General features: G+C 35.0%; 1 protein-coding gene across 1 annotated transcript; it reads left to right on the top strand.

Annotated features, from left to right (window-relative positions):
- The first annotated feature begins 9,300 nt into the window (after positions 1–9,300).
- On the top strand, positions 9,301–70,747 carry ADNT1 (adenine nucleotide transporter 1). Its single transcript, XM_089792251.1, has 8 exons — positions 9,301–9,514; positions 18,042–18,090; positions 19,103–19,266; positions 21,817–21,854; positions 40,982–41,094; positions 41,261–41,374; positions 64,904–65,248; positions 70,189–70,747. The coding sequence occupies exons 1-8, from the start codon at positions 9,369–9,371 to the stop codon at positions 70,270–70,272; spliced, it is 1,053 nt and encodes a 350-aa protein (XP_089648377.1). The 5' UTR covers positions 9,301–9,368; the 3' UTR covers positions 70,273–70,747.
- Positions 70,748–127,188: the final 56,441 nt, after the last annotated feature.

The raw sequence follows: 127,188 nt of genomic DNA, 5'->3' as shown, positions 1-127,188 counted from the left end.
AGAAGCATATCTTTTCAACTTATTTTATATATATTTGTACAATAAATTATATCTGACTTTTTTTTCTTCTTCCTACATATTAATATTACTATACAGACCAAATCCAAGCTCAATAATTAAAATCATTGCTTAAATTCATGGACCAAGTCCAAGACATAAGGAATTTAGGACATTAGTTAATAACTTCCATGTGTAAGAGAATACTTATTGTAAGAAGCTGAGGAATTCACAAGTAAAGCCCTCCAAGATGGCAAAATTGAACCTCATGAATCCAGTCAGAATATATGGTTTCGACAGGGCTCGTTCACTTTCCCTTGCCATATAATCATAAAGAAGATGGATTTTTAAGCATCTGCACATAGATAAAACGAAAATATCTCTGCTAATTTGAACTCTTAATGCAGGTTTTCAATTTTGTTTGCTGACCACATATACCAGGCCGAGTGATGTTTTCTAATTCAACAATCCTGTGATATTTTGGGATTCAAAAAGACAAACTATTGAGAAAATTGCACTATGGCAGAAATTGGAAACGGAGGACACGTGGATAGTAAGGCGGTTAGCTCATGCTCATATGTTTAGTGGGTCTTCAATTGTTTTCTTTCCCAACACCAGTGTAGAAAGAGAGAATGGTAGCAGAGGATATGTACGTGTTAAATACCACAGACGAAAACCTCTCAGCGTGGCCGAGATTTGACAGAAATCAAATTAATCAATAAGATCAAAAACTAAAAAAAAACAAAGATCATGAAACCCCATAATGAAATCAGAATTTGAACACATCTCCCAATACAAGACGCGAAGAATGGCTCGAACTATCAGTTTAAAAATAAAACACTCAATAGAGTTCTATCCAAAAGCTTTATCATTTATCAATTTCCTTGCAAGATCATGAAGTGCATTCAAAATCAAAAGATAAATCCCCAATTGGGAATCTTTGGTGACATGATCTCGTCTTTATTCCGAAATCAAGCATTCAATTTGCACAAAGCAACCAACGTATTTTAGACATAACCAGCTATATTTAGGCACTAACTATATTTAGGATCAATCGCTTGTTCAGACACTCAAACCCTTAAAAAGATGAGCATCAAACTTCAAGCCATTACCCCTTGAAGGAATCAACCCACACATTAAACAAATAGCTAACATCATAAACCAAACCCCCGCTAAGAAGACAAAGAAAAACACGAAATAGGGCTCAAATTGGCCCATTCGGCTATATCAGAAAGAGCCAAAAAAATCACCAAAAAAAATATCATCGGCCAAATCAAGTCATAGGCAACAATGACGTGAAATAGGAGAAATTCTACAATTGAGTTCGCGACAAGTATGCAAAAAATTAATCCAGAATTGTTCTAACCAACGCGCAGACACATGTAGTTATGACTTTTCTCACAAGAAAACCATTAACTTCTCAGGCAAATAGTGCAATTTTTCAGCAGTCCACAGGTAGGCTTTCTAAGTAGCTGCTGCTGGACAGATTTAGAGCGAAGATGCTTTTGGCAGATTTATTGAAATTGGGAGATTGCAAGCCTCTCTAAGGATACCCTCTCTATATGGTCGTTCATTACAGTTCAAACCATGGAGCCAGGTTCGAGTTCCCAGCATATGCGATAAGTAAGGGTTCAAAAACTCTTAGATAAGAAGCATCGAAGCCAGTGAGACGTGGCTAAGGAAAACTCTTACCAAATATAATCTCTCTTTACAAAAATATTATGAAACTAAAAACAAATTAACAACTTTAAACAAACATATATTAAAAATGAAAATGCCTCTTGCTCGTGAAATTTGGCATAATTCCACCACAAATGAAGTACTAGCATAGTCAATTCGGTACGTTAAGACTCAATAAGAATGTATGAGGTCAAGGGGAAATTGGATACTGAGACTCAAATGCATTGTACAACATACTTCTAAATTTACATGTGTTCAGCACAAAAAAAAATTTCGACTCCTCTCAGAAAACAAACTTATTGTACCAGTGTAAAAAATATTAGAGATGTGCAAAATGTTCACAAATAGCCCAAAATCATTACTCGATCACCTAATAAGAATTCCTACCTCGCAATAATTGGCGTGCTTGCCATAGTGAAGAGGGAGCAGAAATGGAAATCACCCAAAAGTTTTGGTCTCCAAAGATACCCTACAACGTATTTGTTTCAGTCAGTAATGAAACAATCAATGGCGAACATGAACAAAACGCAAAATGGAAGAATGAAAAGTATATGGTAAATTGAAAGATGAAAGACATACAAGTAAATGCATATAGAAAAAACCAAATCCACTGACTTAGATAGCATAGTATATATGAATGGAAATGCAAGCCTTAGAAGCAAAACATGCTTACCTGAGAACAAAGAAAACCTATATAATGTCTCCTCTTTGGTTTTCATAACCATAAAATATGCTCAACCCTGTATTTGTAACTTGTGGCCATCGACATCCACAAACAACAATGAAAAATCACCCGTGAATTAAGGGATTTGAAGATTCACAAATTTACTCATTACACTGTTTGCTCAGAAAAATGAAGTCACATGTACCCAACTCCATTAATGCTGCACTGCTTTGAAATTCAAAGCTTGAATGCAGATGATCAGAGTTTTCAATGTTGCGGATTTGCAGGCATTTTTGCAGTGCCTGCGCAGATTGAATTGACATTCCACAAATATGCAACATCTTCAATTCCAAAAAAAACATAACGTCTCGCCTTGAGTTAGGCTGTCCCCAATTTATGACTACTAGTGCGACACCCAGATGTACAACTCTAAATAAAAGTGATCAACTAAACAATTAATGCTTTGACACAGGCACTACAATACAACAACTCTATTGTCAAAGTATTTTTTGATCGTAGAGTATGATCACGGGTGACTTGAATCATGTGTTGAAATTAATGTTGAAGTCTTTTCATGCTTTTTAGTCACAATCTTTAGACTTACCTATTTACCTACTTTCTAAAACCTAAGCCAACAACCTTTGATTTTAAAAAAAAAACTATAAAAAATTGATGCAAAATCCCACCACACTGAGTTCACTGTAGAATCATATGTAAAAAATGCTTTACAAATTGAAAAAAAAGTCAGAAAATGAAACAACAATATAGAAACATTTCTGAAAAAGTAATTGTGAAAAAATCAAATGACTTCATTGACCAGCAACAAAAGGCAACAAAAAGAACATGCAGTGGATGCTATAGTATCCTGCCAACGGTAGAAACTAATAATAATAACAAGAAAGTATTTCTTTGCAAAATAATACTTTAAAAACACTATCAATTATGCTTTCGCATCAACTATTATCTCGGCACTACCAAGTCCACGCGAGTGAAAATTTGCAAAGGAAATCCTTCTCAAGTGTATTGAGCTGAAGTATTTTGATGCTTTTACGCCTTTGTAAACTACCGTCAACAAACACTTACCGTCACATGCAGGTTCCACGTCATTGCAGGTTCGTGAGCGAGGAATAGAACAGAACGGGTAACGGATCAATGAAGACGGCGAACCAGATCTAGCGGTGTTCTTTTTGCAGCTTTTTCCAGGGCTTCCGTCTAAGGCTCGTTTATCACACCCGGTCGAGGTGTGAGCCAAACTGGCGATTTGTTTATTTTTGCGGGGATTGGAATTGTCACGTAACAAGGTCTACATACAAATTTGAGGGGTCCAGCATTCTGATTGAGGGGTCCAGAAGACACGGGATCAGTGCAGGGGCAGATTTAAGGGTTTGGTCGGTAGTCTTAGCAACCGGTGGGACCATCCAGTACTAAAGGCTTTGATATTGGCGGGCTTCCAGATGATGATTTTGCTTGATATGGTGTCCCTCTCTTTCAGTGGGCTCCAGCTCGGTTCCATTTGAAGACAACAATATGTGCCTCCAATAGGCGGACAGGAAGATCTCAGGTACGCCTTTTCCTTTTCTCTTGCATATGATTTTGCACCTGTTCAGGCTCCCTTTGTTTCTTCTCCTGGCATTGGTAAGTTTACAACAGTAAAACACCATTAAAAACATATAAACAAGGCACCAGTGGGAATGATATGGTCCTCATGGACGGAACAAACGGGGAAATCACAGATACATCTGCAGATAGGATACTTGTAAAAGTATCATTAACTGATCAACCTAAGATAAGAGAGGAACAGTCAGAACTTGATGGGTCCACCTTACATAACACAGGATCTGATAGTAACAGGGTGGCAGAGAATCAGATAGTCAGGGCACCCGTAACAGCAGAACAGCAAACTAGTTTGAAAGAAGCTACGAAACACGACATCTCTGGCAATAGTGGCTTGGTCTTGACATACGGAGATAGTTTAATGCACAGCAGCATCATCAAGTGGAATCAAGGGAGCTTCCTCATTATTCCAGAACCCTCAGCCGGACACACGAGTTCATTCAATCTTGGAGGGACAAATGGTAATTTATCCACAAACACTTTGAGCTTATCACAAGCCAGCGAACCACTCACAGGAGGCAACTACATCTATGTGAATGCCAAACAATATAAAAGAATAATTAGGCAGAGAAAGATACGAAAGTTTAAAAATGCAAAAAGAGGGAAGTTGGCAGCTTTACTTCCGAAACCGATTCCACAAACCCCAGATAGCACAAGGGAGGGAGAACAAAGTCTGAGGTCGACTGAAATCTCTAAAACAATTAAGCAGTTTGATAATATCAGAGATATTAACGGTAAAGGGAAGCCAGATAATTCTCAGGTGATAGACACAGTGGAGGATGGGCTATCGAATAATTACAGCCCCACAAGGACACCTATGACGTGGTATCCAGACATTTTTGTGAATGATTTAGTAGCTATGAAGGAAAGGGTGTGGGCACTTGAGGAGAGGAACCAAATAGAAAGTATCACAATGAAAAGAGTTACTGAAGATAACTGGAAGCTGGCAGCGGAGGTCAAGTCACTTAGAGAACAAATTCAAAAATTGCAATTTAATATGGAAAAAGGAGAGTATGAATTAATATTGTTAAAGAAAGAAGTAGGGGAAAAGAGGACAGCAGCAAGTACTATGGGAGAAGGAGAGGCTACAGAAGCAGACAAAAACTCGCAAATGAAAAATATACAAGATGCCATGGCCAATATGGAAATAAAAGAGAATCAACTCAGAGAACAAATTGAAGAAGTTAGATCATGGGCCAACATAGTAAAGGGGCCAGCAAACACTCCTATTGACAACATAGAAAAACAAGTTCGAAGACAGATTAGAGAGGAAAAAGAAAGAAATGAGAAAGCAACAAATATCGTTGTCAAAGGGCTACGAGACTATGGAGAACAGGAGAAAACAACGGATTTAGTTAAAGACTTCTTTAAAGACCAATTAGACTGGCATGGAACAACCATACAAGCTCAAAGAATCGGAAAATGGATTAGAGGAGGCAAAGATAAACATGTTAGAGTGACAATGAAGAATATAGGAGATAAAAATAACATTTTCAGCAAGAGGAAGTTTCTTAGAGGCACACACATATATCTTGATGATGACCTCACCGTAACTCAGCAAGAAGAAAGGAGGAAGGAATGGGAAAAAGTGAAAACAACAAGAGGAAAAGGCAAGTGGGCGTGGCTACAAGATGGCAAAGCCCAAATCAGCGACAAAATCACACGCAATAAATAGGAACTCAGGCCCACCCAGGAACATTTAACTATAGTTAGCTAGAACTGTATAGGTTATCCTTGGAGAAGAGGACCTGGGTTAGGGCCGATAGCTAAAGATAATGACATCATTATGCTTACTGAGACTCATGAATATGATGGATGTAGAGTTCCAGATTTTGAAGGGTATAAGAAGGTATCACTGTGGAATGAAAAGATAGATAATGGTAAGGGACATGGAGGCATCATCATTCTAATAAAAGAAACTTGGAGCAGATTTGTAAACTTAGAGAAAGAAGATGTAAACAAGCAGTATATTTGGATAAAAATAACAGAGAATCAGATTTCTACAAAGGTGGCTATATGTTACTTCGCTCCAAAAGGCTCAAAAATATATAAAAAACATAGATTGGATCGAGAAGATCCGTTCGTTGCGCTAAAAAAAGACATAACAACTTTTAGCTCTTTAGGGGAAATAATGTTAATAGGGGATTTCAATGCTAGAACAACAAACAACCAAACTCTCAATCTTAAGGAGAGTTACAATGAAAGCAGAGATCCAGTTTGGCTCGAAGAAGAAGGGACACAAAAATGGGAAAGATCTTCACAGGATAGCATGGGAAAGATTAATCATTTTGGTGCTGAATTACTAGGCTTATGCTGCCTATACAACATGGTTATATGCAATGGTATGGAAAAGTGGCCTAAATCAGGAGGCATCACATGCAAAAGACACAATGGACAAAGTGTTGTTGATTATGTTATATGCTCGCAAGACTATGTCGCAAAGATAATTAACTTTGAGATAGAAGATTGCCCCATGGAGTTAAAATCTGATCATAACCCCATCTTGATAAGGGTGACTACTCACTTTAAAGATCAACATATTGTTCCAAAACTTTTACAGAAGAGGAAGATGATTCCGACTGGCAAAGTTTTAATGACACAAGAAAACCATGATACTTTTCAAGACTCTCTTTTGCGGCTGTCTAGGGTTCTGGGAAACCATCTAGAGTCTGAAAAATAACATTTCATGGACAAGGATAATCTTGTTCTTACTATCATTAAAGCATTGGAGGAGTGTAAAAGATCTAGGGCCACAAAAGAAGCCAAGAACACTTTTCCGGCCAATCCTTGGTTTGATGAGGAGTGCAAAATGGCAAAAAGGAATTGGAAAAAGAACATGAACAAAGAAAGTAGAAAAGAGTATAATCAACTGATTAAAAAGAAGAAAGAAGAGTATGTGAACAAGAGAAGAATAGAGTTGATTAATCTTGGTAAAAACAACCCCAGAAAATTTTGGAAAGAGCTTCAACAGAGAAAAACTCAGATAGTGAATAACATACCAGGAACCAAATGGCTGGAATATGCCAAGACTCTCTACGAATGTGATCTAAGAGAGCATAGTACCATGGAAACAGAGACTACAGGGGAGTTATTCAGTGAAAATGATATTATTCAAGGCATCAGGAGGTTAGCTGTTGGTAAAGCGCAAGATATAGATGGGCTACAAGCAGAATACTTAAAATGGGGTGCTGAAATCCTCACACCACACATCACTAAGATTTTCAACAGTGTCAATAGAGAGGGTTTCCCTGTAAAATGGACTACAAGTGTGGTGATCCCACTCCACAAAAGTGGAGATATAAACAATCCTTCTAATTACCGAACCATCATGATCAATCCACTATTTGGCAAGTTATTTGGTAGTTTGGTAGAACAAAAAATCAGCAACTGGGCTGAAACAAAAGGCAAACGTGCAAAAGGGCAAGCAGGCTTTAGACCAAAACACTCTACTATAGATCACGGCATCACTCTCAGGCATTTGATAGAGAAAGTTTGGGACACTCCGGGGAACGAGGCTTTTTGTTGTTTCGTGGACTTTAAAAAAGCTTTCGACACAGTGCCACGTAATAAACTATGGGATAGAATGGTAGAGCTGGATGTCCCTAAAGAACTTAGGTCAGCGGTTTACAGATTATATGAGCAGGTCAAAGCTAAAATCAGAACGACAGAAGGGATATCAGAAGATTTTGATAGCAACATCGGGGTTAAGCAAGGGTGTCCGCTTTCTCCAACACTATTCGGGCTTTATATTGACAAGTTAGAAGAGTGGATAAACAAGACCAATGGTGGGGGGTGCAGCTGGCCCACTTCGTGATAAGATTGCTCTTATATGCAGATGATCTCATAATTCTTGCTAGAACAGCTAAAGGTTTGAAAGAGCACTTGAAAGCACTAGAATTTTTTTGCCATGATGTAGGAATGCAAGTTAACACTAGCAAAACCAAAATTATGATCTTCTCACTAAAGAAGAATAGGGGCATACAACACAAGTTTCTGTTTGAAAATAGCCCCCTTGAGATTGTGGAAGAGTACAAATACTTGGGCATTGATTTTCATAACAAACTCAACTGGGATACTTGTAGATCGAAAAGGATCCAAGGGGGCTGGAAGGCGTTATACTCTTTACAAAACAAGTGCAGGAACGCAAAATTATGGGATTGGACGACCATGAAAACTCTGTTTGGTTTGCTGGTCACTCCGGTTATTCTATACGGATGTGAAGTGTGGGGCGGTAGTATGTCCAAACAGAAATGGCGGCAAGTAGAAAGAATTCAACACTTTATCACATGCAATCTTAAAGTCAAGACCACAGTTCCGTATGAAATCCTTTTGGCGGAGGTGGGTTCCTTTCCATTAGAAGCCGTTGCATTGATCCGAATGCTAAGCTATTTAAAAAAAACCCAAGGTCTAGAAACACATCGTTGGCCCAAGTTGGTAATAGAAGAAAAACTTGTGAGGCGAAAAAACACATGGATGAAACAAAATGACAAATGGATGCAAAAATGGGATATCAACATCCAAGCTTGCCCGGATAACATTAAAGAAATAAAAAAGTTTGTCAATGAAAAATTTCGCAATATTCTGTGGACAAAACACATAGGGAGGAAAAAATCTTATTACATTAAAGAATTTAATCCCACTTCTAGTCATGATGAAAAGGCCTATATAAGGGCACCTATTAACTGGAAAGCAAAAATGTTGATGGCACAAATTAGAACTAGTTCACATCAGCTGCGATGTGAAATTGGTAGATGGCAAGTTCCAAAGGAAGAGTGGGCAGACAGAACATGTTTATTCTGCAATATGGGAACAGTGGAGACAGAGCAACACTTTGTCATGGAATGCTTGGCTTACAACGACATCAGATCTGATTATACAAAAATTCTGCAGAACAAGGACTTCAACTATTTATTTGAGGAAGATCAAGTAAAGAGAACAGCGGAGTTGATTATCAAAATTCAGAGAAAAAGAGACAAGTTAACCAAAACTTTGCAACTAACTAGTTTGGCTCCTGACTCGGGAGGGCGATTGCATGGGTCCCATAGACTACTTTAGTCTCGTGGACGTCATTAAAATCTATCATATCATATCATATCATATCTCTTTGCCTTTCCCCTCCTCGTGCTTGTGATGAACGTCGACGTAAATCCCATACACCCATCAACTTAAATGCATGCTTTAGCGCGAGACAAGTGTAATGCTGCTCTCGGTGAACAGACGGACATCGTTTCAAGCAGAGTTTCCAGAAAGTGACGGATTCCTGGAATTCTGTCATCGTGCGCAACAAATTTGTTTGGTAGTGGGAAAGGTAGAGAGAAGTGGGGTTTGGTGCGAGGGTTTATGGTGGGCAAGGGCTTGATCGGGCGAGCAGCGAGGAAAGTAAAGTAAAGTAAAGTAGGGCGGCTGACATTCAATGGCAGAGAGCAAGGAGGCGGCGGTGGCAACCTTTGTTAACCTGGCCGAGGAAGCCAAGTTAGCCAGCGAAGGGGTTAAAGCCCCCAGTCATGCTGTTCTCACTATCTGTAAATCTCTTGTGGCGGGCGGCGTCGCAGGAGGGGTGTAAGTTGTCATTCCTCACTCCCATCTTACAATTGCAATTCCTTCCTGTCAAATGTTGCTGTGATCGCTTCTTTGTACTCTGTCTAAACCCTATTATCAATCAAATGCAGCAGGAAAAAACCAATCTTTGAAGATCCACGTTCCTCTTTGTGTTACGTTCAATTTGTGTTTGCCAAATTGGATTGATCTTATGTTGGAGGCCTTCCTGTTTGGCCTATATTTAAACAGTGAGCTTATTTTTTGTTATTTGGTGTTTCTGATAGATACTCCAAATTATCAAGCAACGTGGTGCGCGCTGTATAAGATTATATGCGCATTTGAAGTTCTGTTTGGTTGAGCGCGTTTATCGCCATAGTCGATAGAAAGATTCGTTTTCAGCATCAATCTCCTCGTTGTTTTGAATCTTAGTTTATTGACTGGCCATCAGCTTCCAATTGTTATCTTGTCCATTTTTTGAGGGGCACTAGTGTCATCTATAGTTAATTTGCGTGCTCTCAGCTCCAGTGTTTAGGAAGGCCTTGCAAAATTTCAGAAGTTTAATAGTCGATAGTTGTGTACTATTGTCATTGGCATTAGACTCTCTGACATTCACAAATTCTTTCAACTGGCAAATTTCAACAACCATGTTCTGTTACAATCTGTTGATGTCAAAATCTACGAGTAACTGCTATCAACAATCGATTCCAGACTGAGTATATAGATGCATATTATCCACATGTTTGGGGATAAAATGGATTATTTTGTGTCTAGAGAAGAGGTAGTTATCGCTGCATTGATGCCTGCAGCAGGTCAGACCACGTTATGAGGGTTAAAATTTTCAATATATAAGTTTAAAGCCAAATACTTCTGGATGGAGCAGCTTACTAGAGCTGGTTAGAGCTTTATATCAAGGCTTAGGGAGATTTGAGTTTTTCATTTTCTTAGGATGCCTGTTGAGTCTCGACTGAGCAAGTGAGCTGGCCTCTGTATGCAGGGGATTTCCTAGAGGCATATGAACGGGGAAAAAGCTGTCAGCCAATCTTAATGTGATAGTGGTCTAAGCAATTTCCTTAGGCATATTACTAAAATTAGTTGCATCTATTACTTACCATGTGTAAAGTTATACGAATTCACCATTAGTTACTGGCTGGTGGGAATTGCGAATTATGCTTGGATACCCTTTAGAAACTTAAAGGACAGACAGCTAGCCAAGTTCTCTTAGGTTGGAAGAAAAATTATTCTTGTTGATGCCCTGGATATGAGGATATTTGTAGAATATATTTCCTTTGTTGTATGGCAAAAATTTGTTGTGACTATGTAGCATTATCGGTATTGGTTTCATAGCTTCTTTAGGCTGTTCTCATCAATAATTTGTGGTTGTGTTCAATTCTTCATTTAAATGATTCTTTGTAGATTTTTTTCCTTTCTTGGCAATAAATTGTACGTCACTAATTCCGGTGCTAGCTAGGGTTTGGGTTTGCTAGTTTGATTCATTGGTTTGTTCAAATAAAATTTGGAGGTTGAATTCATTTTGGTTTTGCCCATACAAAAACATATAACAATTATATATATAAATGTTTTCAGTAAATAATTATAAATAGTAAAATAAAAGAATATCTAATATTCATTTTTATACAAAAATAAAAATAATATCAATATGATTATACAAAATGTATAAATATATTAATTTTAATATAACTATAACTTATATTATTAATATAATTATAAATATAATCATATTAACTATTAATTAAATCTATTTGCCATGGCAAATAGTAAGGCCATATTCACGTAGTCGAGGAGAATTGTGATGAGAGGGGGCAACATACTCCATTTATCTCTTTCAAGCATTTACGTTTTTACTTGATTGGATGGAACCATTGACTGGAGCTTGGTTTAATCTCATGCTTCTTTGCTTCTTGGTTATGTTGGTTTTTAGCCATTCCAAATACAAAACATATCATTGAAACAATTTTCCTAAAAAAATTGAATGCAAAACTTAGATGATGGGGTAGGGCATTTTCAAATATAGTTCTGAAAAGAAGAAAATAATTGAAAAATGGGTCAATTTTTTTGGCCAAACATCAAATTCTAAAAAAACATCAAAATGCTTAGTGCATTCCCTGTGTTGGTCTAGGACAATCCCAAGTTGTGGATGCACCTTAAGATACATGGTGCCTGTATTTGGACTCAAGACAAATTGTTCTTGAAATGATAAGATAATAGGAATGAACTAGTAACATAAAATAAATTGGATAGCCAAAATATAACCTTTAAAAGAATGGTTTTCGTTTGGGAAAAAACGATTTTGGATTAGAGTTATTAAACTTGAACTAGTGCAAATTAGGGTTAGGTAAAATTTAAAAGAATTCTCCAAACAAGTGAAAAAGCCTTAAACCCTTTTTGTGACCAAAAAATTGTGGAATATTGTTAAAACCTTAACTTTCCTAATTTAATTGCATCATATGACATCTTACTAATTTTTCCACAGTTTTTATGGGCAAAATTGTTGATCTCAACTTCATTAAATAAAAAGATGAGTGTTTTTAAAAAAAAAATTGTTGCTTGGGCAATTTGTGATTTATTATACATATTTAATTGTCCTCTTTTGGGACCATAAATCATTTATACGTTTGAGATTGATTTAGAAAAAATAATTCAAGTGCTTAGTGGTAATAAGAGAAGTGTTTGTGACATCAATGGTTCATACATGTCATGCTTAGGTGGTTCAATTGCATGAAATAATATTCATTCTCTTTGTTACCTTATGAAGGCACTAGATTGGAGTTTGACATCATAAGTTAATCTTGATGCATTGTCAAGTAACTTGAGGGTCAAATCAAGTTGTTCAAGGTCACTAAGGGAATTAGGGGTCAAATCATTGGAACTAGGGGTCAAATCAATACATCAAGAGGGAAATTGATTAATTTATTTGGTCTCTTATAGGGGTCCACTTTAAGTTATTCCCTATTTGGTGTTCCTCGAGAAAAAATAGCTGTTTTATGGCACAATTATGTCTGAGAGTGGTAGGATTAGGATAAAACGTGCTCGTCCTTCTCGGTACCATTGTCTAAAGGTCCCTCTTTGGGACAACGGCATAGAGAGGGAGACATTACCCTCTAGGGGAATCCATAACTTTAAAAATAAACAGAAAAATGCCTAGTTTAAAATTAACTTTGGAAAGAAAAGGAAAATAACTCCAAACCTTGACCTATAAATGGACCCAACAAGAAACCCACTTAAAAAAAATCACGAATATTCTATTTCATGCCTTATTGTAATCACGTAAAAGTGGAAGCCTCCTATAGTTAAAAAATTAGCATTTTAATATTGTATAAACGAAAAAAGGCGAACCCCTAGTAATTGAATACAATCTCGATTCTAAGTAATGCTACAATGGTTACAATCAAATGATTTAGAAAGTAATATGATGATCTTATCGAAGATGCTGGGATTTCATGCACGTACATTGGCATTACAACTTTGTGTGGACCTCACTATTAAGATCTATTCTCTTGTGAGTCCCTTACTTGGGTACATGCTAAAGCTGTTATACTATATTCTAAAATGACCCTTCAAAATTCGTCTGACATTGGTTTATCTTCCTTTGTTCATTTGATGTATAATGGCGGAGCTTGGTAAAGTTTTTTCAGATAATTAATGGCAAGAATTCTGACACTGGGATCTTTGTCAATGCTATAATTTGCAATTAAGTAGGTGAAGACATTAAGATTTGTTGGCTTTGATGCAAAACATTTTACATTGCAACTTCTTTTACTAATTTTTGTAATTAATTTTTCAAATATTAATTTTTGTATCCTATCTCATGGCATTCCCTGCTATGCTCTGCTATCTCTGCAATTTGTCTCCCCGTCTCCATGACTTCGCTGTCCTAGAGATCCCGTGGAACATTAGTTTTATATTTCCATGCAATTTAGTTTATTTAATTGTGTCAATCACGCTTGTGCCTATAGCAAGATGTGAAAACCTAGCTATCCTGATGAAACATGGAAACACTCTCAGGTTTTGGGTATCCTATGGCAAGAGTGAATCTTTGAGATTACAAGGCTGGTTCCTTAATGGTACTCATCTATACTAAATTTAAATGAGGAAAGAGTAAGGAGGAAATTGCTTGTGAAATTATTAACTAAGACCTAATGGGTGACACACCAAATGAATAGCGTGACTTGCAGCTGAAGAAACTCATAGAATTACCCTCTAAAGACACTAAAAAATTCACGATTTTAATCAGATATGTTGTACGAAAGCAATTCTTTTGATATATCCTGGCACTATGATGCCTTCAAAGGAAAACAAAGATTATTTTTTAAATTTTTGAACAACAAAATGAAGACACAATCACAGACCTGCACAAATATATATCAAAATCTGCATTAAACACTGAAAATATATAGATTAAGTACAGGTAAAAACACAATATTTAAATCAAATCACCCACAAGTAATGCTGAACACAAAAAGAATAAAGAAGGAATCAATCTCCGTGTATTAATATTCAGGAAATCTGCTGCAAGTCACCAAGTTTATTTTTTTATAGAATTTAAAAAATAAAAATAAAAAAATCCGTAAGAGCCGAAGCCAAGATTAATTATTATGTGTTTTTAATTAATTCTTATTATTTATTTATTTGACTCAAGGAGATTCGAACCCAAGACCTCCTAGATAAGAGGCTCACAATTTACGGTTGTGTTGTAGGCTCTTGCCTATATTTTTTTTTATAGAATTAATAAAATATAAAAGTGCAAATATTTAAAATTATTACACCGAGGACATGCAAAAAATAGTAATATGTATTTAACTACAAAGAATGGTGGAAAAATTTATGTGGTACCCTCCGCCACATTACAAAAAGTAGAAGTGGGAGTAAATAGGATAAAAATAGGAAATCAAATTTGTTTTATGGCTTAAATTGTCAGTTAAGATTTAAAGTTGTTTTCAGAGACCTAATTAATAAATGTAACAAGGGGGACTTTTTCATTCTAAGTGTTGGGAAAATGGTGTGTTGTACACCTTGTATATAATGTTTATTATTGTAATAATTTATTATATCATGTATGTGTTGCACCTAGGAGCACCTAGATGGATGTGCAACATGCAAAGTTTCCCATGAAATATTCTCGGGACCATTTGATGAGTTATATTGTAACATTTTAACATTATATGACACAATTATTCAATATTGGGGAAATAAGTACCAAATATTGAATCTGGGTGGAAGGAGTGTTAGGCAGTACATAGTTTTAGCACAGTTTGAGTACATAGTTTAAACATAGTTTATGACATATGTAATACCACTTGGTGGTTTTGTGGGACTTTGTTTCTATAAAAACGACCACAAAGATATTTGTTTAGGTTAGCCATGTCATGTGTGGAGGTTGGAAGTATGACACACAACATGTGGATTCATGCTTGTTCATATGGAACACTTGTTAATGGCCGGGGCTTCAAAGGCTTTCATGGTGTATTATGATGGACGCATAGCTGAATATTACATAGATGATGGATGCTTTTGGAGGCTGGGTTTTCCCCTCATGAGGGTTTTCCTAGGATATATCTTGTGTCACATTGTTTGTGGGTATGTTGTCTATTCTTTTGCATTTGATTCTAAGTGCTTATTAGCATAAGATCCATTATGGGTTAATGTGAAATTGTCGCAAACTTGGGTACAAGTTTCCTTACTTTAAGAAAGAAAGAAATTGTATTAATGTCCATGGATAACCAAAGAATGTCAACGAGACTGAAGAGAACATCATTATACAAGAGAGAGCTAAAAATGCCACCAAGGTGAAGAACAAAGATAAAAGATACAAAATGCAAGAGGACCATAAATTCAAGTGGTCAAAAAATAAGCAAAGATAGTTAAGAAAGGGGGACAACAACCCTAAAGAGCAAAGAGAAGTTGAAAAAGAAAATTGAAGGACTTCAAGTACCATTGTTTGGACTAGAAATGGTGAAGATGGTAGTGGCATCATTGATCTTTGTGAATTTTGTAAGAGTTAGTACTAAAGTAATGGTGAATTTTGTAATGTTATGTGAGTTTTTAGTGTTCAAATTTGTTGTGAAGAAAGTGTTAACCAAGGCAACTTGGGGATGTATTTGGGTTTTTTTTCCAAGTGTCCTTGGTTTTGAAATTCTTGGGAATGGGTTGCTGCGCTGGGGACTTCCACAATTGAAGCCAAAAGAAAAAGTAGACTTTAAGTGGGTACCACTGGGCTTTAGGCAGGGGATATTGATTATCCTTGGGATGTGCAGGGGATAATTGATCATCCCTGGGATGTATAGGGGCTAATTGATCATCCTTGGGATGGTCAAAGACGTAGGTGACATCCCTTGACCATCTTGGGGACAACTGGCCATCCCCCGACGTAAAGCCCAGTTGTCCTTCAAAAAAACCCTCAATCACAAAATAACGTTTTCTTTTGATTTTGAACATGGGAATCCACATCCGAGCTTGCACTATAAGAGTCAATAGAGCTTCATTTTATTTTATTCCATTTTTTATTTGTAAAAACTAAAAGAGTTGCAGCAGGGTTTGAAGAAAGAGCAATTTTTTATGCAGTGTTGAGATATGCAGATTAGGGGCAGCAGTGTACTTTGTTTATTTGTATTTTCATATTGTAATTGAAAGTAAAACTTGTAGCCTTTATGCTATTTTTCAATATCACATGCATATTGACATTGAATTTTTAAAGCGATTTGAATGAAGGTTTGGGACTTGCTTATTTTTTTGATTTTGACTCTCATCATAATTGAACTCTAAATCTAGCACAAATGTGTATATACATATAAAATGCTTTATTCATGTCATCATATGAATATTTAAAATGATTTTTTCCCATTATTTATATAGCCTCCCCTTTGCTGTCCCCATAAATGTCTTGAAAAATTGGGGACTCATAAATGCATCCCCCTTTCCTCTTGGCTCCTTGTGTTGAAAACAATTGATCAATTGTATATTTTCTTTGATGTTACACAAAATGTCATATCTTTACCAGTCAGTGTCTGCCAAGCTTACTTGGGCGATGAAGACAGTTTCTAGTGTTTGCCAAGCATTCCAGAGTAAACCAAGTTCAGAGATAGTATGTGTTGAGCTTCACCGAAGTTCACAGAAGTTCAATGTTAACCGAGCTCACTCGGTTAGCAAAGAGAAGTTGGTAGGAACCAGTGTTAATCGAGCTCACTCGTTTACCAAAGGAAGTTTACGAGGATGTAGTGTTAACCAAGTTCACTAGGTTAACACAGGAAAATCATTTCAGAGTTGGTAACTATTGAGCTAGGTCGGCTAACGAAAGATTTTCTTGAAACAACATATTTAGTTTGATGAATTTATTTGTTAAGTTTAGCCGACTTAAGGGATGAATATGGAATATTTGTAGATGTATTCAAGCTGACTTGACTAGGCAAAAGATATAAGGTCAAGTTGTGGGATTGAAAATGAGAAGCATGAGATTGAAAAGATAAACCAAGGAAGTGAATTGGAAGGATAGTAGAGTATCTTGAGTTGACCGAGCTGCAAAGTTTTATCTAATCAAGGAGGATCAAGTATTCGAGCCAGAATTGAGATCTGAAATCAACAGTAAATTGCAGCAATAATCAAGTCGTATCATTGTTACTCTCTAATAATTGTAGCAGTGTATCAAATCTCTTAACAGAGTTAGCTTGATAGCTATTTCCCAAATCCTCTAACAAGGTGGCATTTCTAGATTGAAGTGTCAAAAGACCTCTAACAAGGCCTCTTCTAACAGGATGATTAAATCCTCTAATAGGATCACACTTAACAGTGTGTTTTGTAACTTTTAACAGGGTTGGCTCCTAACAGGGCTCACTTCAGTAGAGTGAAAAACAATAACTAGTTGCAATTGGTGGTTTTTCCCAAATTGGGTTTGCACGTTAAATCCTGGTGTCACTTGTGTTCATGTCATTTCTTTTGTGTGTATGCAGCTAAGTTAATTAAAGTTAATCCCGTTTAAAATCTTAAGGTTTGCTTGTTCAGTATTTACCGAGTTACAACATATTGGTAGTGTTAACCGAGTTCTTGTGTGTTAACCGAGTTACAGCAGTAATTCAGTTTCAGCAGTATTTATGTTTGATTTGTATTGACATGTAAGGGATCTGGGATTTATTTTTGTAGTAAGATTCACCCCTCCCCTCTCGGTTACTCTTATATTTCCAACACCTTGTCCTATAAACTTGGGGTAACATAGGAGATAACTAATGTCCAATCTTTACCTATTTCATAGTTTGCCAAATTTGTTTAAATGAAGTGCTAGAAAACATGCTGCAATTTGTGAGAATACATGTTTACTTCTATATCTTTATGGAAAGAGTTAATCCTGTCATGTGTTCAGCATTCCTATTAAGTATTAACAAGTTGGCTTTAGATTAGGACTGCTAACACCATTTTTGTCATCATTTATAACCATTCTATATGAATTTGGGTTTCAAACATGTGCTTTTTCTGCATACGCTTTTTTATAAAGATATTAGTGTATATTGCATCAAGCTGACTCAGACAATTTAATTTGCAGGTCCCGCTCTGCTGTTGCTCCATTAGAGAGACTGAAAATCCTGCTTCAGGTTAAGTATCTAGTTAATTATTTTTAAATTACATGCATAGGGCTACTTTTGAGATGTCTTTTGGGCTTCTTAAAATGATATCTTTGAAATCCCGCTTCAAGTTAAGTATCTGGTTAATTATGTTGAAGTTATATGCACAGTTCCACTTTTGAGATGTCTTCTGAGCTTCTTAAAATGATAATGCACTTCTTTTCATACCAAGTTTATTAATTAATCCTGAAATATGAATTGAGGCTTGAAAGGAACTAAATTGTACGAGTTTACAAATTACCAACAAGGTCCAATTGCATTGACAAATTTATCATAAACAACATTGGCCCATTTTTCTAAATATTTTAAATTTGAATAAGGAATGATGAAATTACATATCCTGTATGAGGAATGGAGAAAGTAAATTGCTAATGCACAAAAGTAATCCTTCATGCAAGTTAGTATTGGCTGCTAGGATGTTAAAGTTAGCCGGAAATCAAAGTAGTATAAAATCGTTAGGTTAAGTTTCAATATTGATTATTTTGAGGAGAATGATACATATAAAAGTAGTATTGATGGGTAGACACCAAACCTATCTAATATGTGTGGCATATAGTAAGTGGAGTATGAAGACAATGATATGCTTAAATTGAGGTTTGTGTGTGGTTGAGTTCCAGTATACAGTATCTTTGTCACCAATCAACTTAGGGGGAGTTAGTCTTCTTTAAAACCAGTGCATATTAGATATCCTTATTTGAGATATTTTACAGTGACATTGTATGTGTATATTTAACATGACATTACCATCAGCAGAGATTATTGGTTAATCTCAGCCCTTACATCATCATTTAGTTATCTGTAATTGCTGGTTCGATTGGCATTTAAAAAGAGCAATAGTACAAAATATTCAGTAAAGTTCAATTTGATTTTATTTGATCTCTAACAAGATGTTATTGTAAGTTCATTATTTTATTGATGGAAAGTTGTGTTCACTCTCCATTAGTTATCCTGAGGCAAATTTTGTTGTTGTTGTAATGTACAGGTTCAAAACCCTCTTAACCGCAAGTACAATGGTACAATTCAAGGAATACGTTATATTTGGAATACAGAAGGACTACGTGGTCTTTTTAAAGGAAATGGTACAAATTGTGCCAGGATAGTACCAAATTCTGCTGTAAAATTTTACAGCTATGAGCAGGCTTCCAGGTCTTTACTATTTAATTTATAATTGCAATGTTTTCAAATATCACAGCATCCTTTTAATGCCTACAAATATCATTGTCAGTTGTGGAAAAGTTGGTCTTTTTTCAAATTTAATAAGAAATAAACTTTTTCTTTGCATAGTTTTTCTGATATGTAAAATACTAAAATGTCATCTGAGTATCATATAAGATCCAAAATTCCTTGTTTAGGTATTGTTTTATTTGTTAATAGATAAAAAAGATGTTTAATTAGTGACCCTTTCCCAGTAGGAAAAGATTGGATTCAAAGCTTACAACCCTGTTGTATAGGCCACCACCAAGACCCTTGAGCACTGGCTACAAATCATGAAAATGTCTCCATGGATCAAGCAATATGCTTATTATAACTAACCAAATACAAATAAAAAAGGTTTGCATCTTGTCAACCATCAAAACTATTTATTATAGGAGGGATTAGCATCCCTCATAAGATCACACAACTCAAAATCCATATCAGCCAAAACAATTGGATCAACATCTTCAGAACCTCTATTAGTGCATTTACCAGAGCTGGGATCACACCGTCAACCACAATGCTGACACATTTGAACATCCATTAAAGCTAAATGAAGATTTGGACCCACAAACTCTGCCATGATTGCCGTTGTGTTTGTTCCACTCAGAGTAGCATCTATATCCTCTACCTTTTTGGAGACCTTGGTGATTTGTCTATTTCTAGTGTTTCCTTCAAGCTCCCTCCTCTCCAGTCAAATCTGTCTTTGGTTTAGAGTTTTTAATTTGGAATATTTTAATACCTCTAATATTGCTCTTGTATGCTACTCTTACATCTCCTTGAAAGAAGCTCTCAAATTTTATCTTAGAGTTCAGACTTCCCTTGCTAAGAGTGAGCTTTTCCTATTTTGATGATTCAATTGAATTGTCAATTGGAACATCTGACATGACTTGGTCGTCTGAGACATGTCTTCTCCTTTCATATTTAGAAGTCATTCAAATATGCATTAACAATTATATATATATATATACACTTTAATGGTAGCGCTTGGCTTGATTCCCGGGAAACACTAGAAATAGACAAATCACCAAGGTCTCCAAAAAGGTAGAGGGTATAGATGCTACTATGAGTGGAACAAACACAATGTGAATTGAGACTCTTACATTTCCTTCAAAGAAGCTCTCAAATTTTATCTTAGAATTGAGACTTGCCTCGCTAAGAGTGAGCTTTGCCTATTTTGATGATTCAGTTGAATTGTCAATTGGAACATCTGACATGACTTGGTTGACCAGCACTTCCTTCTTCAAGGAGGAGGAGTTTCTTGGTAATCTCTATGCACTCTTCTGTTAGATGTGGGTTTTCTTCAAAGTCAGTCAGATGCCTTGATCTCTTTGTCATAGCTGTGATGTTTACTTATGCTTCTATTTCAGTTTTGATATACCTTACAGCTTCCAACGATGCAGTGACAGATTTTTTCTTGGCTACCTCTTACATTCTCCTTTATTCTTGATATCTCGCTAGGTGAAGAAATCAGCTGATTTCCTGATCTTTCGCTTGACCTTGTTGTGGCATTCTCTTACCTTTGTTTGGGCTTAATGGCTTAAATATTGTGTGGTATAGCATTGGACTTCACTTGCTTCTCTTCCTCCAAATGACACCTTTCTTTTACCTGCTATACTATTAGTTGTCTACGTCCTTCATATTCATGTTCGTCACAAAGGTCTTGTAGTATTAATATAGCAATAAGTAAGATGTTAGGGTTGGCAATCAAGTAATGCATTCATGTTAGGGACTTCACTTGCTTCTCTTCCTCCAAATGACACCTTTCTTTTACCTGCTATACTATTAGTTGTCTACGTCCTTCATATTCATGTTCATCACAAAGGTCTTGTAGTATTAATATAGCACTTGGTAAGATGTTAGGGTTGGTAATCAAGTAATGCATTCATGTCTTTCTGTAATTGCCAAATCATTTTACGTTGTACCTTGTGATAGTTGAACTCTTTTGGGATTTTCTTGAACATGTTCTCATATAGACATAGCCCATAGATAAGTCTTTTTCGAGATTGTTTTCTTGTTCTTGGATTGCTTCATTTGTTTCTTTAATCGACTAATCCACTTGTGTTGTCAACATTTATTTTTGAACAACTGTATTTCGAATCGCACCCTACTTTGCAAATGTAACAACATCAAATGTTTAATCATACACAAGAACAGTCCACACAACTGTGTATATATATCCTTTGTTTTTAAAAAATGTCTCATATCTCTCATGTAGGAGTGAAATGATTGAGTTACACTTGTCTGAAATCTGAATTTTTGGAAAAGATTTTTCACTTGCTTATTGGAAGTGATTCTTTGTTTGTTTGTGTTGTGTAACCACTTGTATTTTGTGTTGCATTTCATATTGGAACACAATTTCTTGTTTGCTAGACAGTCAAGGTTAATGTTATATTTGATACTGTTCTGAGTATTGTGTATTTGTTTAGTATAGCTTTCTGAGAATATTTAAAGCAAGTATTTGGCAAGTCTCTCTGACCATTCATTGTTTATTTTGTGCAGTGCAATCCTCTGGTTATATCGACAGCAAACAGGGAATGGTGAGATATCATTATTTGTTCTAACTATGAATGCCCATTTGTATTTTTATGGTTATGTAACTTTGTTATGTGGCAAGACTCATTGAGAATGCTCTGTGCTCTTGTTTTGTTGGCTGTTGAGAAATTTCTTTGTAAAGGTTTTCTTTCTGAAATCAAAACATTAAGGATTTTATTATGTTTTATCTATTGTTTTGAGTCTTTGAGATGGATGATGAAAATTCTGCTTTTCAATATCATTGATATTCCTGCTTTTGAGTTATGCTTGCCATCCTTTTTTATTTGGTCAGTAATAATATTGTTTTTTATTCATCATTTAAATCGAAATACTCTTGTACACGATAATGTTCAGACTAAAAACCACTGACAGCACCTTACATTGGATACCAAAAGAGTTGCACAGATTTGCTTCAGTAATCATGAAACGGAAAACACCCAAAACCCCTAAAACAATGTTCATGTCCCCTTTGCTCTTTGTTTTCTGTTCGCCATTACAGAAACGACTACCCTCTAGGGTTGTACTACTACCCAGGAATCAGAGCCATTAACGGCTGCAAAAATCCATCCCACACAAACCAGAAACTATCACCCGAACCATCGCTATTAACATGACCTTTTCCATGGTAAACATTCTGATAGGTCATTATGATTCCACAAGAAAACAAAGGCACATTACAATTTAAACATTGAAACACCGCCTATGACAATTTTTTTGAAAGTGCCAGTACCCTTTATAAAAGAACCAAAATTTGAAACCATCCAAACAGAGCCTGACTGTATCCCATTCCGCTCATCGGTACCTCTGCATTACCATATGTACATGAAATGCCCTTGTCATCCTTCACCTCCGTGGTATACTTGCCTGTTCTTCCATTACCATGTGCTGGTTGACCTCAAACTCTTGCCGATGCAGGACTACAATTACTTCCTCCCAGACCAAAAGCACTCTCACCCCATACTCACCCTTGTCCAATCTGCCTGGCCGTCACACAAAAGGGATGGTCCCCTCCTGCCTTGCCTCCACCAGGTTCTCAATTCCTTGAGTTGTGTCAAAGCTGATGCCCAGATCCACCCATTCCGATACTGCATCCAGTCCAAGCAGCAATTCTTGATCAAATAGTGAATGCAGAACCCACTTGATAGTCTCCACATTCTGCCACCTCAAGCCCCCATGGAAGCACTAGAGACAGGATATCCATATTCAAACAGTATTGGTGCCTTGCATCAATGAAACACTTGCTCAACAAGTCCAAGGCTGCTGTAATCACATCTTCCTGTTTGCATTGAACAGTTTCTTCAGCCACTGAGCTGTCACCGGGCCAAAAAAGCATTGCAGATGTTGAATCGTAACCAGTGCAAATGTAGCCTTCATTGTTGCTACACACCACACTAGTCATCAATCTACAGAACACTCAATGCCACCTGCTACCTTTAAACCAATTCATCAGCACACGCATCTAGTCACGGCTTTAGTACATTCTTTACATTAACTAGCCTGTTAGACATCTCAGGAGAAAGAATGTCTTCGTTTTTTCTGGGTTCAATTGTGTAGCACTTTTTTAGCATCTACGTTTCAGATCACACTACATGATACATCATTAGGATGCAAGAGAAATGATGTCATCTAAACATTTCCAATATCTATTCAATCATCATTAAGTTTCATTGGCCGCCACTTTATTTATGTTGGAAAGACTGCATCTATCTTTCAAATTTCTCCGCACCTCCACTCGATTGCATACAGTATTGCCCAAAAGACAGCATGTCATTCATCCCCTCCACCTAGATGTGCATATACATCACTTTTATGCCTCTATCTAGGGCTGAATCTTTGTCAGTATTAAAACTAAATTCCTAGGTTCCTTTTTAATATTAATTCATCCTTAGGAAAGTTTCAAAATCATCCAATCTAATTTCATCATATTCATCAAAAGATAGGACCCATTTAGATAAACAATCCGCCAAAAAGGGGCTTCTGGTAATTCATGTGAGATTTGAACCGGACTTGATGTGTAGCCCTATGAACATTAGCCTAACACTATGCCTCACAACTCGCCTTCACACCAACTCAGGTACACACGCATCCTTCCTGCCCTTCCCATCCTTTTACTTTCACTAAGAGTATTGTTGTCTGTTATTTGTTTTCAGTTGAAACCAATAATTTCCAAGACTAGCTGATTTCAGTATTTTATGGTCCTTTGATAGAAACTTCGTTCACTTTGGACTTACTTTCTGCTTATTTCTGTTGATTCAGTTGTACCATGCAACCTTGTATTCAAAAGCTTGAATGTAGGAATCATGTTCTTATAGCTATTGTTTCTTAGTGAAAATTATAATGTTAGTAAAAGATAATTTGATAAGAGATTTTTAAAGATCTAAGTAACTGTTTGAACTTTTTTTTTCTTCTATGATATCTTCCAAACATTTGTAGCAGAATAGTAAGTAAAAAATGGCAGGGAATCTTGAAAAATATGTGCATCCCGATTTCTATTGAAGCTGAGTGTTTCTGGATTAAACTGATTTCTTTAAAGATGAATATTTCAGATCACACTACATCATTCATCACCAGGATGAAAAGAGTAATATAATGATAAGACTGCAGACATAGGAAGGTTGAATAAAGGAGGGAAAAAGAGGGGAAAATAGAAATCGAGAAAAAGAAAGAAAGAAGAGTAAACAGAAAAAAGAAAAAAGAAAAAAGAAAAAGAAAAAATGCAGTGTAACAAGGACACTAGGGGACGGGGAAAGAAAATGGCTTCAATATGTGGAGGGCGGGGGATGGTGGCAGGGGGTGCAGTCATATACTAGACATATCAGTGTAACATGGGGACTCACACCCCCCTCCCAAACCTCGAAGTCCTTGTCCCTGAGACGTCCCCTCACCGGGTACTTGAGTACCCAAGTACGCCCCACCTCAGACCATTCCGCAACCATGCTGCTGCTGGGTACGTAATTTCTATTTGAATTTTGATTTTTGAATGTTACTATTGGGTATGTAATATGTTACTATATTGAATGTTCAATGGTTATAGTTCATTTTGCAATTTTGCTATACTGGAGTATTTTAATTTGGTCTGTTCTACTGAAACATCATTTCATAACTAGCATTACATATTCTATATTTATACTATACAACACCCCTCCCTGTCCCATCCACTGCTTGCCGCCGTCCCCTGGCCGTCACCCCCTGTCCCAAAACTGAGGGCCATTTCCCCCCCGTTCTAGAAACTCGTCTTAGCATCCCTCCGTCCCAACGTACCCTAGTAATGGTGTTACATTGATACATATAGTAGTTGAAATAATAGTTATAAAACTAAATACTTGGAGAGAGAAAAATTGCAGCATGAACATTAAAATATCATAAAGATGATTACAATGAGTAGCATGATATAAAATAGGTACAAAATTGTGTACATACATTCAGAAATATTCATATGTAGTGTGTGTGTGTGTGTAGCATTGACCTTTACGATAGCCAATAAACCCCCTTTCAAACACAAGTGCTGCAGCCAAGTTCTTGACCTGGGAGCATGGGGGGTTGCGGGGGGTGCGAGTCTTTGTGTTACACTGTAGAAAAGAAATGAGAGGGAGATAACGGGGACACAAGTTTTTTTGGATGAGGTGAGGGGGAGTGTTTTTGGTATGAGTTTCTTTTTGGTCATTTTTCAGAGGACAAAAAGGCTTAGCCATGGAAAAATATGGAAAATCTGAAAATATCAAATATTCATATGATAACATTGATAAAGAATTCGTCATAGACTGTAATAACCCCAACAGGTTATAACTTCTTCAAAAACAAAAAATCTTTATAGTTCAGTGGTTTGACATTGCGTCAAACACTTTGCAAGCAAGGGTCCTTTGACTGATATAACTTTTCAGATTGCTGCAGTGATTCTTGTTTGGATTTGCTTCAAAGAGAATGCTTACAAAGGACTCCAAATTGTCTAAACAATGACCTAACATAAATATGTAACTAATTTTGGCAATAGTGAATGCATATATGAGTTCTAATCATGAAAATGATCACCTACAGCCAACTAGTATTTTAGCAAACAGTTGGTATGCAAGCTAACTGGCTGATAAGAAATGATATATTAACGCTCAAAGACAACTATTAATGACCAGCAATTGTATCTCCTTGATTGAGAATGAGTATCCAATACAATATTCATACTAAGTTAGCCAAGACTCTTGGCATTTACAAAGATATCAAAATATGATGATTGCTGGTAAAGTAATATGCACCTACAGCTGCCAATGAAAATTAATGCAACACTAAATATCTAACTTCAATACTCCCCTACAGCAGTACGCTAATCACATGCATGATTAAATACAACTAAAGCCATGGATTGCTGATACCATTGTGAGGAATGTAAAAATGAATGATATATCTATTAATGAATGATAGGTTTGATACGAAATGACAATTACAACAGCACTCTATAGTGAAAGGCAACTATGAAAATACACATCAGACCTAGCATATGAAGTCGCCTTAGAGAATAGATGTATTGCAATACCACTGAACAGAAAATAACCTCCTCAAGTGCCCAAGTCGTGCCTCTCTAGCTGCCGACCCTGATTATAGATGGCTGTAATAATTTTCTTTGCTTTTTCGAATTTGCTTTTTGGGATTACTTTTTTTTTTTTTTGGATTGCTTTTCCGGACTTGCTTTTTCGATTCTGCTTTTTCGGCCTGCTTTTTTCGAACTGCTTTTTCGGCCTGCTTTTTCGAATTGCTTTTTCGGCCTGCTTTTTCGAACTGCTTTTTCGAACTGCTTTTTCGACCTGCTTTTTGTACTCAAATATTTTTTCTCAATGTAGCACAAATAGAAGACTGAAGTATCTTCCTCCCAGCTGCAATAATTCAAGTGATATTTCACACCCTCAAAATCGCGTACCAATTGAGAGTTTTTCGTTCTCAATGGCCACAAATATTTTTTTTCAATGTAGCACAAATAGAAGACTGAAGTATCTTCCTCCCAGCTGAAATAATTCAAGTGATATTTCACACCCTCAAAATTGCGTACCAATTGAGAGTTTTCGTTCTCAATGGCCAGTTGTGACTATTGCAGAAACCCTAGGCTCCACAATGCACATCAACAAACATCAACATCAACAACAACAAATCTGGATGATTAGAATGAAGCCCCAAGGTGCCTATTTATTTTTTTTTCTCCACTTTCTCCAGAAGCTTCTAGAACATTATTTTATTTTATCTATCAGTGACTTTATAAAATATTTTATAATTCAAGTCACTTTATTAAATTAATTAAATATAAAGTTACCTTTTAATATTTATTTATTTGATAACTTTATAAATAATTAACTTAATACCACTTATTTATTTAATTAAAATAATTAATTAGTCATCCTCATAAAATATTCATTATTTTGGACAACCTAATTAATTAAATTAATTAAATCAAATTGCCTACAAAATGGGGACATGACATAGACATTATAGAACTTTTGTGAGCATAGTTAATTGAATAGGAGTTATGATGTTTTGTGTGTTTATTCATGAGGGGGATTTATTGTTGAAATTTCTCATGTTTTGTAGTCTAACTCATCAACAAAGAGGAATGGTCAAACAAAGAATAATTGGTTATGTTCTAGTTTGTCCTTTAGCATAGGATTGTTCTGTAAGTTGTAGCATTTTAATATTACGAAAGTGACATTTCTTGCTAATTATGTCTTAATCATATTTAGTAATATAATGATTGTGGCATATCAACTTTGTCTATGACAATCCTTGTATACTAAATAGGTTGTCCAATGTATGAAACACGATCATTCTTGATTATGATTTTGACTATGAAGATGGAGAGATTCATGAAATGGGATATGCATTTTGTAGATTTTGTGATCATGATTATTCATCGGTTAATTACTTGCACAGAGTTATAGTTTGGTGGGGGTTTGGTTTAATTACCCCAATAAGGTTGACGGCTAGGATCTTTCACGGGGTTGAGGTTGAAGACCTTCAAAGCATAGTTACACTGCCCTTCGAGACGGGGGGACGGCGAGACGGGGGGACAAATTTCTGAGATGGGGGGACAGAGGGGCCTTGATTTGGGGACGGTGGTGGGGGATGGGGGTGTATATACTATACATATGGTACTTAAAATGCTAGTTATGAAAATATGTACTACAATTATACAACTTGATATAATCATATAAAGATGTAAAAAACAGTAAACTTAAACAACAAAAAATTAAAATTGAACATTGCATTGAAGTTTTGAACTAGAGCATCATGATTCATGACCAAATGACAAACAAACAATGAACATTGACATTGAACATCAACAAATATTAGTTTATATATCAGTCTTCAAATCAATAGTATGAGTATCTAGATTCTACTATCTAAAAGTAATCAATGATCATGAGTCATAACTCATGAGTCATGACATAAAGATGATTACAATAAGTATCATGTGCCATGAATCATGATATCAAAATAAGTATATAATATTATAATGCAAACAAAAACTACAAGTCTCCACGCATCCACAATAAAGGAGACTCCGTCACGTCCCCCTGCACCCACACAGGAGACATCTCGGATATGTCTCGCCGTCTTTGGCGGAGGTGGCGCTCCAAGTGGTGTTGCCTGAAACGCTAAGACCTCATCCCAAGGACGACCTCGTCTCTGAAACGACCAATTTTTTTGGGGGGGAACGCGTCCTCATGTTACACTGCTTCAAAGGCACACACTACTTTTATTATTTTTTATCAATCGTAGTTGGGCATGTCATAAACCAAAATGGATTGAAAGGTTGTGAGTTTGTAAAAAGAAGTAACTAGTGTGGTTCCACTCCCCCTAAATACCCACCAAATTGTTTTGACTTGCCAAGGATATTTTAGATATTTTGGAAAAAAGAGGACATATTGAGGACATTTCCTACCCACTCCCACATCCCCAAGATGTCCTATTGGATGAGTTCATTTTGAGTAGTAGATGCTTCCTTGGGAGCATTGCCAAATACATAGATTTAAAAAAAGTTGAAATCTGTTTAAAATAGTGAGAATCCATACATTTAATGAGATAATGACATATATTCCTAAAAGTCAAAAAGTTTTATTTATTTATTTATATTTATGAATATTAAAACAATTCTCCTCCATTTTTAGTCATGAAAAGTGTTGAGTTTTTGAGGATCGCTACAAATGTACTAAGCATTGCCATGGTCTTTGGTATGTGCATTCCAAATGGCAGCATCCTTGTATTTGTATGAGGAATAAACCAAGAGAAGAGACATGTTCCTTCATGGGACATGTCGATTCATCAATATGATTAATATAATGGAAAACTTAATTATAGTTGTGTGTATATATGTGAATCATTGTGATCATATTAATTTCTCTTTGTATCTCACAAGTTTATCCTACTAAAACTAGCAAAACATCAACACTCCCTCTTAGCTAGGGAGGATAAACTCATGACATGTATTACACCATTGGTAATATTAGGTAAGGCAAATTTTAAAGATATCTTTGATCAGAAGATATCCACCATTTTGATATCACATTTGATATCATGCATCTTGGTCTCCTATAATATCGACATTTGATATCCACCAAGTAGTGAAAATGTTTTTATATCACATCTGATATCATGAGTATTGATCTCTTAGAATACATGATATTCACCAATTACTCAAACATGTTTGATATCTCATATGATATCATGACTCATGAGGTATTGGCCTCCCAGAATATCAATGATATTCACCAAATACTTTATTTTATTTTATTTTTGAGTAATGGCCTTCTAGAATGCAAGATATTCGTCAAATCCTCTAAGTAATGGCCTCCCAAAACATCAGGACACGTAATATTCACTAAATACTCTGTAAGTAATGGCCTTCTAGAACATGAAGACGTGATATTCACCAACTACTTTGTGTAACGACATTCCAGAATATCAATAACATTCACCATGTCCTCAAAAAAATGTTCTTAAGGTACATATGTGCACATGCATTCTCATAATGCTTACCATATAAACATCCACCATGCAAAGTATAATCTATCATTATTTGCATAGACATCATAAGATATCCATTATAATAGAAATTAAGTTATTGTCAGATCGTCACCTTTCAATAACTTCTACAAATACAAGTGAAATCATTTGGAAGTCGTCACTTCCTCATGATGTACATAGGGGGCAAGCCCATTGAAATCACATAGTCATGAGGTATATTCATGAATTATAGTCCTCTTGACTGCTACAATTAATTGATCACTGAAGAATCCATCATAACATGGCTTTACTCTCTTTGAATCACTATGATCAAGATCACCGAAGGTTGATTGAATATGCCCTCTATCTGCTCCCTCTCTTTCAAGGTTGCCTGAAATGTCAGTTTCCCATTGAATCTCAATCTCTCTCTTTTTCCTGCAAGAATCATTCTCAAAGAAAAAAAGATCAAGGCAAATCACTCTTATAGTATATATAAGAATGTTAACATTAGTTAGGATTCCTACAACATAATTATATTTCTCATTATCGCGATTCACTTTATAAATAATCTACAATCGTGAGAAAATAATTTTACATTTATAAATTAAAAATTCATGGAGATCTAATTATGTATATAACATAACAATCTTTATATAATTTCCAATATAATATAGATAATTTAAAAAAAAAATATATACATATATTCAACATGTATATTTTAATCTATGTTTTCAATATATTATTTCCTCATTTTAATATTAAATATATTCTTTAAGTATTTCTCAATTAATATTAACTTAAGTGCATATTCACAATGAAATAGATAAATACTTACCTCCTCTTTACCATGAGTTGTCTACTCGAATTGGCTGATTCGTCACCTTTGACAAGTTATGATATGCATTTCTGTCCTTTTTTAATCTCCTTACTTGTCAATGCTTATTGTCAACGTCTTATTCTATTGAGCCATTTTAATGGTCATGTAGACTTCTCATCAAATTACATTGATCTTTCCTATTTGCAAGGTTTTCCAAAATCCACGTCTGGCGATAATAATGTATCCTCCCACAATAGTTTTTGATCCCATTTACTTTCTTCACACGATTCTCGAAATGGAAATATATCTCTCATTATTATTGAACCGCTGCTCCCTTTTGATATTTGTTTTGTTAAAAACTTTCCTCATTGGTGGATTCAGGTTCGATCCCCTTGGCAAGGCATTGCTTTAATATAGTGTACTCATTCACTTCATTAATCTTCCTCTCCAAAGTTTTGTAAGAGTTGCAGACTTGTAATCCACAATGGCAGATTTGAAATTACCTTCTTTTGTTTAATTCTTTTCATTCCATTTGCTTTCCCCTGATGTTCAACGACTATTAGATCTCCTTTTGATTTAAATATGAGACGAAAACACCTGTCTTCAGTTTGTCTTCATATTGTTGCTGTGAACAAGAGTAGATACAACCTGACAAGTCATACATGATATTAATGTTCAAACGTCTGCCTTAAACTTCATGTTCGTTATTGGAAACCATTGTCTTATTTTGTTGCTGCTCATTAAATTCTTTTCTTATTGGACTTCATCTCCCTTGAGATCATTGTGTATAATAAGTGTGTGAATCTAATAGTTATTTCATTTGTTCGCTGATTTGCTATTTACAAACTTGTCATTTATTGAGCTGTCTTATAATAATATATATTCTCCTTTGTACACACCGCTGAAGAGTCAACAGCATAGTCCTTTTCATACATCCTTGCGTTGGCCACTCCTATTCCTTTTCTTTTGTCAGGCAGGTCGATATATTTTTGTATATTGTCTTCCAAACTGTCAACGCTTTCTATCATCGCTGCAGCCTAGAACATTCCTTTTGAAGTTGACTTCATACTCTCTATTCCAAAACAATGAGATTGCCGATGTTTGAGTAAATTGTTGTATCATGAAATTACTGCTGTAAATCTTTCATCGGGCTCCTTGACCAAATGCATCCAATATTTGCTGCTTCATCTGAGCATTGTACAACTCCAACATACTCACTATATTGGAATAGTTGGTGGCTCGTTTCATCTTTCTGAGAAATATGATCATCTTTCGGGAGCCAGAGATTATCCTTAAGTTTCTGGAGTAATTCCCACCAGTCAGTATCACCAATTGGCAAGTAGTTATAATGCACACATAATTATATATTGCGGTACAGTGAACAACATCCTGTGCAGAAGAAAATTCCTAGACTCTGCAGGGAAATACTACAGTCTGCCATCTTGTACATCAACTTTTGCAACCCAGCAAACCTTGACATTCTTTTTTTCATTCTATTCATTTGCAGCCTGGCTCTGATACCATGTTGAGTTTCTGAGGATCGCTGCAAATGTACTAAGCATTGCCATGATCTTTGGTATGTATATTCCAAATGGCGGCGTCCTTGTATTTGTATGAGGAATAAACCAAGAAAAGAGACATGTCCCTTCATGGGATATGTCTATTCAACAATATGATTAATATAATGGAAAACTTAATTATAGTTGTGTGTGTGTGTGTGTGTGTGTATCATTTTAATCATATTAATTTCTCGTTGATCTCATAGGTTTATCCTAATAAAATTACCAAAACATCGACAAAAAGTAAGGCCGTAAGTTGAGGGAGGCAAATTAAAAGGTTAAATGGATGTATATATATGTTCAAATACACACAAACATATACATTCATGCGCACACATGTTATCACGATCTTGTATTTATTTTATTGTACTTGTATGATTTTGAAATGTGTCAAAATATGATTCAAAAATCCCCTTGAGTACGCCCAAGTACCTTGAGTTGGGTGCTTAGGTGTACTCATGGTAGGGGGTGTCTTAAAGACTTCAATTTTTTTAAAGAAAAGTAATCTTGAAAGGAATTATAAAGTAAGGGCACAACAAAATTCTCTACCCCATTTGACAAACATCGAAGGTCAATTGCATTTTTTTTTCCCTTCAAGCTATCATCATTGAGCTTAGAAGTTTTTTTTTTCTTATTTCTAGAAGTTTGAGGGGGTATGGGAAGTTAAACCTACACTGAAAGGTGATAAATAGTTGTACAAAGGAGACTTAATCATCAAAGGTGAGAAAATCTTATATTTTTTTTAGGTTGTTTTTTGAAATATACGTTTTCATCTTGTTTTGGTAACTTTCAAATTTTTTTTTTGAATTTTTTATGTATAATAAAGGATTATTATGCCATTTAATTTTTCTTTTGTAGGGTTGTTAATTTTGAAGTTTTTGGGTTCATATAAAATGGTTGGCATTTCTAGTTCAATTGCTCCTAATGCAAAGAATTCATTTAAATTTGATTCATTGTCACCTCTCTAGGGAGATACAACAATAATTGAACAACTTTGTGGTGGTGGGGGGGTTATCTTTGGCATTGTAGCTGCTACGCAAAAGAGTATGAGAGTACACTACTATGCAAAAGAGTATAAGAATTTGTACTCTCACACTAGAAGCACACTTTCTTGTTATTCCACTATAGTGTATGTAATGTCCCCATTCTGAATTAGGAATTAATAATAAATACTAATTAAGTTCAAAAATCTTTCAAGGGATGATCCTTCCTCAGAGAAAGGTGTAAAACAAAAATGTTTTCCTCTTGAGAAAGATTGGATAAAAGTCAATTGATTGGGCCTCAAAAGGCAACCAGAGTCCTAGTGGAGTTTGATATGTTATCAAAGATTGGATTGGAAACATTCTTGTAGTAATCACAAAGGAATTTGATGTGAAAAAACTCCACTTGGAGGGTGACTGTTTGGTTCTCGTCATGACAACATCAAGAGGAGAATCACATGTTTGGTACCTCAATAAATTCATAAAAAAAGATCAAAACAATGACGCCTTTGAGGAATTTAGAGTTTCTCATTTGAAGAGAAAATGAAATTATGGATGCAAATGTTTTGTCAAAGATTGGGGTTAGATTGAAAGAGTAGGGGAGGAAATATTTCATTGAAGATTATCGGGGAATCGAATGGGATTGGCTTGATTGAGATTTGTGAAGCAAATTTGCAAATTTTATCAAAATAATATATTCGATGAATGTTGAAGCTAGCTGGGAAGTCCCCATCCCATAGAGTTTGAGAGCTCATTTTAAATATGAATTTGAAAGGTGACCTATCACCCACCACCCTATAAACAATTGTTAGTGATTAATAATGTCAAGGTGTACTAGTACTAGTCGTGTATCCTAGTGATGATAGAGGAGTTGTTTCAAGTTATTATTTGGCAATGGGTGGCATTAATCTCACATACAAATGGAAATCATGCTAGACCTTTTAAGTGCATTGGAATTCATAAATATTCAAAGTGTTTAGAATGCAACTTGTCGTGTGTAGAAGACGTTGAGCAAAGCGTTATATTGAAGTGAGACAAGAAATTTGTGACAAGTATCTGTAATCGTGAGTGGATTGCAAAGCACGATGGAGGCAAACTTTATACTTAAAAATCCCAAACAACAACAACTAGTGGGAGCTTTGGTTGATAGCCCAAAGTTTTGGCAGATTTTGGGTGTGTTGTCGGGAGGAATTCATGTGCACAAAACATAAATATAGGCTTAACATCGATGTGGCCTCTGCTGTGTTTACCAGAGCACTCTAATTGGAGTTGAAGGAAGAGGCTCTATGAGTATTGTGAACATGTGTAAGACTGGAATGGATCAGAGGAACGATACTATGTTGGTAGTAGTTGAGTTAGGGTTTGGCTTACAAGTTGAAGAAGAGAATTGGCAGTTGGTGGAGGGCACAGGGCAGAGTTTCAAGCCCTTATCTGGAGTGCCTCTTCGTGTAAGGAGAGGGCAATTGATGAAGCACAAGATGGATGGGAGCTGCCCAAGGAGTACTTATGGGAGATAGAGTTGAAAAGGAAAGAGAAGGAGAAGGTGCGACTAATGGCTTAGAAGACTGAGTTGCAAAAAGAGGGAGGGCTTTTTGTCCTTGACAGTTCCTTGGTAGTAGGAGAAATCCACAAGGTCAGGAAGGTTTTCTCTAGCAAAGATTTAAGTGGGGTTTTTGTTTAATGTGGTTGAATTTTTATGGTTTTGTCTTAGTGTGCAAACTCTCCAAGTTGTCGAGTACTATCTTTTATTTTAGTTGGGTGAGTACTCACAAGTTTAACTCTCACATTTTTATAAACATAAAAGAACATGGGTAAAAAGCCGATGCAGATAAAATGTTGGTTAAAATGTCTTTTTCACATGCTATTTTTGCCATAAAACCATACATTTTCTCTTTCAAGATGTCATTTTTTAATTCATTACATTTTGTAATTGAATTTTACAAAACATAAAATAATTATTCTTTAAGAGATTTCAATTTTTAGTTCTTTCTACATTGTTGAGTTTTTGTGGAGTTTTCTTTAAGCTATTGCCAAGTTGGAGTTTTTGCAGAGTATCAAAGTTCCCTATAAAAATAAATCCTCATCCTCCTTAAGGGTTAATATTAGGAGAGAAGTAAGGAATTAAGACTGAAGTATGTTAAACTGTCAAATGTATTATGAGTTAGTTGTTTATGCATGGCAATGATTGTTAATTATTGGAAAATTGGCAATCTCCTAGTAATGAACATTACCGAGTGTACGTTGAGTTACAATTTCTAAGCACGAACCAAACCCTAGTTGGGAATTTTAGAGTAGAACAAGTGAAATATCAGTTGGGACAGTACAAGGTATAAGAGATTGTCTTAGGCCAAACAAAAAGGGTTGCAAAACCATCAAATATCAGCACAAATTAATGAAAGGGATGTTGATATAGCAAGTAATACATTAGGGACCCTTTTGCATCTTCTTGTTGAGAAAAGCTTGCGAAAATTCTGTAGTGGTTTATCACAACTAGCTGAACTACATCCTTTTAAGCCAAGATGAGAATGTTTTGGTTTTGTGTAAAAGAGGTTTGATGGAGAAGAATGAAGTGAGGGGGATCATAAATTAGAGCATGACCCATTGCGTTAATGGTATTAGCTTCTTTTCAAACTTATTGAATAACCTTTTTAGTGGGATATAGTGATGACCATTTCTAGTGCACTTTTTGATTATGTTAGTTTTGGGTATGAAAAGGTGTGAACCACCTTATCGACGAAGGAGAAAGCTTTAGTAAAGACATCATTGAGAGCAATCAAGGATACAAGGCTCAAAAAAAGTGTTTCCATTATTCTTGATGGATGGAAAGGTTGTAAAAATAGACCATCAATCAAAGTTATAGTAATGTCCCTGAAAGATGCAATGTTTTTGACGCCAATGGATTACGAGGCACAATTAAGAGATGTAACTTCCATAACCAATATCCTTATGTTGTCCAAGTCGAAATAGACAATGCTAAAATATGTAGGGCATTTGGATCTATAGTGTACGTTACATATGGTCATAATTTTTGGACATCATGTGTGTTCTACTCACTCAATTTGATATTGCAAAACATTGGCACACAATTTGAGTGGGTCAAACAAATCTTCATGGAGGGTGAAAAGATTTAAATGTTTGTGACTAAACATCATATTCCACAAGGCATCTTTATGACCTCCAAGTCGGATTTGATAAAGGTAATTTTACTAATTTAATTTTTAATTTTTAATTTTTTTAATTTTAAATCTTAGCCATTAATATGTGTCATGTACTTTTTACACCATGCAAGGCCGTTGAAATTCGATTTGCATCTCACACAATCATCTGAGAATATAAGAAATATAATAGAAGATTGTTGGAGATTTATGCGATATCATGCTTATAGGTGCTGAGATTGATGTCATTAATGCCAATATATTTCTTTACTCCTAATATGGTCCTAGTCTATTCAATGGAGAGATTGGATTGATATGTATATGAATTAGATGTTGCACATGTACATATGGTTAAGGGATGTCTTTAGTTGACCTATGCCAATTTACAAAGGTTCAAGTTATGATTTGAGTGAGTTACAAATTGTGATCAATGACCGGTTTTGTGGTTATTTTGTGATGACAATGTTGCAATTTTTCGGATCTATGCAATATTTTCGGTTGCGAACCTAGTGGTGAATTTAGGACATATATGTCTGTCCTCAGCTCAAATGTTCAGTGATTTGGATATTGGCAAGCTATTTTTCTTTAATGACAGATGTTGCTGTTTGATGTTCATGATGATAAGTGCAGAGATATTTGTGGATTTTGAGACAGAGTTGTTTATGTTGTTGTGGCATTTGATGTTGCTTTTTGATGTTTATAAATTGTGTCCTATTCTTGTTGTTTGATTGCCTTGGGTTATGTGATTGGATTAGTGGATTTCTTGAGGTGTGCTGATATTTTTCTTTGTTCTTGGCCAACTTGGTGAAATAGCATGTTGTGATGGATTGTGACATAATTGGTGGATCATGGCGTGTTCAAGGTTGGTTGTTTGGGTCCTAGCTATGTCTTAGCCAACATGACTTGGACCGCGTTGATAATTGTAATATAATTTGTGTAATTAAGGTTAAGGTTGAGACCGACTTTATTTATGTTTACAAGGTTGATGTGATATATATAAAGATGAAATCATTTATACGAGTGTTTGTGCGACCATTGTTGAAGAGTAGATGTATGCCGGAGATTAAGCGAAGAGGTATGAATGGAATCTGTTATTGCGATAGAGAATTGTTGTACTTCATCAGAGTTGTATTGGCAAATCAAAGATGCTATCAATTAGTTCATAATCTAGTGCATTGTTGTCCATAGTGGATTGTAGTCCATCTTGGGTTGTTGCCCTTGTAATCTCAAGGTTGTTACCCTTATGTATTTTGAGTAGTGAACTCTAGGTAGTGTGCTTGAATGCATGCGCACTCACTTTGTACCTTTAACAAAGTTCATGTTGTGGTGTTGTTTACCTTTGTGCTCTATTGTTTATCTTTCATATATGAGCTCTAATTTTTATGAATTGGTTAAGGTATCTAGTTTTGAGACACAACTGATTCACCCCCTTCCCTCTCAGTTGTGTGTGTTGACTTGTTTCTAATAGGGTTTATGTCTATTTTTTTTGAGTTTCACTAAGCCCATCATTAGCATGATGAGGCATGCTGATACATGTCTCCCATGGTTGTGTGAAATTTATAATGGCACGAACTCTATGGTTGAGAAAATAAGAAATATGATAGAAGCCAAGGAACATGACCCAAGAGAAATATTTTTCAAATGTATGCACAAGATTGTTCTTGACTATTTGAACAAGATGACCATCCCCTTACACTCAACATTTCTTTTGTTGCTAAGCTTTTAAAGGAAAGAGATACTTTCTTTCCTAGGAGGGTGCCACTATGTACGGATAAGTAGGGGTGCCACCATATAGGCATGTGGAGGTTGCTACTGGCTACAAAGCTATATTAGAAGGATATTTCTAGATGAAGATATCCAAAGTGTGGTCTTGACTGACTTTGCCTAGATCGTATCTTCAAGCAATCATGACGTTGTTACTCTTCTAGATAAATACAAGAATAGGCTTACGATTGGTGTTACATGACAGGTAAGGTTCTATTTACTCTTAGCCGCTTACAATTAAAATTCTCTTTCAACTATATATCTTTTTATTTTTTATATTTTCTCATTTTTCATTATGCTATATAATTTTATAATAATATAGTTGTATAATTTTTGTTTTCTATCTAGAATACTAAATGTTTTATGCAAATTCTTATAGGTTGTGACCTCTTCTTCAGCTGAATGGAATTGGAGTACACACTCCATTCATTCACTCAACTACAATTGTTTGAGGGTAAAAAGGGTAGATGATTTGGTCTATGCACACTATAACCTTTGTCTCTTGTCATATAAGGCACTAAATACAACGAGGGTGTGACAGAGTTGGGATCCAAGTATATAGTGTGTTGATTTAGATGCTATAGTTGCATAGCTTGTCAAAGTCTAGATGTGAGGCAACTTTTGCGCATGACATAATTTGCAATTTACCCAACTAGGAAGCTGTCAATTTCCAATGATTAACATACATTACTATGCGTCTAAATCAATTAAATTTAAGAAAACAATGAACAGTTCATAATATATGTGGTAGTTAACATATTTAAACCTTGATTCCTTACTTCTATCCTAAACTCGACCGAAAGGAGATTGTGGATTCACTTGCCACAGAGTGCTTGACACCAATTTACACGTAGCCTCCCTCAATACTTTGGGACCCCATCCCTATCCCTTCTTGGGATTCACCTACTTCTTGTGGATGTACTCCACCTCTCCCCACACACCACCAACCTATCCTCATGGGGCTATAGTGAGAGATTAAGGAATAGACTACAAATATATCAATATCTTTGTATTACAAAATAGACATATATTTATATAACATCTAACTATATATAATTCTTCTTCTTATAATTAAATATATATAGTTATACACACACATGTATATATATAGATATATTCGTTTCTTTATGTATTTATATATATTTATAGTTATCTGAAATCATAAGTTAATTCCATTAACATAATCATTTACAATAGTTGTCCTTGTATATATTTACAAATATGCCTAGGTACACATTGCTGCTTACAATTGTGTACTGTATGATCCTTAAAATCAATTTGATCTGCTCCTCTTCGATTCCACGTTACTTAATGAAATAGCCAAATGTGATGATTGATGCCCCCCATAGAGTGAGTTCAATTTCCACTTTATATCTTAATAACCAAATAGTTGTAATTGAAAGATGCTTCTTTACTGGGTTCGTACACTTCATGAGATATTGTTCTCTCTCACAACAATTATTGTCATAATATCAATTATATTGAGATGTTGATACGAGTTATTGTTATTTTTACTAATTATCACTGGCCTCTTAACAGTTTACTGTCACCAGAGAGAGTAATGACTAATCATCGCTTAGTCAATCGTCCTCGTAAACCAACCTTAATAGTTGACATTTTTCCTTGCGTGATTGATATAACCTATTTACTCTTTATCTGATTCCACCATTATGAACTATTGTTATTGTGCATTGATGATATGTGTTGGTTTTGACATCAAGCTATATCTTCCTGTAACTATGTCAGGGTAGCTCTATGTCTTCAGAAGCTGTGATCTGTATTATAACGTAGGTGTTGCTCCAGAAGGGATTCCTTAGATAAGGGTTGGCTTTCAAAAGAACCCGTATTGACAGTACAAAACTTGCAAGATGTCATACACTTCATGGATTACCCATCGCTGTCGTTCATGTACACAATTTGTGTGATGCCATCTCATGGCCTGGTGAATCACTTCAATAGAATAACCATCCTTAATAGTTTGATGGTCATATACCATTGTTGGTTATTTTCTTGAACCTTTGGTAGATGATTTAGAAGACTTGTTTATGTTATTATTATTAATTATAACTTTTATTTTAGAAAGGGGACATTACAGAGTGGCACTCCAATTCATTGGGGTTCAAATGAAATTGAACCAAATGTTGACTTTGATGGTATTAATGAAGCATAATAAATATAGATTGTAATTTTCAATTTTCATTGTGTAATGACATTTGGCTTTTGATTTGACAAGTGATTGAATTATGAATGTATGAGTACTTTAATTTTTGTTTATTATGAGTATTATGCTTTTTTATATTTTATAATTTATTTTTTACACTGAGACACACGTAACTAAACCTTTGAGCCTGTATCTGTACCCAGTTAATTTTCTGGCCATACCACTGTACTCATACCCGAACCCATACCGGGACCTGTAACCTAGTTATTTGGCATTAATGTTTGTAATTTGCATGCCTAGGCTTTAAAAATCTGGAAGCATATCTATAGGTTCTGGTCCTAAGTTTGATCTAATAGACATTTTCTCTTCTTGCTGCTAAAATAAATCTATGATCCTTCACACCTGGATACCTTTTACCTGGAAGCAGGTCCATGGGTTATAGTCCACAGGTTTATCTGTTTCACAATTCCCTTTCTTCTTCTCAAATTGCTTTTTACTGGTGTTAAGTAGATACCTTTGTTTTATTCTTGTTGTTGATTTACCTAGGTTCACTGTAAGTATTTGTCTGTAGATTGAACCCTTTGTGGCATTTTCCTTTGGATGTATAGCAATACAGTTATGCTTCATCTGCTCGAGTCAACACAATGGAGTTAGAAGCTTGAGATGCATGTGTGATTTTGTGAAAAAACATATAATTTTTGTTTACCATATTGCAGAAGAAGCACAGCTTACACCTGTTCTGCGTCTAGGAGCAGGAGCTTGTGCAGGAATAATTGCAATGTCTGCAACGTACCCAATGGACATGGTTCGGGGAAGGTTAACTGTTCAGGTTTGCTATAGATTAAATTTATTATTTTAACTCCTCTGCATGGATCCTAGTAAAATTTGTGTATGTGATGTGCATTGTTGCAAACTTTTTTTAGTGGTTACAGTTAAGATTACTACTGGTATCTTTATGCTCATCTATGAAATTGGATTTTGTTGTTTATTTGCAGACAGAAAAATCACCTTATCAGTATCGAGGAATGTTCCATGCGTTGTCAATGGTGTTCCGTGAGGAAGGTCCAAGAGCGTTGTATAAAGGCTGGTTGCCATCCGTAATTGGAGTGGTGAGTGCAATTTTTTTGCATTCATTGCCTTCAAATATCTTAATACAGGGTTCTTACTTGAAAGAGACTTGCCTCCCAATAATTTAAAAATGAATGAAGCATTGTTTATTTGTTAATGATTGGTGTGAAAGAAGTGAATTCTTTTGGACCTTTATGGTGGATCTGTACTTCTGTATTAGATAAGATAAGATAAAAATATTGACGTCCAACAAAAGGCCATAAGAGGTCTATGGGATTAAGAGTTTACAACCAGACAGCTGACAACAGCAGGAGCACCAAATGGTGTCCGAGAAAAGCAAACAACAGGAAACAACAAGAAACAAGAAGAGAGAGGACAAGGTAAAGACTATGAGTACTTCCTTGGCAAAAATAAATCAGTCATGGAAGGATAAGACTGTGAGTGGATAGGAGCCCTGAACTGTCTCTGTGAACTCGTGGAGGAGTGTCGCTGATGCAAGAAACCACTGCGAGATCTGACAGATCTGGAATGACCAGCAGAACTAGTAGAACAAGCTGGCCTTTACACATCCCGTAAAGGAGATAAACGGTGCAAAAAAGGCAGTGATAGGCTGATCAGAACTATGTCGGTGAGGAAGTGGTGACTGTGAATTTAATAGAAAAGGATGTATTAAATGCACTGTACAGTTAATTAATTGTATCTTTGTATTTAAGGATGAGTTGCACAGTGAACTATATTTCTGTTGCTTGTACTTAAACCACAAAATATTGTATTTTATGAAGGATTATTTGCTCATCTCAGAATTGGAACATGAACAACTCTTTTTTTCTTCCTGAAATATGTTGTGGTGTTGAAATGATGGTGTTTGATTAGTGTTTAAATATTGTTGTAACTTGGACCAAGTTATTCTTGTTCTAGCAGTTTAGCTTTGAATTTTTCATACTGTATAACATTCAAATGAAGATACATAGAAAAATTTGCTATGCAGCCAACTATGTATAATTTTAATATTTATTAAAATTTTAGATTAATGCTCAGCAGACTTTAATCTCATGAATACGTTCTTTTGGCCATGGCTGGTTTCCCAATTGTTTAATTTTCCTTTTGGTACATAGCTCCTCTTAGAGGTTTGATCTGATCAAAACCTAGTTTTGTAGCCATTTGTTTCATTTAAATTAATCACATTTAGATTAATTTTTTGTTCCTAATACAAAGAGCATGAGTCACTATTAGCATCATGCTCTTTGAGATTTATTTGTTAAAAGCTAAGCGATTCGAGTGTGAATGCAGGTGCAGGGAGACAATTTCTTTTTTGATTTTAGATGCGCTTGGATGCCTTTATATATACATATATATTTATATATATTTATTCTATATATGTATATTATATATGCAAAGAAATGCAATAAATATATAAATTTATATCATTTGATGGTATGATACTTCACCATTGATCAAGATATCCGATAAATATTAAATGCTAATTGATAGTTCACAATTTACAAATATTCAAATTGAAATAACTAATAAGTGATATCATATACGTCTATGTTCATGATTCTAATGCAAATCAGAAAATCATTATAATTAAAAGATCAAAATTTAGTTCATGATTCAATGTTCATCAATCAAGAATCAAGATTCACTAATTTGAATCAGAATCAGAATCATAAGGATATTAAAAAAATCCTCATCATCTCCAACTGCTCCAACTGCTGAAAGTTCAAGATCATTTGAAACCAAAGCGGTTCCACTTGCACTAGATGCACCATGTGTAATGATGTCATCGTCGTCGTCATCATCATCTATGATTATAGTATGATCTTGAACCTTTGCATCCAAGTTCGCACACTCAAGGGATACATACCAAAGTGTGGCTGTCCCTTTCTTGCAGTGATCCTCCTTATGTGACAAAGACGCAAGTTGGTATAAATGTAAGTCAAGTCTTTAGTTTTTTTGAGCCCAACTGGTCATGTTTCATTGATTGGATAAAGGATAATGTACTCCAATTCTGCTCAGCAGCAGAGGAACTTGCAACCTAGACAATGTTTGCAGAATTAAACACAAAAACGAAAAGGAAACTAAAGAATGTTAAGCACTAAATCGTAGAACACAAATGGTAAACAAAAAAAAAAAACTTACTTGTGATAACTCCCATGTCATTTTGGTCCTTTATTGCAATTTGATTTAGTTTTGCTCGAGGCAAATAAGTCAAATCCTGTCCTAACTTTTTTGTGCATTACTTCATCTTGGAAGTGTCTTTAAAAAGCTTTGTAGCACCCATGAGCAACTTCAATCACATGGTTCTAATCTATCTGGCATAACATATATTCACTTGCTATAGTACCTCAGAGATAGGGCATATGCAAGTAGGTGCAATTGGGTAGTTATCTTCTCCCAACAATGACGAATGATTATTTCCACCTATATTGTCCGGTCATTCTCATGTGTTTGTATGGCAAGTTTTACCTTCCATTGTGTCCATGCCATCATAGACATCACCCAAACAAGGTTGATTTTATCAACAAAGTGGAGCGTAGTCATGATAGGCTTAGTGAAATACAATACAAATTGCACATGAGCCCACCAACTGCCCATACAAGACTAATGGCTTGGCCTTTTGGGGCTTCTTTGAATTTGAAGCCTTCCATACACCCCATTGGCTGGAAATGACCATTGGGCTCAATTTCTCTTGCACCTTGACAAGTCGTCTCACAGCAATAGTATGAGATGCAAATCGGGTCTCAACAACCTAAGCAAGTTAATATCAATATGCCAATAAATATTAAGAAAAGTTGCATAAAATATGATTAGACACAACATAAAATTTATTAAAGTTAAAATAAATAAATAAATTTAGTAATTACAATTACCTCCAACAACTTCAATTTGGAGAAAGATTTGAATATTGATCGTTACATTTGATGGTCCGTCACCAACATGTATCTCCTCCCTCTCTTGGTAATTTTGTTTCACCCGTTCTATTTGAGTGCCAATTTGTTGCATGACCAAGTTGAGGGAGTGTACGGTGCATGGTGTCCAAAAAATATGGTCATATGGTACACCAACCCTCTACCAAAGCACCTGCACCCCTACAATTTCTGGCATTGTCTATAATCACTTGGACCCTATACAATTTTTGACATTGTTTGTAATCACCTAGATACCATTCTCACTTCCCACCATCTTAATGGCCTCAATGATAATTTGGAAATGAACTATGAATCTTTCACTCACCTTTCACAATCAACTGCCTTAAAAAACGTTGCCCCCATGGGGGACATTGTAATCACATTAATCAATGGTTGATTTCTTGTATCTTTCACATTTCCATCCATTGGAAACAATAGAAAGACTTGAAGTTTTCCAAGAATTTCTAATTGGGTGAAGAGATCTCTCTATATAGGTCTTCTCTTTTTGTAATAGGGTGGTACACAGCTTTTCATACTCGACGCTTGTGTAATCAGCTGTGCATTATTGATTGTTACCACCATCCCCTTCTACTATGGTTATCTTTTCAAGTTGAAAGGAAGACAATTGGCATAGAGGCAATGTGCAATGACTTGATTAGCAAGTTCTGTTGCCTTTATTTTAAATGTTGTTTTTAATGGAACTCTTTTGCGGCTGGTAATCTCTACTTTTTCCTCTTCCACTTCTAGTACAGGTACACACTGTTGATATGTGGTGATTGATCAGGAAAGTACTATACACTTTTCACAATTCTTTGGTTAACTCGTCAAGGATTTGTGAGTTGACTTGTCAACCATTTCCGAAGGTTGTCTCGTCAAGTATTTTTTAGGGTTAACTTGTTAAGATGAAATACTTTAGCTCTTATTTTGTAAGTGACAAAAAGGTTGTATAAAATGGCTTAGGGTTAGGGATTTTATGATGCATGACGATTTAGCAGCTTCTTGTGGTGGTATTGAGTTGCAAGGGATTGCAGATTGCAGTCAGGTTGTAATCACTAGATAATAAGAATATTGGACTCAGTGTTTGGTGGATGTAGCCCAGGGATTGGGCAAACCATGTTAAATCTTTGTGTCTTGTCTTCTTTTCTGATGTTGGTTATATTTGCACGTAATTGTTATTTTTGTCTCTCTAAACCTAACATTGGTAAGAATGGATGTTTAGAGGATACAATTGGTTCAATGGGTAATAGCGTTTTTCTTTCCAAATGGGGGTTGATAAGAAGTTTGTTTGATCTTATAATCAATTTATCAGTCTCTTGTTCTTTTATATATCATGCTATTTGTGCATTAGACACCCCCTTCCCATCTTTGCCTTTGTGCATTCCCATTCTTTACCAAGAGGGCCCATAAAATGAAGTTTGAACCGAGAATAGGAGCTATTGCTATCATATACATTACACTTCCAAAGATATGAGCCACCTCATGAAACTTGTGATATTCTTGTGGTGTGTCTCCATAAAAGATTCCCTACATCAGTTTTGAATCTATCGTCTCTTTGCCCTCCCACTGAACTTTGACTACTGTTGGCAGCTATTCTTGCACAATGCAATATAATTTCTTGCTATTTTAAGAAAATAAATAAATTTAAATTAGAAAAAAAAACTATGAACATCAAGCATGCAAGTGCAAAAAAAGGATACAAAAATATTAAGATAACTAAACTTGTTTCTTTATTTCTTTAGGAAAAAAATGAAAAAAAAACTTGAAAAATTTCTTCCCAAATCTGAAAAAATTCATCATAATGTCAAATGTTTTTTATTAAAGGACTCAAGAATGGGATCAAATGCTTACCTCAGACACTCCAATCTCTTTTTGTGGAAGCTATCTAGCACCCCACAAACATTCCTCTTCAAAAATAATTACGTTGTCTTCAAATTGCCAAAATGGAAACCACTTGAGAAGAGAGCCTAGCTGCAAACACAATGAGATGAATAAGATTGAATGGCCTCTATTAGGGCCGTTTTAGGGTTAGGGAACAAAAAAAATTGAAATAAAGCACGTGTTATGGCGCTTTAAGTCTTTTTTTTTGAAATTACCGTCTACAATGTGGAAGCCCCTCGGATGCTTATGAAGGCCTTGCGGATGCATGCTGGAAGCACAATCTAACCCATCCATAGGGCATTTGGGGGCCCAAATTGTGCTTCCTGCGCTCATCCACATGGCCTCAGAATCTGCCTCCGCATCCACTGCCCGAGGGAATGCATCAGTTACTTAGGTTAAAAGAGTAAAACCAAGGCTGACATGCCGTATCCCATGTGTCCATTTCCTATTGCCCTTGTTTGTTTATGTATTTTGCACATCTTAGGTCACTGTTCCCCTTGAATTTATATATGTTAATAATACAACTCCTATCAAATGTTACATAGGCATAGGAAGTAAGCTTTCTAAAGCACAAACAGACTTTTGACATGCTTCAGTTTTTAATAGGAATTCTTGTTGATTAGAATACTAATAGTCATTATTTGGTTGCATTTTTTTGCTTCCAAGATTTATTTATTTATATCAAGGTAATTTATTATCTCATGTGGACATTATCAAAACTTAAAAGTATTACGAAGTTAGAATATCACCAAATAATATATATACTACTGAATTGTTGATGTCCATAGAAAGAGCCAAATTCTACAAAATAGGAGCTAGGGTAACAAGTGTTGAACAGCATAAGTGAAAAGTCATTGATGAGGACTAACTACTCTTCCTTGTCATCCAAATTAGCATTGATAACAAAAATTGTCAAGTCCCTCTGCCTCTTCAATAGGTCTCTGTCTGCACTTTGAGGGATCGTCATAGGCTGGGACTCTTCTAGGTTATTGCTCGTACCAGTGACCTCATCAATCATGTCCAGAAGTCTTCTCTCTATTAAAACATCTTTTTTGCCTGGACGAGATCATAACTAGATCAGGAAGGGGTTTATTGGCAAGAGCCAACTGTGAGTCTGATGAAAGTGAACAACTTGATTCAGGAGTTGTAACCATGCTCCTATTCAAAGATACCCACCAGCTACTATACTCTCTATCTCCTTTCCATATTCTCTATTGCTTGAATAATTGTATTTACGAAAGTTCTTCAGTGCCTGCCATCTGTTTATCTGCTACCCTCATTCTCTCCAAACCTTTACTATTATAAGCATTTTCCCAAGACTTTTTGCTTTCCATTTCCTCACCATTTAGTCATCTTTCTTGCTCACTACCTGCCAAATCCAAACTACGCCACCATTTCCAACTTCTTAGGTACCAATCTTAATCATCATTCTAGGAACATTTAATACTGATAGACCAATCTTGAACTGGGTCTATCTTAGGAAATATTTAAATATATCCATAGACAGTGTGGCCTGTAAGTCAAAGAATCCCCATCAATAAATTTCCCAAATTCTGATTCAGGCACAATATTCAACTTTTCTGTGGGCAAATCAAGAAAGTAAATCCTAACTTCACCATTTAAGTTAGTAGAGGCTGTAATGTCCCTGCAGGAAACATGATTATTCCTCATTTTCCACAGTAAGCAAATTACTTTTGAGATTATACAAACCATAGCTTTGTCATAAAACTATACATCTTACCTTTTCTCAAAATGACAAGTTATACCAAAAATAATATCTAACCTGACTATCTCCTTGTAATAAAATGAAAGATGAGAGCAACAATATATTTTTCCTTGCAGTCTGAGCAAATATGGAATCAACGAAAATTTGAGTTAGAAAAATTGTTTAAAACATAACCTACACTGAAATGAATTTTTGAGACCAACACAACGGTTCCACACAATTTCAAATAGATCTCTCCACCTCTTAGGAAGGTCAAACATGGCCCACTCACACTAAAGATCTTTTATAACCTAGACATAGCATGAATGCTTTTTATATAACTACTTTGAATAAATCTCAAGGGGAGGGGGATCTATTTACCTTTATCCCAAACTTTTGAATAAAAGTCTTCAGCAAAATAAGAATTATATTCCCTCAAGGAGAGAGGAGAGCATTGATTATGTCTCTATGTGCAGTAAGAGTGGATTGAATATGTCTCTGTTACAGAGTTAAAAGCCTTCAAGATAGAAGGGGAGATGGTTGATTTTGTAGGCTGTATATTGAAAGGCCTGAAAAATTGGAAATAAATCGACTGGGTTGACTGTTTCCAGCCCAACTTCTCTTTAGAAGTTCCTATCATAATATGAAGTTTAATGATGACTACGAAGCATCCTCATCATTACATGCCCTAAATTGTTTTCAACTCCAAAGAGATTCCCTATAGTCTCATGCTCAGGTTCCAATCCTTCAAATCTCTCAGGGAAAATGAAAACATCTCAAATAATATTTTCTCCTCTCACTGTTTTTTCTGTTTGACTGTAGAAAATCTATAACCATCTCATGCAAATAATCCACATTAGAATTACAAAACAACAAACACGAATCATTGTAGATGCTGTAGGAGACTATTTTTTTTTGAACACTGCAATCTACTTGCCATAAACAAAAGGTGAGGCTGCTGTAAGTTAACCTGAAGGGTCTTCTCGAAACCCCAATCTCATGTTTTTAAGAAGACCAAGTATGTTGCAATCTTAGAAGGGTCATACCAAAGCCAGCCTAGTCAATTATCCGGGAGGGGTGGATGCCTGCCAATCCAACTTGACTGGTTTCTTAACAGAAATATTAGTTCCAGAGACATCGCACTTAATTCATAGTTTCTTTGTTTAATTCAGAAAAAATCTCCTTATCTACCTTTGGAAGTTGCGAGGTTTGGGGGGCAGCATGACAAAGTGTGGGTGGAGACAACTAGAGAGGATCTAGAAACATCTAACCATTACTAATATCAAGGTCAAGGCATCTGTATCTTATGAAATCTTGTTAGCAGAAACTAGTATGTACCGGCTGGAGGCGGCTGCCATAACTCGGTTAATAAGTTATTTAAGGAAACTTGACAACATGGATAGCCAAAAATTGCAATGCAAGAACTTGGCTCATAGGTGGTTGAAACAAAACATTAAGTGGTTGAGCACGTGGAATATCAAGTTGCAAGTGTGCACTACCAATAACACGCAAATAAAGAAGTTCATTAGGGGAAAATTTCAAACTGCCATGTGGTCTCTTAACATGGGTCCAAAAAGACGCATTATATCAAAGTTTTAAATCCTTCTAAGGAGCATGGGGATCAAGCATATCTGGGGTCAGCTATAACTAGCAAGGCTAGGATGTTAATTGCTCAGTTGAGAACTGGATCACATCATCTCAGATGTGAGACTGGTAGATAAAAGAAGCATAAAGAGGAGTGGGAGGAGAGGACCTGCTGATTCTGCGAAAAGGGGGTGGTTGAGATGGAATTTCACTTTCTTACTGATTGCAAGGCATATGAGGATATTTGGGCCCAATATAGGGTCATCTTAGGGGATGGCATAAGCTTACACAGTTTGTTTGATGATGATAAGATACGACAGACTACTGGTTTGATTGTCAAGATTCATAGCAGGAGGTTGGATCTGGAAAGGAATCAGGATTAATGCTTCTGATTTGTGGTCCCTTAGACCGATGGTCATGTGCACGTCATTAAATCCTTCATTCATTCATTCATTCATTTGCAAACTGAACTTATAGAACAAACTCATGCTGTGGGGAGCATAATCCCCCTCAATTGTGGGCCCACAGAAGCATCTCTCAAATGAGGATGAATGACCTCTGTTATAGTGACAAACAATGATGGAGCAAGGAAAAATCCTTTTCAAATGGTTATTTGCAAAGGACTAAGACTACTATCCAATGATTTTCAATTGGCCTGAAGCATCCTAGAAGAAAACCTTGATGATTCAAGCAAATCAATCCCCACCACTAAAAATTATCAACATTAATTGAGTAAGGGGTATTCAATTCTGTCATATTCCTTTTTAAATTCAATTACAGCCATGCATGCATCTTGACCCGAGCCTTGTTTGATCAAATTGGCCATGATATATCTCAATTATAGGAATCTAAATTGTGCAGGAAATATAAATCTTCAGTGACAGTTTATTCTGTTTATTTGCTAAAACCTTTGCAAATTGATTGTGGGAAATATCTAGCAATGTTATTGGTCCCTGATTCTTAACTGTAATAACTTCCCTTTGGCTACAACTAGGTGTATACAGTGAGTTCTGACTTAGATGACTAAGTATCTTCTATCTAACTTAGAAGTGTCGACTTCAAAATATTTTCAACCACAATTTGACAACAACTCTACACCACCACTCATGTTTACACTAAGAAGTGGTAAGCTCCAAAAGGTAGGGTCATTCGTAGACCCAAACTTAAGCTTCAAGGTTTCATTTTTTATAACCTTGCCTTACGTATCCATTTTGGGAATTAGAGGCTTGCAGCTCATACACCAATGATAGAGAGAATTCATCCTTTCTCTTGTATGAGATCTTTGAGCTCACTTTTAAATTGTGACTATTTATTAAGTCTACTTTTTCAATTTAATCCAATTACAATCGAGTGATATGAAATTGCCATGAAGTGTTGGTTCAATACCCAATCATCAGTGTACAAACACACATGAAACCATATAGAGACAATATTGCTCTAAAATCTTAAGTTGACTCATTGATTGCTCAAAAGTTAATCACTACCTTTTAGGATTGATTTCCATAGGCTAGCAAGGCTTGATTGAGGGGGATATATCTATAGTTATTGATGACTGGTAGTATCACGTATACAATAGATGGATGGATGGGTAGTCGAGTCTGATGGAGCCCTTATTTTATAAATCACGGTCTTCATTTGTGTACCATCTATTCACCCTTTTCTACTGTTGATCTTTACATCAGAATAACCATAACTGATAGTGAAGGCAGTCAAATGAATACAAAAGAGGAAATTTCCTATGTACAATCAGATGATCCTGATTTGGGCATTTTGTTCTATGAACCCCCGCGCCTCTCTAATCCATTTGTTAACTATGATCTTATTAACACATGTAAACTTATTCAGCAAGCAGTGAAGGCAAAGACCCTCTGAAATAAGGTTTTTTCAAAGATTGAAAAAGCTTCGTAACTGGATGAAAAGGGGACAGAAATGCCAAATAAACCTCAAATGTATTAACAAGCTTCGAGAGCTCTAGCAAAATTATAGGAATGCTCTTATCATAGATGATGTTGACCAGGAATGCATAATGACAGAAATTGCCTCTATTCTATCACTCATAAAGGAATTTAACTTGACCTATTCTTATCATTACATCAACTGCAGGGGTCCCCATATGGGAGTCAGAAATATTGCAGTGGCAGTTCCTATGTTTCAGTTTCACCAGGCTCTACAAATACTGTTGCCTTGGATGGAAAGTTTGATTATCCTGGTCTTTGGGATGATTTCCAAAGTAGGCATGTTGCAGTGCTATTGGCTGCATGGACACTCGCTACTTGGGCCTCAGCATCTCCTTCTAATCGATCTGAGATTGCAGGGCTAGACAGAGATGGTCATGCTGTTAGCACCTGAGCATACTGTGAAGTGGCATGGAACATTGATTGCACAAATACTTATGAAGGATAAAAGTGTGCCTGTAGTCGACTTGGAGCTGAATGGAGTTCATCTTTTCTTTCTATGTCTGTTCAAGCTTGTAAAGCTTAGGATGTCCCTCTTATACGTGTGGCACTTTCTTCATTTTTGTGACCATAGAAAGAAGTAATTATGTATGAAAATGGACACAGGCCTAAATTTGATCTGGGAAATTTCCAAAGAGACACAGACAGATCAGAACATTCAAGAAATTATAGCAAAACTGATAGAAGGGCTATCAACTACAGGATCCCCTCTCTCTTCAAGAAAGCAAGTAATGGTCTGGAATTCTTTTACATTGGGTTTCTGGAAGACACTTTGCTGAAGGCACAAGTCCTCAGCCGCAAAGGCTCTTACACAAATTCTTGAAGTGTATGTGCCGCTACCATGTCACAAGACTAGATGATTGCAAGAAATATAGTAGATTGCGTGGAATGGCTACCAAGCTTGTACATGTTTCGAAGCAATTCCATCACAAAGACCCTATTCAAATTGAGATCATTGATCGTCTTCTAGAAAAACTATATAAAATTGGAGTGATTCCAACAAAGAAGAGTTTGGCTCTATGTGAGAAGTTGTCAGTTTCTTGATTCTGCAGGTGTCAATTGGCTACTGTTCTTGTAAAGAGTACATTTTTGCAAAAGCCTCAATGAAATTGTGGCATACATTGAAAAAGGCCATATCCGTGTTGGTCCAAATACCGTCACAAATCCATCATTTTTGGAGACAAGAACAATAGAAGACTTTGTTACATAGGTTCAACACAGAGGTTTCGGATACACACCATAGATGCCGCACCAACTTTAAAAGTAATCAAATCCTATTCACTTAAAGTTCATTCAATTAATTATCTAAAACACATTTTTAAGAAGTACATTACATAGTAGATAGATACATATACAAGGACTTCGTTGATACTAATAGTGATTGCCTACAAATAGCATGGATCGACCTCAGAAATATCATTCCAAGTTAAACACAAAATTTGGCACATAGCTAGAGCAAGTAGACGATCTATAGCCAATAAGAGTGCCCATTGTTCCCTTGATTAGATCCCATCGACCTAATTTGATCAAGTTGCCTCAACTTAATCAGAAGCATCTATTGCAAATTTCAGCCCTAGGTTGAAGTGTATCGAAGACAGTGTGTTATACAAGTTTAAGAACAACCCTAAACCTTGGAGTTGATTCCTAAACCTTTTCCCTACGGATCAGGGTCATAGAGGTACTTTTGCACAAGAATTGCCTACACATCCACTTGCAAGCAAGATCAGAGTTAATAAAGAAGGGTAATACAATTTTCCACCAAGGGAAGATGATCCAACCTTCACAAACTAATATTATTTCTGCCTTCTAAACACACCAAGATTTTATATACATTTAAGATTCTTTTATGTGGGTGAATAAGGGTTTGCTAGGTTTTGTCAATTATACTATTGGCCAAAATATCTCTAGGCTTGGATCTAAACATATCTGGGGACAAGTTGCAGGACTGTCCAGACTCAAACTAAGAATAGGACATTGATTAGATAGTCAAAATGTCATCACCACACATTAATTAAGCAAAAGCCTTGGCATGGGTTTGACCATCCAATTAATTTTGCACCACAATATAGTTATATTAAATCGACTATCACAATGAATAGACTCCCTCTTGGATGGGATCTGAACTTGCATCAACAAAGTCAGCTAGAAACTATTTAAAATTTTGTAGGGCTTACAACAATTGCTATAGACTCGATCTAAGCATGGACAATTCTTGAATTCTACCTAAGTTAGGCATTTTGTAATAATTATATGTCAAGAATAACCTGTACATTTGGTATGTTAATGATAACACCATTTGCATATCTATCAGCTGCCCCTGCCCAAACAAGGAACTATCTATAAGTATTCCACTTATATAGATGCTAGAGACAACCTTTTTGTAGCATAAATCTGCATGGTATAATCCTTGAGGATTCCTAGCTTCGATAAATAGTATTCCCAAGAAGCTAGGAACTAGCTTAACCAAGGAGATCAAGTTTGTGATACAAAATACTACTATGAATGATATTACTCAAATAAATCAATTCAACAGGTTCAGATGGCATGTTACTAAGAACTTTGGCCTGAACTAACCCTACTTAAGGCAGTCAATGCGAACATATATAGATGGAGTGATCAAAATAGTTGTAGCAACATGCCCACTGTAGATCTCTACATATGTTCCACTCAAATTATTAATACTAGTCATGTGTACTTGCAACATTTTAAAGTCTATTGTTGAATCTAGAGAAATCCCTATTTGACATTTAGACAAGGATATCAGAGGAATATCTTCAGGCTCAATTGGTATCCATACTTGGCACCGACCACCCATATGTGCCACAAATCTCTTAGAGAGCCATCAAACTCTCTTTTCTTACAATGCGAGCTGTTTCTCTTAAAGCAACCCCATTCATTATGACATGTCCCATTTTTTGTTTGAGCAACCTTGTCTGAGTTGATGAAATATTATCTTTCTTGTGTGTTGTTCTCCTTTCTCCTTGTCTCTTATCCTATTCTCTTTTTCTCATCACGTAAACACTTCCAAAATGACCCTATTCTTTAATGCTTGATATGTGTTTGTAGCATGTTGGAAGCTATTATTTCAGCATGAGAAGGGAGAATGTCGTCAAAGGTTGGGGAATCTGGATTTTATGCCTGCCAATTGTGTTTTCTTGGAAGTCCTTGAAACCTTTTCTACAAATTGATTTTGTACCTATCCTCCCTTCATAGTATTCCATGAGATTGCATTTCTTTGCTTCCCATCTTATCCAATCTATATACATGATACAAAATAAGAGAGGAGGATACCATTCCACCATAATGATTTGTTGTAAGGTGCTATTATTTCATCCTTTTTCCAATGATCATCAACCCAAGATGTGTAAGTTGTGCAGTGCTTTCATGTTGCTACTTGTACTTAGTTTTTTGTCATGTCCCCTTTTCTAGCCAGTGAGTTTTGTTGTGCCATTAGCCCATTTTGCTTTGGTCTCATGCACAAACTAGGTTTTCTATATGATCAAAGCATTTTTTGGGCTAGGCGATTTTAGTTTTGGGCTAATCAAGGTTTCTTCAGTGGGGTTTCTCGACACTTACTATTTTTAGTAAGTCAACAGGCTCAACAGTCTTGGCATTGTAGGGTTGGACTAGGAGCATTCTGTCAAGACTTTTTTGCGAGCTGTCATACGTGTATGTCCAAGTCTATCTGGTTCAAGATTTTAATGCTTGAAGATTTAACAGATTTATATAAAGTGGCTTTATAACTTAAGTCCATATTGTTAATGTCACTTTATTATCTATGGGCACTTTATTTCCCTAAGTGGGGGAAAAGTATTAGTTCAAAAAGGAAATAAAGAAACAAAAATGGGAATGTGAAGAGTCACTGTTTATTCTTAAAAGGGAAGATGGAGCTCATTTCCAGCATTCTTGGTTTTGTAATTTGGATTTCACTTTCTCCCTTGGAGAGTTATTTTCAAAAGCTTCAGCTTTCAGTAGGTGAGAGGATGAAAATGCTTAACGAAAACCCTCAAGCTTGGGCAGTGAACGAAAACCCATTGTTTGTTGGAGACATTGCACAGGGGTTTCACATTGTATTCCAGGTTCATCTTTTCTATTATCCAATCTTTGCTGTAGTTACTATATCTACGAATAGATCTCTGTCTTTTTGCTGAAGAGCTTCAATAAAATATAAATTCTGAAAATGTATTTTTGTTGGAGATTTAATGCAATAATATTTTGGGACTCTTTTACCTCGTTGTTTATTGGAGTTTTTGGATGGTGAAATCTGAAATACATTGTAATATATATATATATATGCTAAAAAAAATTTGAGTTTCCATTAAGGGTTTCGAGATAATATCCGGTTAGGGAAATTGCACTTTTGGATTACGAAGAATAGCTTGCACCGTTTGCTTTATTTGTTGGATGTTCTCAACAAATTTGCTAGGTTTTTAAACTTCTTTTTGAGCTGGAAGAGTTGTTTCTGAGGACTAAGTCACAGGGTTCATTGAATTTTCGGCTTTACATTTGAAATTTGGTGAACTCATAAAAAAAAAAAAAAAATGTAAAATCCACCCAAAAATTCGTACGGAAAGGGAAGTAGTACAGGCTGAGTCTTTTTTTATGGTTTTCAACTATTCTTTTTTATAATAAACATGTCTGTAATGGACTACATCAATCGTTGGTGGCTAGGGCTGAGACGTTTCTAAGGGTGACACATTTTTGGGGCAGTTGTCTAAACGTAAGTGGCTAATGAGATTGCAGCTATGGAAGTTTGTGGTCATTTGTCTCTAGATCTATTTGCCGAATACAGTTGGGATTTCCTGATGACATATGTGGCAATGCAAGATTGAAACTATCGCGATTTTGCTTGCTCATCTATTTGGATTTATTAAATTTTATAATATGACTTTCGTTATGTTTCCTTACATTTCTTAGTTTAATTTTAAACTTTATTTTAATTCATGTTACGGTTAATTGAATTTCTTTCAATATTAATATATTAAAATAAATTTTATTATAATATAAATTTGATATATTTTTAGTTTTCTAACTATAAAATCGTAGACTTGTTTATATTAAAATATTTTATTTTTTCCAAACTTTAAATATTTATATTAAAATATTATATTTATTTTTGTAAATTGTAAATATTATTATTATTATTATTTAATTTTTAGTTTATAAACTATAAAAGAGTAATAACTTATATGTTTATTTATTATTATCAATCAATTTATTAATTATACTATTTTGTTTCTTATGGTTGTTTTGTAGGTTCGAATTGAAAGGTTCTTTGCATGAAATTCATAAACATATAATAATAATTAGCAATTTAGCATATTTTATTTGTAGACTTTGTTTGAGTAGACCTGGAAAAAGTTATGCATTGAAGGGGTTGCCACTGAAGATGGTAACATGGAGTAGAGCTGAAAAGGGTTGTGCAATGAATATTCCTTTTGAGCTGAAGAAAAAGTCACCTCAGTGGGTGCTAGTAATTGGGAACCCAAGCAGATGTGTAAAGGTTGTATGCCATATTTTTTTGAAAACTCTAGTATAGCTGTATTGAAGGGTAGGAATTATATCCCAGATATGTTGCCTTTTGGAGTTGTACGTGTGAAGGTGCACTATTATCCTGTTCACTGCTTTTGTTTGTCCAATGGTTGGCAGTTGGACATAGATTTAACTTACTTTGCTCACATTAGTTACCAGACTTCTTTGTAGAGTTGGTTCAAGAACTGCGTGTCTTGATCAAAGATGATGGTGGATGGTAATTCAGAGTGATGAGTTCCAAAGGATTTCTTAGAACTGGCATAGGCATCTTCCATGCCTTGCCATTTGTTGATTGGTATGGATATTGCACATGTAGGGCAGGATTGGACATACCTGACAATATTTGATCATAGGTGCGGTCAGTGGAAGTACTTTCGTAGCATCATGAAGGCCTTGTTGTGTATGAAGTGTCCTGCAAACTTGTTGAAGTGAGCCTCCCGTATAAGTTATGCATTTTTTACTCTTGTGGTACACACAAAAGTGCCCAAGGTGATATAGGAGTACATCCATCAAGTAGCATTTTGTAAAGTTTGATGAACATTTGACTTCTGCATTTCATATGTATAATTCTATCCAGATGTTGTTTTCATGTCCACATGCATCGTGCGCAATGATGAAAACCTGAACTAGAGCTCGACGTAGATGGTTTATTACTAGATCAAAACTGACCTTTTTGTTGCTACATTAAGTTGGAACTGTTTTTATCATGTTCCCTGTTTGAATATGCTGGGAATGTTGATAGAAATGATAGTAAATGGCATCAATGATCACATATGATGATATAAATCCATAAAATTCCCTCAGCAGATACAATGTGCATGAAGGAACCAGTGGACGATAAGAAAGATATTATAATAGTCAGTAATTGTAATATTGATTATATTTAACACTAGTCAACAAGGTATGGATAAGACCATGGATATCCAGTGGCGTGGATGAAGGAACAACATATATGATGAATAGTAGTTCCAAACCTCATAGAAGGGGACGACAATGCAATTAAATGACATACTGATTATCCTCGTAATTGAAAAAGCGGATGAATCAACGATCCTACAAAGAGAATAATTATGAGGATTTGATTGTAATGGGGACTGATCAAATGCTGATTAAAGTATAGAGATCAAATGAATATACTAACCTGTGATTATGGTAATTAATGGCAGCGATTAAGTATCATTAAATATCACAGAGTCTAGAATCATAGTAATCGCGGTTATGTTTCATAGGGATGGAAATTAAGATAATTAATCATATAACAATACACATAATTTACTAACCTGTGATTACAAATGGCAATAACTTACAGCAATTAAGTATTCTTAAGGGGAATATGATTAAATATCAGAGAGTTGACGATCACAATGATGGCGATTATATATCACAGAGATGGAAAATATCACTATCACAGACATGGCAATTAAGTGTCACCAAGATGATGACTTGTGAAAGGGTAATGTCAACGTATCAAGCATATTGCATTGATAAATAAAAAGACTTTAGTTAAAAATCAACGGGAATAGCAAATGATATCAGTCACAGTATCACTGTTTATACACTAATTGGTTATGTCTTGAGGAGGCATGGTATCATTTGTGAAAGGATTAAGAAAACATCGCTTAATAAAATCTACTCATCATTAGGAAGGCATCAATATAGAAGGATGGCAATTTGTTGAACCTCAAGGGTTGCCGAATCTTGGATTTAAGAACAGATCTCAGACACACTGGGTGAGGAAGATACCGGTCTAAATATTATATCTGGATTCTATGTAAGATACCAGGGAGGAATCAGAGATAATATAAAATATGTTTTTATACTCTTCATGAGGGAGAGATGAGGAAGGAAATGAATCAAATATAGTGCTGGCAAGGTTTCTGTGATAAAGAACTATTATATGGTCTAATTAATGTGTGTGTGTGAATAATGAAATCAGAATTATATATCAGCTATGTTATATTTTAAATATGTATGTATATATGTATTCACAATACACAAGATGATAATATATACGTAGCCAATTCCTCATTCACTTGCTAACACTGTTTAAGAGATTAGGCTGGCTTTGTTAGGGAGAGATTGAGCAATGCCTCACAATATAGGAGGAAAGTTCCAAGATGGGTAAGGACATGTTTCCAGTGCTCTGGGGGAAAGTCCTGAGATGGGTACAAAAATGCATTCACAATGCCTTGAGGAAACCTACTTGTAGAATGGTGGCCAATTGATCTCCATCCTTCTTAAAGTTATTGACTAGGAGAAAAGTAAGGAATTAGAGTTTAAGTATGTATTCTGAATGAGTGTTTGTTTGTTAATTTACATGAGTGGTGTATGTTAACCATTGTAAATTGGCAGAGAACATTACAGAGACTAAGTTAGACTAAGTTAAATTGCCATTTCCAAGCACAACCCTGCCCTAGTTGGGAAGCTTAGCGTAAATCAAGTAAAGTCCTAGTTGGGGATATTACAAATGGTATATGAGCTTTGATCCTGCTGTCCTAAAATGTAAAGATGAATCAATGAATCATCCTTGTCAATAAGAAGGTATCTAACAATGCATGTGTTAGTTGTATATTTCATGTATGCTTCGTATTTTAAGTCTATTTAGGAGTGAAACAAAAGATATGAATTTAAGGTGTGCTATCATACAAATGTTGGTTTTGTTAAATTCAATTGGCACCATCCTAAGTTGGCCTAGATCTTTTTCACAGGAAGATGAGAGAAAACCTGTTTTCTTAAGTTGGCTTTGTCAACTTTGTTTTTATTAAGTCACAATCCACATTCAAATGAGGAAGAAAACATATATGGATAAAATAAGAGCAGCGTAGCGGAAGGTAGATTATGGATAGGTCTCTATGATCTTTTAATCATTGCTTGAGGACAAGCAATTTTGGGGAGGGCATGACTGTCATTTCCCGTCTGAATAAATTGGGAATGTTGATAGTATCAATAGTATATGAAAAGTCCATAGAATTACCTCAGCAGATACATTATCCATAAGGAACTGGTGGATTATAAGAAAGATATTATGATAGTTAGCAATCGTAATATGGATTATATTAAACACTAGTCAACAATGTATCAATCAGACCATGAGTAGTTGGTGGTGTTGATGAAGGAATAGCACATATGGTGAATATTACTTCCAAATATCAGAAAGGGAGGATAATACGATTAAAATGCCATACCAATTATCCTCATAGAAAAGGAGATTGAATCACACAGATCCAACAGGGAGAATTATGAGGATTTGATTGTTATGGGAGGGAATCAAATACTGATTTAAAGTCAGAGAGATGAATGACTAAAGAGTGGTTTCAAGATAGTTAGTCATACAACGATACACATAATGTACAAACCCGTGATTACAAACTGTAATTAATGGCAGCAAATTAAGTATCATTAAATATCACCGAGATATCAATCGCAGTGATGGCAATTATATATCACAGAGATGGCAAATATCAATATCACAGAGATGGGGATTTAGTATCACAAAGACAGCAACTTGTAAAAGGGCAATGTCAAGTATCGAGCAGATTGCATTGTGAAATAAAAAGACAGCAGCTAATAATCAATGGGAATAACAAATGATATTGGTTACAGTATCACTGATTATACACTATTTGGTAATGTCTTGAGGAGGCACATCATTTAAGAAGGATTAAGAGAATGTTAATAACATCTACTCATCTGTAGGAAGGGATCGATATAGAAGGGAGGTGACTCATTGAACCTCAAGGTTGCCACCTTTTGGATATAAGACGGATACACGAACAAGTTTCAACTTCGAGCACATTGGTTGAGGCACGTATTTATTCATATATTATATCTGGTATTCTAAGGAAGATATCAGGGAGGAATCAGAGATTATATAAGGTATTTTTTGATACTCTTGATGAGGAAGGAAATGAATCAGTTATAGTGCTGGCAAGTATTCTGTGACAGCAAATTATGCTGTAATGTATCCATGAATTAAATACAAATTTACAGAATAATATGTCTGAATTCTATTAGGGATAGAGAACTATTATATGGTCTATATGTGTGTGTGTGTGTTAATAATAATGAAATTAGAATTACACACACACACACACACAAGATTATAATATATACACAGCGAACTCCTTACCCTTAGGACAAGTAAATCCTTATCCTTCCTGAGGTCATTGATTAGGAGAGAAGTAGGGAATTATGGTCGAGTATATATTCTGGATCATTGATTGTTTCTTGATTTAAATGCACAGTGATGCATGTTAACCGTTGGAAATCGGCTGTCTCCTAGTAGTGAACATTACAGACTAGCTAAATTGCCATTTCCAAGTGCAACCCTAACCCTAGTTGGAAATCTTAGGGTAAATCAAGTAATGTCCTAGTTGGGGACATTACAGTTTGAGACTGAGTGGCCACTTATGATGGCATTCTTGTTGAAGCTTGTTTTATATTTGTAAAAGCTAAACCAGCTCGTGTTCTATGTGGATCACTAAGTATGTGATATTTGATATTTCCATTGCTGACATGCCCAAACTAAGGCATAAAGCTCTATCATAAGTGGGATATCACTGAACTGTTGTGGTGAAGCTTTCATTGTGGAAAGCAACTAAAAGTCCATGTCAAGTGAGGATTTTCCAGAGTGCATATTCAGTTGTGTTAATAAATATCTTGAATGGCTGCTGAAAATTCAGTTGCTCAAGCATCGGCGTGGGACAAGTCAATAGTTAGTTCATCAAATGCTTTCTGTTGTGCAGCTTGGTGAATATGGCTTTTTTGCCACCTTTTGTGATCTGGTTCAATGGGTAGGTGACTTGGAAAAGACCAAGTGCAAAGCTTTTCTGAAACCTTGCATTTCCCATGAGGCTGCAGAGTTTGGTGACCTTTGACGAAGGCACTCTCGGATGATGCTGACTTTTGCCAGGTCCATCTGTAGTCTCTGGGCATCCATCATGTGTCCTAGATATTGTATTTCCTGCACAGTGAATGAATATTTAACCTAGAGCTTCTATTGCTGTAAAGTGGGAAATACTTTTTGGATGTGGCATTAATATTCATCCCATGTTTTATTGAAGATCAGGATGTCATCAAGGTAGATAACAATGAATAAGTTTGGAAACTTTTAGAAGGGCAATGATAATCTTTTCTCTTTTAGTCTTTGGAGAAGTTAACTATTGTGAAGTACAAACAGATTAGATTGAGCCAATTATGTGGACTCTAGAGCATTTGTGTCTATGTTGCCTTAAAAAATGGGATGTCTATATTGACTTGTACCTTGTATGGTGTGGAACTGCTGAAGGATTTGTTGAAGGTAAAGCTCTGTGAAGGATGCTGCATACATTCAAGGAGGTGGGCAAAAGTGATTGCCGTTGCTTGCTTTGTCATGTGCTCGCTGTTGTTACAAATCCCCCTGTTGCTGTTGCAAGACATCTTCTATCATTCGTTGGCTGTTTGTCATCATGTTACTAGGGAGGAGAGTATGTGAAAGGCTCCTAAGTCACGAGCCCTGTCTTCCTGTAAGCTCATCTCATACAGATAGGCATAATGCAAACTTCAATACAACTGGGCATAGCGTGAAGTGTGTATGCCCTGTTATTACTGATCCAGGGCCCTCCATGCTGCCTGGGAGGTAGACTCACTTAAGCTGATTAAATGTGCTATGGAAGAATCATATTTTGAATGGTAGAAGCCAACAACTATAATTAAGTGTAGTGGCTAGGGCAAAGACAAATAATAGAACAATCAGACACTCTGATTAGAACTGTAATATTCAAAGCTATACTATACAGTTCTTTTTAAGAGATCAGATGTGTTTCATTGTAATCGCTCCTGTATTTACTGAGCTGAACTGAATTTTGACAAGGACTGGAGTATCCAGTAATATACACGTAGGGATTGAATGAGAGGTTTGGTAGTTTCTATTGTTTTCTGCTATCCCAAATTCAGACTAGATTCTTCTGTGTTGCTTTTATCCAGGAATGACACTATAGACACATGTTCAGAATATGTTTTTCTAAACATATGGCCGATAATGTGTAGCAAGTTTGGCAAGGATGTCACATAATTGCCACATGTTATGCAGATGATGATTATGATGTCAATGAAACTACATAAGCCATGTATGAGTGCTGGTGGAATAAGGAGCTCATGATTAACTAGATCTTCCTTGATCAAGTTTTTTGAAATATAGCTTCATATTCACTGTCAAGTAATCTTGGCTACAATAAAGAGACTGGCTAGTATGCTGCCAATACTGCCAATAAAATGTTTCACTTTTAGTCGAGCTGAAATGTATTTGTCTGATTTGTGCACGGAATGAGTGTTAAGCTCAGAACAGGAGATAGGAGTATCAGAATAGGCGTCATTAAAGAGTTAGACAATGGGGGGTAAGACTCGAATGAGGGGATTTACACTGTGAGCAAAGAAGATAAGTTGGAGACCTTTGCTAGTACTTGGTTTTTAGATGCTATTCAAGATAATGCTAGGTGTAAAGCATTGCACTTGGAAGAGGTGTTCAGGGTGGACAAGCTCATTCCTTCTACCTAAGGGGAAATGATGTTACTCATTTGATAGATTTGGGGTTTTATAGGTTGTAGCCACTGACAACTTGTAGCATGATCCTTAGTTACCAGGTTTGGACCTTGGAGCTCGGGTCCGGATCCGGATTCATCTGGGTTCGGATTCGTGCTTGGGTCTGGATCCAGGCCCGGGCAGGGTCCCTGATTGGGACTGTGGCCACAAAAGTGTTTCAAAGTACATTAAAATATCATTTTAAAAATAATTTCAATCTATGATTTTCTTTACAATATTAACATTGATTAATGAGCAAGTATTTAACGTTTATCTCTGACATTTGGCATTGATCAATGATCAAGTAACATTGATATATTCATACTATGAAATGACTTCGTAAGTTATACAACTATGCATGTTTCTCTTTTTTTTTTTGCATATATATATATATAGATATATATACTCACAATTTTTTTTTTTTTGCCCGAACCCTGAACCCAAATCCGTCCCCTAATCTGAATCGGCAACTTAGGTAGCATCCATCTGTTAAATGCCCTTTTGCCTCCTTTTTGCACCACAGATTTTTGTAGCATATTACAGTGCTTCTAAATGTATTTTTTTTTGAAGAACCGATTCCCCATTTCCTTTCTGCTCAACCCACTGGGAGTTAGCCACAGTTTTTGATTGGCTGAAAATAAGGATTGAGATAACTGGTTGTACAGCTGTATACATTCAGTTGGTTCATCAAGAACTAAAGACGGAAAGGGAGCCTCATGACAATACCTGCTTGTTGAATCTTTGCCTCTAAATATGATTGTGTGGAATAGTTAAGCTGCTTTGAAAAAATGGACCTCCATTTTGTCTCCAAATGGCATGTTAGGGAGTGATCTCTCTGCTAATGGCCATTAATAAAATGGCTTCAACCAAAAACTCTAATCTTTTTAGCTATCTCTGTAAGAAATGGTATCTAGATGATTATTTTGAACGGCGTTAGTTAATAACCTTCTTCCTTCATATTAAGTGCCATGTTACTCAGGAAAGGCACATTTGAAAGGATATCTAATACATTTTCCAAGCCTTGATTATAGCAGTCAATCAAATTTTGAAAATTCTTCCTTTCTATTTATTAGCCTTCTAGTTATTTGCATGCTCACGAACTCCCATCCCCAGGATTTTTAAAAGAGGAAATAGAGAATTGTGACCTTTTCCAGGTTGTTATAGAGAGCTTAAAAAAGAACATTATTTTGCAGGTTGGAATATAACTCCTTAAGCTTCTTGTATATGCAACCTTTCATTATTATCTTCCTTTACTTATGCCTCTCTGTTATATGAACTAGAAAGTTAATAACCTCTGTTTGGCTAGTTTAGCTTTTTCTTCATGTAAACCTAGATATGTGTTCATTTCTCTTGGATTAATCTCAAAGGGATATTATATCCTTCTTTTGATGTGTTTTATATGAGCAACACAAATGAGTTATCTAAAGCATTCTTTCTGTTTTTCAGATTCCATACGTTGGTCTTAACTTTGCTGTTTACGAGTCTCTGAAAGACTGGTTGCTCAAGTCCCGACCCTTTGGTTCTAGTGAAGGCTCAGAGCTGAGTGTTGCAACAAAATTAGCCTGTGGAGCTGCTGCAGGAACTGTTGGGCAAACTGTAGCTTATCCTCTTGATGTGATAAGGAGGAGAATGCAAATGGTTGGATGGAAAGATGCTTCTTCTATTGTAACGGGAGATGGAAGAAGCAAGGCTCCACTTCAATATTCGGGTATGATTGATACCTTCAGGCAAACTGTGAGAAATGAAGGTTTTGGTGCACTATACAGAGGTTTGGTCCCAAATTCGGTGAAGGTGAGCTTCCAAAAACATTTCTCCATTTTTTTCTGTTCCAACCTTTTTCTTCTTAGGCACTCCTATGTATGGCAAGCTAAACTAATCTGAAATAGTTTGATAGGGTGACCTGGATTAGAGATTATAGAATTTAAGTGCTGATTAAATTTATTAGTTGAGATTATAAGGCTTCCATGAAATCAATACTAAATTGTGATATTGCTATCAGGATTTAACTGTGTAGTTTTCGAGTCAAACTCATTGATCCATGCTTCATGAATAGCGACTCAACATGAATCCATCTCTCATGAGAATAAATGGAACACTTGGCAATCATTGGATCTAGGTGCAAATGGGGTTGTAAGCAGAGTGGGCTTAACCATGGAGGAAACTCTGTAGTTAAGCATGCTCAAGATGGAGTAGTATTGGGATGGCTCACCCGGGAAGTTCCGGTGCTTCACCTCTGTGAGCATCACCTAGATCCAATGAGTGCCTAGTGTTCCAAGTATTTTCATGAGAGATGGATTCGTGTTGAATCACTACTCATGAAGCATGGCTCAATGAGTTTGACTGAAAAACTACACAGTTAAATCAAGATAGCAATATCACAATTTGACTTGCTGTGGAAATTATCTCCTACTTATCAATCAATGCTAAAGTATTACCTCCAATAGTATTCTGTATGAAGTATAAAATAGCAATTGCACATCTTGGTTTTGGGGTTAGACTGTCATGCTTTAGTTCTGGTTTTATATTGGTGTAGCTAATGGTAAGGTTTGAGCTGTTTGGGACACAGTTGGAAAATTCGCCAAAGCCAAAAACTTGCTAAGGTTTAAAAAATAATTTCTGGGAAAACTCGGCCAGTTTTCAGCAAGAACTCAACAACTTAAAAAATTGCTTAAATTTAATTAGAAATGCATTTTTTTGCAAAAATTCAATGAGAAGATGTAATGACCCCAACAGGTTATAACTTCTTCAAACACCAAAAATCTTTATACTTCAGTTGTTTGACATTTCGTCAAACACTTTGCAAGCAAGCTCTGATACCACTGTAATAACCCTCCTCAAATCTGCTCTCAAAGATGCTGATTGAAGGCTCAAAGAATTTTGTCAAACAATTCACATGCAAGAGACATATGACTGATATAGTATTTCAGCTTGCTTTAAATGACTTTTTAGAATTTGCATCAATGAGAATCTAGTGATAGAAGATTACAATGAACTACACAATGACCTAACATGAGTGTGCTCCTAATTTTGACAATATTCAGTGCATATATTATGATCTAAGCATGAGAAAATAACACCTACAGCCAACTAGCATTTTTGCAAACAGTTGGTTTGCAAACTATCTAGCTGATAAATAATGAGATTGAATTGCTTAAATGACACCAGCAACTATTATCTTTTTGATTGCAATCAAATTTCTAATACAATGATCATGAAATATGGCCAAGTCTCTGGCATTTACATGGATTGCCAAAATGACAATACTGGTATAATGCACACTTACAGCTGAAACTTATAATACCCTAAAAAAAACAATACTAACAAGGGAACCTGGTTGTAGATGGCTGTAATAATTTTCCTTCAATGCTGCCCCTTCTGCTTTACTTTTTCGAACTGCTTTTTCGGCCTGCTTTTTCGGTTCCGCTTTTTCCGCTTGCTTTTTCAATTCCGTTTTTTTCGCCTGCTTTTTCAGTTCCGCTTTTTCTGCTTGCTTTTTCAATTCCGCTTTTTCCGCCTGCTTTTTCGGTTCCGCTTTTTCGGACTGCTTTTTCGTTTCTGCTTTTTCGGATTGCTACCCTGTTGAATCTCAAGACCATATCTTTCAATGGCGTCAAGATTTTCAGCTTGAAGGGATTTCGTCATTCAAACTATTGAGACATAACCTCCAGAAAATTTTCCAACCATGCTTAAAAGAAGCTCTTCCATTTCTTTTATAGTGTTCTCACAAGAGCTCCATCCTTCATTTTCTCAATGTGGGATAAAACATAACTCCCTTTATGTAACTTATGTCTCCGATGTGTTATAAAATAAAGGGGACTTTTAATTTAAATATTTTCCACAAACTATAGTCTATGCATTAATAAAGTTAAATATTTAGATTTAACTTTATAAAATAGCTTTATCAATGCATAACAAATCTTGTCAATGATAAACAAGTCTTATTGTTGATTTTAAACAATTACCATCGACATACCGTTGCCACTGGATGTCCACCCATGCGCAAGATGACTTACTATAAATAGTAAGTATGCTCAAAGTTGCTTCAAAACCCTTCAGAAAGACCTGCAACTGAAACTATTTAGGCCAAATGGCCTCTAAGCCCCTTTAATGTCCTGGTTAGCTCCTGCAGGACCGTGGGGAAATAGGCTAACGACAACATCATGCTATGAATGCTAAAAATGGGACATTACAGAAGATGCATCCAATGAGTCAATAAATGAGAACACAAAACAAACAAGCTTAGTCTAAATATATTTAAACACAAAGTGGGTACAAAATCACATTCTCTTGAGGAAGACTCATGGCTGGAAGTAAAATAGTAAATAATTAATGTAATAGTAAAAGTAAATACATCATTCCAATTACATCTTCCTCTTCTCAGTTCTAATAAAAACTAAGAGAGGTAGAACTAGAGGGTCTAATCTTAGAAGTCTGCACTGGCCATGATTGCCTTCTTGCTTGGTGTGTCTAACTCAGTTTGTGGCTTGTCCTCAATCTTAGATATAGCTCTGCCTCGAGCTTCTCCTGGCACTAGCAGTGACTACTCATTCAACTCAATGTCATCTAATGTGAAACCAAATCCATGCCTTCTTCTATAGCCTGTCTCTTCAAATCATTGATGTCATCCTCTTCAAAAACTCCGCTCCAAACCTGCTGCAAATGTGCTTCAAACTCGCCTCAAGTTTGCTTCAAATCGATCGAAATCAGTTTGCAAGTGTTTGGAAGACTTTTTCTCTCCCAGCAAAATTCAAGTGAAGAAATGAGAAACAAAACTGAGTTGGGCCGTTTTTTGCCTTTTAACTGCTGCTATAAAACTACGACTGATTTTTTAACAAAAACTCAGCAAGTACTCGACAAATTCTTGCCAAAAATTCTGCAAGTTCTTGGCGCTAGTAGAAGTCATAAAGACTCGCCAAGCTAGAAAACTCAGCCAGCGTTTGCAACTCAGAGAGTACTCTGCCAGTGGTCCATCTATGCTCTGGGATAATCAAAAGCAGGGGATGAAAGAGACAGGTTTGAAGGAATTTTGAAAAATTATGAAGAATTTATTAAATATGGGTTGGGATTAAAGTTATTTAGCATTAACAAAAGTTAAAACATGGTGCAAAGTTTTGCCTGCAATATTTGCTTTTCATGTACTATGTGGTATGAAATTCAACTGCACAGCTTTTGCCAGGGTTACACTACATTGAATAGATATGAGTTTATATTAGTATAACCCATTGTAAGATTTGTGTTGTCCAGGCTACTCAGAAGCTGAGCATCGAAAACAGGTTTGAAGGACTTTTCAAAATAATATAAATACTTGGGAATCATAATTATTCTTATCATAGAAATCCGCCACTTTGGTGTGACAGATTCACACACCCATGTGAATGCACAGGCCCGCAAGTTTTATTTTAATGAAAGGAAGAATAAAACTTAATTATTAGAGGAAAATACACACAAGATCTTGTTCGGGACAAATGCAGTGAGGAAAATAGGTATTAAAATCAATATCTCACACAATCCTTTAAGAAGAAAGACAAAAAATAAAAGACCGGACCACACAGATCGTAATCCTTTGTGAAATGGGCGCAAATCGATTGTTATTTGTAATTATAACCTGTTTTGGGGTCCATGGGATTTGAAAACATAAAATGTTGAATTCCTTTATTTTTAAATAGTGAACTTCACATATTGGTCTTCAAAAGTTTTCAAGACTAAATCAAATACATTATGCTTCTGTCTGATGTGAGTGCAATTGAATGATATAAACTGATACTATCGTGAGACCTTGCTTCCTTAGGCTGAAGATTCACAATTATGGTTTCAGATTCATATTTGATGATGAAACTTACAAATTTCTTTTCCAACTTTGTAAAAACTATGGGCATATGTTAAGGTCCATTATTATGTTTTTGTCAAAATAATAAAATGTCTTTCATCTCTATGATAAAAAGTTAAGTCATATAGTATGTCTTTTGTTTCGGAAATTCAGCTGGATCTTTAAGAACAAAGATTACTTTAACATCTAATAAATTTCTAGGTTTGTACTAGTAGTGATGGTATCTTTTTTTCCTTAATCTTTGCAACTCATGAAAAGATCACGTGCTTTAGCATTTATCTAGTTTTATATATTTTTGAGATGAGATATTCACATTTCAAATTTCAATGATCCATTCATGTCTAGACATAAGCAAAATATCCCAACAGGAATTAACTGCTGGGGTGAAGTTATAGGGTTGTAATTAAAGGTCAAGATACTGATTGATCATTCCCTTATGAGACAGAAATTGACCTCAAAACAGTTTTATGTAATTTATACAGTATCGGCCATATGTGTTTTAGACTCCAAAATTATAGATTGCAAATGTATGATATAAATACAGCCCCGGGCAATTGAGATTCTCTTCTTATTAAAGAAAACTTTAGTCCAAGATGTCAATATAAACAGAATATTAGAGATTAATCAAACCTCCAAAGAAAACTAATGCCACGGCCCAAAATGATGGTGTAAAACGCCCTAAAGAGACCACACCACTAATGCAGTTCATTCATAGTGCTAACGTATTTTATGGAAGAATAAATTCCTGTTTAAACATTTGCTTATGTCCTTTAATATTGTCTTTACCTTCATGGCATTTTAGATAGAATAGCTGCAGAATGAGGTCATTATTTCATCATTGCTATATATATATATACACACTCGAATATAGAAAACAATTTCATTGTGTGTGCTGATCTTGCAGGTAGTGCCATCTATAGCAATTGCCTTTGTGACATATGAAGTTATTAAGGATCTCCTCGGTGTGGAGATGAGAATTTCCGATTAATGAAATTCAAACATTTTATTTGGTAGCAACTGGACGAAGTTCTTCAATTTAAATAGAAGGAAATAATCCTCTTCAGGTTTTTCTAATATTCAACATGGTGTAGAGAAGATATTCTTCTTGATGGTGAGATGCAGGTTTGACCACTGTTGAAGACAAATAAAACTTGTGAAGGAGAAATTGGACTTTGCACATTTCAGCGGTTTTGTTAAGCTGAGGAAACAAAGTATTTAGTTAATATCGAGGTTATTTGCCAATTATATTGCCTTTTAGGCATCATGTGTAAGGAGGGCAAGCTCCATTGCTAAAATTTAAATTTAGAATGTTTCAATTATCATAATGTGGTTCAGTTTGGGCCTCGAGCCTCATTCTAGAGTTGCTCAATCTACACCTGTCTCGGTGATGTTTACCCTCTCTCTTTCTGCATATTGGTAATCATTTATTTTGTAGCTATCTATTCATGGTTTTCATATCTTAATCAGAAGCAATTCCGCTGGTAGCTCACTCTCAATGTGCTTGTTCCAATATCCACGTATCTAGGAATTCCTTTACAGTATTAAAAAATGTATAGGAGATGACAGACTGCTGGATCATAGCACACTTGGCGGTTAGGAAACTCAATATTTATCAGGGTCTGGAATGATAATTATTTGTTGTTAATTTGCAATATACATGAAGCTACACTATGTGGTATTGGCGGTGTGGTTAGCTTGTAGTTCAAAAAAAATAAAATCCAAATTCTATTACAGCATCAAATCAGTCCATGAGCTCGAGGTATCAATATTGAACTCATCCCAAATGACACTGCCAATTATTTTTCTAAGAAACATATAATTTTTTGGTCACAGAAATCTACGTTTGAATGTTTATTTTAGTATTAAGTTTTCCATTCAAATTTTATGTGATGTGTATGGTGATTTCTATTCCGTTCAATGCAAGTATAATGGCGAACAAAAGCACGACAAGTTAGTTCATGCATCTTGGAGTCGTTAGTTCATGTATCTTGAAAGGTGGTTTGTGGTAGGGTTCAAAAAATCACAGGAGGTGAGCAAATGAGTAGAGGTTCTAGTTCATGTCAAGGTTTATGGTAATCCTGTTTGAAACCATGGAAGAAGATAGCCTTTCTTTTCGATCAAGGCCACGAGTCACATTATTGGACATGCCTCAAGGGTGAGCATATTGTAGAAGAGTGAATGCTTTTCTACCATGTAAACGTTATTGCAGGTAATATCAGGAAAGATAATGCTCAAATTATACTAGAGTTGTAAATGTAGAAAGATAATTAGTATTGTAATAGTGATAATGTTAATAAACTACTCACTAATAATACATGTGGATGGTTAGTTGTATCTATTGTTGAAGTAACAATATTTCCCAATAGTTAGTGGTTAATGTGTTATACTATTGAATGGAATTTTAAGATATTCGTTACAACACCTTATTGAATAAGGTTTTTTTTTTTTGGCTAAACGACTACATATTAGCCATGTATTGTTGAAGTAACAATATTTCCCAATAGTTAGTGGTTAATGTGTTATACTACTGAATGGAATTTTAAGATATTTGTTACAACACCTTATTGAATAAAGTTTTTTTTTGGCTAAATGACTATATATTAGCCATGTATTGAGCATTGTAATAATTTAATAGTACCATATTGGTTGTTGCCACTTGTATGAATAAGTGCCTCGTGCAAAAATGCACCGAAACAACCTTTACACATGGTTTCCTCTTTCATGGCTTGATATGGTTTTGTCATAGTTTATCATCATTTGCCTCGTGCCTTGCAATGGTTACCCCAAAGCTTTGAAATATTGCTAAGATACAATCTGAAAGGAATTTTTAAAAACATCTTTTGCACTGATGTATGATTGAAGTCGCTTACAAACCTCTTGAATTATTGTTGGCTCCTTATTATTATGGCCAGATGAGCATTATATTTATGTTGCATCATGGAAATATAAGTGGAATCAATGAATAGGATTTAAAATAAGAAGAATTTGGTAAAAACTTGAGAACTAAGGAGTAATGCCACTGAAAAAAAAAATCAAGATAAGGATAAATTTATCAATTTCTTACAAGATAGCCCAAAATGGGTCAAAGGGATTGCCAAGAAGAAAAAAGGGGGGCTACCTTGTAGCAGGGATAACAACTAGGGTTTGGAGAAATGAGGGCAACAATCACGAAGAATCTCAAAATTGAAGGATAAGCAATAGTGAAGTTAGAGTCTTGGATCCCTTCAGAGTGATTTTGGAAACGGTTACTTGATGATAGGAGTATGTCTTGTGCTTCATAGATTTGGAATAAGGGGTAGGGACAAGTTGACATGTGTTGTCTTGAAGTAATAAGCATATGTGGTTGGGGTGTCAAAGGATGTCAGTGTTTGAGCACATGATCTGAAGCCTAATGGATTCTTGAAGATAAAGGGCAAGGAACCTCTGGTCTATATACCTGAAGTTGGAGAGCGACTCTGCCTCTTTGATGAGGCAATGTAACCTTCCTTCGATTTGGTAGTATACATGACAATGAAATATGCAATGCTCCCTTGTTTTAACCTCTCTGATATTGCAAAGCTAACAAATTCTATGGACTCGATCAATATGATGGTTTGTCTCTTATTAGAGTTTATGCCAACCCGCTTTGCAAGAACCATGGGGATCTTGAGGGAATGTGACCATTGGTGGGATAAGTAGGAAGGGTGGACAATGAGTCCGTCCTTCAACTCCAATTTTTTTTTTTTTGCACATAAAGCCATCTTAGGGCCAAGACTCCCGTGGGATCATAACCCTTGTATTGAATGCAAATGTCAAGGGCATCAAGAGAATATTGGGAGGGAGACAATCCATCTCAATCTTAACGGGCCCAAGGTTGAAGTCTTAAAGAACCATCTGCAAGCTTGACTTAAAGGGTACAATATAAGCATTAATAAACTCTGAAGAGCAATATGCAAGGTGAGGGTTTTTGTGAGGCCCATCACCCGAATCAACAAAGCCTCAAAGGTGGTAAAGGAACCATACTAGATCAATGAAGGCTTCTAGTTGGAATGAACAAGCCCTAAACTTCGTAAGAATAATGTTGTGTGAGATGGAGTGCTTGCACCATATGATGCACAAAAGGAGTAGAATTTGAACCCGCTTGGCAAAAGCCAAACCCGAATCCAACAATAGGGATCCCACATCACCAAACCATAGAGAACCACATGTCTGACAAGTGTATCCATAAGTGTCACATTGGACTGTGTCTTGGAAGTGGTGCTCGAAACACTATTGCTCAAGGAGGACCAATAAACCATACCCCTTTTTTATCTTCAACTTAGGAGGTCACATGGTAAAGTAGGGATTGTTGAACTTGAACCCTATGTATTTGTATGAGGAAGAGATCTCCACCTCCAAAATTTTGAAGAATAAATGGAGGTGAGCAATCTTAAGTGCATTGAAGAACATCACATTGGTCTTCCACAAATTGACTATCATGCACTGTAACTTGCAAAAGGACACAAGACTGCCCGATCGCCTTTTTAACAATTGTAAGCGAAGAGGAGGAAAAAAGGTCATTCACAAAAAGAAAATTGTGGTGAAGGCAATTGTCCCTTGGTAGAGTAAGGTTCTAGAGATACTTGTCCAGATACTAAAAAGAGTTGGCAAAAAGGGACAACCTTGCTTAGCCCCAATAGTGCTCTCAAAGTTCGAAAATCTAAAAGCTGTCTTTGAATAGCCCAAAACCATATTGTAGAATCTCATGATAAATGCTAAAAGTCTTTGAAATGTTGATATCACAGAGCCTTTGAAAAAGGGTTGTCCTAGGGATAGAATCAAAGGCTTTGTGGAAGTCTACAAAGCAACAATACACCTTCAAGGAGCAATGTCACACCTCAATAATGCCCTAAAGAGTCTAGATGTGATCCATAGTTTGATAATCCCGTCTGAAATTGACTTGTCCCTTGGCATAGATGTGATAGTGATCCAATTCTCTTGACATAAGAATATGGAGAGCTATGGCATACAATTTGGAGGTGTGACCAACCATGATGGTCCTTTAATTATTAAGGTTCGAGGTTGGACTTGTCTTGTGGATCAAATGGATAATGTTCTGCGACTGAGGAGGGAAACCTGTGCAAACAACATGGTTGAAAATATTGACAAAATAGGATCCTATAATTGTGAAGTTGTGGTTAAAGAACTCGACTTGAGAACCTTCCTTGTTAGCCGACCTACTAGAGTTTATAATTTTGAGCACCTCCTTGATGGTAGTGTACGAGAAAACACGATAGTAGGTTGGGGGGGGGGGGGGGGGGGAGGGTTGGTGAGACCTGGAAAGGGTGTTGACCAAGGACATCATAGAGTACAACACTATGGAAAACCAATAAACTATGGTCAAGCTCAGAGGAGAGTTGTATAATAGTACAAAAGGGTACCCCAAAAGGACTTGGGGGATTGGTTGAGGGAGGCATGAGGGGTGCATCTACATTGGGCAATGCAAAGATGTTTCTTATGACAGTGGTAGTAAGAGGCCTCGAGGGAGGTATAAGAAAGGTGGTGAAACACAAGGTTGACCACAAAGACTAATGAGAGTCCTTACAATCTTCATCATACCATTTGTTCATAGGGCATCTGCTTTTAGGCTGGGGTATAGGGAGCTAAGGGGTGGATAAATGAGGAATGGAGGACAGGGTGCTTCCCAAATGAAAGTGAAGAGATAGGAGAGCTTGATGGTGACACACCCCAAAGTAGAGAAAAGGGGATCGAGGGGAGAAGCTATTTGAGATGGTGGACAAAGATGTCAAGGTCATGATGCTAAAGAGAATCACAGAGCAATGAGGGAGGGTTTGGGGGATAGGTGGGGTGGAGAGTAAGGGGGTTCAAGGGATGGAAAGATGAAGCAGAGCATGGTTGACAAGAGAGGGGTTAACAAAGAAGTGGATAATGGAAGAGATGAATGATTGCTCGAAGAGAGCATAATCTACCATGCTAGCACCACGACCATGAGTCTTGCATATGAAAAAGTTCAATCTAGGAAAACATGATAACCCATTAAGAACCAAAGGGTCTAAACAATCACTGAGCTAAAGAATATGTATGCCATATTTTCTTAGGCGATTAACAAAATCTTTAGATAAAGTGTGGAGCCCCATATGAGTTGGATCAAAATCCTCAATGCAGAAATAGTCAACTACACTATTATAATGAAGGGGAGTCTTGCAATGTGAGTCCTGGCATTGAAGTCCTCGAGGAGAACTTCACCAATCGTAGAGAATTGGGTGATGCTATCATAAAGCTCAAAGGCATCTGAAAGGACACTAGAAATTGAACCACAAAGCTTCTCCCTAGCAAGGGAAGCAACCCTTTAGACCCATAAACCTTACCCGAGTTCCTAGTCTCATCCCTGAAATTTGGTATCCATTACTAACGAATGTGAGAATAGAGTGTATATGACTCTCATGTGTTTAAGTGAGGAAGAAGATACCTGAGGAATCCAAAGCATCTAGAAGAAGCTTGAGTGAGGACCAAGCTGAACCATTATAGTTCTAACATCTAACCTATAAATCTTGAATCATTAGAACACCCCCTACAACCTGATGCCTAAAACATCATTTAGTAACAATAGTCCTAAACCTGACCTCTCAAATAGGAGAAAAACTATGCTTGAACATTGCATTAAGGTTCTTGATCACAACCCACTTGTCATTCCTCTATGCAATAACCGCAATAGCTCTAGCATGTTTAAGTTCAGTGACTTGGTATTTAGTGAGATTCTCATCAAGAAAAAATATTTTTTTGTAGAGGGAAAAGTTTCTAACTTTCCTTAAGCATGCACAACCTATCTGAGGAATAGAGAAGCCACAAACATATGGTGGAGCCATATCCAATCCATACCTTAATATGAGAGATATCATGAAGATCAAGCCAATCATTGAGGAATGCATATGTAACATCTAAAAGATCAATGATAATGGACAATCCATGAACCATGAGATTAAGCTCCCTTATTTTTCTTATATGTTCCTCAACTATTTTAGAGTGGACCAATTCCTCAACGCCTAGGAGATGAGGACTACCACCGCTACAAATAGTCACCCATGATTTCAACCTCTTTGTGTGAGATATGTGATAATTCTATTTGTTGTCAAGTTCTAATTGTTTAGCTTGTAGTCTTATAAGGACTAGATTTTCAATGTATACCATAGTTTAAGTGTTCAAAATTTTGTTTATATAGATATCCAAAATGATACGTCAACTTGATAAGCCTAGAAGTTATTCTAGTTTATTGTCTTAAGGCAAGGTCATTACTTAATTACTAATTACTTAGTTCAATGATGGAAATATTGATAACATTGTATACATGATATTTTGTTAATCATTGAATGCAAAGAGAGTTTTTTATGAGGCAAGAGTCCTCGTTGCTCAATCAAGAGAAAAAGTCATTTAGAGATAATAAATGATTTATAAACCTTGAACCCTTTTGAACTCTTTTCAGATGGTATGCATGTGTTGAATATCAATTGATACAATCGTATGATTTCAAGTCACAAGCATTCAAATCATAGGCATTTCTCCTAGAATTGTGTACTATACTTGCCATCCGGTTGTTGTTTTTTTGCGTAGGTTGTAGACAAAAAGCCACAACGACTATTCAACTACCACAATCACTATGATTTAATGGCACGATTACTATGACCAAGCACCACAATCTATGAGCACTACAATCTCTATAACAAAATGCCATAATCACTACAACCAAACACTACAATTGCTAGCCAAATGACCCAATTACTTTATAAATCAAGGTATTAAACTATAGCATTTTAGATTCAGTTTGTCAAATCTTGATGATTGCTAATTTTAGTTTTTTAGTGTGTGGTATTCTAGTCAACATCTTGGCAGATGATATTTAGTTTGGTTCTTAAAACTAACCCCTCTTTTTGTTTTGCATCTGCAAATAGATTATATCATACTTCAATATGGGTTTGAAATTGATATATCTATTTGGCATGGCTATACACTTCCATAATTTGTATTTAGAGCCCCTTCTTTCATTTTTCATTATAGAGCCTTGCTTGGGGATTTCATCACCTCAAGGAGTGATCTCAATATGGTAACTCCCTTGGGCTGATATATAAATAGACCTATGACTAAAACCTAGTTCTATACTCGATCTTTCTCAGGCTTTGTGTGTTAATGGTAGTTTAGGTCTGGTGAATGTGGCTAATGCTCTTGGCATGGATGACTAGATACTTATCTCACCCTTGAGTCTTGTAAGGTTGAGCACCACTGCACTATTGGCATACCCGATGCAATTGTTGGAACAAGATGATGATCAAAAGATGTGATGATTTGTTTGCATGATGATTACTTATTGTGTTGTCATTGATGTCAACTATTGATCTAGTGTTCTTAGTATGTTTCCAAGTATAATTGAGTGGATACAATTGAGGAAGAGAAGAGCAAGATGTTTGGTGAAGTAACAATGCAACTACTATGAGTAAGTAGTGGCAATCGATAGGTGATTTGATTGGTTTATCATATCCATGATGAATGGAGTGAAATGATCATGTTTGCTAGACAATGAAGTTGATTTAGTTACAAAAGAAACTCATTATCAAGACATGTAAGGAATTCCCAGGATGGACATATGATAGGTGAAATAGTTTCAAGAGTGATAGGTGACCAATGAAGCTGTGACAAACAAGTTAAAGAGGAGATAGAAAGGTTAACGAAGAATGAGTTCTTAAGTAAAAATTAGTGAACATGGAATCAGTGATAGGTGATGAAGTTGCAATGATTTGGGATGAGTTAGTTGTAATCTGATGACGTGGATGCACATGTGGAGGCTGCTAGGTACCATAGTGATTAAGTTTGAATTTGAGCAGAATATTCTTGAGGAAGTTCATGATAGGTCAAAATGTGTTTAACCTTTGGCACAAAATACTATGAATTAGTTGAGAAGTAGTGTAAAGTAGCTGGCAACATAAGATAACATTTTTGAAGTTGATGAAAGATCAACCCCATAGCTCCCAAGAATCACCTGCATGCAGAGACCTGTTACATAAGAGAGAAGCAAAAATTTATGGAGGTAGAAATTGCCAGATCCATAGACAAGACATTCTTGATGAGCAAAGAAGTAGCTGTAATCAAAAGTGAATGAATGAAATTTACAAAGAGAGATCGTCCTTATAAAGGAGATCAAAACTCTAAAAAGGTCTAACCTAGGTCACATCAAAATAATTAATAAAAGAATTAATTATTAGATGCCTAAAGTTTAGCTTCAGCAACTAGAGTTAATTAGGAAATATCTAATTACTCTAACACCCCCCCTTAAGATAAACCTAGGGAGTAGCTAAAAACTTAAAAACTACTACTGAAAGTAGAAATTGGGTCCCGACAAACAAGGCTTGATGAGGTACCCTAAGCACAACCAAATCTTTGAAAAGAGGAAAAATAGAGAAAACCACATGGGAAAAACTCTACTCCAAAAAGAGATGGGAAAAAGGTTGAAAAGAAACTAGTGAAGGACTAAAGAAGCTTTCAAGCTAGGGAATGTTCCAGAAGATAGGAACAAAAAATATCATGAAGAACACCACTGAAGCATGTAGAAGCTGCAACGCTCTGTCAAAAGTAACTGCTGATCTGAAGAACCTGCACTGAAATAGAACCTGACCAGGTAGAGAAGACTATAATTTGCATCGAATCAGGAGGCACACAAAGGTAAACAATTGAACTCGAAGATACAAATGGCATGAAACACTAAAGCTTGAAGAGATGATCAATTGAACCAAGGAAGCATGAGAAACTACAGAATAACCCCCCTAATGCAGACAAGGGTGATGTGACAAGCAACTGGAAAGTGGGCCAAAAGAACTGCATGTCAAGCAATCACGATCAAGATGCATAGAAGAGTACATATGTGTGTACTGAGGTGATCAATCTCAGACATGTCATGAGGGTAATGTCACGAAAGGGACACTCACTAGACAAAGGAAGATGACAAACAAAGGCAAAACATCAACCCCCCATGGCACTTTATCAGAGTAGTGCATGTACAATAAGGCACAAGATATGGTGAATCCCAAGAATACAATAATCTGCATGAGTGTCCTCAAATGACACTGCTCAAATCAGAAGGTAAAACAAGGCAAACAACTGAAACAAAAAAATAGATGTAATATGACACTTTATCTTAGTGCATTTGCCAGAATGCATACAAATGATGTCTAAATAGACTAGAAGAGACATAAGACTAGTACAATAGATAATACAAGTCATAAAGAATCATCTGAAGTAAAGGAATCGAGCCTTGGACCTAAAACAACCAAGATATCCACTAGAATGCAAAAATGCAAAAGACTGAATAGAATATTCCTAGAGCAGAATCTGGAAAAACAACCAACACCACTATAAAGAGCTCAGAAAGACCTTTCCAATGATATAAAGAATTCCCAAATCAAAGATTAGATGCTCAAGATATGTCCTTCGAAGTGTAAAACTGAACTCCTAACTTTGATAGCAGAAAAAGCCATCAAAACAACATCAAAACTAAAAAATAACTATATCATTATGACGGGCTAAGTCACAAGGTTCGCCGAATTTTCGGCTTCAGATTCAAAATTCGGCGAACCTTGAAAAAATTAGAAAAAATCATATAAATTCGGATAAAGTTCATACAGCCAGGAAAAAACTTCTGGTTCACCGAAATACATATCCATTGGTTTCACTGCCTGAGCTTCGTCGCCACTGTTGTTATCTGTTCTCCGCGTGAGCTGTTGTCGCATCTATTATCTCTTCTTGACCTGGGCTGCCGTCGCCAGTATTGTCTTCTCCGCTTGGGCTGCTGTCGCCACTGTTGTCGTCTCTTTGCACGCAGACCACAATAACTTCTGACGGCAGTAAATAATGTGCTCTTTCGTCACAGTAATGTGCTATTTCTTCACTTTGGTTGCAGACAACAATCTAGCAAAAAACATTTGAGCTATTCACGGGAAGAATAATATATTAGGTTTTTTTGGATGTTTAAGATACATTTGATTTTATGTTATTATTATTTTTATTTACTTATTAACATTAGAAGATTTAAGTTTATTTATTATTATAAAATTTATCTTTATTAACTCTAAATACAATATTAATATCTAGTATATAATTTATTTATTATTACATTAATGTGTCAATAAATTTAAAATTTGATTATTTGGTTATTTTTCATTTTAGTTTGTTTACAAAGTTTAATGTTTTATAAAATAAAAACTACTATTATTTTGATTTTTAGAAATTAGAATAAAGAACAAAAATAAATTATTGGATATACTATTATATATATATATATATATATATATATATATATATATATATAAGGTGAATTTAATATCAAATTTTTATCTTTGTCGAACTTCATCCAAATTTCATAGTTCCCGAACTCGAACTCGAACTCGAACCTTGTGACTTAGGTGACGGGCTTAGAACCAGCTTTCTAACAATACCTCGTTTGCAAAAAATGGATTCGTATGCACGAGATATGAGCAAAAAAGTGAAAGTAGGTCCAAACAGAGGCCAAGGAGGTGATAGGAAGTGGTGATGCAGTGCTGACATGGCACTGACGTCAGCAAGTTAAGAGCCCAAATTTGATAGTCAAATGACCATCAAGGCCAAAAAAATGCCTGAAAAATGACCCCTATTGGATAAAAAAATCCGCTTGAAACAAGACAAAGATGAAACAATGTTGTCAGTAAAAGAGCCAGTGTCAGATTTAAAACTAGTGGCCAACATAGGTTGCAGTTTGAAGAAAAATTATAATAGTGACATGCATTTTAAATAAAAAATGCAAAACCTTGGGCAAAACTGTCAAGTATGACTATGAAGACCACGAATCGCGGGAAGGAGCCCGTGCGTGCTGACAAATATATTTTGCAAAACCCCTTTTAGCTAGGAAAAAGCCATGCGGTGGGCTTTTGGAGGCGCGGTAGGAGGAAGCAATCCCAAGCTGGGCCAGAGCTTTGGAAACAAAGTGCCAAGTAGACAACACCATATGGTGGTCGAAGGCACTTCTTCATGAGACTACACAAATTTCACATGGAGACCAAAGAATAGATAGTTTCTCACATCAAAATAATATCATAACTACCCTAATGGTAGTTTCTCACATCAAAATAATATCATAACTACCCTTTGAAGGATAAGAATCGCTCGCTCGCTTAGAAGCACAGTTTAAAAAACTACCCATTTTGAAGTCCACCAATATTGACTTTGCAAACGGGAACAATCATTGCAAATATGGAACATCAAAAAGAAAAAAATGCGCAGATGATTGGGCAGAGTAGGGAACCTGAGGTGGGAACATCAAGCGACTCCAAAGATGGATGAAGTTTTATATAATCTGACTCCGCTATCATCAGTAGGGTAAAAAAAATGCACAAGCTCCAAAAAAAGGCTGCCGACAGTACATGGGTCAGAGATATCGTTGGAGACAAGAGTATTAGGTGTATCCAAAAATAAAGACAATGCAAAACAATATGCATACAACCCAAAATGCTTGCAAGGTCATATGCAAGGAAGGTCTGCCTAACTCCCTCGATAGAGAGTGCACCTCAACAATGCGATTGTCATTCTGAGCTCCATGATGTTCATGAGGACGATGAGTACCTTTGGCTTATGATGGAGATTTTCTCTGACAGAGATATCTTTGATAGGATTGCTGAGATGGCATGGACATATCTGGTATGGCATGCTAGGAGAGCACACAAAGGTGAAGGAGGTTGAGCATTGGCATACATGTCATATAGAGAAGTTGATGCAAGTGCCAAAATTGAGGCCAAACATGACTTTGCAAACAAGAAGTTGCCCACTCCAATCACATTAATGAATGCAAGAAAGGAGTTAACGACCCAAAAAATTGCCAAACTCCAAAAACACAGATCATGAGCATGGGGCAGGGAATAACGCCAAATCATCCCAAAAAATCATGCATTTATTTTTGTAGGATATGCGGCCCAATAAAAAATGGTGGCCTGTGATTGGAGGCCATGGCCCACAGGGTTGCGTGCATGGAAGGCTAAAGAACCTTTTAAATGCAAAAGACCACTGTCCATTTTTGGATGCATACACATGCGTTCTCCAAGGCATAAAATGTTGCTTGAGGCAATCCAAAAATCACACCCACCGAACTACTCCAAATCATTAGAAGACGTAAATTCAAAATAGAGGACGAGAAGTATGGTTGAGACAAAGTGCGTCGCCCAAAAATAGAGTAGATGTGCCATGATTGATGGCAAAGACTTTGCCCAAAAACCACTGCCTTTAATGAAGATAGTGCATAAAACTATCACAATGCATCAACCCGCTAAAGTATTTGGAAGCCGCCATTGGTGCTAAAAAACTTGAGCCGTGGATAGGTACATTTGGAAAGTTGTTTTCTTAGGCTCCAACAATCATTCAAAAAACAATCTCAATCAAAATAGAATGCAGTCAAAGAACTCGCTTCCCCAACAAACACCGGGCTTGAATGTAGACTGAGAGCAAGAGGTTGCCTAATGGGCAATCAAAGGGCCAAATACAAAACAAAAAAATGACGGCAACCAAAAGTTTACACATGTTGGAAGTAAAGACGCAATAGGAGCATCCATCCAAAAATAAGACATAAACTTGCACCTTCACAATTTTGCCTCGTTTTTCATGCAGGTCAATATGACTTGGGTGCAATTTTTTTTACCTTAGATTTTAGTTGCTTCCAAATTGGATATATTTTATATGGAAATGGGGGTTTTTGAGTGCTCTGAGCTCAATGGTGATGTTTTTTTTTGCTCAAAGTGCCTTGAAAATTAGTAACCCCCAGATCTAATAAAAAATGCTGAAAGCTCAAATTTGAAAACCAATGTCAGATCTGATGCCAAATCTCTCACGAATATAATAGGGGCATGAAAATCTGGATCTCCGATACCATGTTGAAGTTGATGAAAGATCAACCCCATAGCTCCCAAGGATCAGCTGCATGTAGGCACCTATTACAGAAGAGAGAAGCAAAAAGCTATGGAGGCAAAAATTGTCAGATCCATAGACAAGACATTCTTGATGAGCAAAAAAGTAGATTGCTATAATCAAAAGTGAATAAATGAAATTTACAAAGAGAGATCGTCCTTAATAAGGAGATCAAAACCCTAAAAAGGTCTAACCTAGGTTGCATCAAAATAATTAATATAAGAATAATTATTAGATGCCTAAAGTTTAGCTTAAGCAAATAGAGTTAATTAGGAAATATCTAATTACTCTAACAAACATCTTATGGCAGTTGGGTCCAAGTGAGATATTTGAATTTTCCAATAGTAATACATTTAGGGTTTGTTTAAGTCGGTGGAAGCAACATAAACTAGTATAATAGGTGAAAGAAGGACAAGTTTAATGTTGTTGATCATAGTCCATCTTGGGTGTGAAGAAGTGGAAGGTTTGGTTCAACCAAAGAGAAGAGTTAGTGATCTTAAGCATATATGATTAGGTAGAGGTAGTGCTAGTTTACAGATCAACCTTTCTATCATTCCCTAACAGTTGTAGCATGAAAACTCTCTTAACTAGGTGAATCCTAAAATGTCCTCATTGTAAATCCTTTAATATGGTGATTAATTTAGCTAGTATTCAATTTTCTCTAACGAGGCTACTCTTAATAGGGTAAAACTTCTAACAAGGCTAGAGGTAAATCCCTTAACTAGGTGGCACCTAACAATGTCTTTATAAACTCCTAACATGGTTAAGTTCCTAATAAGGTGTACTTCAAAAGAGTGCAAATTATTTGTGGATACTAATCCCCATCGCATTTTGATCCAAGTTGTATTTTTGCATAACTAAAATCTCTGTCATATGTGTGAATGTTTGCATGTGATAAATGTTTTATTTGATGCCTTACATTGATTATCAGTTAGCAATTTGAAAGGTGAAAATTTTGTTTGATTTTATCATTATTGATTCAACCCCCTCTTAGTAATCTAATCACTTAGGACCAACAATTGGTATAAAAAATCTGGTCCTCTATTGTGGAGAAAGCTTAATAGCTTGAGGTAAAGATTTATTGCTACACCCTTAATATTGGTGTATATAGGGTTATGAATAGTCAACTTGTGGCTATCTTAATCCTTAATTAATTCATCTTATCATTATTATATTATTATTTAGGTAGGTAGGTTGGCCTAGATGTTATGTAGGGTTGTGTCTATTCAACCTAAGCATAATTAGGTATATATATATATATATATATATATATATATATATATATATATATATATATATATATATATATATATATATATATATATATATATATATATATATATAAAGGTCGTGAGTCTTATTTCAACATCATATTGTGAAGTGTGTTCTCATTGGAGATATTTGGAGGTTGCCCCCTCGAAGTGGCCTATTACTCCGAGTTATTATCAAGTATTATATAATATTTTATATTATTTCTTCTATTGTTAAAGTTATTTCATTACATAGTGGTATCAAAGCATGATCTTGGCACCATAGGGGTAATATTTTTTCTCAACATTGGAGCAATTTTGGGAAGAACATAACTTTCAAATATTAGCAATTTTTTCAAAGATTTTTAAAGGGTTTTTTAAGACCATATTATAGAAGCTATAGTCCAAAATTCATTAGAATTGGATAAAATTTGAGCAAATTATTGCACAATTACTATTTCAACACAATTTTTTGAGATCTACATTTCTATCACATCCTGTCGAATTGGAGTATAACTTGTATTGGGTTTTTGAATACATACTAGAGGAGCCTACATTTCAAATCTTGGAGAAATTGAAGCAAAAATAAGCAAGTTATTTAGGAGAATTCTTTCTCAAGACAACAAATGTACTATTTTTTTGGATTTTTCTTGAGTAACGGTAGCTTGGCCCTAGTAGGTTATAGTAAAAATATAAATTAAAAAATCAGAGAATTTACATTTCATTTGTGTGATTTATTTCAAAAATATTGGTTTCTATCATGATGGGGCCTCCAACAAGAGGCAAAAAGAATGCTACCACACTGGGAAAATCCTTTGATCAGGATTGGGAAACAACAGAAGATAGTAATCCCAATTAGGAAATAAGTAGGTTCAAAGAAGAGTTAAAAGGGATATGTGTGACCTATGAGGAGATATATTAGATATACAAAGCATGTTAAGTGCCTATATGAATGAAACAAAGGAGTTCTCAAGCAATCAAGGTGAAACCTTCAAGTCAGCTAATAATGACACAAATTTTAATAATACTATGGGATCTAGGAATTTTTTTTCCAAAGGTGGATATGCACAAATTTGATGGCAAGGATCCTCTAACATGGATAAATCAAAAGGATATTTTTTTTTGAGGTACATCAAACCTTATATGGACAAAAGGTCATGATGGCTTCCTTATATCTAGAACTAGATCAATTCATTTGGTATCGTTGGCTTTGTACTCATAGGAGGAAAAAGGGTCTCACCATATCATGCTCAATTTTTGTGGAACTCCAAGCACAATATAGCAATAGTGTGATAGACAACTTCTTTAGCCAATTTGCTAAGCTTCAAAAAATAGGACCAGTTAAGGATTATATTCAAAAATTCCAAAATCTATCCTTAAGAGTGGATACAATTATAGAGGATAACTTGAATAATTTATTCCTGGGTTGTCTCAAAGATCACATTCAACATGAGGTGCACATGTTTAGTCCTAGCTCAGTAAATGAGTCTTTTATATTGGCATGTAGGGTAGAGGAGAAGTTCTTGATTCCTAGAAAGCAAGGGGCTAATGTGACAAGAGAAAAAGGATATTCAACACCTTCTCTTCCTCAACCTACTCAGTTGACTCCACAACAAATTGAGGAGAAAAGAGAGAAAGGGTTGTGTTTCAATTGTGATAGTAAATACAGTCGAGGACATAAATGTAGTGAAAATAAATTGTTCTATATTGAAGGTCCAAGTGAGGAAGAAGAGGATGAACCCATATTAGCGGAGGATAGGGATTCAGGTGAGGAATCACATGATTCTCAAACAATCATTTCTTGTCATGCACTTTTAGGTTTTAGTGCACCACAAACTCTCAAAGTAGTGGGTTTCTTAAAGAAGCAGAAAGTAACAATGTTGATCGACTTAGGTAGTACTCATAATTTCATCAACAAAAATTTGGAACCTCTTCTAAATTTTTTTATATATCCAACTCCATACTTTTAGGTTTTGATTGCAGATGGGCGTACAGTTAGTTGTTCAAGGAAGTGTCATAGCATCAAATTATCCATTGAAGATTATCAACTTGATACCCCTATGTATGCGATATCCATGGGTGCGACAAATATTGTTTTATGAGTACAATGGCTTACTACATTGGGAACAATTGAGATGAACTTCCAAGAACTATTCATGAGATTTCAGTCAAAAGGAAATGTAGTGGAGCTAAGGGGGTTGAAGGAAAAATCCCCACAGATGGTAAGCTCTCATCAAATGAAAAAGTGTCTTAAGAAAGGAGCGGATGGATTTGTGGCCCAACTATGTTCATTAGAAGTCTCTCATTCTAATGGTCTCACTCATCCATATGTACAAGCAATAATTGATCATCACTCAATAATTCTTGGAGATATGCCTAAAGGACTTCCTCCTAAGAGAGATCATGACCATGCCATACAACTAGTTCCAAGGAGCCAACCACCAATCATCAAGTCTTATAGGTACCCACACATACAAAAAAGTGAGATAGAAAAAATTGTTGAGGAAATGCTATAAGTAGGAATTATTAGGCATAGCCAAAGTGCTTACTCCTCACTTGTGGTGATGGTGTGTAAGAAGGATGGAACTTGGCGCATGTGTCCAAAATATAGAGTTCTCAACAAGTACACCATTAAAGATAAGTTTCCTATTCCGACCATTGATGATTTACTAGATGAATTAAATGGGGCTATGTATTTTACCAAGTTAGATCTTAGATTAGGTTATCACCAAATTTGGATTAAGGAGGAAGATATTTGTAAGATGACATTTTGAACTCATGAGGGTCATTATGAATTTTTGGTGATGCCATTCGATCTTACCAATGCACCATCTACGTTCCAAAGTTTGATGAATTCCATTTTTAAGTTCTTTAGAAAGTTAGTGTTTGTGTTTTTTGATGATATATTAATTTATAGAAATACTTGGGAAGAACATTTACACCATGTAGATCAAACATTACAATTATTTGAAGATCACCAACTCTATGCCAAGCCATCCAAGTGTACTTTTGGTCTTAAGGAGGTGAAGTATTTGGGATACATAGTTTCACATGAAGTAAATGTGGACCCTAAGAAAATTAAGGCTATCATGCAATAGTCTATTCCAAAAATAATTAAGAAGCTAAGGGGTTTCTTGGGGTTAACAGGGTACTATAGAAGATTTGTGAAGAATTATGGTCATATAGCAACGCCCCTCACCACTTTTTTGAAGAAGGATTCTTTTCACTGGAATGAACATGCTAATGTGGCATTTGAGAAATTGAAGGAGGCTATATATACAACTTCGGTTCTTTCCACTCTAGACTTCACCAAGGAATTCATTGTGGAATGCGATGCTTCTGGAAATGTGATAGGAGCAGTTCTTATGCAAGAAGTTCAACAAATTGCTTTTGAGAGTCGTTAATTAAAAGGTAATAATCAACTCAAAACTATTTATGAGAAGGAAATGCTAGCAATCCTTCATACAATTAAATAGTGGAGGCCTTATTTAATGGGTTGACACTTCAAGGTTAAGACAAATCGTGATAGCCTAAAATATTTTTTGGAACAAAGACTATCTCCGAAAGAGCAACAAAAATGGGTCACTAAGATGTTGGGATATGACTTTGAAATTGTATACAAGAAAGGGAAGGAAAATATTGTGGCCGATGCACTTTCTAGGAAGGATGAAAAAGATTAAGCCTTATTGTGTGCCCTTTCAATGTTGCAAGCAAATTGGGTGATAGAAGCCAAAGCAAAGTGGCAAAATGATGATTCAACAAGTAATTTCATCCAACAATTGAAAAGTGATCCTAGTAGTTCTGATAAGTTTTATTTAAAGGGATATATTCTTTGTTATAAAGAGCGATTGTATCTCTGCAAGAATTCCACTCTTAAACACAAGAATCTCATAGAGCTACATGAGTCCTAAGTTGGTGGTCATTCAAGATTTTTGAAGACATATCATCGGGTCAAGCAAGATTTTTTTTAGGAAGGGCTAAAAGGTGATGTTCAAAAATTTGTGGCTGAATGTTTGGTTTGTCAAATAAATAAGGGGAAAATAATTAAGACACCAGTCTCTTGCAACCTTTATTTATTCCTAGAAAATGTTGAGAAGAGGTATCCATGGACTTCATCACAGGGCTTCCCAAATCTAAAGGTCATTATGTCATCATGGGAGTAGTCGACCGCCTCACTAAATATGCACATTTCATTGCATTATCACATCCTTTTACAATAATTAAAGTGGCAAAATTTTTCTTGGAGAATATCCAAAATGGAAAAATTTTACTTGGAGAATATCCAAAAGCTACATGGTACACCAAAGGTTATTGTTAGTGATCATGATCCTACCTTTACTAGTTACTTTTGGAAAGATTTATTCTCATGTTTGGGTACTGAATTGGCTCATAGTTCTTCATACCATCCTCAATCTGATGGGAAAAATGGGGTTAATAAATATTTGGAAGGATATCTACGTTGTTTCACTTCAGAGAAATAATCTCAATGGGTAGATTGGCTACCTCTTGCAGAATGGTGGTACAATACTTCTTTACATAGCTCATCAAAAATATCTCCATTTTTATCACTTTATGTATATCATCCTCCTTCCATCACATCATCATTAAAGGTGTCACCAAGAGTTCAAGTAGTAGAGAACCACTTTCTTCATCAATAACAGGTACTTTCAAGACTTAAGGAGAATTTAGCTATGACACAAAATCAAATGAAACAATAGGCAAACCAACATCATAGTGAAAGAAACTTTGAAGTTGGGGATTGGGTATTCTTAAGATTGCAACAAATCTCAATGAATCAACAAAAAAAGAATAATAAGTTGTCTCCATGATATTATGGACCATACCAAATCATGCAAAAGATTGGTAGTGTTGCCTACAAGCTAGAGTTGCCACGAACAACAAAAATACATCCAATTTTTCATGTTTCTTATTTGAAGAAGGTAATTGGGTAGAATATTCCTAGTCAAACAATACTATCAGTGCTTGATGAAGAAAGAAGAATAATTTTGGAACCAGATTGCATTCTTCAAACACACACAAAGAAGCTAAGGAATAGAACCCTCACCCAATATGTCATCCAATGGAAGAATTTACTAGTTGAAGAGGCCACATGGGAGGATGCGGATTTCATTCAAAAGAATCCACACTTGGTTAGCATTGAGGACAATGCTTATTTTACAAGGGGGGGCATGCTACACCCTTAATATTGGTGTATATAGGGTTATGAATAGTCAACTTGTGGCTATCTTAATCCTTAATTAATTCATGTTATCATTATTATATTATTATTTAGGTAGGTAGGTCAGCCTAGATGTTATTAGGGTTGTGTCTATTGAAATGTCCCCAAATTTGAATCTAATAATTAAATTAAATAAATTAATTAACTGGTCCCAAAATTTAAATAATATAATAAAAGGACCTTTAATTAGTTACTTTAATTAATTAATATGGGCCTAAGTTATTATATATATTTGTGCTTCCGATTGATTTAATATATGTCAGACCTATTTTTATTTTTGTTTCTATCGGTAAGTTTTACCATCGGCTATCTTTGTACACCCTCGAAAAGGTTTTCCCTGACGAGTATTTAACCACGACTTGTATGTAGTTGTAGGTATGCAATTTGGATTATTTTCTATACTGTGAATTCTTGTTGGGATCCTTTGTCGTTCCTCATTTTAGAAGTGAAAGATCTTCCCTACTTGGCTCTCTAGTTTCGGTGGGATTCAACCCTCACCCTATTCTGTTTGTGTATTGCTTGTCTCGAATCTAGAAAATTAGAGCATTATTTGTATGTGGAAATTACTATTTGGTAACAAGTGTGTATCTTTTCAGACTCTGGCTTCTGCAAATTATTTGTGTTTAATATATTGCATTCTACATTCTAAGTGACATCACCAAATTAGCTTGCATCACCCCTACCCTCTGTACACCCACCTGTACCAACGTATAGACATCTTGGCCTCCACACAACATCCAACTATCATTCTATGATTTTTAGTATATACTGTATGACATCCTCATACCACTATACGACCAGCTCCCAAGGCTGCTCTAACACACCGTATGACTATTTTGTACGACCATCCCTTGTCTCCATCTTACACCATTTTATACTCACCCATAGTCACTGTACGACCCACTATACAATCAATTACTTCCCACTATACGACCTCAATACACCACCATCTTTCTGTACCTCCTTTTTGGCCTCTAGTTTTGTCCATACCATATGAATGTCCTTCCCACATTATGGCCTCATTATCTCCATCCTGCATAATTGACCCTCCACCTCCACCATGTGACCACCTCTTCCCTTATCACTATACAACCATTCAAATCCACTACCATACGATCACCTAAAGACCATCGTATGGTCACTTGTTCCTGCATCATATAACTTCTCACTACCTGCTCCTTGTCATATGACCTCCTTGTGCTCCAACATTGTAGTACAACCTTACTCAATTGTGCATCACCACCTAGAGGAACTACCTGAAGCACTTAGCTGAAGCACTAGCCACTTGAAGCACTGAAGGAGAACTACCTAAAGCACTGGCCACCCGAAGCACTAACCTGAAGCACTGACCGAAGTACTAACCTGAAGCACTGACCCAAAACACTGATCTGAAACACTAACCTGAAGTATTGACCCAAAGCACTGACTTGAAGATTTTATCTAAAGCATTGGCCACTTGAAGCACTAAGGGAGAACTACTTGAAGCACTGGCCACCCAAAGCATCGAGGAATACTATTTGGAGCACACAACCATACTACCTAAAGCACACGACAAGACTACCTAAAGCATACTATGAGACATCATAAGGAAACTCTAGAATAGAACATTATAGTGGTATTAGAGAAAAAATCATTTGAGAAATATCTAAAACTTTTGGGAACATTATTGAAACCTTTTGGGAGTATCTCCAAAACTTTTAGGAACATTATCAGAACTGTTCAGAATATTACAGTGGTATCAGAGCTGGTGATCTTGCCAGCCTGTTGGGATGATTGAGAGATTTTGGTACTTAGATCACACCATGGCCTTGAACAATGATGGAGAGTTATGGTTGAAGGCACTACAAAGGATTGACAAAGAGCTCAGTGAGGGTGTTGATCTTCCATTAGATATACTAGAAGTTTGTTTGTGTTAGGTGAACCAATTACCTTCAAGATTTATACAGAGAATCCTCTTGTCAATTAAGGAGGCCTTAAGTTAACCCAGGCTTTTGAGACACCATGAAAAGGATAAAAGATTGGAAATTGTAGCATGTCTTAGTGAGGTCTTGAGAATTTTGGCACCTAAAGCACTGTATGATGATAACACCATGATAGAGATATTGCAATTGATAGTTGACAGCTTTCAGAGTATCAATGACTTCAGTAATGACCCTTTTGGTAGGAGATCTACAATATTGGAGAATTGTGCAAATGTTAAAGTAAGTAACCTTCTCTTAGATCTTGAATTGCAAAATTTGTTCCATGATATGTTTCATCACTTCTTGGTCACCGTCAAGGAAGATCATGATACTAAGATTTCAGTTGCTATGGAGAGTCTTATGATTTCATGAATTGAAGAGATGGATGAAATATCCCAACCCATCACATCTATGTTATGGGCTATTCATAATCTAGAATGTATTCCCTTTATAACAGTATATAGATTGGTCAATAATGTTTTTAAGCATTGTGAAGAAATACTAATATCTCATTTGTACAAGTAGGAGAAAATGGATGACAATGATGAGGGTGATGCTTTACATGAGAAGAATGAAGGCATGATTATAGGTCTACTCGAGGAGGATTTTCTAAATCTTTCTACTACACCAACATGGGGAGAACACCAAAAAAATGAAGATGTTACTTGCATGGATCTTGTGAAGACATGGACGAATCAAGTTGTGCCCATCATCGAAGTTGTGCCCAAGGCTATGTCTGTTAGAGAGCTTGTATTTTTTGTTGAGGCTATGTGTCTGTCACCAAAGCAATTTCCATCATCATGGTCTTTCCAATCGCTGAGGTTGAGTGTCCCTCATTGTCATCGTGTCTATCACCCTTGTGCTCATCATTGACATTGAGTTTGTGTCTATCAAGTTCATGTCCATCACCATCGTGTCCATCACCACCATGTCTATCACCGATGTTGAGTTTGTGTCTATTACTATCATGTCTATCATCAACATCAAGTCCATGTTCATCATCAAGTTTGTGTCTATCAATTTCATCGTGTCTATCACTATCATGTTCATCACGGTTGTGTTTGTCACCATTGTGTTCATCATCGTTGTGTCTGTCACCATCATGTTCATCACCATTGTGTCTATCACCATTGTGTCTATCACCATTGTGTCCATCACCATTATATCTATCACTAACACTGAGTTCATATCTAACACCATCATGTCTATCACTAACACTGAGTCCATGTCCATCATTGAGTTTGTGTCTATCACTATTGTCGAGTTTGTCACCATTGTGTTCGTCAATGAAGCCAAGTCTACGTCCATCAAGTTTGTGTCCGTCACCATCATGTTCATCATCGATGTCGTGTTCATATCTATCAATGACACTAAGTTTGTGTCCATCATTGAGTTCATATCTATCACCATCATTTCCATCACCGATGCCGAGTCCAATCTATTGTTGTAGTTGTGTCTGTCATGACATCATGGCTATCTCCATCATCATTGTGTGCCCATCATTTTGGCTACATTGGTGACAATAGCTACATTTTTTGGCATTGAGACATTGCCCATTATTGAGGCTTTATCCATCATCGAGGCTTCAATTGAGATTCTGTGTGCCATTAAGGTTTTATCTATAGCTAAAATTTTATTTGTCTCCGAGGTACACTCTGTTAAGGTTTTTTCTGCCAAGGTTCCCTTTACTGAGGTACTCTTTGTTAAGGCTCCCATCATTACAACACCCTTCACTGAAGCTCCAGTCACCAAGGTAATCACAGTTGAGGCCCCCTTTGTCGACATTCTCACCACTGAAGCTCTCTTTATCAAGGTTTCATCCATTAGGAATATAATAGTGATCATTGTGGTTGTGTTAATGGGTAAGTTTGTGTGAACATCAACGTCTATGTGCATGACCATACCCAAAGAGATTTTTGAACATAATGACGTGAAAGATTTCATCAATTTGTGTCATTGGGATCTTGGTGAAGGATACAAAAATATTTATATCAGAGTGGCACAGTGAAAGTTTGATAGCAATGTGGTGCTGCGAAGGATTGACATCATTTCACTTGTCTTGCCTATGCATTTGATTTGGGACCTAGGAGCTATTGGTGTTTCATTTGATGATGGAGTGCTTGAGGGCAAGCAATTTTTGGGGCAATGAGGATTTTTCATGTCCCCAAATTTGAATGTAATAATGTAATAAAATTAATTAATCAACTAGTCCTAGAATTTAAATAATATAATAAAAGGACCTTTAATTAGTTACTTTAATTAATTAATATGGTTCCAAGTTATTATTTATATTTTTATTTCTGATTGATTTAATATATGTCATACCTATTGTTATTTTAGTTTATGTTAGTAAGTTTTGCCATTAGCTATCTTTGTACACACTCAAAAAGTTTTTCCTTGATGAGTATTTAAGCACAACTTGTATGTAGTTGTAGGTATGAAATTTATATTATTTTCTCTATACTATGAATTCCTATTGGGATTCTCTGTTGTTCACCATTTCGGAAGTGAAAGATCTTCCCTACTTGGCTCTCTAGTTTTGGTGGGATTCAACCCTCACCAAATTCTATCTATGTACTATCTAGCTCAGATCTGGAAAATCAGAGCATTATTTGTATGCAAAAATTACTATTTGGTAACAAGTGTGTATCTTTTCAAACTCTCGCTTCTGCAATTTTTTAAAAATATATTTCATTCTGCATTCTAAGTGGCATCACTTAATTACCTTGCATCACCCCTACCCTTCGTACACCCACCTATACCAGCCCACATACACCTTGGCCTACATAAAACATCCAACCATTATTCTACAATTTGTAGTATATACTGTACGACATCCTCATACCACCATATAGCCAACTCCCATGGTTGCTCTCCCACACCGTACAACCATTCTGTACCACCATCTATTGTCTCCACTATACACCATTTTTTTCTCACCCACATTCATCGTACAACCCATCGTACGATCCATTCCTTCCCACCCTATGACCTCAAAACACCACCATCTTTCTGTACCTCCCTTTCAGCCTTCAGTTTTGTCCATACTGTATGACTTTCCTTCCCACAGTATGACCTCATTATCTCCATCTTGCACAATTTCCCCTCCACCTCCATTGTACGACCACCTCTTCCCTTGACACTATATGACCCTTCAAATCCACTACCATATGGTTAGCCGAAGACCACTGTACAATCACTTGTTCCTATATCATATGACTTCTCACTGTCTGCTCCTTGTCATATGGCCTCCTTGTGCTCCAACATTATAGTATGACCTCACTCCATTTTGCATCACCACCTTGAAAAATACTTGAAGCACTAACCACTTGAAGCACTGAAGGAGAACTACTTGAAGCACTGGCCACCCAAAGCACTAACTTGAAGCACTGGCCACCTGTAGCACTGACCTAAAGCACTAACCTGAAACATTGAACTGAAGCACTGACCCAAAGCACTAACCTAAAGCATTGACCTGAAGCACTAGCCACCCGAAGCACTAAGGGATAACTACTTGAAGCATTGACCACCCAAAGCACTAAGTGATACAATTTGGAGCACACAACTAGACTACCTGAAGCACACGATAAGACTACTTAATCATACTACGGGACTTCATAAAGAAACTCTAGAATGGAACATTACAGTGGCATTAGAGTAGAAATTATTCAAGAAATCTTTGAAACTTTCAAGACCATTACCAAAACCTTTCGGGAGCATCTTTGAAACTTTCAGGAACATTACCAAAATTGTTTAGAACATTACATCTATTCAACCTAAGCACAATTAGGTATATATAGAAGGTTGTGAGTCTTATTTCAACATCATATTGTGAAGTGTGTTCTCATTGAAGATATTTGGAGGTTTCCCTCTTGAAGTGGCCTATTACTCAGAGTTATTATCAAGTATTTATATAATATTTTATATTATTTATTCTATTGTGCAAGTTATTTCATTACATCCATGATGATGAAGAAGGATGATCCTATGTTCTCAAGATAAAACTACCCACTATGGTTTGTAAGGATGAAGCTCTATCTTAGAGGTATGAGAAAGTGCCAAAATCATGTGGTTACACAATATATTACTCATGTAGGATTTATAAATGCAGATCAATTAAGGACACACTAATAACATACAACTATAATCAATGCCATTGCAAGTACTCTTTAAAATGCAAGATATATAGATGTGAAAGACCTGGACACAACTCATGAAATGTGGGAGAAACTATAGATAATCTATAGTGGATATGTAGATGTACAAAAGGAAAAGGTGGAGAACGTAAAAGGAAAATTTGATGAAATAAGGATGTTAAATAATGAGAACATTGATCAATACAACCAAAGGAACAAAGAAGTAGTTGCTTCAATTAAAGGTGTTGGTGGAACACTTGAGGAAGATGACATGTCAAGTCAAATTCTTGGAACCTTGTTGCCTAAATACATCATTAGAGTTTCAACTATTCAAGAGGTTAGATCTTTAGGCATTGGTGCAGTCACTTGGGATTTACCAATAGGCAAGTTGAAATTCTTTGACCTTGGTAACTTTGATAATAGTACACCTAAGATAGAAGTTACCTTGAATGAATCTATGAACCTTTCTCTTGCAAGAAAAGGAAGATATTTCTATATAGTTCATATGTTAATGGTTATGATTCTATTTTGAATGAAGAAAAAGAACCTGAAGAACTAGAGGCATTGCTTTCTAGGAGACTGCCTAGAGGAAGTGACAAGTACAACTGTATCCTACTTGGGAAGTGCTTCAATTGCAAGAAGAGATAAGTTGAAAAAGGAAAGAAGGATACATAAAAGAAATACAAGGAAAACAATTAAAATTGCTACACTATAGAAGGTGTTATAAATGAAGACTCTGATTGAAAAGATGAAGAGGAGATTGTATTAGTTGTATTTAAGGAAGATATCACAAAAAGTGGTGAAAAGGATTTGATATCCATAATGAAAAATAATTAAGAATGGATAATTGAAGGTGTTTATTCAAATCAAATGACCACTAATAAGAGAAAATTCACTGAAATGAAAGAATGTGATGGAGGTGCAGTACAGTTTGGAAACAATAATATTGTTTTGAATGATAAAACACAATGTGATGATATATATTTTGTTGAAGGATTAAAATAAAATCTATTAAGTTTTTCTTAGTTTTATAATAAATGATATAGATTGGTATTCAACAAAGGAATATGCAGGATTCTTGAAAAATTAGGAGATTTTTTTAGTACTAGAGAACTAACAAGAGGTAACTTACTTCAATTGAATTCTACTGTTAGAAGTTGTTTGATTTATAAGGTTGAGGATTTCTAGTTGTGGCATTAAAGGTTATGTAATGCAACTTTGATAATTTTTTCAAAATAAGTGAGATGAAAGTAGTGAGAGGATTTTCTAATCTAGAAGAAATAGAAAATATAATATGCAAAGAGTCTTAGCTTGGAAAACAAACTAGTTCTAGCTTTATCAGTAAGAGTTACACATGTAAAAATATTCTAGACATAGTTCACACCAATCTGTGTGACCCCTTAGGAACTCAAAATTATCATGGATACATGTATTTCATGCTACTTATATATGATTACTCTAGGATGATGTGGGTTGTATTTCTAAAGTATAAATTATATACATTTGGTGTTCAAAATATTCAAGGCCATAGTAGGAAGGGAAATCAACAAGAAGCTGAAATTTTTGATACACTGATAGAGGAGGCGAGTTCACTTTACATGAATTCACTGCATACTATAAGGATCATGGAATTAGAAAATAAATGTTATCTCCTAGGACATCTCATGAGAATGAAGCTGCTAAAAGAAGAAACAAGTTGATCATTGATTGTGCAAGAATATTGATGTTGCAAAAAGGTGTTCCTCAAACCTTTTTAGAGACAAGTGGTGAGCACTACAATATACACATTGAACCAGGTACAACTAAAGATAGGTAAAAAAAAGTAACCTTATGAACTATGGCATGGTGGACCTCCTTGTGTGAATCATTTTAAATTATTTGGAATCAGATGTTGCATTGAAAGAGATGATTTTTCATGAAAGTTTGATTCTAGAGGTGATGAAGGAATACTCTTAGACTATTCCACAAAGAGAAAATATTACAAGTGCTTCAACAAAAGGACATACAAGATGATAGAAAGTGCAAATGTGAAAGTTGACAAGTCCTCTGAATAGAATGATGCATCTAGAAATAAAGAACCATAAGAATATATAGGATTATCTATAGACAACATGTTGACAAGGATACTACAACACAACCATTGGTAGAAGAAGAAAATGTACAAGAACCAATTCAAGTAGTTAAAGAAGGTTTTAGATAAGAACCAATACTACTAGGTATGTCAAGCTAAATCATTCCTAGATCAAATAATTGATGATAAGAATGTTGTTGTATTAACTAGAAGAAAGGAAAGAGAAAACACATGTCTATTATCTCAATTTGAACCAAAAAATATAAAGGATTATTCAAAAGAAGAAGACTAGCTAAAGGTCATGAAGGAAGAATTGGATAGATTGAAAAGAACCAAATTGGACTCTAGTGCCCTAACTAGTGGAGAAGAATGTGATTGGAAATAAATGAGTTTTAGGAACAAGATGGATGAAATTGGGACAATCATCATAAATAAGGAAAGTCTAGTTTGAAAAGGTTATGCATAAGAGGAATGACTATACTATGGAGAGACTTTGCACCTATGGCTAGACTTGAAGGAGTTAGAATACCACTTGCATATCTCAATGGAATCTTGGAAGAAGAGGTTACATAGAGCATCCTGAAGGGTTTCTCAATTCAAAAGGAAAGATCATAGTGTTTAGCTTATAGAAGGCCCTACATGGATTGAAAAAAAACCCAAATCATGGTATGGGAGGTTACTTGATCAAAATTGGATTCACAAGGACAAGTTCCAACAACAATGTATTCTTGAAGCTAGAAAGTGAAGACAAATTACTGACTACAAAAGTTATTTTTTGATGATATTATCTTTGGAGGAAATTATGTGATAAGTATTTCATTCTCAGAAGAAATGAAGAAGGAATTTGAAATGTCTATGCTCAGTGAGATCAAATTGTTCACAGGTTCTCAAATATATCAATATAAGGATGATATTCACATTAGTCATACCAATTATATAAAGGAGATATTGAATATATTTGATCTATAAGACTCTAAAATAGTAGGTACTCCAATGATAATAGGTTGTAAGCTATGCAAAAAAGATGTTTCCAAGGTAGTGGATGAGGCATTGTATAGATCCATGATCGGTAAGCTACAATCTATAATACACAACACAATGAATATCGAATAGACAATTGGATTAGTAGCTAGGTTTTTCTCTAATCCAAAAGAATCTCACTTGATTGCAGCCAAGAGAATCTTTGGATATTTCAAGGGAACTAAAGAATATGGTTTATAGGATGGGAAAAAGGGAACTCCACGCTATATATATAATGATGCTGATTGGACATGAAATGTGGATGATAGGAAGAGAACAAGTGGTAAATAGTTCTTTCTAGGAGAAAGACTTATTTCATGGACAAGGAAGAAATATAATTGTGTATCTTAGTCTATAGTTGAAGAAGCATACATAGTTGTTGTGATAAATTGTACATAGGCAATATGGATCAAGAAAATAATTGAAGGAATACAAGAGAAGATAAATGAACTAGGGGTCATCTGCTAAGATAAATTAAAATCAATAAACATTTCAAAAATCTTGTGATGCACTCTAAGACCAAGCACATAGCTATCAAGTATCATTGTCTTGGAGAACATGTTCAAGAAAGAGAGGTGAAGTTGGATTATGTTCCAACTAAGGAACAAGTAGTGGACATATTCAGAAAGCCATTATCCAAGGATATGTTTGAGTACTTGAAGCATAGGTTAGGGGTAATTCCCTCACTCAAGTTGAATTAAGAAAAGATGAATTTTCATCAATTCAAGTAAAATCATTGAATATCTTAAACTTTGAATTGACTTACAAATGCTAATCCTTAGGGGAGAAGTTGAAAAATGAAGAGATTTATATTGAAGACGCAAAGGTTGAAGAAAAGGTAGACTAATTTTGGAGTAGATAATCTTTATATACGTACACCTTTAGAATTATTGTGAAAGGGTGATAGATTAAGAAAACATACTATATTGAGAAGACATAGAAAAGATGAGAATTAGAGAGTGAGAGGACAACTTCATGAAAAAAGATTATAGATGAATAAGGGAAGAGGTTGAGTAGGAAAGAGAGGAGAGAATGAAGAGAAGTGAAATGAGAAGAATATCTAAAAGGTAACAATGAAAGGGGGAGAATCTATAGTAGACTAAAGTTAAGGTAAAGACAAAACTAGAAACATTTGATTTCCACTAATTGTTGATGAGAATATTATGCATGAATTAAAGCCAAGTATAGCATGCATTTCCATCAATCCCAAAGGGGGATATTGTTGGCATAATCGATGAAATTGTTCAAACAAGCTGCTAATGTGATGATGTAAAGAAGATGCGATGATTTGATTCCATGATGACCAATGATTATGTTGTTTTTGATGTCAACTATTGACCTAGTGTTCTTAATATGTTTCCAAGTATAAATGAGTGGATACAAATGGTGAAGAGAAGAGTGATATAACTGATAAAGTAACAATCCAACTAGTACGAGGAGTTATTGGCAATAGATAGGTGAATTGATTGGTTTATCAAATAAATGAATTTAGTGGAACAATCATGTTCTCCAAACAGTTAAGTCAATTTAGTTACAATAGGAACTCATGATCAAGATAAGTAAAGAATTTCTAGGATGGAAAGGTGACAAGTAAAAAAGTTTAAGGATTAACAAGTGATCGATAAAGCCATGACAAGCAATTCAAAAAAGAGGCATATATGTCAATGAAGAATGAGTTCTTGAGTAATGACCGATGAACTAGAATCAATGACCAACAAAAAGGATGCAATGAATTTGGGTGATTCAATTGAAATATAATGATGTGGATGCACATGTGATGGTGATGTCATATATCATAGTGATCAAGATTGAATTTTTGAAGAAGATTCTAGAGGAAGTTCATGAAAGGTCAAAATATGTTTGACCTCTAGTACAAAATACTATAAATTAGTGGAGTGATGGTGTGAAGTGGTCGATACCATAAGATAACATCTTATGATAGTTGAATCTAAGTAAGATATTTGAATTTTCTAATAGTAATATATTTAGAGCTTGGTTAAGTTAGTGGAAGTGGAGGAAACCAATATAATTGGTAAAAGAAGGGCATGTTTGATATTGTTGATCATAGTCCTATTTGATTAGGTAGAAGTAGTGCTATGTCATAGATCGAACTTTATGTTATTCCATAATAGTTACAATAGATGAAATCCCTTAATCGGGTGGGTCCTAACAGGTCATCATTATAAATCCTTTATAAGGTTATACTTTAGCGAGTGTTCAAAGTTCTTTAATGAGGCTACTCATAATAGGGTAAAAATCCTAATAGGGATAAAGATGAATCCCTTAACATGGTGGAACCTAATAGTATCTTTATAAACCTATAACAAGGTTAAGCTCCTAACAGAGCATACTTCAGAATAATGCAAATTATTTACAAATATTAATCCCCATCATAGTTTTGATACAAGTTGTGTTTCTACATAACTAAATCTTAGTTTCATATGCGTGAATGTTTTAATGTGATGGAAGTTTCATTTGATTCTTTAAGTTGATTTTTGGTTAGTAGTTTGAAAGGTGAAAAGCTATTTGATTTGCTGATTACTGATTCACTCCCCTTCTCAATAATCTAATCATTTAGGACCAATACAAACATTACTAGACACCTTATTTTAGAGGTAGCTCCTATTTTCTTATTTGAACATTGTAATTTTTTATTTCAAGGGAAGAGAAGATTATATTCTCAAGATACTCATCAAAAGGATCCCATGAGGGTGACTCGATAGAGGAAATCCTCTTTGATAAAAAATATGACAAAAAGGTAAAAAAGGGGGTTCACCTTATGATGTGATAAGGCTATTTGAGCAGATGGAGATTCCAAGCGGGGGTTTGAGATATTGTAATGAAAATAAGGGTAAGATCTATCTTCATATATTTTAATTTATGATTAGACTAGTGAAAATATTAGAATTTGATAAAGTCCTTCAACATATACAAAAGTGCAACAATCTAAAGTCTATCAATAACCACATTGTTCTATGTGTGCCTTATTTTTGTTAATAAATAAGACATATCTTGACACAAAAATTTTCATAGATAAAATAACACGTCACATTCGGAGCCGTGATGGTCATACTCTAAGATGAAACTAACATATATTGAGCTATAATTTCCTAACAAAATCCAATACCAAAATACAACAATCAAACCAAAATTTGATTTTCTCTAGAGATTTGTGCTTAGAGTATTTTGTTCAAGTTGGTATTTTGAAATATGCATATTCTATTATGGTTTCAACTTTTGTTTCAAATTGTATCATTCCTCAATCCTAGTTCAAAATTTCACATCTTTAGGTTATCTCTTTTTTAAGAGTTCCATATTTGCATAATGACATCATTATGGTTTCCTACCCCTTTTCATTCATCAATAGATTTACATACCATTTTTCATTCATCATTCCTTTTTAGATTTATCATTAGGGTTCCTCTTTTTCCTTTTGCATAGATCATTAGGGTTTTCCATTTTTTTGCATCTATCATTAGGGTTCTTGTTTTTTCTTTTGCATACATCACTACAATTCTTATTTTCTTTTTTCTTCCATCATTAGAGTTTCCTAGTTTCTTTTTTTTCACACCTTATTAGGATTAGGGTTTCTTGTTTTTCTCTTGTATACCTCATTAGGGTTTCCCATTTTTCCTCTTACACACATAATTATGGCTTCTATTTTCCTTTTTACATTCATCTTAGGATTTCCCATTTTTATTTTGTATCATTAGGGTTTCTTTTGTTATCCCCAACCAATAATGCTGTTAATGTATGTGGAAGAGTCATATTAGTTGATAATGTTGTCATTGATCTCAAGCCTTAGTTGATTAGACATTATGCTAATTCATTAGAGTGCCATATCATTTCATTGATGAATAGGATTTGAAAAAATGTATGATAATGTAAGTGTTGATAAGTGTATGGTATTCAATGAGCACTTGAATGGGTTAGACTCTGACAATATAAATTTGGTTCAATTGCTTTATGCGATTTCATTATAGATGTATAAGAAAGAAAATTTAGTTAATGAATGAAGGTATACAATATTAATCGAGCTACTATAGTTGTCACCAAGTACCTAATGAAGAAGTGAAGATAAATAGTGTTAACTGACTCTAGAAATTGAATGAGCGAGTTGTAATGTTTACTGAGAAAGGAACAAAATAAAAAAATTAATCTAAGGCCAAAATTTGATGAAAATAAAGAATGTTTGAGAAGTTTCTTTTTTTTTTTTTTTTTTAAAGAGGGGTAAACGCTTTGACCTGGAGCTATGAACCAATGAGGCCACAAACGGTGGACCTCATCCCCATGAGATTTGAACCTTGATGGCAAGGATAACAACACAACAACTTAACCATCACAACATGCCACTATTGGCACAATGTTTGAGAAGTTTCAAGGATAAGGATGAAATTAGTTATGAGATCAATGACTAGAGAAACTAAAAGAAGATTTGATGGAGGAGATTTATTAATTTGATATGGAGGCCAAAGTTCAAGGTGGAAGTCTATTTCTTGAGAATCTAGATTTAATGAATTAGAGCTTGATGGAAATCTATGATTGTGATTAAACATAAAAACTTGGAATATTTTGGAATGAGAAAAGTTTTCTATTCAAAGGGATGATAAAGATAAATATTGTTGATTATTACTAATTGATGATTGATGTTGAAGAAGGTAGAATAAGATGAACCTAGAAGAGTAGTATTGTAAAGATCAAGCAGATTAAGTGCTAAGTGTGAAGTGTGTAAATCATCTAGAAATGGATAAGAAGAAGGATATTGAGTGAAGAAAATATCTAAACAAGAAATATTAGTGTTGAAACCTAACATATCATTTACTATCACTTTTTTACCATTGTAGCAAAAAATATCTTAACTGAGTGGACCTAACAGTCTTTTAAAATCCTATATAGTAACATTTAATAATAATGTTTGAAAGTCCTTTATAGAAGACCACTATTTAGAAATGTCAAGGAGTGATAAGTTCTAGGTGATATTTGGTATAAATCCTCTAACAAGGTCACATTAGAAATGTGTATGTAACCTTTAACAAAGTTGACTGCTTACATAGCTCACTTCTAAAGAGTGAAAACATTTGGATTATGAGTTCCTAGGTGGTTTTCCCCTAGTTTTCACATTAAAATATACTTGTGTCAAAATATGTGAATTATTATTGTGTTGCATGTTTATTTTATGTTAGCTATTTAATGTTGTAACTTGATATAAGATGGATATTTACTCAGTCTAAAGAAAAGTCTTATCAGTTAAGATTTTAATGTTTGATCTTGTTCTTAAGTTAATAATCTAAAATTTTAAGGAGTCTAAGTTGATGAAAAGTGTTTTTAAGGCTTGTAGGATAACTGATCATAAGTGATTCACCACCCTCTTAGTTATGTAATAATTGGTATAAGAGCTTAGTGCTTGAAGAAATAAGTTTAAAGGGACTTGAGCTAAAGATCTAAAGATGTATAAGAGAGAGGTACCAAAGATGAAAAAGTAGAACTTCTCCTCATGGTAAAGAAGAATGATGCTTTATCTATCAAGAATTTGAGACAATTCATTGTTCTATCTAGAAAACTAGTACACCCCTCCTAATGATCCTATGAAAGTTGATTAGATGAACCAGAAGAGAGAACATAATAATGTGATGATTGAGATTACTTCTGCATCAAATAATGTCAAGTTTGATGCTATAAAAGATTGTGCTATTGCTCAAGAAATGTGGGACAAGCCAATGCTTGTAGATGGCGGAGATTAGGATGTGTTGAGAGACAAATCAGAAAGTCTACGAGGTAAATATGACAATAGGGAGATGAAAGATGGAGAAAATATTATTTAGTATATCAATCAAATCAAGAAAGTTGTGAGTGCTATCAAAGTTGATAGAGGTGACATCAGTAATGAAGAAGTTGTAAGTAAAATTATAAGAACCTTATTACCTATTTATGCTATTAAAGTATATTCCATTCAAGAATTCAGAGCCATGCCTAGCAATGATCTTACTCTTGATGGTTTAGTTGGTCGTTTGACTACATTTGAATTAAGTAACTATCATAATAGTGTGCCTGAGATTGAGAATGCTTTCAAGTCATCACTAACCATTGGAAGTTCAAAGAAAGAAAAGAGAAGTAAGGATGAAAGTGATTCAAATTTAGAGGAAGATATAGATGATATTGAAGTGCTACTTATAAGGAGGCTACCAAGGGGTAAAGGAAAAATTAAAGGTAAACTGCCCTTGATATGTTTTGAATGCAATAAAGTTGGTCATTTTTCTTCTAGATATCCTAACATGAATAGGAGTGGAAAAAATGACAAGAAGGAGAAAAAATACATAAAGATCAAGGATTAAAAGGACAAAGGGAAGAAGTCATTCTACATTGCTAAGGAAGAGCACACCTAACTAATTAGACATAAAAGATGAGGAGCATAAGTGGTATATGTTTCTATAAAATAATATCCTAATGAGGATAGGTATGAGACATTAAAATCCTTTATTTCTCATATTAGTAAGAGTGATACATGGATTATTGATAGTGGATGTTCACATCAAAAGACTGGAGATGTAAATAAGTTTGATAAGCTAGAAAAATATTAGGGTGAAACTATTAAACTTGAAAATGATGTTTTATTTCTTGTGGAAGGTATAGGTTTGCTAATGCTAAATTATAAAATTAGATGCAATGATACATATTGGGTTCAAGGAATAAAGTATAATCTGTTGAGTGTTTCCTAATTGAATAATATAGGTCACATGTTGGAATTTTAGAACAAAAAAGTTAAGATCTATGATGAGAATGGAAATCTAATTTGTACATGAGAGAAAACAATAGATAATCTATCCTACTTAGACCCTACTATGAGTACATGTCTATTTGCAGAGGTTAAAACTTGTGGTTGTGGCACAAGAGACTATGTCATGTCAACTTTGAGAATATGGTCAAAGTAAGTAGAAAGAAGAGAGTGAGAGACTTACTAGATCTGTATAAACCTGAGAATACTATGTGTAAACAATGCCAACTTATTTAGATGACTAAGTCTATTTTTTCAAGAAAAAAACATTCAAGTAATGATATTATAGAGTTCGTTCATACTGATTTGTGTTATCCAATGAGAGTTGAGATCTACTATGGAGACATGTATTTCATATTGTTTGTTGATTATTATTCTAGAATGGCAACAATGATGTTTTTAAAGTTTAAATATGATGCTTTTCCAATGTTTAAGTGGTATAAAGCTAGACTTGAAAAAATGGTATATAATTGAAATATCTAATATTTGATAGAGGTACTGAGTTTGTATATGATGAATTCACTATCTTTTATGTTGAGAATGGTAATAAGAAATAACTATCTACATCGGGAATACCATAATAGAATGATATTTCTAAAATAAGAAATAGTTCAATTGTTAATTTCGCTAGAACACTACTAATTGAGAAGGGAGTTTCTCAAATGTTCTAGAGAGAAGCCATAAATACTGTAGTATATACTCTTAATCAAGTTTAGTTAAAGAAAGGAACAAGAAAGATACCATATGAATTATGGTATGGTCATACATTCAATGTAGATTATTTCAAAATATTTGGAAGTAGGTGTTAAATACATAAAGATGTAAGGAGTTGGAAATTTGATTCTAAAAGTGAAGAAGGCATATTCCTAGGCTTCTCTACTAGGAGTAAGCATCATAAATGTTTGAATAAAGAAACTAACACAACAATTAAAAGTAAAAATGTTAGAATTGATGAGTTTCCAAACAAGAATAATGAGGATAGAAAAAAGGGTACCAAGGTTTAAAAAAAAGTTTTATATATTTATGATGATGAATTTGGTACTATACCCAAGTACCAAACTAATTCATTACAATGGTAGATAGAGCAAAAAAAAAGAGATACCAAGCATCATCATGACCTACCCAAGCCATAGATAGAATAAACCAAGTACAATGCCGAGCCCCAATTGAGAAATGATAATGCTAGAGATCAAAGAACTAGACCTATCTTAGAAAAAAATGTGAGAAGGAAAAATTCATGTGAGAAAATCATTGGAGATAAGAAAGCTAGACTCTTGACAAGAAGTAAGTTAAAGGATAATACTTGTTTTATATTTGAGATTGAGCCAAGAACTATGAAAGTTGTACTTGATAATGAAGATTGGATCAATGCAATGAATGGATAATTATATAGATTGATAAAAAAAACACATGGACACTTGTACCAGGACATACAAACAAGGATGTTATCAAAAGATCATGGATTTTCAAGAACAAACTAAATGAGAATGGAGAAGTTGTGAGGAAAAAATCCAGATTAGTTTGTAAAGGCTATGCTCAAGAAGAAGATATATATTATGGTGAGACCTTTGCACCTATTGCAAGACTAGAAGGAGTCAAAACTTTGTTGGCATGTGAAACTTACAATAAACTCAAGGTCTATAAAATGTATGTTAAATCTACATTTTTGAATGAAATATTGGAAGAAGAGGTATATGTTGAACAACCTCAAGGATTGTGGAACCAAATTAGAAGCACCTACAAGTTGAACAAATAACTCTATGGACTAAAGCAAGCACTGAGAGAATGTTATGAGAGACTACATTCATATTTGATCTAAACTAGATTTGTTAGAACAAATGAAAACAAAAACTTGTACTTGAGAGTGAAGCTAAAAATAAGGTAATCATTAATAAAATATTTGTAGATGATATAATATTTGGTGGTAATTATTTTTTACGAAAATTATTTTTTGATTTGATGAGAAAGGAATTTGAGATGTTGATCTTTGGCAAGATTGTAATTTTCATCGGTTTAACAATTCATCAAACACAAGGTGATATATATGTGACCCAATATAACTACATTAATGACATTTTGAAGACATTTGGTATGGAAAAGTCAAAGCTAATCAATAAACCTATGGTCACTAGATACAAATTATCGAAGGAAGTAATTACTACTGAAGTGAATGAGGCACAATATAGATCAATGATTTGGAAATCACAATATGTTGTACACATTAGAATTGATAATGCACATGCAATTGGTATTATTTCAAGGTTTCCTTCTAATCCTAAGGAACCATATATGATTGAAGTTAAGAGGATATTTAGATACCTTAAAGGAATTGAAGACTACGAATTGTGGTACAAACAAGAAGGTGATTTTGAGCTTAGAGTCTACACTGATGCTGATTTAGCTAGAAATATTGATGATAGAAAGAATACTAGTGGTGGAGATTTATTTTTAGGAGAGAATTATTACATGGTTAAGAAAGAAACAAGTTGTATATCAAAGTCTACAGCTGAAGCTTAATATGTTTCTTCTACTATTAACTATTCAAATGTTGTTTGGATTAAGCAACTATTAGAAGGAATGCAAGGAGAAGTTACCAAGTGCAATAATAATATAAAATAATCCTATGATGCATGAAAAAACTAAACACATATCTATCAAATATCATTATTTGGGGGATACATTACAAGATAAGCAAGATTCAAGCGTGTGAAGTCTAAGGAGAAAATTGTAGATATATTCACAAAGCCACTTCCTAAGGATGCTTTTGAGTATCTAAGAGGTAAGATAGGGGTCCTTCCCCTATCCAAGATTCACTAAGAAAGGATGCATGTTGCATTAATTCATGGAGGATTAGATAAATCTTTTTTGAGTTGATGCAAGAGTTTACTCTTTAGGGATTATTTCCTAAAGTTGTGAAAGTAATCATAATGAAGATATGTAATAAGTACATGCAAGGTACATGTATTGGTACAAGGTTTCATAATTTTCTCATTGGAACTTATAGTTACCTTTGACATTTTTGTCAAAGGGGGAGATAAACTAATGTGAAGAGAATGAACCAAGGGGGAGAGAATCTACAAGAAGGGAGTGTTATACTATACGAGAAAGACCGTGAGTAGGTAAAAAGGGGAGAGTAACATGAGAAAGAAGATAATATATAAATGAGGCATATGAAGAGTTGTGTGGTGTTGAAAAGTGAAGTACACCCAAAGGGGGAGAAATTGTCAAAGTGGACCTTGTGATGGAACTAGAACTATTGAACCTATTGCAGAGAACTTGAATCTAGTGAGAGAGCTGAATACATGTTGGCATTTTATATTTTATTTTGTAATTTTATGAATGCAATGTCTTATATTTATTTGTTTCTATCAATGCCAAAGGGGGAGATTGTTAGCTCTAACTAATAATTTTGTTAATGCATGTGGAAGAGTCATATCTATTGATTATGTTGTCATTGATGTCAAGCCTTAGTTGGTTAGACATTATGTTAATTTAGTAGAGTGATATATCATTTGATTGATGAAAAGGATTTGAAGTATAATGATTTAAGTGTTGATAAGTGTATGGTATTTAATGGGAACTTGAATGAGTTAGACTCTGATAGTATAATGTTGTTTTTATTTCTTTACATGATTTTATTATAGATGTAAAGAAAGATGATTTAGTTGGTGAATGAAAGGTATATAGTATTAACCAAGCTACTACAATTTTCATCAAGCATCTAATGAAGAAGTGAAGGAACATATTGTTAACATGAGAAAGTTCAATATTAACTGAGTCTAGTAATTGACCGAGAAAGTTGTAATATTCACTAAGCAAGAAACAAAAGAAAATTTTAATCTAAGGCCAACATTTGATGAAAACTAAAAATGTTTGAGAAATTTCTAAGGATGATGTTAGTTATAAGATCAATGACTTAAGAAATTAAAAAAAGATTTGATGGAGGAGATTTATCAATTTGATATGGAGCACACAATTCAAGGTGGAAGTCTATTTACCAAGCATTTAGATTCAATTAATCAGAACCTGATGGAGATCTACAAAAGTGATTAAGCGACAAAACTTGGAAGATTCTACAATGGAAAAAGTTTTCTATTTGAAGGGATGAACAAGATGTTTATGATTATTGATTGATGATTGATGTTGAAAAAGAAAGAATAGGGTGAACTGAGTAGAATAATGTTGTGAAGATAAAGTAGAGAAACTTCTAATTGTGAAGTGCACGAGTCAACTAGAAAGGGGTAAAAAGAATGAGATTGAGCGAAGCAATGATCTGAGCAAGCAAGGTGTAATGCTAGAACCTAACAAATCATTTATTGTTACTTTCTTATCATTAGAACATAAAACATATTAACCAAGTGAACCTAACAATCTTTTAAAATTTTATATGGTAATATTGAATAGTAATGTTTTAAAGTCCTTTAGAGCAAGCCACTCTTTAGAAATGTCAAGGAGTGATACTAGACAATCTTTAGTGTAAATCCTCTAACAGGTTCATATATATATATATATATATATATATATATATATATATATATATATATATATATATATTTATATGTATGTATGTATATATATATATATATATGTATGTATGTATGTATGTATGTATGTATGTATGTATCTATATGTCTATATATACATACATATAGATATATATATGTATGTATATATATGTATATATATATATATATACATACATATATATACATACATTCATACATACATATATACATACATACATACATATATATATATATATATATATATGTATATACATACATACATATATATATATATATGTATATACATACATACATACATATATATATATATATATGTATATACATACATACATACATACATACATACATACATACATATACCCTTTAACAAGTTTTGATCCTAACATATCACACTTGAAAAGATTGAAAATATTTGGGTTGCTAATTCCCATGTGTTTTTTTTTCCCTTTATAGGGTTTCCATGTTAAATACTTGTACCAAAATGTGTGAATTCTAATTGTGTTTCATATTTATTTCATTTTAACTGTTTAATTTTGAAACTCAATATAAGCTAGACATTTACCCTCATACTTGATATATAAAGGAATAATAAGTTGATAATTTAAAGAAAAGTTTTATTAGTCAAGATTATGATGTTAGATCTTATTACTATGTTAATGGTATAAAATTTTAAGGAGTCTAAGTTGGTTAAAAGTGTTTTTAAGGTATGTAGGATAAATTTTCATAATTGATTAATCCCCCCTCTCAGTTACCTAACCAATTTAGAAAGTTCCAAAAAAAAAAAAAATCCCAAAAACATATGTATTGAATCTTTGAGGGTTGAGCATTTTAACTCTATGGTCATCTTCTAGAAATTAGAGTGTACACTTTTTAGATCTTTCCATAGTTTTTGTTAGAATAATTTTGACCTCCTTAACTAATTATCTTTTTGTCACAATCAATACTTTGTCTACTTGTCACTCTTGTCACACCTTGGAGGTCAACAAATTTCTCTTAATTATTTAGGTTTATTTATGAAGTTCTATTCTAATTTTTTCCCAAACATCTCCCTTAGGGTCTCTTTGTTCCTATCTTAGTCATCATTTTACCTATTCATATCTACCTTAGTGTCATACCCTATTTGTCATGATCACAAATTATACATTTATATTAGTTTCATACATTAGTTGCCATTTTACATTTTTACATCTATCTTAGTGTCATACATACCCTAGTCATCATGACTGCCATTTTTGTTTTACCTTAGTCTTGTGCCTTAGTCATTATTTTATCTTTTATAATTTTATAACAGTATCGTACCCTAGTTATCATAGTCACATCTACATTAGTGTGAAACCCTAGTCCTCATAATCCTTTTACCTTTTGCATTGTGCATTTAACTTATTTACAAAATATAATAAACCTAAAAAAGTTAGTGTCATTCCTAATCATCATTTTACCTTTTTCATCTTACAATAGTCATTTCAAAATATCAAAAATCACAACAAAATAAAGTCATTATAGTCATCATAATCATCATTTTACCATTTTTCATCTTACATTTTACCTTACTCATTCCCAAAAATTTAAAAATCCCCAAAATATAGTCTCATTCTTGTACGTCATTTAACCCAAATATTTTTGGTCACATCTAGCTAGAGTCATTATTGCATATTCAAACTACATAAATTCATTCTTGCATATGAAAGCTACACATTCACAAAAGGATAAAAACTAAATGGGCTCCCACATTCTTCTAAATAGGAAAAATATTTTGCAAACACCAAAACAAAAATTTACAACCTTATAAGAACAAATTGAGTCAACTTTAAAGAAACTTGTACAATTAAATGACATCATATTTCTAGAAAAAATAAATTATGAGCTAGGATGTTTTAAACCATTGTGTTGGAATGACAATGATTTTTCTGACTACTATAGGACTAAAGGACATGAAACTTCATATTGCTCAAAATTTAAATATCACCTAAGATCTCATTTACCAAGGTGTATTTACATTTGAAAAAATCCTAATAATTCTCTTATGAGTATTTATATGTGTTGGAAATATAAGTGGGAAAGTAAGTTTTGAGAGGGGTTGGGGGGGTGAATCAGTACTTAAAACTTTTACCATAAAAATATTTCACCATTCATCCATCTCGTAACTTAACAAATGAAATGAAATACCTAACCATGCATCACATCCATAGCATAATGTAAATCAACACACAACAAAAAAGATTTTGGTTCCCAGAAACCCTCCAAGAAGAAGGTAAAACTGGGGTGGGGATGACACCCACAAATCTTCACTTCTACAATAATAAAGTGTGGCCAATAATGGCCACAAAGTTTTTATCATAAACTATGATCTACCCTGTGAAAGGTCTACCCTGTTAAAGGCCAACAAAGACTATTAGGTCTCACCTTGACTAAAGGATTTAAACTCACAATTAAGTAAGCACTCTATTAGGAGATTTACAAAATTCTGTTAGGACTACTTAGTTAAGAGATTTACCTTGTATCACCTATCAAAATGATTCAATATATGATCCTTCATTTAGCACCTTTCTGCTAGATGTCAGATCTCCTCTTTCCTAATTGTATCTTGATCCTTTTGATTGAATCTATCTTATTTGACCTTTACTACTTGTCTTCTCTACTAGTTCTATTCTCATCATCTGGTTCTACAATGCTTAACCTTCAATTAAGGATCTTCTCCATTCCTCTTTTCACACATGATACTCTCCTTAATATCTTTCTTCATCACATTAATAACCCTTAGAGTTTATCTATTTAAACATGCATTTGGAGATGATCTTGGATAATAATCAATGGCTCTGGTTGATTTCTATTGTCACTTAATGCTTCCCTTTTTTTGATTGGCTACACGAGTCACATAGGGATGCATGATATAACTTGATCCTTATCTCTTAATATTTAAATTATTGTTCACATTGGCCAAAAATGGTTTACATAAGAGTTTTTGCCATTAAAAATATCTATGTCATATAATGTTTACTTGACATTAATAGGCTTTTGATGCTTGACCTTAACTATGCTCTTATGCTATTTACTTGGCTCCTTAATGAATTGTCACATACTCTTTCCTGACACCTGAATCACTCAACACACACTATCTGCTTGGCATTAACTAATTTCTTGACACTAACTATCATATCACTTAACATATATTGTGTAGACACTTATGCTCGACATGCTTTGATCACTCGACTCACACTGGTCAGTTGGCCTAAGTAGTGGCTTGGTTGTAGTGATGACCACTCAACTATGCTAGATAATGACTAAGTGTTTTGTCACTAATTTGTCAAAACCAAAATGAGATTAACAATCCCCCCTTGACATTAGTGGAAAAAATAAATTTTCATGGCATATATAATCTTACTTCATGCATAAGTCAGACAATATAGAATTTCTGCTTAATCTCTATACAAAATTACAAAATTTGCAAAATTGTTGTCTATTACCTTGTTATGTTACTCCCCCTAAGTAAACACTTTATTCTGGTTTTGTGACTCCCTTTCAATAGATATCTGCCTTGACATAGAAAATCTCTCAAAATTTACAAAATATTCAAAATCCTCCTTTTTGACACTTATGTCTATGAGGGTGGTACACTTAAAATATATTTATCCAAAAATGGCTTGTGTACTTGCATGATGATTCCTAGTGGGAAATCCCAATTATCTCTAGCTATATCTAATGATTGGATATGAATTTCTAAATTTTCTGCCATGTCAACTAGAAATTCTTGTGTAGAAAGATGAGAATCTTTCTTTATCAATGTCTCTACAAATGCTAGTTCTCTCTACAAAACTTCCATGCGTGGGGTCAACATGGACTAACTGATGATCAAAGTTAATCTTATATTTTCATCTTTTTCTTGCAACTCATAAAGCCTTCCCCATGTCAGCAATAATCTTTGAAAGTGTAACTAACTAATGCCAGGAGATGTCTTCAATGAAGATCTAGTAGACTTAAGATTTCCCTGCAACCTATCAATTTTTTGTTGAGTTTCTTGAGTAAAGAAATCAACATTGTATAGTTTACTATACAAAGAGTAAATGCTCTCCAAGATTTTCTTCACATTATCCATCTTAGTTGACAAATCAACCTATCTCAGTTCAATAGCATTGGATATCTTATCCATGACCTTAGTGTGAAACTTCTTTTTAGACCATTCCAATAACTTTACATTAGTTTCTACATCTTCCTCTTTTAACCTATCAACTATATGTACAATTTTTTCAATGATAGGCTTATTGGACAATAAATCTGAAATATCAAAAGCATCAATAAAAATATCTTTGATCACATGAAAAACCTTTTTTTGCTTTGCTCTCTTCTGAGCTTCTCTTTCCTTGATTTTATTTTTAGGGCCTCTTGAAGTGCTTCCATTTCTTCAAGTGTGATTTTTGTAGGATCAAACTATGGTAAAATAATCATTTCATCCAAACTAACATCCTCCACTAATGTAGTTTCAACACTCTTTGGTGTGCTACTACTTGGTACTGATATTTGCAATGGTGTGGCTTGAGTACTCTGTCTTTGAAGAGTTTGGTTACTGGGAGGAAATGTAATATCTAGAAAAGTAACCAGTGTCTATATTGCTACTTGCTCCTCTGTCTCAGTAGTCTTCTTATCCTCTTCTTCTTGTTCATCCTCCTTTGGATTTTCAATATGTTTTGGTGAGGTGGGTATAAAACTTTCTTCCTTACCCTTATTTTCTTCACTTTCTTTCTTGTCAATTATCATATTTGCTGGCAACTTGAGCTTTGTAGATTTGGCAGTGATATAACTAGTGTTGTAAGGACCCTCCTCGTATGTACTTATCAAATATGAATCCTCTGTTAAAGCTATTATAGGAGATTGTATCGGATATGAAGTTATGTTTTATGTTGTGAATATCCTATTGAAATTTAGAGAGCAGTGGATACATCCATGTTTTAATACTCAGTGATTCGAGAACTAATACACTATCTCATGTGTTTAAACATTTACATTTCACTAACAATGATGTGAGGTATTTTCACCTGATAATGAGGGTGTCAATTTTGGTACCTCGATGATTAAGTTTTATGCCTTCAGATAGTTCATTATGCCTTATTAATGATGTTTATGATGTTTAATTATATGCATGCCTAACGATGATTATTCTAGTATTTTAATCTAAATTAATGAATAAAGTTACATTGATTATGTAATTTCTAATGATTAAAGGTGTGTAGAAATAAGAAAGGATTTCTTAAATGAAAGATTCATGTTTTGATTTATGTAACTATCCCGATACGTTGTAGACATATATGCATGTGATTTTCTTGTGCTACTGATGTGTAAAATGAGTGTGCAGGATATTTTAGCCAAGAAATTTAATGGAGAAGCAAAACTAAACCCTATGTACCGATTGTGGAAAATTAGGGTTAAGTCTAACAAAGGACACAAACCCTGTTGTTTGTATTTTATTTGTATCATGGATTTGGATGAATGTATCATGTTGTAATCTTTAAATGTTAATGTTCGTAATAGTATTTTTATAGTGTCACTTGACACTAGTGAATTGTGTATGCATTCCAACATGATAGTTAGAGGGAATTGAGTAACTTAAAAATTTAAAATCTGCTGAATTACTTCTAGGTAGATTGTGTGATAATTTTTGCATAACGTTTCGGATCACACTCTATGACCCATCGTCAAGATGAGAGAGCTCAAGGAGAAAAGTCACTCAAAAAGATTTAAGTTGGATTTGGTTAGTCAACTTTTTGTTAAATAGTTAGTATTGAGATTAATTACCCCTAATTAGGATTAGTGAGTTATCTTCATTTTGAAGGTTGTTAGTAAATCCTAAAATATTCCTAGCTTTTGATAGGTCTCTAATTAGTCCTAAAAGCTTAAAATCATTAAATCTAAGTACCTAAAGGGTATGGGTATCGGTTGGAGACATTTTCCACCTCCTTAGCCCCTTTGGTTTACTTTTATGGTCACTCAAAAACCCCATTTTTGTTTTAATGCGAAAATTGATTGTCCCATCATGAGTTGGGTAACTTTAACTCCACCTTGAGGCCTACCTTATGTATAGTTGAGTTAGAATCTTCTAGAGCTTTAGGCAAGTGGATGGGAGTTATTTTTTTGGGGGTAGGTGGTTGAGTTTTGGGGAGGGATCTTTTTGGAGGCATTTTCTAAGAGGGCTTTGGGTTGTTACCCAGTCTCTAGTTTGAGAGAGAAGTTTTGGAAGATTGAAGGAAGGGAGGAAGAGCTCATCTCAAACTTGTTCATGTTACCATAACTTATTGTGAATGTAGGAGTCTTCTTTCCTTTTTGTTCATGTTGTTCATGCTTGGTTCATGCTTATGTTATTTTGGTTTTCATTGGAATGCTTGTATGTATGTTGGGTATGCTTTGGAGGGATTGAATCATGTTTTCTTGAATTTGAATTTTGAAGGGGTTTTGTGAGTGTTTTGGAATTACTCACCCTTGGATAGGGAAGAAGTGGCCATGTACAGGGAAAGGGCTTTAGTTGGACCCTAATAGTGTAGAGTCTCTTCTCAAGATGAGGAGAGGGAAAGAGGTTAGAGGGTTATGGGCCCCTACTTGTCATCACATATCAGGTTTTGGAATTTTGAAAATTAAAGAAATGGATGAATGAAAATCCTTGTAATATTGGCCTCGAAAGGGCATTTGTGAAAGAATGGAAGTTCTTGAGTTTTAGCCTCAAAAGGGCTAGGTTGTGGTATTGTGATCGATGTCTCCTATTGGAAAAATCCACCTTCTCCCTAGTCTGGTTCAATGTTGAACCTATTGTGCAACCAGGATGGGAATGCAAGCTTGAATTATTCTTCATATTATGTTTGATTTGTCTTTGGGTTAGTTTTCGTCTTCTCCATGATCACCATGATGTATTGAGATATTGAAAAAAGGATCCCTTGTTGAGGACCAAGAAGAGAATTCAAATTCTATTGTAAGATTATGTAAAAGTGTAATTGAACTCTTATTGAAGTGGCAAGGATTTCAGGTTTTCTTATTGGTTCTTTTTCGATGGAGCCTTGCACCAGGTTGACTAATAGAAGAAAAAAAGAAAGATTGAGTACTGTTCTTGCATTGAACCTTTTTGTATTTCAATTCTTTACATATGTTTCTTTTGAAAATGGATAAAATGAAGTTTCACTCTTCCTACGACATTTGTAGGTTTTGTAATCATACTCATTTGATTGAAGTTAATTAGATAACATAGTGAGATATATCAAGTTATGCAATTTAAGTTTAAAATATGTCAAGAAAATTTGCATTTCATTTGTACTTAAATTTCGTAATTATACATGAGTGTGAGAAAATTAAGTAATTCTATTCGAATGGTATGCATTACATTTGATTCTTTTATCACTAAATTTAAAAAAAAATGTTGCTTGTGTGTTTATGTGCCATATATTTTGGGCATGATAGGTGTATCTACTTCTTTCTCTTTCATCTCAATGACAAATGCAGGCATTGAAGATGGTACATTAGTGAGCTCATCTTTCTACTCCAAAATATTGTCTTGTGATTGATCATGTGATTCTTTCTCCTTTACTTCTACAACAAGTGGGGGTACAATGGATGTATCTAGCTATTGTTTCTCTTTGGATGTAATCTCAACCTTTTGAGATCCATTAATCTTGACCAATATAGGATTTGTGCATGGAATAGCTATATTGGTGGATTCTTGTTGCAATTTATTTATGTCATCATCAGTCAGTGGATTGACCTTCTATGTAGAGTTTTCAGGATATCTTCAATAGTTATAAAGTCTTGTTGACTCTCTTTCTCTCCCTATGGAGGATTGGTGTTCAAAACATTAACATTTGTGTTATCTTGTGTGTCATTCTTTTTTGCTCCTTCTCTTCCACAACTTTTGTGATCAACCCATATATTGCTTTCCAAAGTAGTGTACTTTGGGTTACCATGTCTTCAACTTGATTCCTCAAAATATGGAAGATTTGTATCTAGGAGAAAATATCCCTTCTATACTTCTCCATGACCTTTTTAATCATCTTCTTATCTAGAGTAGACATAACTTGAGCTAAAGTAGCCTTTCTAATCTACTTTTCAATTGTCATGCTGAACTTCCATTTTTTCTCAACCTTCTTATATAAAATTTTAGGTAATGAATTAGCAATCTCTAAAGGAGTGGTTTTGAAAGTAACCATCATATCATAAATAGATTCTTCAATGTTTTTCTTGTCTCCTTTATCTAACTTATCAAAATCAATATGTGGAAATCCAGATAAATCTACATTATTCTTTACATTCTCACATAGATTAACTATATCTAATGAGGGATTGTGGCTTTCCACTTTGAATTGACTTATGCATATGATTCTATCCTCTCTTCATCTAATTCATCTTGGGGTTTGTATTACCTTCTTGGTTTCTTTGTTGGCTCACTCAACTCTGTTGTATCACTCTTCTTTTTGCCTTTAGCTTATTGTGCTTCTTTTGCTTGTGTAGTGGTAGCCCTTGCACTTGACCTTTTCAAAGGTGTAGCTAGCTTATGTTCTTTCTTCTTTGCTATCTTTTTGAGATTTCTAACTTTCTTCTACTATGCCTTCCTCTTCTTTCTAGTTTCCTTAGGCTCTTCCTTAGCTTCCTCTTCATCATCTAAACCTTGATCCTCACCTAGTCTTTGTGTCAATTATGGAGTTCCTTGAAGTGGTAGTTTTCAAGTTGATAGTGATTCTTGTCTTAGCCTCTTCATAGTTCCCAAGTGCCATAGCATTCTTGTCAATGTCCTCTACCAATAGTGCAGTGATGGCTGCAGATGTTTCATCAAAATTCACCTCATAAGATAAATGTTTTAGCCATCTCACCTTTGAAATAGATTCCTGTACATATGTGTAGTTGACATCTACTAGGAAACAAACATCATTATAATGTTGCTCCACTAGAGACACATGTATCCTTGATCTCTAATTCATTAAATTCTTAAAATATTCAAAGTAGCTAGTCATTACTAAATCAAAATGCTCTCCTAATTGATCATTTAACTCTCCTATCTACTGAGTAATAGGTCGACTAGTCTTCTGTACCACTTTTCCAAATGTAGGAAATATATTTTCCACATAGAAAAATATGCAAACAATAAGTGAGCCAAAATTACATGAAGAGTTCTTTTCTTTTCTAATAGCTTCAAGGTTTTTTGATAATTGTTAAAGATGTAGCTTAGCTAGGTCATAACTATGATCCCTTTTAACAATCTTGAAACCTAGGTCAACTACAATACATGAAATGTTGTTGATTCTTCTTGATTGGTAGAATTTGTATGCTATTGCACACACTACAAATGTAATAATAAGCTTTGTAATTGTATCAATTGACATCCCCCTCTTGTTCCATACTATTGTAGATTTCTTAATCACTTCCTTGGTATCACTCTTCATGGTCTTGTATCTATCTAGGGTAGGATAACCTATTATTGTAGATTTCTCAATCACTTCCTTGGTATCACTCTTCATGGTCTTGTATCTATCTAGGGTAGGATACCCTATTACCCTATGAATTATTTGATTTGTGATCTTAATAGGACCATCTTCCAACCACATATGGTTGTCATCAATTCAACTCAAAATATTCTTGATCCACTCTATTTTGAATACCTAGGGGAAATCTAGGGCACACATTAACCCTTTTCATTCTATGATTTTGTTTTCTTCCTTCAATATTTTATTCTCACACAACTTCTAATAGGCTTCCCTGATCTCTAGGTCTCCCACTTCTCCTACCTTGCACATGTAGCAACATCATACATTGTGAATCATCAAAACCTTGGCTGGGATTGTTGATAAAGCACTTGACAAATCTCCCTTGTATGCTATTTTAGGTATAGCTTGAAATTTAGGAGGTTCCCACACATCATTACTTATCAATTGAACATTAGTAATGTCTTTTCCTTCTTTCCTTTCTGCTACTGAAGAAATTCCTACCATATTCACTTGCTAGGGTTTGAAATTTTGGAAATAATGTAACTCAACACAAGTAAATTACCTCTCAATTTGATGGAAATTATTGTGTAGCAGCTGAATCTCATTTTCAATTTTTGGAATCTCTTTCACAATTTTCCTTCTTTCTCTTTGATCATATAGTAAGTGAAAATGACTCAAAAAATTGACTTAATAGCCTTGAAAGCCTTGTAATTAATGCTTAGTACATACATAGTTGTAAGCTCGATTTCTATAGGATTTTCAATGTGCTCAGTCAACATAGTGAACTCAACAACTATAGCAATTTCTTCACTACTCGACAATAACACAAAATATCATAGCGATAGATTGTCTCTTTCTTATAATCACTTCATTGCATCTTAATTTATGCTGATAGATTTTTGTCTTTCTTAAAGGCTTAGAACTGATACAAAATATATCATTTCATATGTTAGTTCCACACATACTTTTGATTTCCTAGTTGGGGGAGATGTGATCACCTGATCCATTAGACAAAGTGACCTCATATTGGCTTGATGTTCTGCAATCTTCCTTCTTTCTCCATGTCTTGTTCATCTGCATATTTACTTTTGTAGTATCTACCTTTCCTTTACCTTTATTGAATTCATTACTCGGTGAAGGTGACTAAGTTGGATAGTTTTTGGTTACATGATCGACCTTAAGATAACTACAACATACAATCTCATTCAACCACATAATATAATTGCCCCTAAAGTGTGTTCTTATGCAATTTCTAAAAACATGACCATACTCTTCACAATAGTGATAATTATACCTTGTACTGTAATCCTAATTGTAAGAGTTTCCATGATGATTTACCTTTATTTGGTTGTTTGATGTCCACTTAGGTTTGGATCTGCATTCATATGCTTTGTGTCCATACTTCCAACAATTGTAGTAGTATCCTTCAAATTTATGAGTGTTGATGGTCTTGGTCTTACATTTATGTGCCTAATGTCCTTGCTTCTTTTCGTTAGGGTTTTGATTTCAAGTGTTACTCCTAGAGATATTTTCTATATGACCTAATTTTCCACAATGATGACAAGTGGGTTTGTTGTTCTTTTCTTTATTACTCCTTTGATCACCACTTTTAGACGACTCTCCTTCCTTAGTAGTAGAATATCTCAATCTAGTAGTATCACCATTGGTTCTTGACGTGTTCATCAATTTTTCCAAGTGCTTTGTGGATTTACTAGCTTATTAAGCCTTTTGATGAATTCCTTCTCTCTTTTCAATTCATTTCACAGTAGGTCATTCTTTGATTTCCAATTTTTAATCTTAATGTCTTTCCTATTTAGTTCTTGATTTGAAAGCATCAGTTGATTCATCATGCCTAGTTGAATGTTTGAAAGTTTCTACACATCTGATGACTTCTCCTCAAGTCTATTTGCTAGTTATATTTTATCTTCTTCATCCATGACTTTATCTTCCTCTTCTTTATTTTTCAATTCATATATATCACACAACATTACTGATTGAGTTTCTTGTTCCCTTTTTAGATTCCTGACTTCTTCGTATAGGGCACCGTTCTTTTCCATTAGATATGCAATTGCTGGCTCAAATTCTCTAGATTTCTTTTCTTCAAACAATCATGTAGTGTCTTCTTCTTGATATTGAGTTTCATTTTTTTGAATGACTAGATTCTTTCTTCTCTTTAATGATTGCTGCAATTCATTTCTTGGTCCCTTGAATTGATGTAGGGAAAGCTATATTTCAATTTTCTAGTTCTCAATAGTCTTTCCCAATTTGTAGACTTCCATCTTCAAGATCTTTCCTCTCAAGTTGTCAAACTTTCCTTTCTAGAGAACTAGGCTATGATACCAATTTTTGGAAATATAAATGGGAAAGTAATTTTTGAGGGGGGGGCGGGGTGGAGGGGTGGGGGTAAATCAGTACTTAAAACTTTTACCATAAAAACATTTCACCACTCATCCATCTCATAACTTACAAATGAATTAAAATACCTAACCATGCATCCAATCCATAGCATAATGTAAATTAACACATAACACAAAAGATTTTGGTTTCCTAGAAACCCTCCAAGGAGAAGGTAAAATTGGGGTGGGGATGACACCCACAAATCTTCACTACTACAGTAGTAAAGTGTGGCCAATTATGGCTACAAAGTTTTGATCATAAACTATGATCTACCTTGTGAAAGGTCTACCTTGTTAAAGGCTTACAAAGACTATTAGGTCTCACCTTGACTAAAGGATTTAAACTCATAATTAAGTAAGCACTCTATTAAGAGATTTATAAAAGTCTATTAGGACTACTTTATTAAGAGATTTACCTTGTATCACATGTCAAAATGATACATTACCTAATCCTTTAGTTAGCACCTTTTTGCTAGGTGTCAGATCTCCTCTTTCCTGATTGTATCTTGATCCTTTTGATTGAATGCATCTTCTCTGACCTTTCAGTACCTAGGTTTGTTCTCATCAAATGGTTCTATAATGCTTAACCTTCAATTAAGCATCTTCTTCATGACTCCTTTCATACATGATACTCTCCTTAGTATCTTTCTTCATCACATTACTTGCCCTTAGGGTTTACCTCTTTAAATAGGCATTTGAGGATGATCTTAGGTAATAATCAATGGCTCTAGTTGATTTCTATTGCCACTTAATGCTTCCTTTTTTTTGATTGACTGCATGGGTCACATAGGGATGTGTGATATGACTTGATCTGTATCTCTTAATATCAAAAATTATTGTTCCTATTGGCCAAAAATGGTATAGATAGGAGTTTGTGCCATTAAAAACATGTATGTTGTTGAGTGGTTACTCAAAATCAATAGGTTTTTGATGGTTGGCCTTAATTGTGCTCTTATGCTATTTACTCAACTCATAAATGTCTTGGCACACAGTATTGCTCAACACCTAAATTGCTCAGAACATACTATTTCTTGACACCTAAATCACTCAACATACACTATCTGCTTGACATTAACTAATTTCTTGTCACTAACTATCATATCACTTGGCATGTATTGTCTAAACACTTATGCTCTCCATGCTCTATTCACTCAACTCACACTATTCACTCAGCCTAAGTAGTGGCTCAGTCATAGTGATGACCAATCAATTATTCTAGATAATGACTAAGTGTTTTATCACTACTTTGTTGAAAGCACAATGAGATTAAAAATGTGTGTGTGTGTGTGTGTGTGTGTGTGTGTGTGTGTGTGATGAGACTATTCCCAAAAATAATCAAAATTATATACCTATGTCAATAATGACCCACAAGTAACCTCCATATATTCTACCATTTCTTTACCTACACCATCTCCATTATAATATGCATACAATGATGACATATTTCTAGTGTTCCCCCAAGGGCTATCTACAATACAAATCCAATCTACTCATTTCCTTAGTACAAGTCTCTTTTATAGTTTAACAATCTTAGATCCAATGCAAACCTATGCTCCATTCCCAAGAAAATCTACTCCAATGATTCCCATTCAAAGTCCATTCCTATCATGACCAAGCACAAATTCCTTTCAATGATCTACCATACATAAAAAAGTCACACCACACATAAAGAGGATAATCCAAAGTATAAAGAAATAATTCCTAGAATGGGTCAAGATCAAGATACCAAGAATGTTGAATCCCATTTAATCATTGACCAAGATCCTATATTCACACAATCTCATGATGATCCTTATCCAATTGTTTCTTTTCCAAAATGACCCCCTTCCATCTCATGAGAAAGTCACACTTCAGAGGCCTATTCATAATCATCCTCCCAATTAATACCTCTCTCTCTCTCTCTCTCTCTCTCTCTCTCTCTCTCTCTCTCTCCATTAAATTCGTCCAATTATCCTTACCATCCCTAAGAGATAAATATGTCTCTTACTCCTAATTCTCTTTCTAGCTATTGAAATTGGAGAAAGACCATCTTCTAAGATAGTGGATTTAATAAAATTTGGAGACCTCTGAGTTCCAGATAACAAAGATGAGTTGTAAGACAAAAGGTTGTAGGGCTAAGAGTTAGCCACCCATAATAACTCTCTTTTCTCAATGCTTATCTTAGACAAGGAATAAGAATTACCATACCCACTTCCATTATTTCTATCTAATATTCATCCCTCATCCAAATACTAATCTGATTTCAACTCCAAAAGGGTCCTTTCAAACTCCCTTTTTCTATTGCTTTAGATTCTTCTCTTGATCTAGATTAGACATATTTCTAAGGCTACAAAATATATTCTCTTCCTCCACTATCCAATTCTCATCTGGATTCTACATAGGGTATTAAGGGATTTCTTTCTTGTATATTATTTTATCCTTTGGGATCTTCTTACAAACAATACTTTCCTCAATATTATTATCACACTTCTTCCTCTCCTTCTGATTCATATCCACTTTCTTCTTGCTCCAAGTATTCTTCTTCATTGCATTTTTCTAGGGAGTCATCTCATATTCCTTAAAGGGACACTTTTTAACCAATTTCCTAGTTTTATTACTAACATAATATTCCATTTGATGAACCTATTTTTGTAACTTAGATACAATCTCCACAAAGGAAGGAAGTTTTTATTTTTGGAAAATGCCAACATATATTTTAGGTAAAACCATTCTTTCATGAATTATTTTATGGGATCTATGAATAAAAAATTTACAAAAGGGATGGATAATCCCATAAAAAAAAATTCATACCATTATTCTTGTTGAAAATATGAGAACCTCACCCAAATAGGAGAAGGAAAAAAATAGTACCATTCAGATATTAGATTAGGGGACCATATCTACAAATCTAGAGATAAATTCTAACTCACCCAAGGACCTCTGCATAAAAAATTAGAAAATTCTTTTTTGTAAGAGAAAGAAAATGAGAAAAAACCCTTTGGCATTGTTGTTATCTTAACTTTTTCTTTCAATTGCCATTTATTTTAAAGAAAATCGTGAACCAATTCAATAGTGGGCATGTGTACCATAAACTATACAACAAGTGATAGGGCCATAATAAAGGCATTATGGTCAATCGTTCGGTCTAAGATTAAAATATAATATATTCATAAATAAATTTTGGAGATACTATATACTTGGGGAAAATAAATTTCCACTTGGTTTGAACCCAAAAAAGGGAGGACAAAGCATGAGACACAACTAAAGCATTACCTAAGGCCCCTCATATATCTCTTGTATGAGGTCCATCATATGTTGTAGAAATCCCACCTGGATCCTTTGTGATACCAACATCCTGTGGTTTTTTGTGTTCATAATTTTCATGTCCTCCTTGGATTTCATGTGTCCTTTCTCCACCCTATCAAATATTTTTCATGCTTTACTACAAACCACTTGTGGCCCAGTTCCCAAAATTCCCCTATTGATCTCCTTGTTAGAAATCCTATCTTAACTCCTAATCTTATTTGTGTTGTGAAGATGTCATGATATGATATAATTTACTAACTGGATGCATCATTAGAGTGTTTGGGATTCTTGAAAAAAAAAAGGAGCTATGTTGTAAGTTGATGAATCTCTAAGGATTAAAATTTCTAAACTTTATTTGCATCTCGATGTTAGTCCAAACCATAGGTTAGTATACTAAGAGGTGTGGGGAGGGGGAGGTAAATCAATATAATTAGTGGGTTCAAATTTTTCCTTTTAAATCATACTCAACACTTGCTAGTGAGTTAGTGGAGACTATAACTCAACTTATTAGGTCCAAGCACAAAACATTAAAATGAAAGTAGAAACACATAACACACAATTTATCTCATGGAAACACAACTAGGGTAAAAACCACAGTGTGTGAGCTGATCCTCATAAATTTGCACTCTTTTATAGTGTGTCCAGTCAAGATCTTATCCCTATTAAAAAATTACAATGATACTGTAAGGTGCCACCCTTCTAATGGATTTGAATGAGATCTTTAAAGATATTTCCCTATTAGGAGAAGCTTGGTTAAAGGACTTTGGTACAAAAGTTAATGTGTCACCTTGTTTAAGGATTTATACAAAGAACCTTCTAGGATTCACCCTCATCAAGATTTACTATTGCAAAGGTAAGTAAACAAAAGGGAAGTGATCTAATAGTTTAGCTACTTAACTTAGCTTGATTTAGATCTTCTCTTGAAAAATTTGCAACTATGCTCTACCTTCTCATGGCTTTGCGATCCTTAGATTTTGATCACTGGTGTGCTTGGCTCTTTTGGATCTTACATACAATATCCTTGTGTTTTTCTGTGATGGAAAATTATTCCAATCTCTCCCAAGCATAGTAAATCATTGAGGATGACTTATCTTATCACTCCTCCTCTTAAGATTCCTCTTGGCTTGGATCTTTCTACCACTATGGCTAATCACTTGGAAATCTATTATTTTCTCCTCCCATATTATCTCCTTTGATGTAGGAGCATCTTGGGTGAAAGAGAAATCTTGCATCACCCAAAAATATTTTCTTTTTAGTCTTTTCTATTTTAATAAGGACTAGTAGACATGGTGGTTACTATTTGTGGGAACTTTCTATTTCTAGTAAGTTTTCCATATGCACTCAGAATGTTCTCATTTTCTACATGAAGGTTCATTTTGGAGTTATAAGCCTACCATAAAAATCTCATTGCTCCAGCTTAAGTATCAGAAAAGTTATTGCAGATTTTTGGTGGAAAAATGTGTAAAAAGATCTTTAGGCTCACCGTTGGAGGCCTTAGAGTTCCTAGATGAGGTCTGAAAACTCAATGGAAAGGTGATTATATTGTTTGAAGCCTATAGATCAAGATCTGGCATTTTCAAAAAGTGGTTATAATAGCCAATCAAAGCAACAACTTGAGAGTTATGGCCTTCCGAAGTTGGGCTACCAAAATTTCTAAAATAATTTGTCAAAGAAGTATTTAGCTAACTCTATATGTATTGTTAGGGTCTGTCAACCCTAGGTATTAAGTTTGAGCATCTAGAACCTTCTTGGGCGGCATAAAATTTCCCATTTAAAAAAGACCCAAACATTGTCTAGGACAACTCTGGGTGGTAGTTTGTTGCTTGTCTTCTAGATTACTGTAATGAAGGCA

The sequence above is a fragment of the Cupressus sempervirens genome, chromosome 7, assembly GCF_028749045.1.
Source record: "Cupressus sempervirens isolate cs-2001-9-10 chromosome 7, ASM2874904v1, whole genome shotgun sequence".
Taxonomy (NCBI): domain Eukaryota; kingdom Viridiplantae; phylum Streptophyta; class Pinopsida; order Cupressales; family Cupressaceae; genus Cupressus; species Cupressus sempervirens.
Note: the sequence above shows the minus strand (reverse complement) of the source record. Positions and strands in the feature narration are given on the sequence as shown.

Bases quoted from the DNA above. Each gene is read 5' to 3' on its own strand.
- ADNT1 (XM_089792251.1), top strand. From the start codon at position 9,369: ATGGCAGAGAGCAAGGAGGCGGCGGTGGCAACCTTTGTTAACCTGGCC. The intron at 19,267-21,816 runs GTCTTTACTATT...TATTTTGTGCAG, and splicing joins AGCTATGAGCAGGCTTCCAG to TGCAATCCTCTGGTTATATC. The intron at 41,375-64,903 runs GTGAGTGCAATT...TCTGTTTTTCAG, and splicing joins TGCCATCCGTAATTGGAGTG to ATTCCATACGTTGGTCTTAA.